The following is a 144,179-nucleotide window of genomic DNA, read 5'->3' as shown; positions in this document are numbered from 1 at the left end:
GTGTTGTTTAGTCGCCCCCATAGGATTTCCTGGTTTTTAAGTGAGCCTCAGTAATCTTGATTTTGGGAATTGCTGCATTAGAGTGTTACCAACGCATCCCGAACCTGGAACTTGAATACTTTGGCTTATTATAACCTGCTAAAGGCACAAACATGCACACTTCAGCACCTCCAAGTTCAAGACTCTTCCCAAGCCTCTGGGTAAAACAGTAATGAGTCAAAATATTTGTAAATTTTTCATATGCAAAAATAGGCAACAGAAACTGTTGGCTTCACAAGAAACTTTACGTTTGTAGCTTTTGTCAGGAAAAAAAAATACAATAGGTTCATCTTCAGTCCAACAGGCTGCTAGCAGAACAAACAGATTATGATACCAACATTTCATCTGCGCATGGACTCAGATGATGATCTCATCCAACTTGTATGACACTAATGAAAGCCTCAAGGCCACAGACTGGATCAAATCAGATTGTCCTCCTAAGGCTCTAACACCTTTCACAGACAAAATTCTGTTTTACATTTTCTCCTCTTCTGTGGCATTTCTAATACTCATGCCAACTTTTCTTCACTTGATCCAGTCAAAACATATATGGTCAATGTCGCTCCTGTCCTCTCTCAGCATGTCTGATCAAAGCCTGTTGTTGAGCGTTTTGCCAGATCCCTTGCAAACCATCACCAGATAATTCCAAAATCCTGTGCAAATCCAGGCCATGGAATTGTTCCGAGCATCTTCCGGAAATATCAATCAAACCATAGAGGCAAAACATTTCCAAAGCTCTGAGCGGGCTGCACACCTGTGACCACTTGCGGAGGGGGAAAAAAGAAAGAAAGAAAAAAAAAGCATGATACGCTGGGACAACGTTTTGGAACGGAGAAATGCTAAATATTTATTCTAGCTCTCGGGAGAGACGATGGAACATTTTTGTTTTGTGTGGTTGAAGAGAAGATTTGAAAAGAGTGAAAAACCGAGAAATCGAGGCAGGGGATCACAAGAGCTTGTCCTTGAATGACAAATAAAAGGAAAATGGATTTCATGTTTGCAGTCATTGCACAACTGAAGTGTGCGACCAAATTTGCTGTTTGTTTTCTTACTTTCATTTTTCCCTCCTCTGCTTTGGCTTAAACAAATTTTCTCATCCTTACCAAAATACACAGCTGTCACTTCTCCAAATTTTCAATGTCTCTAGGAAAAGAAATGTTGATTATTTGCCCAAGAGTTCTCCAACGGCAGCAACCCCACAACTGTTTCATCCGTCATTTCCTATTTACACAATCCACAGCCATGGGTCTAACTAGGCTTGCTTAACACACTGGAAAAGGGTCTATTGTGCAATTATTTTTAGTCAGGAATTATCGAAAAAGCCAAAGCCATTGCAGAAATGTTTAAAGAGTCTGGGGAGAAGTAATCCATATCCATGTTTCTATCCAACTGTGCAGGCGATCTTACTTAAACACAACAGAGAAATGAGCTTCGACTGGCAGAGTACATGGTATTGATCTTTTTTTTAAAAGCATCAGGAAACACTTTGCTATAAGTTGTGTGTTTGTACTTATTCAACGTAAAAACGTGTTCCTTTGTTTTGGGTTTTTTTTTTTTTCTTCAAGGATAAATGAATCAATTTATTTTACAACCACAAGGACTTATTTAGCTTTTGGTTGTGCAAAGACCCTGAATAATGATGGAAAATGAAATAAAAGAGAGTTTAACAACTACAATCAAATTCTGCGTAGTTTTTGGATAAAAACTGCTGTTAAGGCCATTACACACCGAGCAAAAAAACCCACAAAATTCCAGCTTTTTCAAGATGCGGTGTTGTCGTGTATGCAGTGGTCTCATTGTTCAGATTCATTGATTCACATCTGAAAAATCTGAAAAAAATCGAGGTCGGTTTGAAACAATAAATACCGCAAATTTATCCAGCAAAATTACACGGCCTATGCGAACAGCAGCATTAAGAAATGATGAGTCTGAAAATTATTTGTAATGTGCAAAATATTTTAATGGCTTTTACATTTTACATCCAGTGTGTAAAGGCCTTTAAACACAAACAACATAAGAGAAAAGAAAAAGATATTCCCAAAGGCATTTCTAGTGTCACCTAATCTAGACCCAGGGTTCGATATCCATCACAGTCCAACACAGGCTAACAAAGAGAAACAGACAAGCATTCACACCTACAATTGATTTAGAATCAAATAACATAACATGCATGCCTTTGGACTGTTAGAGGATGCCAGAATACCAAGAGAGAACCCATGCAACCACTTAAAGAACATTCAGACTTCACACAGAAAGGCTGGTTGGTGGAATTGTACCAAGGACCTAACTACTACAAGTAGGGATGGGTATCGTTTAGGTTTTATTCGATACCGGTGCCAAATCGGTACTTTTGAATCGGTGCCGGTGCTTAAACGGTGCTCGAACCGGTGCTTAAAGAATGGAGAACACAAACTTTGTCCAAAAACCTCTTATGTTTTTATTTTTAGCAGTCTCTTTTTTTCTGCAAAATGATAAGAACCGTACCAACATATAAACATCATCTGTGCAAAGATTTATGTTTTTAAAGTGAAACAGTGAAAAATTACAGCGCTGTCAATACATGAATATCCAGACGTTGTACAAAAATGTCCAATTTTGCCACACAATTGGACACCATGCCAGTTGAATTTTTTAGGTATTTAAGAGCAGAAATTAATTAATTTTATTAACATGCCTAAAAATGCTTCTTTTAAAAATACATTTTTGAAGAATTAACCACACATTTACATGGTAATGGGCCTTTTCTGCGCATGGAGCGCTTAATTGGCCTCTGGCCCTTTAAACTCTGAGGGGCTGTAACTTTGGTTTCTTTTGGTCAATTTGCATGATTGACACCTCTTTCTAATTGTTTGAGCCAATAGAGTCACAGTAATGATGCCACGTTCACGTTACTTCAACCAATCAGACGTTCCAAGGCCAAAACCCACGTGGGCCCAAATTTACCGCATGTGACGTCTGTCCAGTCACGTGTCTATAGGTGGGTCTAAAATGGAGGTTGTTGACGGAAAACGGCTCTGATGCGGCTAGGTAGGCGTGGTAACTGCTGATAATCACGTGGCTACCGGCTACCGGCGAAAATAACGGAGGAAATCTGGACGGTAAGCCAATTTCTGTCTTAGCGCATTTGCGCCGCTGTGTGTTTTTGTGGTCTTCTTTTGCGGCTCATTCAGTGAATTTTGGTCAGAGTGTGGTGAAACTTGGTGTTTGGAATTGGTGATAGCTCTGGAAGATAACCAGCTTTTCTTTAGACGGTTACATGAAGTCTGGAGAATTTCTGGTTCACCTTGTTTGTTTAGCGGACTTGTGCGCATTCACATAACTGCTCGTTTAATCATGGCTTGTTTTCGTTGAGTTTGGTGGTTGTAGAAATAGTTTATATGACATTTTAGCTGAGATTCAGAGGATTCTGTGGATACCACACATGTCTGGACTTATATTTCTCACCCCGTGTTATAACCGATTAAACGTGATCTCCTCCTTTTTGCTCGCGGTACCGGGGGCGTGGGGCTTAAAACACTTGTTGCAGGCTGCTGAGTTTGCATCTTTTGCTGTGAAGTACAGCCAGACTTTTGACCGCTTCGCCTTGGGCATTTTTAATCTGTAGCTCTGCTCTAAAAGAACGTACGTACCTGGGCCCGCCTACTATCCTTGTAAAGGTAAAATGATCGGCTAGAATCCAAAGTGTATGACATCTCATGAAAAAAAAAAAGCACCGAAATAAAGCACCGAAATGTGCGCTGCTTTTCGGTCTGGTTACTACCGTTTATGTCAGAACCGGTGCCATTACCGGTACCCATCCCTAACTATAAGGCATAAGTGCTAACTACTGCATCACCGTGTTGTACAAATAATGTGTATCCCTCCATTTAAATGATATGTAAAGCTAACTTGTTTATAATTATATAAAATTCCATTGTTGCATATTTTTCTATAACCACCAAGTGATGAATGTGAAATGGACAGAAGGGATAAAAAAGGAACAAAAATCACCCACTGCTCTATAGTATTAGAAGCTCTACAGGGTAACATGAAGAGGAAGTCTGCATATTTAGTTTTATTAAAAATGATGGCCTTCTTGTTGTTAAGAGACTATCCTAACCCCTATACTGTCCCTTTGAATGTATTTCACAAAATGAAATGAAAAGAAACAAAGTGAAGCAACCCTGTGAAATAATAGGCACAGCAATAATGCAGCAATTTTGGTTTAAAGGGAAGACTAAAGCCATTTCAGCACCTTGTAAAAGTTAAAACTGAATGACTTTTTACAGCATAGCATGCTGCCATTTATTATGTGGCCAAGTAATAAATGAATTGCTTTGTTTTTTTAACATAGCCTCATGTCAAGCCTGTACTTACTGAGAGTTAGCTTCTTCCCTGTCTGCTGTGATCTCCACTTTCAAAGTAAGGGTTGCATGGCAATAGTGTGTACAACAAAGTAGAGTAGTGCTTGTCACCCAGTCGCAACTTGCTCCAAGTCCAAAGACAAGCAGCTACAGATTGCCAAAATACAAATACATTTTTAGAAAAGATATTTAAACAATCACTCACTATCACCGTGGTTATGTTAGATTAGGAGCCCCCCCCCCCCCAATTCAGGACAGAGGAAACAGAACTGCAGGCCTCAGTTTGTTTTGTTGTAGCAGGAGTGATGTAAAATCCCCCTGGGGTACAGAAGATTGTTGTCTGAGGAAGTGATTCTTTAAGGCCTGGATTTCATTGCCATGTGCAATCTGAGTACTGTACAGTTAGGTCCATAAATAATAAAGGACTAATAAAGGTTATCTTATCTTATCTTATCTTATCTTAAATTGTTGGTAAAAGAGACAGTTTTTGTGTACAACACCTAAATATATTTGAAATCAAACATCATCATATGTTGATGGAAGTGCAGCTCGTAATCCAAAACATACTACATTATCTGTCAATGTTTCTCTTAGACCAGGGGTAGGCAACCTTTCTGATGGCGAGTGCCATTTAAAATTTCCTCAGAAGTCAGAGTGCCATATGATTGCATTAGCAATAAATTTAATAACGCTCTATATGAACAGTTACACATTATATAGGACCACTTTATAGAAGTATATTTGTTTGCAAATGTTGGCAGCTATCAGCGAATAGTTATCAGCTATTTTGAAACAAAAAAAAGACACTTTTTATTCATAACAAGAACTCCATAACAGCAAATGAACATAACTTCTTACCTGAAGTTTAGTTCACCTGACGCTCCGACCGGAGGCTGCCTCGGGTCTCTCCTCCTCCTCCTGCCTCCCCTTCCCTCATCCACCTGCTGGCCTCCACCACTTGTTAATTTTACTGAATCTGTGGAAGCTCCGCCATGGCCAACACCAAACAACTGAGTTATTTTTACAGACCGACCAGCGTCTGGCCAATCCACCACCCAAAAAAAAAAAAGAAAAGAAAGAATCATCGGCCACCGAGCAAATGCCCGGTATGCTCGATGTCCAGTCCAGCTATGGTCGTGCGTGCCATCAGTTAACGGTGGCACGCGTGCCTAGGGTTGCCGACCCCTGTCTTAGACGTAGTTATGTATGTATGTCATGTATGGCTGCCAGTGGAACCAGATCGCTAGCGGTTACTGATGATCTGACCGCTGATAGAAGAAGCAGGCTGAACTGTAAAGTGTACAGGGCTATATGTTTTGCTCAGATTCAGCCAAACACTGTAAAACTGTTCAACTGCTTATTAATGCAAATATCTAATCAACCAGTCACATGATATCAACTCAATGGGTTAGGTGTATAGACATGGTCAAGGCAATGTCCTGAAGTTCAAAGCGAGCATCAGAATGGGGAAGAAAGGTGATTTAAGTGACTTTTGAATGTTGCATGGTTATTGGTGCCACACACATTGGTCTGTGTTCCTGAAATTGCTGGTAATTTGCCATAAATGAAAGAATGGATCCATCCTGTTTTGAGTGGTGGTATTTCAGTGGTTAAGGCTGCTGCTGATGTAATATTGGGGGATATTTTCTTGGCACACTTTGGGCCAGCTGAGCATAGTTTAAATGCCACAGCCAACCTGAGTATTGTTGCTGACCATGTTGATTCCTTTACGACCACAGTATACCCATCTTTTCAACCATCTTTGTGTTATCTTGTTTTTTATCAGGATAACACACCATATCACAAAGCTCAAATCATTTCAAACTGGTTCCTTAAACATGATGATGAGTTCATTGTACTAATATTGTCTCCACAGTCAGCAGATATCAAACCTTTGGGAAAGGGAGAGTCACATTGCTGATGTGCAGCCGACAAATCTGCAGAAACTGTGATTCAATCAGGTCAGTATAGACCACAATGTCTGAGGCATGTTTCCAGCACCTTGCTGAATCTATATCAAAAAGAATCAATGCAGTCCACGCATACTTGTGCTCACTTTGAGTACGATTTAATACTTAGACCATGTTGCTGCTCTCATGCTTCCCTGTGCAGTATTGGAAAAGTTGAGTGACTTTATTGCTCTGCAGGGTTTAGAGACACAGTGAAATCTCCTGCTGTGTAACTAGACAGTGATTGATGACATGGCTTATAGAATCGTGGCTGAAGCCTGAGACCTCCAGCTGCTCTACAGTCTGGAGGTCCACTTATCTACAATCTGCTCCCATGTATGTGGCAGCCCCAAATCTCTCATATTGTACCTTTATATTACAAAGTCACGCGCAGAAAAACATGGACACAAGCGCACAAACATCAAAAACATGAAGTTACTGCAAGAGCTGGAAAACACATGCAGACACATACACGTGCCAAGAGAAACCTCAGCTGGTAATCCAGCAGCATTTAATTCTGAAGAACTAAATGTACAAAGGTCCTCCATGTTGCTTGGCTCCAGGCTGTTGTAATAAATGCAGAATGTTGTTTGGCATTATTTTGCTGAAATAAGCAAGACCTTCCTTGGCAAGGACAGGCTGGGTGGTCCAAAACCGGTATGCAATGCTCTTTTAATATCAAATCATGTTTTTAACCTGTTGTCCGTTAATCTGGTAAGAAGTGTTGGGGTTTTTTGACATTGAGCAACTTTTTTCATCTTTTGTTGCCGTATCGCAGCTTTTGTGAAAATTGTGCAAAGTCCAGAAGAATACAGTAATAATGAGAATATAATTGGGGAAAAAAGCTTTCGAATTCAACATTAAATGTTACTTTTGTACAGTTTTTTCCATCCCATTCAATCATTGCAATCTGTTTTTATTTACAATTGGGATAGTTTCCCAGCGCCTCTTCTGTAGTGAAGAATTATTATCAACAGAGAAAAGTAAACTGGACATTTTAAATAATGTGAGCAATGCTTTTCACACAGCTAAGGAGCAGAGGCTGCTGTTGGAGCTGTTCGAGCGAATAGGCTTGGCACAGCAATTCTTGTGTCCTCCATCTGTCTTTTTTCCCCCTTCTTCATTCTTTTTTATGCAAACATTAAGGGTGAGGATCCTACATACTCTGTGGAATTGTTGCATAGCCTCAGCACTTTTGTGTAAAGTGTAAGAACTTTTCTCCAAAGATCTTAGTTTTATTTTGAAGTTTTAAATGTGAATGTTTTTGGGACATCAGGAGTTTTGGGGGGGTTTTTTGCTTTGTTTTGTTTGAAAACTCAGACTCTTCACGTCTTCCTCACAGACTCGGTCCGTGGGTAGTAGGGAGAAGCAGTGGGCCAGCTAATCATTTGCGGAATGTGGCGTGGATATAAGATAGGGCCAGATTGGGAATGCGCGGAGCCAGAGGAATGGTAATTACTGTGGAAATCAAACACCATCAATTGTGAGGTTTTTCAACATTTCACAGTGTCCCTCTCTCCCTTTCCCCTTCCAAAGCCCCTTCATCACTCGCTCCAACTCAAACGGCCCTCGCTGCCACTCCCTCAGGCCTTCAACCCCTCCCTCCCTCCTGCCCTCCCTCCTGCCCTCCTTATTTTTTTCCCACTATTTTCCACCCTGCTCCACTCTTCTACTTATACTTGCCTCTTTACCCTCCCATTTATTTTCCTTTAATTTTCTCCACCTCACTCCACCCTCTGCTTTATCTATCCTCACTTTGTTTTCCCCGTCTTTCGCAACGCGCCCACTTATACCTAATCCCACGGCCAAAATGCGCTTCCCTTCCCATCCTATGCGCTCCGCCCAGGGCTCATTTGCACACAAACATGCATGCATCCAGGCACTCACACAAATGACCACATAAGACAAATGACCCTCATCACTGTATGTCTGGAATGTAAAAAACACTGAAAAACTGGGCCCGAAACATTTGTTACACATTCCATATGGTTTTGGAGACTTTGCACTATGCTGTCTAGCTAATACTAATTCACTCCATGGATTACATTTGATAAATGACTTCAAATGTTTTTGTCTTCTCCAGTGTCTGTCTGCCCTGTTCGTCAGACAGAAAAACACACACCGTGATTACTCCGGGCCTCACGTCTTCTCACATATACACTGGGGTGGCTGACACACACATGCAGACTCAGTGCAATCAAAAGCACTTTTTGACAGATACATGTGCTCCTGCACATTCCAACCACTTTCTAGCTGTGTGTGTGGGTGGAAATATCAAAGTGGTGTTGTTACATAGCACACATTTTGTCCTGTCCTTCATCTCATCATTTACTTGCCTTTATGACAGAGCAAATGTGAAATGAACAAGCAGGGCCTCTGCCAGGGGTGACTTCCAGCGATAAGGAGGAGAGAGCCCCTGAGAGGGAGCCAGGGCCCACACTTCATCCATCATTCGAGCCCTGAAACCCCCAGCTGCAATCTCCAGAGCCACTCCAGTCAGCAGCTGTAATATTCCTGAATGCAGTTCTTAATTGGCTGTTGAGCACAGGCATATGCCCACACTGCTGATTTGGCATGAAGGATATGCTTGGCCAAGCCAACGATGTGGACATTTGTCTTATTTTTGACACTTTCTTGAGTGCACACGTAGGCTTTATTAATAGCAGGGATGGTATTTGGTGATGTAAAGGTCTACAGGGGTGTTGAAAGTGTCAGAGCAGGACAAGTTGAAATCTTATCTGAGTCCACTTTGCGAAGACAGCCATCCGTCTGCGAGAGGACCAACAGACAGAAGAAGCAGTGCATTAAGGAGGGAGGAAAACATGCACAGATTCAGACGCACGCACGCGCGTCTGCACATTCGAAGGCGGTCCAGACAGCAACAGCATTCCCTGCCAAGTGTCACTGGGCAGTGTTTGTCAGAACATAACACTCACACCGCGCCATGGCAACAGGCACTTCCTGCTTCCTGTTCTCACTGTGTGATGAGACAATCTGAGGAAATCAATTTAGCTGCAACGCTGCAAAGCAGAGCAGAAACAAAAACATGCATAAAATGCATGGATGTTTTTTAAAGCACTATGGAAAATATTGGCACAAATGTAATCCATATTAAAACAATCGTTATTGAACCAGTTACTGCTTTGGAGAAAACACTAGCAGAATGAACTCCAAATATTTTCATATGATGAAACTGAAAAGAAAAACTATTAATTTACACGCAACAAAACAATGAACTTTTTCATGTTTTTCACGAACTAAGAAAAACCCAAAGCCTGGTTGATAAACAAACTTCATAAAAGACCTTTCACCGCAATAAATGGATCCAGCCTCCATGTTTCATCACCCAGAGGAGAAAGTAAGTGTATCAAAATAAATGAATTTGCATACAATACTGTTGAAGGAAACTTTGCTGAGGTCTAAACAAACCGTAATCAAAATAAACTGCACTGTCGCTTGGGTTAAAATGCTTCCTGTTTGCGAAAGTGTGCTTATCATAATATCCTGTCTGGGCTTAGGCGCAAACAGCAGATTGGGCATTTAATTTCCCAAACATCTGACAGTCCAGGCTGCCCACGTGGGAAAAGTGAGCTTTTTGGTTAGGTAAACTTAACCAGGTGGACCTCTAGAAATACAGCTTTTCAATGTGAGTTTTCTAACTGAAAAACAGAAAGAGTGAGGAGATCAAAGTGCTGATGATCTTGGAAAAAAGCCACAGATCTAATTTTTACAATGGCATAACTGTGATATTAGAGCTTTAACTTTTCAGTTCACTGAAACTGAGTTTATCACATTGGCCTCAATGCCTCAGTCTTTCCGTTATCAGAGTAATAGAGGAGATTACTACAGTAGCTGAAGTCGGTAAACAATAATTATCGTTTGACCTAAAATTACTCTGTGGCCTTGGCAGATTTCTTATATTAGCCTGATGAGAAATCTTGTTTTCGTTGTCCTCCCAGCTAGCAGTAAACTGAGGCCACAGCCAATGATAGAGGAACATACATATTCAACTGACATAACTGCAAGATTTAATGATAAAGACAGACCATCAGCACTGGCTATAAAAATATTTGGAGACGGAGGGTCTCATTTCCACAGCTACTTAAATCTTTCGGTATGTTTTTTTTACAGCGTTTTTTACTTGTGAGCTCAAAATTGTTTTACAGAACCTTAAATTGCTCTCAAAACAAATTGCTCAAAAAATTGCACAAATTGTTGGTCCATCATGACTATGTTGTCTCTCATGGAAAAAAAAATTCACAGCAATGTTATCAGCTAAGTCAAAAATAGGCATGCATTTGACAAGAACTTTCTCGGTCAACCCATTTCACCCTGAGGATATATCAAAGTAAGAGCCTTAACCTCAGGAGGTAGATGGGTGCAGGTGCATGAACTTGCATTCAAAGATGCTTTTGCACCATCACCAACATTAGACGTGCATCAATGAGAGAAACCCATAACAGGAATGCTTTTACAGGTGGAGGCCACGATTTTTCCTTCCTGATCTTTTGTTTTTTCACTAGTTTTGCATTTGGCTAGGGTCAGTGTTACTACTGGTTTCATAACTGGACCCTACAGAGGTTGCACAGGTAGTCCAGCTCCTCCAGGATGCCACATCAATATATGCCATTACCTGAAGGTTTGCTGTGTCTCCCAGTACAGTGCAGAGCTTGGAGGAGATTCCAGGAGACAGGCAGTTAGTCTGGGATAGCTGAACAGAGCCATAGAAGGTCCTTAACCCAATCAAAGGGCTAGTATCTGTTCCTTTGTACAACAACGAACAGGATGAGCACTTCCAGAGCTACAAAATGACCTCCAGCAGGTCACTGGTGACCTCATGACAAAAAGACCTCATGAGAGTTCCCTGAGGACCTGACATCCTGTGCTCACTGCTGGGCACCATGGAGCCCAAATGGCATTTGCCATAGAATACCAGAATTGGCAGATGAGAGCAGGTTCACCCTGAGCACATGTGGCAGACATGAAAGGGTCTGGAGAAGCCATGGAGAACATTATACTGTATGTAACACTCAGCATGACTGGTTTGGTAGTGGGTCACCATGACTGACAATAGCTATCAGCTATCACCCTGAGCACATGACAGATGCTGATGCTAGGTTGATGACAAAGGTATCAAGCTTGTTATTCCAACTCTTCTGCAGCTCAATATGTTAACAGAAAATGGAACAATTTTAGGTGTGTGTGTGCTTCATTTTCCTCTTAAAACTGAGCTGTCAGTGTCAACTGAATAACTGGCATCATACTTTTCTGTTTAGGGTGGAATTTCTGGTTACCACAGATTTCGCTGTATTTTGTGTAATTTTTGCATAGTATAGTATCATACTTCCTTAAAATCCCTAAAAAGAGCAATCTAAAGCACTAACCAAAGTATGCAATAAATGCTGTGAGCTACAGCAGGTCTACTGTACGCTCTTTTATCCACACTATGGGTGATTAAAGGCAGAAAGCCTGTGTAAGAAGCCCGTGGTGTGCCTTAAAAAAAAGGTAACAACACTCTAACATGTCACTCAACTTTTATGGATAAAATTCCACTTTTAAATTAATCATCACGGATGCAAGCACCCATGAAGTGAATCGAACCTGACACACACATGCACACAGACACAGAGGCAAACATAAGGGAGCTAATAAAGGAAATCAAAGTAGAGAGCTGCACTTGGTGATGACAGAGTGCCCCAGAGTCTTCGTCGTGCAGCCCCCGGATGGTCTGTCTGCTCCCATGGCAACGCCCGTTCTCTGATCTCATCTCTCTTATAAACAGCATTCGATACTCCTGTAAATACAAACAGTGCAGCCTGCATCCATCATCCAGTGGCCAGAGCACACTATTGATTTACAGTTTACTGCTTTGGTGGCTAGTTTTCCCAGTTGTTCCCAGAATTCCTCCTTTTTTATTTGCTTTTGCGTTCCCATGTTATGACCACTTGCTGCGTTGAAAGTTTAATGAATGTATGTGTGTGTTTGTGTGTGTGTGTGAGACTGTGTGAATGTCAGTCATTGTGACGAATACCTAACACCAGGGGCTACTGGGACAGGCTGATACGACAAAAGTAAACTCACCGTCTCGTAAACATTTCGTCCGTTTTATTCTGGAGTCTCGTGATGGATTTCTTGACCCCAGAAGCATGTTACCAACACAAACACAGACAAGGAAAAAGAAAAGCATTAGCCTGTATGTGTGTGTGAGTGTGTGTCTGCCAAACTCCCTCATGGAAACTAATAATTTAATTTAACAATCTATGACTTTCCACAATTTTTAAGTGATTAAAATATATAATTTTAAACCGCACAATTTAAGAAATTCTTTGCATGTCATGTCATGGTTTTGAGTTTCTGTTTCTGTCGCTTGAAATTTTATTTTGAAATCTCGTCCTACATTTACTTCCTGTGTTTGTTTCTTGCTTATCTTCTGCCCTACATGTCCAATGGGCATAGATACAGAATGCAGTTTTTCAATTTATTCATTAAGGGGAAGAAAACTATCCAAACCTACCTGGTTTTGTGTGGGGGGAAAAAAAGTCATTCTCCGTTTATTAAATCATTAATTAACTGTGATCAACTACATTTTTGGAAAGCTGAGTTCGATTTCACTTGCCACACCCGGGTCTAATTACTGCCAGACCAGAAATCGCTTAAACTGAACCTGTCTGAAAAAGTGAAGTAGCCTAAAAGATCTCACAAAGAAAAACATCATACCATGACCGAGAGAGTCAGCCATATCCACCCACCTGGCCTGATTTAAAAAAATAATTCCCCCCCAAACATAATAAGCTGGAATCAAGCATCTGTGATGAATGGTAATAAGTCTTCACATCACTGTGGAGGTATTTTGGCCCACTTTTCTTTGGGTGAGCATTGCATAATTCAGCATCATTGGAGAGTTTTTGAGGTCATGGCAAAACATCTCAATCTGATGTAAGTCCAGACGTTGACAAAAACGTTTATTTTTTATTTTTTTTAATTTATTTTGGAGCCATTCAAAGGTGGACTTGCTGGTGTGTTTTGAATCTTTGTCTTGCTGCATAGTTCAAGTGCTCTTGTGCTTCAGGGCACAAACTGATGGCCAGACATTCTCCTTCCGGATGTGCTTGTAGAGACCAGAATGGGTCCATCTATTACAAATTTTCTTACAGGTCCTAAAGCAGCAAAGTACCCTCAGACCATCAAACTACCACCACCATGTTTGGTTGTTGCTATAGTGTTCTATTTATGAAATGTTGTGTTAGTTTTATGCCCGATATAACATGATGTAAACCTTCCAAGAAGTTAAATTCTCAGTTCAGTCCACAGAATATTTTCCCAAAGGTCTTGGAGATCTTCATGATGTGTTTTTGCCAAATGTGAGACAAGCTTTTGTGATCTTTTTGCCCAGCTGTGGTTTTCTCCTTGGAACTCTCCAATAGATGCCGTTTTTGTCCACTCGCTTTCCTATTGTTGAATCGTGAAATCTGACCTGAACTGAGGCAAACGAGGCCTGCAGTTCTTTAGATGTTGTTCTGGGTTCCTTTGTGACCTCCTGGCTGAATCGTCGATGCGCTCTTGAAGTAATTTTGTAGGCCGGCCGTTCCTGGGAAGGTTCACCACTGTTCCAAGTCTTGCTCCATTTGTGGATAATGGCTTTCACCTTGATATACTGGAGCCCCAAAGCCTTAGAAATAGCTTTGTAACCCTTTCCAGACTGACGGATGTCAAGGACTTTGTTTCTCAGCTGTTTTTTTTTTCATTTGTCACATGTTGCTTTTTGATGTATTTTGGCCTACTTCACTTTGTCAGACAGATTCTATTGAGGTGATTTGCGGTCTGGCAGTAATCAAGCCTGGCAGTGGATAGTGAAATTGCACTCAGCTTTCAAAAACAATGTAGTTATTTGCAGTTAATTCATGATTTAACAAAAGGAGAATGGCTTTTTCAAACAGGACCAGGTAGGTTTGGATAGCCTACTTCCCGTAATAAATGAAATCATCGTTTAAAAACTGCATTCTGTGTTTTCTCAAGTCATCTTTGTCTAATAATATAATCTTTTTTAATGATCGGAAACATATAAGTGTGACTTGCCTTTTGCTTTCATGAGTGTGATTTGCCTGATCTTTATTTTTTTAACTTTGTACTTCCAAGACAACATATGGAGAATTGGGAAAGCCATTAACTAACAGATAATTAACCAGGACACCAGGAGAGTTCACTTAGTTGTGTGAAGATGTGTTAAGGAAAAGGTTGGCCTTTTTGGATAAAGCAGAGCCTTTTCATAAGTTAAAATCACATGTTCCTCATCTAAGCCATGATTGGCTGCCTGAAAATGAGCCACAGTGACGTCAACTGAAACTTACTGAAAAGCTCAATTTTACATTCTGTAATTCATAAGACCGCATGAGGCGGCCCAAGTGGTTGTTTTAACCCCCTTTGTTGTTTTCCCTGTGAGGCTGGGCTGGTTTAAGTTGGGCCTGAGAATACATTTAAAAAAAAATTAAACCAACATGGAGGGAATTTTAATTATTCTAGTGTCAAAAGTGACAACTTAGAGAATTACATATATTTAAAATGTTATACATAAATGTAAATATAAAACAGTACTGCATTGCACTGATGAATTGTGTACTGAGGCCAAAATACATAATTAGTTACATATCTTAAGGTACTGTACTTGGCTTAATTTCTTACAGAATCTTGGCAAGCAATTCAACCATGCTATGAAGTAGTGCAGCGGACCTTTTTGCCAAAGTCAAAGTCCTCTCCATTAATAACAGTTTGAATGTAAAGACATACCAATCCCATTCAACTCAGTTATACCGATTCACTTTGCTCTCCATCCTTTAATCTCTGAATCATATGCAGAAAGAAAAAGCGGGTTATTTCAGGAAAGTCAGAATGCATTTTCCTTCTAAACTCCTTCCTTTGTTCCTTTTTCTTTGTTTCATCCAGCACTCCAAGCTTTTTTTTTCTTGCAACAGGAGCAAGAAATGTTAGCTTAAGGAATAACACTCAGTGTGATGTCTTAGAAATCATGACAGCACTGAAGATGGAAAACATGCAACCAGTGTGCACTTGGTTAAAAAAAATAAGAAAAGAAAAGAAAGAAAAAAAATGTCCTGCCATCTACAAAACCGCCTCTCCATAAAGGAGTTTTAAACTTTATACTAACTCAGTTTGACATTTCGCTGCATGGGACAGTCTGCTGTTGTTAATGGTCTTTAACAGAAAATTGAATTTTCAAACATTTTTTAAAGGAAATCTAAGGATACTAAAGCTATTGTTCTTGAGGAAAAAACAGTTTTATCTGTGGAGACAGCCTCCAAGCTCCAAGCCTTTGAGTTTGACTAGATTAGAAAATGTTTTTTAGAAAATGGGTTTTGGTTTGGGGTTTTTTTTAAGTACAAACAGTTTGACTTAACTTAAGTATATCTTTTCATGATTTACCACTTTTGTGGACCCACTATTTTATTAAATCCCTTAGATGCTAGCTAATTTTGTCTCTATTCTGAAACTGGAAACTAGGTAGCACATTTTTTGTGGGGAAAAAAGAGTCAGAAAACCGGCAAAACACCCTTTTTATGTGAGCACAGAGCTTGAAATAGAAAGCCAGAAAGTGGTTTCCAGTATTTCATTTTTTTAATGATTGGTGGTGGCAAATGAGTGTCAGGCTTGTCACTTGTTGGCTTTGTTAATCTATTAAGCATATCTCAAACATGTCTCTATCCTTTTGGCACAACACCTAACACATAATTGATAATCACTATCATGACACCTGTTGTCTCTATCTGGGGGTTTTAGGTTTTGTTGACCTTTTGTCTACGGCAAAAAAGCCTGGCTGTGTTAAACTTCATATATACTATACCCTTCTGTTCATTACAGATGTCTGAGTGTGACCTGTGTTTGACTCCTTTAGGTGAAACTTTTATTTATATAGCACCAAATCACAATAACAGTTGCTTCAAGATTCTTTACATTGTAAGGTAAAGAACCTGCAATGACACAAAAAACTGAGAATACGCCAGCAATCACATGACTCCCGATGAGCAAGTGATTTGGTGACAGTGGGAAGGAAAGACTCCTTTTTAACAGGATGAAACCTCCAGCAGAACCAGGCTCAGGGAGGGGCGGCCATCTGCCATGACCAGTTGGAGTAAAGTAGTCCCTGATCCAAAGAAACGCTTCTTAGGTTAACAGGTGATTGTATCGCTAAGTTGGATAAATGGTTAAGAAAAGTGGACTTTAAAAAAAAAAATCCCTTTTACTGTTTTCTCATATAACAACATATATTGTCAAATTTTCCCAGACTTTGACCTGCAGCATTGACATAAGGCCAGGTTATGAAATACTTTAAGGAAGTACAGAAGTGTGAACAATGAGACCAATAGAAAAAACAAATGTGCATATCTGGAGCAAAACAGTTCTGCAGAAAGTCCCATCGTTCCACAAATTCACTTGTGTGTATTTATATGAGCCAGACAATTTTTCAAAACTAAATCCCAAGCCGGCCCTAAAGTTATTATATTTTTCACAATTTCCTATGGAACAAACAGAAATCAAAGCACCGTGTTCTGTATGGCTACTATCAATTTAAAGTTATGTTAACAAATCTGAATTATTGAGCAAAATCCATAACACGTGAATAAAGAAAATCATCTGTGTCTGAGGTAGTGAACACAAACAACGTCTTTTGTTCCGTTTCTTCATATGATAAATATTTATACCTGCATACAAAGAAAATACACAGGCAAAAAGGCAATCACCTGGCTCAGCTCACATGGGCCTTAAAGCCTGCCAAAGACTCAAAGCTCGCATGAGAGTTGTAAGGCTGCGGCGTGTAGGAGTTGTTCTCTAAAAGCCTTCACTGTCTGGGATCTGATCCTTGAGCTAAAAATAAAAAGAGCCTGCAATGTAAAGTTCTCACATTGGATTATATAACGGGATATCGGCTCTGAAGGAAACTGTATGGAAGCCGTATAGGATCAGGGGTGACTGGGTTCATAAAGGAGTGACATACACCTGTTTTTTACATGCTCCATGTGCATGCACATGCACGTAGCTATGATTATATAACGTTGAAAAAAAAGCCTAAATAGACAATAAAAAAGGAAATCAATCTATCTTTTTCTAAATAGTTTATACTGTTCATGGTCATCCTATCTTATACGGAATACACAAACACACACAGATCCCGGCACATGCGTGCACACACTCATGCAAAATGTTGAAAACCAAACAGTGCAGACATAGCCTGGAGCAGAGTTCAGCTGTGGTGCAGATGTGCGGCGTAGAGTGGATAGATGGAGTACAACATACACACGTGCACATATTCACACACACACACTTTCGCGCAATTACTTGTCAGTGGAGATAAAGAGGGAGTCTTAAGACGAGGCGAAGGGTGAATGAGAGACAAGAGTCACATAACCTCTTCAAACAGGTAAGATATTAAGATGGGGATTGAAAGAAACAAAGGAAATATTCCTCAAAAACAGCTGCAGGGTCAGGAAGACAAAGTGAGAGGAAGTTGGAATGAAAGAGCAGAGGAATGAGGATGGCAGCGAGTGGAACTAAGACTCTGACATGCAATTCAGATTATGATTCGCTGCCATGGGCATCCTAAAAGGAGAAACCCGTGTGTTGATCCAAAAAAAAAAAAAACTGGCAATGTGGGGCTGGAGGCTCCTGAGAGGGCATGAGCGTTCTGCACCACTGGCAGTGTGGTAAAACAGTGCGCGAACAGGTTCATTTATTAAACACAGTATCTCCCTGAAAGCAGGGACATTTGTGTCCCGTAGGGAAATAACTCACACAACATTTAACACGCTCAAACAAAACCTTACTCACTTGTTGGCCATTCCTGTTCCCACACTGTGTCAGACAAAGTCAGTGTGCATCTCATTTTAAATAAACTGTTTGGAAAAAGCCAGCTGTCATTTGCACACACAAAGCAACATGAAATGATTCATATTTTTTCAATTTCTAATCGCTTGTAATCATGTTTTGTCAGTTAGGCAATGGAAAGCTTGCTCTCATGGTTTTTCTAACTTAAAAAAGGCACAACTTTTCCCGAACAAATGATTTATGTTTTTGTTTCTGAGGTCTTAATGCACCACTGATAAACAGGTAACACAAATTAGGCACAAACTCTCATATTGAAGTAATCAAAGTGAAGTAGTTTCTAAATTTGTTCCTAATAGGGGCCAGGGTGAACTGTTACAGGGTCTGTTTCTGATCTGCAAGAAAACAAAACAAAAAATTCCACTGAACGCCAAGCAAAAAGGAGGCTCCAGCGTCCAGAGAAGGACCACCAGCATCATGTGGACAGACAGGAAGTTATTAGTAGTGTGCGTCATAGTAACAGACAGCCACAATACTTAGTCATATTATTGTTATATCATCTCTTGTTCTCATGTTCTGATAAAATGTCCCCTAAAGTAATGATGTTTGTTGGAGTGCCGCTTTGTGGTATTCCATCTGTTCCCCTAGCATAGTAAGGTATAAATAGTATCTTTTCTGTAAAGAATGGGTCTTATTGGCATAGCAGTTTACCAAATCCTTCCACACCAGGCTGTTTTCACTGATTTGTCATAAGAGTCCTCGGGTCCTCAAACTCATCTGCGCCCCCGAATGGCATTACGAAACCAGACAAAGACAAAGACGCCACACACATTTTGGATGGACCCTACTATCCCACAGATATAATCACTCCTGGAAGAGTATCCAATAGTCTGTTTCCCATTTCAAACCTCAACGAATCCCATCCTTATCCTTTAAAAGCACACAGACGCGCGTGCACACCATGGCCTGAAGACACGGTTACACTATGTCTACTCAGTGGAAAATTTCAGAACCACAAAAACAAAGGCATTTTTGGTAGAATAGAACTTTCACACCGGTCAGCCACAACACTAAAACCACCTGCCTACTATTGTGTGGGTCCACCTGATTCTCACATTACAGGTCACTGCTGTTGGTGTCTTTTTTTGTCCTGACGGTAGCGGTGGGATCTCTGTGAATCAGGCTTTCTCCTTGAGTTGTTGGATTAGACACTAGGGAGTGTAAACCAATGCTTTATTGTGCTCCTTAATCCTTTCCATGAGCAATTTTTGAAGCGTTATACAGGGGAGGCTGGTCCAAGCGAGCTGGACTTGGATTAAGAGAACTAAACAGAGGGTTAGAAGGTCCTTAACCCATCAGCAAGACCAGTATGTGCTCCTTTACGCAAGGAGGAACAAGATGAGCACTGCCCGAGCTACAAAATGACCTCTGTAGAATACAGGGAGTGCAGAATTATTAGGCAAATGAGTATTTTGTCCACATCATCCTCTTCATGCATGTTGTCTTACTCCAAGCTGTATAGGCTCGAAAGCCTACTACCAATTAAGCATATTAGGTGATGTGCATCTCTGTAATGAGAAGGGGTGTGGTCTAATGACATCAACACCCTATATCAGGTGTGCATAATTATTAGGCAACTTCCTTTCCTTTGGCAAAATGGGTCAAAAGAAGGACTTGACAGGCTCAGAAAAGTCAAAAATAGTGAGATATCTTGCAGAGGGATGCAGCAGTCTTAAAATTGCAAAGCTTCTGAAGCGTGATCATCGAACAATCAAGCGTTTCATTCAAAATAGTCAACAGGGTCGCAAGAAGCGTGTGGAAAAACCAAGGCGCAAAATAACTGCCCATGAACTGAGAAAAGTCAAGCGTGCAGCTGCCAAGATGCCACTTGCCACCAGTTTGGCCATATTTCAGAGCTGCAACATCACTGGAGTGCCCAAAAGCACAAGGTGTGCAATACTCAGAGACATGGCCAAGGTAAGAAAGGCTGAAAGACGACCACCACTGAACGAGACACACAAGCTGAAACGTCAAGACTGGGCCAAGAAATATCTCAAGACTGATTTTTCTAAGGTTTTATGGACTGATGAAATGAGAGTGAGTCTTGATGGGCCAGATGGATGGGCCCGTGGCTGGATTGGTAAAGGGCAGAGAGCTCCAGTCCGACTCAGACGCCAGCAAGGTGGAGGTGGAGTACTGGTTTGGGCTGGTATCATCAAAGATGAGCTTGTGGGGCCTTTTCGGGTTGAGGATGGAGTCAAGCTCAACTCCCAGTCCTACTGCCAGTTTCTGGAAGACACCTTCTTCAAGCAGTGGTACAGGAAGAAGTCTGCATCCTTCAAGAAAAACATGATTTTCATGCAGGACAATGCTCCATCACACGCGTCCAAGTACTCCACAGCGTGGCTGGCAAGAAAGGGTATAAAAGAAGAAAAACTAATGACATGGCCTCCTTGTTCACCTGATCTGAACCCCATTGAGAACCTGTGGTGCATCATCAAATGTGAGATTTACAAGGAGGGAAAACAGTACACCTCTCTGAACAGTGTCTGGGAGGCTGTGGTTGCTGCTGCACGCAATGTTGATGGTGAACAGATCAAAACACTGACAGAATCCATGGATGGCAGGCTTTTGAGTGTCCTTGCAAAGAAAGGTGGCTATATTGGTCGCTGATTTGTTTTTGTTTTGTTTTTGAATGTCAGAAATGTATATTTGTGAATGTGGAGATGTTATATTGGTTTCACTGGTAAAAATAAATAATTGAAATGGGTATATATTTGTTTTTTGTTAAGTTGCCTAATAATTATGCACAGTAATAGTCACCTGCACACACAGATATCCCCCTAAAATAGCTAAAACTAAAAACAAACTAAAAACTACTTCCACAAACATTCAGCTTTGATATTAATGAGTTTTTTGGGTTCATTGAGAACATGGTTGTTGTTCAATAATAAAATTATTCCTCAAAAATACAACTTGCCTAATAATTCTGCACTCCCTGTAGGTAACAGCAGCCTGACTGCCATCAGGTATCAGGATGAAAGCGTTGGACCCAGTATCAGACCCTACGCTGGTGCAGTAGGTCCTGGGTTCTTCGTGGTGAACGACAATCCCCGGCCTTATGTGGCGAGAGTGTGCAGGCAGTTCCTTGACGATGAAGGAATGGATGCCAATGAATTGCCCCCACGCTTCCTGACCCAAATCCAATAGAACTCCTCTCACATATTATGTATCAGTACATCTAACCCAGCCAGGTTGTAGATCAGACTGCCCAGGAGGATGCCCTAACATTGTTAGGCATGAATGAGTACCGTTTTGAGCTGCTGCAATGGAGTTTACCGTATCATTTTTTCACTTTGATTTTCAGGGTGTCTTTGAATTCAGCCCTCTGTAGGTTGACATTTATTATTTCCCTTAAACAATGTGGCATCCTTTCTTTTCTAACACATTACCCATTCCATATCAGTATGGCTATAGTCATGTTTTCTTCATTGATCTTTTAATTTGACATATCCCATTGATGTATGAAATGCCTTTTTCATTTAGTTAGGTTCTGTGCTGCCTACTTATTCATCCAGCTTGTCAATATCCTCATCATGTGTGTGATAGGGAAATCAATAATTATTTAACCTTTAAAGAGAACTGGCTTTTTTTTTTTTAATTCCAAATTTGAGAAATAGTCTACTTAGAGGTTTGTGTCAGATTAAAGGTGAATGGCCCTCATTCATGTTTTTGTTTTCTTCCTTTTTTAAGAACAGCAAAGCCTAACCTTCCAATGAGTTGATCTATTTAAAGACAGTAGTAAGTCCTAAAGCATTCTGCTCTTTCCTTTTCCGTGCTGTATGTCGCAAAAAAAGGAAAGCATGTTTTTAAGCTGTAACATTCGGTCGTGTGCCCTAGTTACAAAAACGGTCTTGGCTGGAGCTGTCTGTTTCCAGTGTGGGTTCTGAGGATCAAAATGGAAACATATTGAAACATCGGTACAGATCCAGCTCTCTTTGAGTTGTGTACATTCTTCAACAGCAGTGAGCACTGCTGAATCAGAAAGACTTACATAACAAAGTTGCGAAACAAAGAGTCGCAGGGCAACCAAAAGCTCCGGGTTGTCCTGTTTGTGGTGGTTTTACCTCAAGTCCTTATAAAAATGTAAACAAATTCAGTGCCTTTCACCTGTAAGAAAACCTGAGCATATTTTTGCCATTTCATTACTGTGATCATTCCTGATAATCTTCTTTTAAAAAGTTTGCAGGATATGATTGTAGCCTGATAAAAGCCTGCACTGCCAGTTTGGCTCTGCAGATTCAGCCAGAATTGGACAACAGCAGCTTATTTTGTGCCTTTCCATGGTAGTGGTGGGAGTGATCAAATCATTAATGTCATCTGTATTTACAATTCAATTCACAAGGGAAGAAAGCCAGACTGACCACAGACTGTGCAACCTCAAAGTGGGCCTGAACACAACCATATCCTGCTTGCATCTGATTAAAATCCAACGATACAGCAGAAATGATTTTACCATAAACAGGGATTACAGTGACACAAAACATGTCTCATTTTTATACAGGGTAATAACAGGATATTAGGGACAGGGTACAACCAAAACACACTCGATAGTGCTGAGAAAGAGAGAGTTGGGGTAATTATTGTGATTCTAGACATGCAGTGGAGCAGTGGTGGTGTTTTCGTCTCACTTGCCACTCTGGGCCAAACTTAAAACTATAGGACGGATTGTCTCTCATGTTTCTCTGTTTGTAGTGCACAGAGAATATTGTGTGTAATAGTGTGTTCATTGATGTTTTGTTTTAATTAGCACCAAAAGCACCAACAGTGAATCAAAGTTGTTACTTGTTAACTTTTTGTATTAACAGTGACTAGACCAGGAATTTAGGTGCAGACCTTCCGTATGGGAATGACTTCAGTGACTTCAGTGACTTCATTTTAAATCATTTGTCATCTAGAGCTAGCACCCCTTCAGCTTAATTAGTACTTTGATTTCTGATCAATACTTGAATAAGTAATTACATGCAATACATTTCTAATAAATGCAGTTGTATTTTCTGTTTTGTACTAACCTAAAATGAATCCACTGCACTTGTGCCAAAAGCTTAATGGAATTATTTCAAAATAATATTGCTCATCCAGGAGATTTTTGCCTCAGTTCTGGTGTGTGAAACGCTAGAATTTTTTATTTTTTTTGGTTTTCTTTCATCGGCTTCTTAGCACTTAATGACTAGTGGTAGTTTCCAAAATGCTAACATTGGGGTTTCACACTACAGAGTCAAAAAGTCAATGAGTGGCTTCACTGTGGCTACAGTCTATGGTGCTAATTAGCTCATTTGTACTGACCTAAAATGGCAAGCATGCTAAGTACTCCATCCATCAATTTTCTCCTGCTCATCAGCTTAAGCACAGATGCCCAGACCTCCCTCTCCCTGGCCACCTCCTTAAACTAGTTCCTTAAACTCAGCCAAGCCAGTCAAGAAAGGTATTCTTTGCAACATGTCCTAGGTGTGGCTCCTCCTGATAGGCCATGCATTTATCACCACGCTTAAGAGAGCCAAACTTCCTCTGGCTCCACAATGAAAGGAAGAATAATATCACACAATGACAATAAAGATATTCAGTTCAATAAAAACAGACATGTCTGCTCACCTTTATGAACCTGGATCCAGAGGGGAGGGGGTGTTTCTGACCATTTTTGAAATAATTTAACATTCGAGTCTGATTCACAAACGTGTGTTTTTATCATGCATTCATTCTACAGAATGTCTAATAATCAGGTCAGGGTACTGCTGTAATTTTTCATAATTCCTTCCTCACTTAAACAGCAAGAGGCAGGGAGCCATTAAAAATACTCTGCCTGTTTTAGGCGAGGAATTTGCTTGGATTAGATTTTGAAGGAGACAGGACAACCTCTCATGACCTGCAATTCACCTGCACTATTCTAACATTATCCCACAACAGAAGCTGGCAAGATAAAGACTGTTTAGTGTCCAGTCACCATTCTCACATGTACCTACACCAGGTAATGCTTGGGAAAGTTCAGCGTTGCAGGATGTATCTGGAAAAAGTTGATGAGAGACCACTTTTCACTTCTGGTGGAGCAAATCAAAACAATTTCCTCTGATTTTAAACACACCGGTCGTGATAAACCTTCTGTCTGGACCTCATACAGCTGCTTATACAGCTGTAGAGTCTTGTTGTTGTTGACAAAGTAGGTCAAATTGTGCTGTACTGCCCATTGTGCAGTAACTATGAATGGCTTAATAGCAAGCACAAACTGATAAGAATCTGGGCTCCGATAAATTGTAAAATCATTCACAGATTTTCCTTTACGACCTCATTTTAGTGACCGTGTTGAGTCTGGACTGGCTTTAGGGTTTTGCTCTGGTCTTTCTTATCGTTCTATTCATTTATTTATTTTATGCACATTGTCTATCCAAGCAAAATTATTTTGAAAGTGTAGACATGATGTCACAAAGACTGAAATGGTAATTATGGTGCAAATTTTGTCTGGCTAAATGTTTTCATCCTTGAACCTCAAGGCGTGCGTAAGGACTACCACTGAAACCGCCTGTTAATACTCCCGTGTACAATAAAAGCAACGCCCACCCTTTGTCATGCCCAGTGGTGAGGAAACAAATAGAAAATAAAAGCTCAAAGTGTTCCGCAGACCAAAACAAACACGTGGGATCAGATTTGTGTATGAGCGACTTTTCGGGTTTTGATTGGGAACATTCCACATTGGTGTTTACATTTGAAAGGCAGAATGTACAAAATATATCAGCTATTAGAGGGGGAAAAGATGGAAATAAGGTAAAAGTGGAGTCTCTCCAATTAGAAAATAGAAAACACATGTATTGGAGGAAAGTTGCCAATATGTTGTAAGTCTACAGACTTCAAGAATGAAAGCTCACGTGACTGCTGTGCTACACATGTGCTACCCATATCACAAGGCTGAAAATTCATGTGTGTTTTCGTACTCATACACACACAAACCCACACACATTGATTTGCACCACTTTTGGATCCCATGCCACGATTAGCACCGAGCTCAGTTTCCCTGGGGAGTTCAGCAGGTAGGGCAAAATTCTCTTTTAGGGCCCGCCACTAAAAATCTCCAAGGCTTTGCAGCGCATCGATGGCCCAGTGCTTCAAAACACAGTCCAAATCCTGGAGATCACCCTGAGAGGGAACATCTGTGGACTGGGACAGGCTGCAGATAAGACTCCAGAGTGTGTGTGTAGGCATGCATGTGTTTGTACATCATTGGCAGATTGTGACTGTGTGTAGTTAAAGGAATAGATAGGCCATGATTTATGTGAAACAGTATTTAAATTCATGTACACTGTATAAGCCCTAATTACTGGGGTTACTGTACTGTGTGCGTGTGCATGCACACTATCAAGTGATCCAGCTCTGACTCCCTGAAATCCCAAAGCCATCAGTCACAGGGGGGAAGTAAGGGTGTTTCTGGGTATATAATTCTGTAATTGGTATCATATGTGTAAAGAGACAAAAAGAAGGTATGTGTGAGGTATGTGTACATTATGTGTACACTATGCTTACATTTAACTGACAAGTGACCTCTTGAGTGCATTTAAATAATGATTACAACTGTATAAAAAAAGAAGAATCACAGTAGTCTTTTCACCATCGAGTCCAACTTTAAACACCCTTAATCTTGACCCTGATGCAGTTTTAGTGGTTCAAATGTAAGCATGCCTTAAATAGGAGGCAGGTTAGAGAATGCACACATTCTCAGAAGGATTACACTACTAACAAACTACCTCCTTGTAAGTTCGGTATAAAGACTTGGAAATAGTGCTAAGGCTGTGCTAAGGCTGCAAAGCCCACACCTCTCCCAGCTACAACGGCAACAACAGACATGCTGTAAAAGTTCACACACAGTGCAAAGACTTGATTACTGTGCAACCAAATAACCTGAACGTTATATGGACAACGTCCTTGAGTCCACATTCACATCCCTCACACATGCTGCACTTTGAGCCAACAGCAACTCTGACAGCTTAAGCAGGTTGAGTCTGTTTGTTCCCATCAGGTGCGTTGACTGGCGAGCAGAGGGTTTAAATCCAAAACTCCACTCTAAACAGAAAGTGGGCGTATATTTAAACAGGTCACCGCCAACTAGCCAAGGAAAGCAGGGCTAAGTAGCCACCTCAGCAAACAGCTCGATCAAAAGGATCTACCACCGAATTCTGGGTTAAAGTTACAGTGGAAACATTTGGAGAGAGGGTTGCTATCAACATGAATTAACACTGACATGTTAGCACGTTTCAAAACGAAGGGAAAGGAGGCATGGTAAACAACATAGCAAGGAGTGGAGGAATACAGAAAACCAAAGAAAAGAATAGGGAAGATGAAAGTGTGGTGCTGATTTTATGAGAGGGGCCAACGACTTCCCCGATATGCATTTCTCTGCGGGGAGCATGTTGAAGGCTGAGTACGCCCTAGTATGTGGTTTTTCCAAGGCCGAGCTGATCCAGGCTGGCCCATCTCTTTTTCATAGATACACTGAGTTATACAGCACTTCTCAGAGGGAGGGAGAGGCCGGGTTTTCCTGTTCATGTGGAAAAAAGGGAGGGAAGAATGAGTGGAGGTAACCCTAGCCGCCGAGGTGGCCCTCTGGTAGGACCCAAATTCTGCTATTCTCCTTCCTGAATGTCTCAGCCGCTCTCACTTTTACAGACACATACGAGCGAACTGAACACATGGGGCGAGGCACCATGTATGGATGTCGGTTGGTAGGGTGGGCTCTGTACGCTGCTAAAGCCTCTCCCTGTTTTTGACCACAGTTATGGTACTTGCCAGTGGGTGTCTGGTTAAGAAAATAAAGCAGCGCGTTGGCCACGTCCAGGCTCATATATAAAGCATATGTCTCAAAACACAGGAATCCAAATTCCAAAGGCAGGAATTTTAGCAGAGTTCTTAAGTTCTACTTCACTGCAGCATTGAGTGCTTTGGATCCAAAGTGTGATTATCCTCCTAACAAATTGTTTTAGAAATGCATGGGTTTGCAGCATTGTGGAGAACTGGATTTAACTGTAACTGTCAAACTCAGGGTTATTTGTCTTTGTCCGTATCTGGTGTCTACTTTCTTTCTGCTCTCTCCATCATCATGTCTTGCTCTTTCCTTCTCACTCCATCTTCCCCTTTGTCCCTTTCTTTCCCTCTGTGAGACACTGTGCAGGCAGCCCTCTGTATTACTGCTCAGGTCCCAGCGAGGGCTTGCTGAAGAGGGATGTGGATTCCATAAAGCGCTCAGCTCTATAAACGTCTCCCAATCCACACTCAGCACCTGGGTAAATATTATCCCAGCAATGCTGTGGTGACATCCTCAGAACACACGACTGTATTCACTGTATGTGACTACAAATTATTCTTTTTGATCAATGCAGTGCTGCTTACTGAGTTTTTTTAAACAGTACATACAATACTGATAATGGGAGCAGATTTACCAGCTGAATTTCAAAATAACATTTTTTGCCAGCGGCCATTAATTTAATTTCATCAGCAAACTAATTAAGTTAAAAAAAATTGTTGTACAAACTTTGTATAAAAACCAGTGACTTCTTAATATTTACTTATAACTCATATTTTTTAAAAATATCAGGTCATAAATATTCAGTATTGGGCAAAAGTCTTGAGACAGCCCTCATGTCAAGGAGCCACACTCTCTTGTAATTTTTTTTAAAGTGGTCTTGAGCAACAGTTCTCCAGGTTTTCTGAAGGATGTAGGAACGAGCCAAACCATGAAGGCCGTGTAGCCAAACAGGAGGATCTTGAAATTGATTCTGAACCTCACTGGCAACTATTGGAGCGAAACAGGTGTGATATGATCTCTTTTTTGGGTGCCTGCGAGGAGCCTAGCAGCAGCATTCTGGACAAGCTGGAAATAAGAAAGAGAGGACTGAGTGAGTCCAGTATAAAGTGAATTGCAGTTTTCCAAGCGGGAGGAAATGAGAGCTGAATGACAATTTTGCCATCTCTCACAGAAAGGAAATGCTTCATTTTTGATGTGACACAGAGATGGAAATAACCTCATCACAAATAGTAACACTGGAAGGATGTCACGGCGGCTTATGGAGGGAAGAATCCAATTTTAACATTTTTAGTTCAAGTCATCATTACATGTGAAGGAGAGAGGTACAGGAGTGAGTGTCTCCAACCATCTGTAAAACACAGCGGAGGCTCTGTCATGGTTTGGAGCTGCATTTTAGCCATTATGAATAATGAAGAATAACATCCGCTTTTGATCCACTATGCTTCTGATTGGCAATGGCTTCATTTTTGAACATGGTAATGACCCCCAAACACTGCAGTAAAAGCATACCTGGATAAAAGAACATACAATGGGTGGTTGAAGCTCAAGAGGAAAAGCAGTTCATCTGTTAATGGGAAGGTTGGTGGTTGAATCCTAAGCACTATAATGAACTGTCCTATGAAATAGGAACAATGCATTTTAAAACATCATACAGGAATTTACTGGAATCGTCTAATTATGTCTGGCTATCATAAGTTAAGAAGGTTATCAACTAAGTTTAGCAAACTCTCAGTTTAGGTATAACTTGAGCTAATTTTTATCTTCATATTCTTATTCTTGGACTAGCATTGCAAGAGTCACAGTTCTAAACAACCCTTGTTTATCTTATACCAGCCCTTGGTGCAGCCCCTCAGTTTACCCACAGTCTAAAAAGAGACATTTTAGTTCCTTTCCTTTTAAGATCAACTTTGTTTTTTATTGGCTGTATGTGGCCAATTTGAACAGCAGGTGGGTGGGACTATTTCTGCCCTCACTGACATACACAGAGCCAGTAGTTCTAACAGTTCAGACCTGAGCCTGAGATTTAGCATACATAATTTTGCACACTATTACCTTATTATCTGCCACTTTATAACATTATAACCTTTATTAGAGTATGTCCCAAAAGGTTGATTCTGTTCATCTGGACGTAGCGTTGTCAGTCACTTATACAAGAGACTTCTTCAGTCTCAGCTGACTCCAGGTTTCCACAACCTTATAAACAGTACATTTGCACAATAACTGAAACCAGCCCAGTGACTGAACAATGGGCTGTGAGGTCAGTTCCTTGATCATTAATATGCAAATTGTCATGAACATTGATCAACAACCACTGATCAAAGGCCATTGATTAAAGGGTATGCAAAATAAATGACAAGAAAGTATAAAAGTCTCCTTTAAGCATGCATAATAATAAACACTTACATACATAATAATTATTTTTTCAGTGGGGTAATGCTACACATCTGTTGTGTGGCTCATTTTTATTGGCTTTGTTTATGTAACCTGTAACTGCAATAGGAAAGGAAGGTAGGAAGTGAATGGATTCCTCGGGAGAAAAATTTGGTTACTATATTACAACAGATGAATGCGCCATTCAGCCCACGCTTAACACATTTGCTCTTGTGTCTGAAAAGGCATATCTTCCAAACTGAAAGCTGAAAAGCTCCCTTAGATACCCAAGAACACTGCTTTGGTACACTGAGAACTGGCTTGCTGTGTTTAGTTGCAGTTGCTAGGCTAGGGCTGGACAATTGCTCCTGTGTGGAGCAATGTTTCCACTCACACGCAGCATATTGTGTGTTTGTGAAATAAGTAGTTATTTTTGACTGAATCTGAAAGCTGAAAACACACACATGTAGGGCAGACCTAATATGTGACTGAGACTGTTTATTAGAGCTCCGGCACCAACCTCCTTAACCGCACGCAAATAACTAAAACTACAAAATCAGAGAAGTTCGTGAGGATGAAAAAGACTCGAGGGTATGGTACTTGTAAGATGTCTGTTCTATTTATCATATATTACCTTATTTTGGGTGGTTCGAATAATGTAACAGATAAGTGGCAGCACATTAAAAATTTAAATTACCATACCGTATTTAATGAGAGAGAGTTCATGTGACCCAAACAACTGGAACAAAAGTATGTGACAACTTTGGCCCCCAGAAACTCTCCCCTCTACTTGGAATGAATTCTGTTCAATCTCTGTGTAAAAGAATGCGTTGTATTTTGAAGTACAACCACAGTCACGTTTTTAGGATTTTATGACGAGAATGTCTTAACTCAGAGGCATACTGCACCGTTAATAACTGCAGGCTTGCTGAGGAAACAGGCCAGGGGTAGTTACGGACGAATGAAGGGGAAGGAGGAGGGAAGGAGCGACGTCTCGTCTCATTTTAAATGAGACTGAGATTTAAAGAATCTGTGAATTAAGGTGTTTGATAACCGAATAACACGTCACTGGCTTGCAAATCAGATGCATTAGCAGGTCTTGTTGCAGCTGGCTTAAAGTTAATCCAAGCCTCATTTTAAATCTCACGTGAGGTCAACAGATCTTTGTCTAGAGTCAATCTGATTAATAAAAATGGTCCTTTTAGTTTAATCTCAAAGCTAGGCCCAGAAGTCCAACATGCTCATTTTTAAAGGGCTTTGGTGGTTCAAAATAAAAAGCGCTCGAGTTACCGCAGCTGCACTCTGCACGGATCAATTTGGGAAACCAATTTGGAAGGATGGATCCAAGATAGAGATGAGTTCCAGTGGACTCGATGCGACCTGGACTACCTCAGCCAGTGCACACTGACAGTGATGGAGAAGAAAAACAAAGGGCCGCAGGGAGGGAGGGCGAGGAGTCGCAGAGGAAATGAATATCTTACAGTAACACATGGTGTGAAAGAAAGAAATGTCTCTCCGCTGACCTCCTTGCGCTTTTCATTCCTCCTCTCTACCCCCCCTCCCTCTCAGCCTCCCTCCTCCACCCTTCACTTGTGCTCCATGCAGATTGAAATATGCAAGCATAATAGTCTGGGAAATAGGATCAAGAGGTTTATGTAGAAAAGTGTGTTTGGGCTGGGGCCGCTATGCAGTGGTAAATGACTGTCTTCGATCGACAAAAAAGATTTATGCTCTTAAGGTAAATTGAAGTTATCACACTGCAACCACAAAACCTCAAAGAGAAAATGATGCAGAGAAGTGTAAAAGATGAGGATAAAGGAGAGTACTGAAGAAGGCAAATTAATCAATGGTTTAGGCTTGAATGACTTACTGGACAAAGAGGAATTTTATATATTTTATTCATCATAGGCCTCACAGCCTGATGCACCTTTCCAAACTTTAATTGCTAGCTCGCCTGGCAGAAGATATTTACGATGATAAAATACACGAAAATACTCAAATAGAGATGCTTTTCAGACTAAAGAGGGCAGTGTGGTCACAAATGAAACAAAAGCCCCAGCTAATTGCACTGTTGCCAGTTTTGATGGCCCTGGAAATAGTCCACAAAACAGTGCAGGCATCAAACACGAGAAGATAACTACGAACATGGGGGGGAAATAATAAAAGGACACAAGAAAAAAAACAAGGACAAGCATTTTAATCTCAGAGCTGATGCTGGAAAACTACCCAATTTGTTACTTCTAAGCAAGGCATCAGTAAGGTTACTATGGGTTCAAACAAGGATGGTCAAAAAACCTGAAAGGGATTTTAGGATCCTAGCTATCCCAAAATCCTTCACAGCATTATATGTTCTGCCCAGTTTCACCTCAAAGTCACTTTGAGGTAATAAAGGCAGAAGGATGATGAAGCATCTATCTCCCCTCTTCTGCATTACAGCTTTGTCTGCCTTCACTCACCCAGGAGGATAATAGATACCAATTATCTTGCACCACTGATTTCATAATTGCTTTAAAGGGATCACTACAACACACACATTCCCATCTTTGGCTGGCAAGAGAAGCTAATCAGATCCCTAAATTAGACTGAAGTGATAGACTTATTAGGGACTAATTTCTGTATTGCTAAACTAACAAAATCACCTTTCCAAAACCAACAAAAAATGATGGTCTTGATCATGTCTAGGTTGTTCTGATTATATCTTCTGATCACAGTGTCATGTTATCCCCAGAGCACATCACTCCCAGACTGCAGGCTTACTTGTAGGTCCCAGAATTTCAGTGATTAAGATGTAACACAAAGGCTTTTCCAGCTGGATCAGGCGATGCTGAAATATCCCTCAGTTATGCTGCTATAGGCTCAAACTGTTGGGGAACATCCTGTGATTCACTGAGCATTCTTCTCCGCGCCCCCTCTTTTCACTCCTTATATGTTTATATACCACAACTGCATGTCATTAGCTTTTTGACCTCTCTCCCATAGTTTATTAGTCCTTGTCTCTTTATGCACTTCTTTTTTCTCTTTTTTCCTCCTCACCCCACAACTAGTCAGCGGGGATGGCTGGTTCTTCTAAAGTCCCTTTGTTGTTAGCAAGGGGTTCTTCCTCCCTACAGTCGCCAAATTGACTTGCCAAAAGGGATTGTTTGATTGTTGGGGTTTTCTCTCTAATATTGTGGGCTCTCTCACATGCAATATAAAATGCCTTAAGGGGATTGTAGTTATAAAGTGATATACAGACATGAATTTCAGCCTTCAGTTTAGCTGGAAGGGAAAACAACAAAAAGGCTAAAACTTCAGAAGTTTCTTTACTTTAGATTCAATCTAATCTCAGTGCATGATGCCATATCAAAATTCAACAAGCTGCACTGATCAGGTGCTATTGTGAGGTAAATCAGACAGAGACGACCTAAGCTGGCCCCAGATGACGACTTACATTTCCTATCCACGGTAGACAGGTCACACAACTGCATCCTACTTCCTTTTCCTACAGGCATGGACATTCGTCACACCTCAGTCTCCTGGTGGCCTAAAACGGAAACATCAGATGGGAAACACTGTTAACACCCTATAATATTCCCAACATGGGGTTGTGACTGTTTGCGTATAGAAATTTTACGATGGCTAAGACATACATCAAATGATTTAAATAAATCATCACTATTATGATCGTAGTGTGTCTGCATGTTTGTTCTGAAACTTTTCCTAGCTAACTGATAATATAATATATTTATATAGCGCCTTTCAAGAAACCCAAGGTGGCATTATACAGAAAACTCAAAGCCCACAGGCCTCAAAGATGTGAGGAAAACTGAAGGGATTTTCACCATCTTTGGGAAATTAAAGTCATTCTCTATTGCTTGGCCTTAAGAACACCAGAAGTGAGGGTGGACTCAGAGGTGGTGTGGTGTGATGTGACTCTGCACACATCATACCACCACATCATTTTGGTTTTGAACATGTCACACACCTCCATTAGTGGCCAAAATGTGCAGATGGAAACATCAGATGGAGTTTTCCAAGCATGCTAATTCTTGCTTCTATTTTAGGATGCAGTGTACCTTTTTTAAATGAGGTACACAAGTCTATAAAGAGGTGCTAATGAATGACTCACACTTCATGGAACCCTCCACTATGCGTGTCATTCTTTCCTTGCTGGGTCCACACCTTGCACCACTGACTACTGACTAGAATAATTCTATTATTTTCATCACAGTAGCAATAAATACTAGTCACAGATCATGCTAACTGTCTTCTATCATTGCTTTTCACAACCCCTTCATCAATCCATCTGTTACTGTTTCCATCACCAGACCCACCAGTCTTCCCTGTTTAAGTCTTTCTGGAAGGTCTGTACAGCAATTATAAATATTTTCTATGATTTAGGCAAATTCTACTACACAGTTTCTGTTAACTCTACACAAACCATCTGAATAAAGTTGCTTGTAATTCATCACAAACTGAGCAATATACTTTGTGACAAATGCTTAAAAAGGAAAAAAAACATTAATCATGGGCTAGTAAATTCAACCCCCAGGTTAAGTTTGCCATGGTGGAGCTCTACTGTAAAGTCCTGAGGTGTCTGACTGAGGACACTCAGAGCAAACCAGTCTTAAGTTTGGTGTGTACCAGTATTGCACCCCATCTGTCCTGCTCACCAAAGTTGGGTCCCTGTAACATGTGTCCACTTCCACCAAAAATAAATTCTATTAAAAGGTTTGTCATTTTGAAACACTGAAGGACATCCAACACATATTAGTGACACACATTTACAGGATATTAAAAATTGCATTTGAAGAGGTCTAGAGGTGTAGAAGGAGACAACCTTGAAGTCGCCAATAAATCAGGTAACGCTTTCAAAACTTCATCTGTGTGAGTTGCAGAATTTGAGTTGCACCGAATACTAGGAGAAAGGTTTCATGAATTTGTTTTCATAGTGCTTAAACACTTGAAAATAACTTTTGCTGCCTTTTCATGTTTCTGCAGGTGCGTACAATGGACGAACCAAACACTGAGAGTCAGTCAGAGCCCCTTTACTGTTTGTTTTTGTTTTTTCTTCCTACATATATTCAGCTGGTTGTAATCTGCAGCCTCATCAGTAGATGCTACTAAATTCTAAACATTGCATATTTAAGCAGTTGTAGCTTCTGGGTATACTGGGGTCTACTCTCAATGTATAGCGCATTATGTTGAGTACAAAGATGTTGAGAGGAGCCTCTCAATAAGACCCACTGTGTCAGTATTTTCGCCAGATGTGGCTCATGGGTCACTGGGGTGTGAAGAAGATGCGGGAAATGAAACTGACGGCACCTTGTTGCTAAATAATTACAGCTATGTTCAACCCCAGATTTCTTCTGAACACATTCACGTCCTGAATTGTTATTTTATGTTTTGTTTTTTTCCCTCTCTTGTGTGCCAGTCTCAGTTATATCCTCCACTGACATGTTTTCTCAGAGTCTGTGTTATTGCTTATATGGTTAGAGCTGGAAAACCAAACAAAGCCTGACACAGCACTCCATCACCTGGCCCGATGATGTCATGATGTCTTAAGTATCCCACTTTGACTGTGGCCCCACCTTCCTCTCAGCACATGTCAGAGGTTGGTGAACCATGCACAGGTGTGTGTGTGTCTGCGTGTGCAAATCAGTGACATATTTTTGGAGACTGAGAACCCCCACAGGTTGTAAAGTTGTTCCAGACCACGTTGTACCAGAGCTGGGTGTGAATGGGGGTTATGTCTCTGAACAGTCCACTCTTTGAGCTTCATTTCCAGGTCGACCCCTTCCAGAGCATGGTTCATGGTAGAGGTGTCGTCATCTGACTGGTTAGAGCTCCTGGCCTCACATGTTTGTTAGAGTACGTTTTGCTGTTCATCAATCAAATCTAGGTTTCCATTACTACCAAGTAGACCTGAAATTTCATATTTCCGCTCAGTCTTCTTAGTACATGAGCCTTGCTCATAGAGTGTGCTGCACTCATACTCCATTGACATAAGTTCACACTTGCAGTTTCTTAAGTGCTAGCGAGAAGTTCTGCTAGTGCTTGAAGAAAACACTACTATAATTAAACATAATGAGGATTTACATTGGCCAGCAGTTGAACATGCTCCTTACAATGATAGTGCCAAGATGCTGATGTTTGTTGGTAACATTTACCAAGACGAAAATACTCCATCCACATATTAAAGAGGTACTCATGTATTGATTTGTGGTGAGAATATTTGCTTCTTTGGAAAAAATTCTGGATTTGCTGTCATGTGGACAAAGTCATGATCTAGTTACTCCTGCCAAATAACCGGACTGCTTGAAAGAACGTGTCATCACTTTCGTCTTGGACGATCCACTTCCTAATTTTTCTCACAGCGTCATCTATTTGTGCTCATTCAGATCTGCCAAGAAGTAGATAGAACCGGTCAGGGGGGAGGAAAAATTTTGAATGTTGGATATCCCTTCACAGTTAAAGTCATGCTTTTGCCTTCCAAGGCACATCTCCAAGGACATCCAGGTCTCATTCACTCAGCCCCACTGGCTTTTATGTCCACTGAAAATGTCTCAGTGGTGTGTGCCGCATACTGAGTGCAAAAGAAACCAAATGTGGTATTCTGAAAACAGACTGTTTATGTGATTTTGTTACACTGTCTTTTGTTTCTGTGGAATACAGTTTTGGTTTAAATTATTATGGTTTAATGTCTAAATCAAAGAAACACTTTGATAGGATTAAAGGAAAGGAAATAGGAAATAATTATATGGTCTCACAACATATTAGCAACATAAGAGGTTCATGGTAACAATGGAACATGAAACCACAGTGTGCTCAGATGATGGTGGCTGGAAATACTACAACAAACACAGAGAGAATCTCAGTTGATGACAATCAACTGCCCTCTTTTTACTGAAAACAATAAAACCCCTCTGCTGACACGAGGCAGGCTTCTGGTAGAGTCTGTCCGTAGAGAAAACATTCAATGGCTCCATGTGGGGTTGTTTGCTGCTTAATCTGTGGTTGTAACATCCACTCAGACATGTGTATCTATTTTTTTCCTGTTTCAAAGCATATGACATTCCTTTAACCTGATAACTGATGTGGATTCTGACAGTCGGTGGGGCCAGACGCTGACCTGGCTCATGAGAGGCCCGGAAACAATCCAACAAAATGCTACACAGCTTTGGAGAACTCCCTCCCTTCTTACTTGCTCCATGTATCCCTTTGGAGCAGGATGTTGCAGGTCAGATTTACAGTAGATCTATGCGCCACTGAGCCTAACTTGGGCAAGCTAATTGGAAAAAGGTTTGTACGTTATGTGGCCCACATAGGGTCCTTTCAGCACCTCCACATTGAATAAGCAAGGAAATCACAAAGGACGGCACACAGGTGAAGCAGATGTACATATGAATGTGTGTAAAGATATATTCTCTATAGTACACATGCATGCATGTGCACATGGAATGTTTTGATGACCATAAAAAATTAAGAAGAGTTTTTGGCACGCCGTTCACATTACTGAATGACATGAACAAGGAAATGAGGAGGTTGAACTGTAAGTTACACATGTCTGGCATGCACATTGCCATTGGAGAATACACTGACAGCATCCCAAATATATGTATGCATGTGTTATATATGAAGGGGAAAAAGATCAGGCATGTATACATGTAGAAATATGACTCATTTCCTGCACTGAAAACACTGTACTAATGGACTGCTCTGCACTCTTCTCATGCAATTTTAATTCTATTGTGTTTCTAACCTCGTTTTATCTCTGATTTCCATTATGGATCGCCAAAGAGGAACCCTCTGTCTGATAAAAATGGTCCATTACATAAATGGCTCATCACTCCGAGGCCTTTGTGTGTCTGCCCAGCAGGTGAACAAGAGGTCTTCAACTTGGCAACAATAGAAAGATTTTGAAGACTTTACAGTTGGAGAGACACATCATCACAGACTCCAGCAGTAATGGGATTGAGTAACACTACACCTGATGAAAATAATACTAATAGTGACAATGTGAACAATAGTCTGGTCTTGTCATTCATGACAAAAGGTTAATGTCCCAAAATGATTATTAAACCTCATTATATCTTACAAGTTCATTTACTACAAATGTTGAGTTAACTATTATAGAGCAAATTCTTGAAGTTGGCTGGCAGTGATGGACTTCTCTACCAACTCTAGTGACTGTTTGCCTTCAAAGTAAAAGTTGCACCTTTTTGAAACATGTTGGCTGCAACGCTGAGGCATAACTTTACTACAAGCAACTGTGGCAATCTACTAGAAACCAAAGCAATTACTGAGGGGGGAAATACAACCTGTGGTTGTATCACATCCAGTATGGCAGACAGCTGTTGAGCAATGTGCACATGACATCACATGAGAAACCTCAATAAAAGATGGACGTAGCCTCTGCAGGGCAAAAATGAAGCCAATGTGAAAGTGCCTGAAAACTGCATTCTCCCTGAAAACCACTAGATGGCAATAGCTGTGGTCTAAAAAGATTTCTGGTTAAAACTTTATGGTAAAACAGCGTTTTGACTTGACTAAAGTCCAAAATAAGGTCATTTTGTAAATCTTGGTCATACAATGTTACTAAAATGAGGATTATTTGTGGTAAAACCACATTCTGACTAAACAGACAGTTACAGTGATGCGATGTTGAAAGTTTTAATCTCAAGGCTTCAAAACAGGGCTTTAGAAACCGATCAGTGATGTCACAGTAGCCATATCCTTCTTTAATACTCTCTATGGCTAGATCAAAATGTAACCATGCCTATTAATAAGAATATTATAAATATTATATTAATAATATTTTAGCTGAAATAACTATCTAACATTTTAAAATAAGACAGTGACCACGATTGGCCCTGCGACAGAGGATGGATGGATGGATGTTAGTGAGCATTCTAGCGGAAATCGGTTCAATGTCAGTTTCCATGTTAGCATTTAGCTCAATGTGCTTAATGTCATAAAGCTACTAGGATAGCTAGGTAGTAATTTCCCAAAAAAGCAAAGTTCAGTATTGTAAATTAAGTTTAAAAATAACAATAATAATTACAAAAGTGTTCAAAAGTGAGTAAAAAAAATAAAATTTGAATCTGTAGAAAGCAGTTCTAACAGCTAATTTGCAGATAACACTAACTATACAACAATAACTATATAGCACTAACTATACACCTATGTGTAACATTTTCAGCATAAAGATGAAGAAAATGTAAACACACTACTCACCTAATATTAGCCTTTACAATGAAAATACATCAATGGTTAAATCATTTGTTAGCTTGTTTTTAACACGAAGAAGTCGTTTAATGTGCTGACTTATTTTGACTTTATAACCTGTGTTTTGTTTTACTTTGTGTTGTTTGTTTATTTGTTTTAAGTATGAAATGGGGGGAATTAAAAAATGGTGGCTACATTTTATCCAAGAAGGCAACACTGACCTATGAGACGTCTCATTAATTAACTTCAAGACACGTTACAATGTCAAACATAAACTGTCTAAGCTTTGATCGAAATACAATATTTGCTACTATATGGCATCATTTACCATTACTTTTTCTTTTCTTTTTTTTAACATTTCCATAACATTTAAATGGAATCATACTATATATTGCCACATCATGTTATTGGTCAGGTGAGCCTCAAATTCCAGTGTATTTGAACAGAGAGTCTGTTTTTCAGGTCTGAAAATGTTTAGCCTCTACAATGAGACTATCCAGAGCCCTTCTAATCACAATCATTTGTATAAAACAATTGCTTCAAATCGGGGGAAAATAAATGTTTTGCTGAAGATATAAATGCTAGAGCTGGTGTCTGGATTTATGCCTTGCATACTAGCATGGATATCGTACTATGAAATGTAGATAGATGGCCAGCTTGAATCATTTGAAGTAAGCTGCCCTAATTAGTGTACAGTCTGTTTTGTCACTCCAAGATATTAATGTGACACACACACACACACGGTCAGCTCATGCTTGGCAGCAATGAGCAGTGACATCCCGTCCAGTGCAGCTGGTCTACAGCCTCTAGGCAGTCCTACGCTCTGGGAGGGAAGCCTGGTTTGATTTTAGTCAAACCAGGGCAAACCAGGACTTTCACATTCCAGCTTTTCAATTGAAATTATTTGTTACTGCCCCAGAGACTCATAGAGAGCTTACATATATGAATTTGGAGGAATAATGTCTTAAAGTGTTAGCTAAGGTGCTGTTTGCCCTCAGGCTAACCAGTGTAAAATTATACACACCACTTTTTCTTTTCCTCTCTCTCTCTCTCATTCTCCTTGCTCTATCTTGAAGTGAGGCTGTTCCAAGCTGGAAAGTTTTGCCGCTGTTACATAAACTCCAGCTCGAGCGGCTGCGGGGTCAAGAAAAAGGGAAGAAAAGGGAGAAAAACAAGACAAGAGCTGAAGAATATTGTGGGAAAATAAGGGCCAAAGATAAAAAGGATCTGGATTGGGTAAAACCTGTGTCATCGGGAACGTCTAAAAAAAACCTCCTCTTCATAAGATCCCAGAGAAAAGAGGAAGAACAAAAGAGCAGGAGGAAATTGGAAGCAGAGTGAAGGCAGCTTAGCAGCTCCTATCCAAAAAGCCTGGAAGAAAGGGAAGAAGGAAAAACTGAAAACAAAGCATTAAATGGCTTGGAATCGTCCAAGGCCCGCCTGAAACCCTCTCTGGAAACAGCCAGGCCGCCGCTGATACACAAAAGAGCCGACTTCAACCTGACATGTCTTCCGGTTGAAAAGACAGAAACACAAATCTCCCGGAGCACTGGCGATCCAGGAATTCATTGTGTGGGTTACCTGGTGCCGATGTCTGTTTTTATTGTTGGGAATCGAGGGGTTTTGTTGCTAGCTTAGTTTCTCTTTCCCTGCCAGCACACTTAATGACCCAAACATTACTTTGGGAAGCTTAATAACTTCTCACTTTCTATTGGATGTACAACCCACGGTAGATGACTGAGCGAAGCATGAGTTATTAGATTTATAGGAAGTGCTCAACAGTTTGTCTGGAAGTGGGTAATGAATCATATTCCAAATGGCTTGCAGATGCTGTAGCAGATCTCGGTGGGTACATGCTGCGACTGAATACCAAATCAACTTATAATTACCTCTCAAAACCACATTTATTTACGGAGGTGTTTATGCGCATAAATCCCAATCGAACATCCCCTCAAACCACTAAAAATCACACAGAGCAACAGGGTGGTGTGTTTTAGCAGACAAGGGAAGTTCCTATGAATAATGCAATGACAACTCCTGTACTGGCCAGAGCATCTTTTCAGGTGTGCACGCTCATTAAATCAGCCACCTCTACTGCTTCAGTAAGTCAGGGTTTTAATTGACCATGAATCCACTTGTATGCTGACTCACTGCATTTTCTCCTTTTATGAAGTGCTGTCCATACTGCTTTCATCTCAGCTGTTCTCACTGACTAGCTGCAAAACACACACACACACATATTGTGGAAACCTCTGAAAATCCTGGGTGACTGAATCTTCGGCCAGCCTTTACTTCACCTGTGAGGCAGCACGTTTCCCAGCAGATACAGGACATTCCCAAAAACTGCAAAGTAAACAGGTTGAATAATGGAAACATTGTGAAAGTCAGAGGAAAAAAGGAAAGGGGGGGGCTAAACATTGAGAGGATGGGGTTGGAAATAGATGGAGTGGAGGTAGAAGAAAGGGATGCGGTATTCAATAAGCGCAGGTCCATTACCAGGCTGTGTGCTGGGCTTTACTGTCACAGCGTGCCTTTCACCATTTGTTTCCCATAAAGGCCACATGGAAACATTTAGCTGGCTTAAAGCAGATCAGCGCACGCTGTCTCAGGCCCGTAACATTTGCTACTTGTATTCCAGGTCTGTCCTAATAAAGTTTTCTGAAAAATATAGGCAGCTGCAATAAATAATATTAATAAATATTTTTTAAATGGCAGCACGTCTGCTTGTGGGAGACGGTGAACAAACTGCCTGCATGTTAGGAAGCATCTTAGACTGTTTGAAACTATGAGAGAGAGAGAGAAGGGGAGTAAATATGAATAGCATCTTCAAAGTAGTTCCTCATGGCTCAATGAGTCTTAAGTGCCTCAAACAACTCTTTTTTTCTCTCTCTCTTGCCCTCTCTCTTTTCTGTGACACCATCTGCAGTCCTGCAGAGGGAATTGAAATCCCAGATGCTCAGGTTATAAGCAGAGCGCTAGTTAGTCTTCATACTTTCTTGCTTAATGGGTAAAACTGTGAAAACAATCAACACAAAGCTCTCACCAAGAGCCGAGAAACAGTCGGCTGTTTGCATGATCGGTCCTTCTAGAAAGCATTAACACCTACGTGAGAGTGCTGCGGCAGTAATAAATTCATCCTCGCTTTGGGCTCCGTGACCAGCATGTGTGTATGCATTTGTCAAGGTAAATTCCTGCAAGTATATGGCAGAGGGATACCGGTTTTCACAAGTACACAAACCCAGCTGTCTATGCATCCCTCAGGTCCAGCTCCAAACCTGCCAAGTCATTTGCATTAAGCTTCTGCACACAACCACACAAACGATATATTTCCTGAACTACTCTACATCCAACATCCACATGACAGGCCTACAGGGTGCATAGATACGCGCGCGTAATGTGTTGAGCGCTCGCCTAATGGCCTGCCGAGTTTATTGTTGGCCCTTGTGGTGCCTCCGCTTTCCATTCTTTATCCTTTTAAAAGAGCACTACCCCAGACAGGAGTAGGCAGATGCTTCAGACAATGCATAATAACGAGAAATCCCTCCCTAATACATCTTATAAAGTACAGAGTTGACTGCATGTTGTCAATGTTTCTCTCATCTCGAGCCAGATCAAAGCTATTGGCACCATCTGAAAAAAATAGAGCCTTATTATTTACGTTTTCTTGCAGATCCAGCCAGTACTCCCACAAGTAAGGGAATGTACACCCCCACACCACAATATATCCATCTTTGGCAGAAAAAAAAAATAGATGTACATCGTTTAAACCACATGCCCGCAGAGGAAAGCTAATGTACACAGCAACCTCTGGTGGCTGTTTGGAGAATTGACCTCAAGTCAACAGAATTTGTCATGGGTTCATGTAATAGCACTAGTAGCTATAAAATAAGAATGTGTAGGCCTCGAGGTTTCCAGCAGCTAATGGCTGACAGATTTCTCCAAAAGGAAATCCCTATCTGACAATCTCATTCTCTAAGTGCTTTCAGCAGACTCGTGAGTTTGGTACTCTTGCTGTTCTGCTACACAATAAAACAAAAAAAGATGAGGAATTAAGACGACATTGCTAATGTTCTTCTGGTATCCAGACCAGATATTTTTTTCCCCCTCCTTTCAAATGTGGAACCAGGGATGGATTGTGTGTGTGTGCATGTGCTACATCTCATGAATGGCCGCCTGTGTTTTAAGTTATTGATGAGGTGTGCGGCAGGTCTGACTGAGAGGTTCTGTTCATTACTTGTAAGGGAGCTATTCACAGGTGTGACAGCCCCAACTGGTGACTTTTCTGCACCCATGCAAATTGCTTCTATGGGCCCTGAACAAACATAAGAGAGAAATTAAGGTCGGTTATTGTTTGCCTTTGGAGAACAGCTCCAAAGAAATAACTTCCACAGTACACTGAAACATTTAGTGTGTTTGTGTAAGAAAGAGCTTGGTTTAAAGTGTTCAAGGTCCCCAAGCAGGCATGTTAGAAGGTTTCAAATCTCATAAATGGATGAGAAAAGCGTCACATCAAATATGTCACTTTTACTGAACATCATCATAAATTAACATGCCAAATAATTGGCAGCAATAAAGTGTGATTTCATTAAAAAACAAAAAACAAAGAAGAGAATAGACCAAAAAAAACCAAACAACCAAACAAACAAACAAAAAACTTAGCATAAGACTTACTCGCCTCGTGCCGAACAAAAATAAACAAAACACTCTATTCATGAGAAAAAGATGTCAACAAGAGTCTTTAAACATGGGTTAGTAACAAATAAAGTCGATTCAGATCTTTTTAGTGAATCATCCATCAGCCTCTTATGTTCACATCGACTCATAGAGATGTTATGTTGCCAGAAAAGTAACCATCCTGTTAAAGTTGAGCACGCGGTCTGATGGTGTGAATCATGTTCGTCTTTTAAAGTGTGAAAGTGTTCTGTGTTTAAATCAGTCCTCCCTCTTTGGGATTCAGGTGATCTCTGCGTTTCCATCACTCGTCTCCCGCAGGCAGGTTTTCTTCAATCCTCTTAATGAACTTCATGCGGATTTCTGTCACACTGTCCCCTCTCAGAGTGTCCTGGGCAAATTTCACATCCACCGCCATCTGGACCTAAATCACATTCATAAAGAGTTTGTTTTAAAAACAAAAAGGAAGACAGACTTTTACCCTCAGTTGTTCATTTTCCACTATTAAAGTTGTGGTCAGAAGTTGCATACACTCATCGTGGCCATGAATGTTCATCAGGGTTTATGTCCACAGCAAGTTTTACATTGCCATGGATTGACAAGATGCTGACCAGGAAAGAAGCACCTGCTTCAAAATCAAGCAGCCTTCTGAAGGAAAGTTTAATGTGAGATAAGACAAAGTTTGAGGTTTGTGGCCACAATGACAAGAGGCGTGTTAGGAGGAGTAAAGGTGAGGCTTTCAAATCTAAGAGCACGGTGCCAACTGTCAAGTATGGTGTTGGCAGCAAAAATAGCTCTTGGGCTTTTCCCCCCAGGAAGCATGATGCACGAGTGAAGGAGGACGCCTAACTCCAAATTCTTCAACTTCACCTAGAATCAAAAGCTGGACTGTTGAAGCTTGGACACAGTTGGGTGTTCAAAAAGACAATGATCCCAAACACACAACAAAACTGGTTTTGGAATGGATAAAGTTGGCTAACATTAACAGTCTGAAATGGCCTTCCCAAAACTCCGACCTCAACCCTATTGGAAATTTGTGGACTACACCTTAAAGCCAGGTCTGTGCCAGAAAACCAACCAATTTAAATAAACTCTACCAATTTTCCCAATAAGAGTGGTCAAATATCCAGCCAGAATTATGTCAGAATCTTGGTGATGGATAAAAAAAAAAGCATCTTGCAAGTTGCTAAGAGACATTTAACCAAATATTGGTGGATGTATATGTTTGAGCCTGTGTGGATTGAAGGAAATCCAAAATAGAATTGGCAGTATACGTCATTAAAGATGTATGCCATCATTTCACGGCATAAACTAACTGTAACTGTGCACTGGAACCATATCACCATTGTTTCTTTATATTTTTCCATATATCCTATTCACGCTATAAACGTGGCACCTTATAACTTCTGAGGTTTAGCTTACCATCTCCAAGGCTCCTCTGAGGACGCCGCACAGAAGGTTGGAGTAGATGAGTGTGCTGTGGTTATCTGGCAACTCCACAAAGTCTACCAGTGGATTATTCTCGAGAATAAGGGAAAACTCATCTCCTGCAGGGCTCCAGTTGGTCACGCTTGGGGTGATTCCTAGGTACATTTTAAAAGCAACCTAACGGAGACCCCAATGTTAACAACAGAGAGGAGAAAAAAGGAAAAACATTTATCATTTATAAATATTTTCTGATAAAGTCATCAGTTTTTTTGGCTTTTGTTCTTCTTTATCGCTTTTTCATAGAGGGAACGACAGGCTTTCTCATTTTCTGACAAATAAAATTTCAATGGAGCAGACAAAATCCCAGTTGCACCGCTCCAAATAATTCCAACATTGGCCTGGGCAGATTTGCACTCATATGTAAAATGTTTGCTGTCCTTATTCCAGTTTAACATCACTAGCCACAGAATAATAATGAAAATATGATCCACAGCTGTAGAAAATCTGTTGTGGCCACATAACAGACCTCTTCTGCGTCTATTTAACTGAAGAATTGCTGAGGTGATTTCAGAGTTTAGCTAGAGGTCACGAGATATCCTGAAGCAGTCATTCACTGCACCTTCCAAACCGCTGTCCCATAGTGGTCCTCCATTTACAGACCTGACCTCTCTCTTCATGACCACGAGCCAGGTCCCTGAGCTGGAGTGTTGTTACATCTGTGGAATGACTCCCTTTGCACGCAGATGTAACACCTCGAAAGCAACTGAAGGGCTCAATGTGCAGCCCGAGAGCCGCCTTCCTGGACTGTCTGTCTGTGTCCTTTTGTCATAAGGAAGTCATATGGAAAAACTGACAGCCAGGTGACTTAGTATAAAACCAGACTCAGTTATGCAGCCCTGTTGCCAAAGCTGAACAGAGACCCATTTTGTTAACTTCCAGCTATTTTAACAACTATGCATGATTCACATTTGAAAATAACTCTTATTTTTCTTATAATGGGCCTTGGTAAAGCACCTCACTACATCTACTACATGAAAAAAAATAAAAATAAATAAACTGTTCCTTTTAAGGCCTGTAATCTAATTGGCTGCCCCTCACTACCAGAAAGTTTGAATAGCAGGTGGGCGTGGTTTCTGTGCTCACAGCCAGTATTTAGAGCCTTTGGCTCACAGGGATTACTTGTAACTTGTTACTTTGGCCATGACAAATGTGAGCATCTATGATTGCAACAGCAAATATGTTAGAGAAAATAAGGAAAAGCTTAGCAGGTTCTCTTTCAAAATAAAAGTCCAAAGATGGCAAACCAGAGATGGATCACTCAATTTGCATCACATTTCACACCGGATCATTTCCACACACTCACAGGAATGTGATGTTAGCATAAAGTTAGAAATATGCTTCATTCTGTATTTTAAGCTTTTCTTGTCCACTTAGTCATATCGGTTTTACTTACCCCTTACCCTTATCCTGACACTCTTTCGCCCATCCTGTGTTAGGGTGTTTTATTAGAAATGTTCCCTCTAATCTGTCCCTCCCTCTCCTATTTCCCTCCGTCTGTCTTGGGAGAAGTCCATGGTCATGCTCTGATTGGCCTGGAACCTTACAGTTACCTTAGCAATGACATCGGCTGTTTCTCGGAAATCCTGACACCTGCCAATGCTTGAGCGTGCCAGGAAGTCTTCGATCAGACGCACACCAATGTTATAACCCCTGTGGAAGTCAGAACATCAGAGAGAGAGAAGTGGGTAAGAGACAAAGTCATGTTTTCTTTTTATATTAAAGGAAAAGTAGTTGGGGGGAAATGACAGGCTAACCTGCAGCAAACTGTAAAGCCATGGCAGACAGCTTCAAATCCTTCAAAATATTTTTGGTTCATATACTTGCCAAATAATGACATTTCTGATTAAAGAGTCCAGACAACTTATCCTAACAGCAGAGTCTGAAGCCAATGGATGCATCCCAATCCTAACATGGTCTGTCTCTAACCAGCTGGATGGCATCTGGCAGATTGGGCAGTGCAGATTCACTGCCTTCTAAGGCCAGGTAAGACGAGCCTCGTTCTGACAGCTCAGGGTTACCGCACAGCCAGAGAAAAAAAGTACATCCAGTCCAAAGGTCTGTCAGCATGACAGGACAATTTAAATTTCTTAAGTTAGAAACCGATCATTTTGTCTTAATCTTATTCTGGGGGAGTACTGTCTCCCGCTTGGCATTCCTAAGATTCTTCTGTCTTAATATTAAATATTTGCTTCTTCAAAAGACCCCATCCAAAGAACTTACAAGAGGAGAAGCAGCAGTGTAAGAAATGAAATCCGATAAGACTGCGTCTCTGCTACATTTTGTGTCAAGTTATATTATGAACTGAAAATAGGAAAACGCTTAAAGAGTATAATGAAGCTGTCAGCTATAAAGAGTCACCCAAGAGGCTTCAAAAATCCCAAAGGATACATGATTGAGAGCATCCACTGAAAACCACAGGCTCAACATGTGTGAGACAGAAGCACTGAACTTTGTAACAGATAAATACGCATGTACAGAATACTCAGCAATACCTTGTCATCAGCATTGTACTTCCTGTGATACGTTCATGGCTGTTTCCATTCATAAAATTATGTATGATGTTATAAATTGTGTGTTTATTACATCATGGCTTTGTGATGCACACCTGCACATCATACCAGTTATGTGGTAAGTTTCAGCGGCTTGGAATTATCTACCAGAAAAGCCAGGTTTATGTTTCTTAATATATCAAATAAACAGTCTGAATAATAGCACATATGTAATGGTACATACATGAACTTATTAACTATAAATTAAACAAAGGGTGCCTTTGTTTTAACCTCAGATCATCAGTTTGAGATGATCTGAGGTTTGGGACATGATACTTCATCCTGCTGGAAACAACCATCAGAAGATGGATACACTACACTTTATTACATCACCAGCTTGATGCAGGACTGATCCATGCCTTCATGTTATATAATAGCTTATCAAGCTATGACGAGCTTAAAAGTCAGTTTTCTGTGTCACAAAAGTGGCTCTCTTTTTACCTAGCTAAATCACCGTGGTAACTTATGCTGAAGACCTGACCAGGTTATGTTCCAATTGTCAGTTTAAAATAAGCTGGATGCACCATGTTTGCACATGTTTTCTAATTTGGTGCCAAATCTCTTTTACATTGCTGGAATACAGCTACCAGAACAAAACACATTGATTTCACTTTCCTCTGCTGACAAAGTAAAATGATTTCCACATCTGCTTTGTTAGGCTACAGAACAGTAACCTTTAATGTTTAAATGGACCTAGTTCAAAGATTCAAAGCTCAAATGTGCCGCAGTCACCTTTAAAATAAATAGCAGCACAGGGAACGGTTTATTTACCGCTTTGTGAAATAAATCCCAAGATTAATGTTCTTCAGTAGCAATAATCGCTTATCTTTGTGACAATGCTGCATTTTACTGGTATATTTTTATATTTGATATAGATTTTTTTATCATTGATCATTATCTGAGAATCTGTCTCTTATTGGAGTAGGTGATTTTCATTTTGTGTGAAAGAAGAGTCACATGACCTGCAAAAACACTATTTCTATGTAATCATTCACATAGCAGAGCAGAAACCCAGCTTAACAGAAAGTTGGTAAAAAGCACTGTGGTGGCCATTTTCGGTGACTGGGGCTTTCGACTGTGTCAAGCCAGCTAACACTAGAAAAAGTGCTGCGGTTTTGAACTTCATTGGTGGTCTGGTGTGATCTTCTGCTGCTGTATCCCAGTGTTTGACACATTGTGTATTCACAGATGCTCTTGTACGTACCTTGGTGGGAACAAGTGCTTATTTGAGTTACTGTTATTTCCCTAACAGCTCGAGACAGGATAACCCAAATGAACTGAGGTGTTATGTGATTGGCTGATTAGGAATTTGTGTTGAAGGGGAGCAAATAGGTGTACCTCATAATGTGCCTAGTTACTATTTAAGTGATGGAAAAGTTTACCTCCTGTGTTTCTAATTAAGTAATGCTTTTTTTGTTTCACACAGCAAGTGCATTTAACAGTATTTTCACAATTTTCAAACAACAGCTGAGTGTGAGCCCCAAAAGAGGATTTGGCCAGACTCAAGCTTAATTCACAGTTTATTATTCAAATGGTCACAAATTTAATCACAAATGTCTGTCTGTTGTGCTTAGAGAAATGCCTTTATTGTATGAGGAGCAAACGGTTCGTTCAAAGACAGGAAAAATCCTTGAAAGAGTACTCACATCTTATCCAGCTGTTTATTGACCTCCTCATCATTCTCATAGTCTTTACAAAGCTGAGTGACCAGGGCCCCATAAGTCAGTGTGAACAACTCCGAGTTCTAAAAAACAAACAAACAAACAAAAAACACACAAACCACACAGATCACATGTTATGTTTGCCCCACACAAATCTGGACGAATGACAACTTTCTTACCAGCAAGCAAACTATATATATATATAACATTTTAATTTAAATAATAATTTGGGGATAGGATATTTTTGAGCATCTAGAAGTTAAACAGACCATCCCATGGGCAGCTCCTAGAGCTGAAATAACGTTTGATGCCATCTTAGGATTGAATAACGTTTCATTAATATGCGGCAAATTTTTTTATTACTGATCTTTCAGTTTTCACACCAAACTTTAAAAGCTATATAGATCTAATGTTATTATCATAAAATAACTGTTAAGATTAGAGCCACAGCTGACACGAATGACCTGTCACGGCACAGGAGCTACGATACCTGCTTGGAAAATAGTGTTTTAGCGTCGTTTTTTAGAAAGGTGTTTTACAGTTTTAGTCAGCTCACTGGTTAAATTGCAAATTTATATACGTTCAACTGAAAATTCATTTAAGAAATAGCTTCTAAATGTGTTTTTTGTGTTTTGTTGTCATTTGTAAAAAAAAAAAAAACAAACAAACAAAAAAACTACTTAGCTTGTAGCTCCACTTCCTGTCAAAGCCAAAGCCGGCATTATTCAACAGTGAAATACATGTAAAACAGGTACAAATGTATTTCTTGTACCTAGCCACATGTGCCAGATAAATATGCATAATTTGCCCGAGTAGCTCAGCTCAGAGACATGAGTGAGTTGTTAATTTAGCCTTACAGCCGCGGTTAGCATCCTGCTAGCTAAGATTGCTATGTTGCCATTAATCCTGTGGGAGTCGCCTACCATCTTCTTGCTGTCTGTTGCCCGGTTGGCTTGTCTGGACATTGTGGCGGGTGTTACGGGCTTACACAGGTGGTGCACTCGATATTAATCCTTTATTTATTTGATTCAGGCTAAGCAGTTATTTCCGTAATCGCCTGTTTAAGTCGCTCTCGCTGTATCAAGCGTCATGAGATAGAAACATGAACTTCCGGTCTTACTTAAAAGTAAAAGCTTTATTGCGGAAAATTCGCGAGTAATCCATTGAAATTAAAGAAAACGGTGCAATGAGAAATAAAAAGCCTTTAGAATTACACCCTGTTGTTGCCGATATCCAGACAAATGTAGCCTCGTATGTATAACACCAGATAATACACTTTATTTTGAAAGGAAAAGCATTTTTTCCTACAGTTTTTAGGGGTGTGTTTGACGCAGTTTTTGTTCAGCTGCTTATCTTACCGCCCTCTTGCGTCTTGGAGGGGAACAGAGGACCGCAATTTCTTGGTCTCAACAAATTCTTCCCATAATTGACCACACGATGGCGATACGGGCAATATATTGATATATTGTGAGTTTTAAAAGCCTGCTTTATAAAATTGTAAGATTCCTTGACAAATAATTTAAACCTATAGTCGTTAAAAAGTTTTTTTTCTCAATAAGTGTAGTGATTACTCTTGCTCATAACATAACCTTTTGCACTCTACAGATATTGTCCATGTGTTACAGAGAGAGAGAAAGTGAGGTAGAAGGAGAGAAGACAAGAGGGAGAGAGAAAGACGGAGGGAGGGGGTTCACACTCAGAGAGGGAATATAGTAGTGATAGGTAACAGATGTGCTTCAAAGTCAGCATCACATTTTGAATCTCAGACATCACATGGCATCCTCTTCGTCCTGATTGGGGATATTTTCACCTCGAATTAGCCGCATGCTGGTTGGTTGAAAGGCAATCATCCCATCGTCGTGAAGCAAACTCTGCGCTCCACAGCGAGGAGGAGGAAGAAGAGGGACGGCGGAGCAGATCGCCCGTGCTCACACTTTCCTTTTTTGTGAAGGGCTCGTTTGGCAATAGCCGGCACAGACCACAGGAACTGTTGTGTTGGTGGTGGTGGTGGAGGAGGATGATGACGGGCAAATCTGTGAAAGACGTTGACAGATACCAGGCTGTCCTCAACTCTTTACTGGCGCTGGAGGAGAACAAATACTGCGCTGACTGTGAATCGAAAGGTAGGTGATTTCCATTAGGGTCATGTTTCCCCGGGTTTTGTGCCCGAGGCGCGCGGCCGGCGCATGAATCGACCCTCTTTGATCGTTTACTACGCTGGAAAAAAAAATGCTGCACTGCATTCATCATCCCTCGACCAATTGCATTGTACTATGGTGCAAAGACGTGGAGCCACATCCTCACACGGCTGGAGCATGGCATGCAGTTACATCATGCCAAGCTACCTCTCAAGTAATAGGATCTAAAAAGGGTTTAAAGGGTGAGAACTGCGTGGCGGGATGAAGTGAGAAAATGCGCTCATTAGTGAAAATGACTCCAGCTATCGCCGCTCAGGCTGTCTGACAGCCGGTGTGGAAAGAGCAGGGAAGCAGGCACAGAGATGGAGTTGAAGACACCTGTGCTGACTTTGAGTCACCCTGAACACACTGTTCTTGCAGGCTGGGAGCAGGCAGTGAAACCCAACTCTTAACAAAGAGGCACTGCAATGTTCTTACAACACTGAGCTGCAATTCTCAGTGATTACCTATATAGCAAGGAGACTTATTGAGTTGCTTGATTGTAGTGGAGCCAGGCTGTCTTTTTATACACTGAATCACCATAATCAGACTGTCAGGTGTTCTATGTGTTCATTTGTGTGTAGCCTCAAGGAGGCCTTGAACCTTTATTTTTGCCATAGGGTGGGTAAACACTGGTGTTTTGGTCGCAAATACACCCAGTCAGAGTCTTGAGTCAACAAACAGACTATTCAAAGGTTGCTCTTTATTTGGTTTTCGGATGAGCCATCAACAAGTTGATGAGACCTTGGGGCTGTTTCCTTATGTTAGTTAAAGAGCTCTTGCGTATTTTTCAGGAAAATGAATGTTTTTGTTTACATGCAGGTTGTGTGGGCCTGGTGGGTGGATTTCTGTAGAGCATGCAGCCGGTGTTGGGCTTATCGAGATGAACATCACTCACTGTAAATGTTTGAAAGGAAGCGCTGTGTGTACGCAAATCACTGTCACGCAGGAGGACACCCTTGGTAAATACAAACTTTGAGAATGATATGTGTAGACAGACTCCAGTTTCAAATGGGAGTATTCACTATATATACGAAAGTTACTGACCACTAGGTAAACATTAAAGGCAACCATCAGAAGATGGGCACACTGGGGTCATAAAGGGATGGACATGGTCAGGAACAGCACTCTAGTAGGCTGTGGTGTTTAAACGATGCTTAGTTGCTATGAAAATATTCCCCACGCAGGATGGATCCATGCTTTCATGTTGTTTCTAGCAAACTCTGACCCTAACATCCAAATATTGCAGCAGAGATCTAGACTCATCAGACTGGGCAACGTTTTTACGTCTTCTGTTGTCCGTGTGTGGTGAGCTTGTGTGAATTGTAGCCTCAGTGTCCTGTTCTCAGCTGACAGGATTTACACCCGATGTGGTCTTCTGGGGTTTGAAGTGCATCTGCTTCAAGGTGTGTTGTGCTTTCAGAGATGCTCTTCTGTATACCTCAGTTGTAACGAGTGGTTCTTTGTGTTTCTGTCAACATTAAATCTGTCTGGCCATTCTCCTCTAACCTTCAGCATCAACAAGGTATTTTCACCCAGAGAATTTTCGGTATCAGGATGTCCTTAATATGGTCAATCTTCTGTTTACAAGGGGCAACCAATCAGAATTGGCTTGTCTCAGACATAGGAAGATCTAAGGGAAGATAAATAAGGATTATTCTGAACTCTGATTCATGCAAAGCTACTTTAGCAGAGTCTAAGACTAGAAACACAGTCTTGGTAGTGAGCATATTAGTATCCTTTTATTATAACAATACCGAATTCTATGCAAAGTTTTGCCTTAATAACAAAAATCTAACATCCATAGGCTAAACTGTATAGTCAGCTAGGTCTATACAAGTTCAAAGTGTAATTAAAGCTTTAGAAAAAATCATTTCCAGCTGTCAAGTAAGTACAGCACATCATCTCTCCTGCGAGAATGTTCATATCTAATTTGTGAAAGACATTTTTTTTTTCCTTTTAAAACACATTTGTACATTGCTTTAGTAAGATGACATGTGACCACAAGGTCTTAGCTGTATTTAAACTGAATAAGTCACCAGATCTATGAATACAACAACGCAGGGTTTTGTTAATGTTCCTATTGCCTTTGGCTCTTTTAAACAAGATATTTAGAAGTGATGCTGTTCGCCTTCAGGCAAACACACTCGTGACTGCTCAGTGGACAGTTTGAAAACAGCACAGCGTGATCGGGCTCCTGCAGCTTATTTACATACTGTTTGAAGGCTCGGATGCAGACTTCAGAAGCACAGAGAATAAATGATATCTTAGAAGATTATATTTGCATTTGTGATGCTAATTTTACGACCTTTTACGCCCAAATCAGGCACATGTGGAGAGAGAAAGGGTATTTAAGTTAGCTACACAAGTTTGATTACTACTACTTTTCTCCTTTTTCTTGCATATTAAAACCATGGTCACAAAGGCTCTCTTGGTGTGAACTCTTTAGATTTTCAATTTAAGAGCTTGACATCCCTGCCAACCACACCTACACACACAAAAAACATGTTTTCTGTCAAGATTTCACACATTACAAAATCTTTGTACAATTTGCTAAAAGGGTGTCCACACAGGAAGGCTCTTGTAGCAATGTGACAAGCAGTGACTGTGGGATGGCAGTAAAAATTTAAATTGTGGCCACAACAGGAAAAATAACCAGTGGCGAGTAAGGGAATTAACCACCAATGGGTTTAAAGAAAATGATTGACATGTGACTGTGTGATTCATGAGTACACCCTGGACAGGTTGCCAGATCTTATTATTTTTGATTTTTAAAATATATTGTTTTGTTCCAAAATAAATTTTTTTACAGTAAATATGAATAAAGTATTAAAGAACAGCAAATATTATTTTGTTATAAAAAGCTTTTATTTTGAAAGCTTACACAGTTCTCTCTCCTGCTGTTTTTTTTTTTTTTTTCGTGAAACCGTTCAAATGATTAGGCTGACTCTGTGATCTGAGCTGATGCTCAGAGAGTGTTTTTTACCTCTTTGCTGAGTAGTGCATTTCTCAAAACTACACATTCAAGTCGTGCACAGACACACAAGTGCACACCTCAAGCACATTAGTGCCCTCCCCTGCCCTCTCTCTCTTATCAGGGTTTTTTCTTTTTTGGCCATATGGCTCGTGATGAGGTTTGGTCTAATCTCGTTTGCACCTGATTGCCGTTGCACGTTCATCACCTACCTCTCTCCCTCCCTCCCTCTCTCAGGATGATCAGAGAGGAAGTGGTGTGGTATATGGAGCCAAGAACGTGTTTATTCCAGCAAATGCAAACACACAACAGCAGCACTCTCAGACGATCCCTCGTCTATTATATACTGCGCCGCTGGAGCAATATCTCTGTTTCTCCGACTGTAGCTTACTGCCTGTGCGCCGCAAACTTCCTTTCTCTGTCTGTGTCTCTGGGCTGCATGACTTTGTGTGCTATTTGTTTATTTCTACTACTTCCTCATAAAGTGACACCCCTCCAGTAAATCCTTAATACTGCCAGGAAATAATAAAGAGACAGGGGAAGAGGCAGAGGGTTAGGCAGGGTGCATAATGTAGTCAACACTTCAACCTCTGGCTTCAGTCTCAAGGGGCTGTGTGTGTGTGTGTGTGTGTGTGTGTGTGTGTGTGTGTGTGTGTGTGTGTGTGTGTGTGTGTGAATGAGCATAAAAGCATGTCTCCCTTATTGTCTTCATTGTACTTGTGTTTACTCATGCTGGGCCCTGGTTGCTGTGGCGATATCACCTGACGATGCCAGGCTGTCTACCTCCACCATGAGCTCTCAGTCTCCTCCTCCCCTCGGACCCTTTTTAATCTCATCCAATGAGAAGTCAGCAGAGATTTCCATTCAGAGAAGAAGGTTATTGGACGTGTGTGTGTGTTTGTTTGCGCGTGTGTCCTTGGCTGGCACAAAGTACAGAGCCTCAGTACCAGAGAGAGGGTGGCACCGTGCTACATTACTGTGCGCACAACTCTCACAACCCTCTAATACACAGCGATGGCCAGATTAAGCTGCAAAGGGCTTCGGCACAAATAAGCTGCTGGGTCCCTTTTTAACAACCCTGATCCTGCCTTTACACCTGCAAATCGCATCACTGCGCAGGAGGACGCACGCGTCTACCCGTTTAAGAGTCTCGTGCTAGTGACAGCGTGACAGGATGTAAACATTAACAGAGTCCTTCCTCAGCTGAGCCTTTAATGTTGTCAGCTGCATGCTTCCTTACCAAGAAAAGAACTCATACCAGAAACTGCTCACCGCAGTGTTTTGGAGTAAATGGGTCACGATTTCTGACGTTACTGAGTTAGTGAGCAGTTTTTTAACCATGTATTTCTATTATAATGAAAAGAAGGCACAGCTAACATCACCAAAACCAGTTAACTTTATTAACTATTATTTATTAACTTTAATTAAAACCCATACATTTGCTTTTGGTGTGAACTATCCCTTTAAGAATGCTGAATATGTAAGCACCAGCTTAAATATTTAAAGGGGGATTATTATTGTTGTAATACTTGTTTCCAGCTTCATTTTGTTTGTCAATTCTACTAGAGTAGCTTTGCATGATTCACAGTCCAAAACGATCCTTATTTATCTTCAGGGCTTTGCAGCCTTTCTGCTCCTGCTCAGCTCCTCTTGCGTTAATGCCACCCCGCCTTTTAAGCTACTTCCCTCTAATTCGATGGCCCCTCACAAACAGAAGGTTTAAACAACAGGCGAGTGGAGCTGCTGTATTCACAGTCCTCACTGTGTGCCAGTGTGAAATTGCAAGAACCCCCCCCCCCCCCCCCCCCCAAACTCTTTGACATCATACAGCACCAAAAGTAGAGGTGAGGTCACCCTCTCTTTAAGCTAACCTTCCTCTGATTGTTGGGTGAGGCTTTTGACCTTTATTTAGAGACAAGAGTGGAAAAAAACTGTAATGAATGGGTCATTTACATTCAATTCACTTTTGTTATATAGCACCAAATCACAACCACATTCTCCATTCGCTTTATACTATGAGATAAAGTCCCTACAATAATACAGGAAAAAAGCAATAAGATGACCCCACCGCCACCTCCATCAGCAAGCAATAGTGGGAAGGAAAACCTCTCTTTTTAGCAGGAAGAAACCTCCGGCACAACCAGGCTCAGGGAGCGGCAGCCATCTGCCATGACTGGCTGGGGGTGAGGGGATGGAGACACGGGACAAAAGATACGCTGTGGAGGAGAGCCAGAGATTAATGATTAAATGCAAAGTGGTGTATAAACACAGAAAGAGTGAAAAGAAAATCAGTCTGAGGCTGAGCTTTTGGCTCTTAGAGAGTTCTTGTACATTGAAACTTTGGCCATTTTTAACATGAGCACTGACCACTGTAACAATCTATAGGATAAAACAAACTTATTGCCCTTCCGTAAGACTATCCTAGACACGGCTTTTCTCGTGGCCCTTGAGTTGCCCGTTTGAACTGATTGGTGATTCAGCCTTATACAACCATGTAGGAAAAACACACAAAAGTATAATAAGGTCACACGTCAGTCTGCTGGGGTTTTTATCTGTGAATTGGCCGCACAGGAAGCAGACAAAATGTCAGGAGCAGCTTAAAGAGAGCAGTTATTAAAAACCTATAGCTGTAAGCTCTTTAAAGGTAAGTTATGTCACATGAATTGTGCTGTTACTGTTTCACCAGGTGATAAATTGGTTCTAAGGATGCGTTTTTGGTTCTATAGATAGTGGTTATCTTGGTGTAGGGGATTGCCCTAACAGCTAAGCAAATAACACAGATGACTACTCAGCACAATAATCTTATAACATTTCAGGGGATAAAAACAATATGTGGGCAATAAGATTAAAAAAAGACATAAAAGCAGGACTGAAAATATGGACTGCCTTACTCATCTTTTTATATGTAACACTGTTTGACTTCAATTACTCACCTGCAGGATCACAGTCATGATGTTTGCATGGTAACACAGATGGTGGGTGTGCCTTTTGTAAATTATCAATAGGTTCCATCTGCTTTGCTCAGATTGGGTCACTGGGTGGCTGCAGGGTATCTGGATTGGTTTAGATTCTAAGGGGCTAGAGAGTAAGGGACAAAGGCGTGTATGCATGAGCGTGTGTTTTGTGTGGCGGCGGAGCAGGGCGTGGGATCCGCTGATGACTGAGATGCTCCGTGGGATTAACTGGGTTCATGCAGAGAGCACCATTTATCCTTGTGGGATGTAGGCTAATGGGCCATATGTACCTGCTCATGAACAAGTCTGTATGTGTGTGAGAGTTGGTGGACCAGTGTATTTAACAATAATAATAATAATAAACTTTATTTATAAAGCACACTTAAAAACCAAGGGTATGCCAAGGTGCTTAACAAGTAACATAGAGAATAGAAGGAAGATAATAGAAATAGGACCAAAGCAAGTACTAGGTATGCAAGCAGGTAGCTGTCACTGATACATAGGAAGGCAACAGGTACAGAGCAAACAAGAAATTAAATGAGCATAAAAGTGCATAATATAAAATCATAAAAGAAATATTAACTAGAGGGAAAGGCAAGGTTGAATAAGTGGGTTTTTAGTCGTGATTTGAACAGTGCAATGGAATCAGATGCGCGGATGTCAAGAGGAAGGGTATTCCACAGTACTGGGGCAGCCAGAGCAAATGCACGGTCACCCCGGGGCTTCAGCCGAGATCTAGGTTGCGTCAGAAGTAGTTGAGTGGCAGATCTAAGTGTTCTAGCAGGAGTATGTGGTTTGAGAAGTTCACTGAGATAACTTGGCGCTAATTTATTAATAGTTTTGAATGTGAGGAGTAATATTTTAAATTGAATACGGTACCTTATGGGCAGCCAATGCAAGCTAGCTAGAACAGGAGTAATAGGGCAAAATTTCCTGGTACCAGTCAAGAGGCAGGCTGCTGCATTTTGGACTGTTTGCAGTCTAAGAAGAAGAGAAGAGGGAAGACCGTAGTACAAGGAGTTACAATAATCCAACCTGGAGGTCACAAAAGCGTGAATAAGCTTCTCCAGGTCCTCATGCGGAACATAATGCTTAGCCTTAGAGATAAGGCGCAGTTGGTGGAAGCTAGATCTCACTACAGCAGACACTTGCTTATCGAGTTTGAGCGAGCTATCCAGCTGTACACCCAGGTTACTGACATAGTCACAGGAAGAGCTAGCAAAGGAACCCAGGGCAGCACCGAGTTGGGCACGAGGGATTTTACTGTTGAACACCACAATCTCAGTCTTCTTATCATTTAAAACAAGAGAATTGCTCAGGAACCATTCTTTGACCTCCCGCATGCATTCTTGAAAGTAGTGTAGGGACACAGCAAGGTCGTCAGTAAGTTCAAAATAGATCTGTATGTCATCAGCGTAACAGTGGAAGGCGATATTGTATTTTTCAAAGATTGCACCTAGAGGGAGCAAATACAATGAGAAGAGAATAGGGCCTAAAACTGATCCTTGAGGCACACCACAACAGACCGGAGCGGAGGAAGAGGAGAAGGTGCCTAAGTTAACTGAAAAGGATCTATCAGCGAGATATGATTTAAACCAGTCGAGGGCAGTGCCTCTAATACCCACAGTGTGCTCAAGTCTTAATAATAAAATGTTATGGTCCACCATATCAAAGGCCGAAGAGAGGTCCAGTAAAACTAGGACCATAGACCGTCCAGTATCAGTGACTACAAGAATATCATTAAGGTGCAATGTGTGCACCTGTGTGTTTGTAATTGTAAGGATTCAGACAGGGTTTTTAATAGAGATGTGTTTAAGATGAGAAGTTAATGACTAAGTCGCCAGAAATGGTATGTAAAAGCATTCAAATACGTGTGTGTGTAAATGACAGCGAAGTTCATTACAGATCTCTGTGCGCACTCTCTGCTCGTCATACCCCCCGTTACACCCCAGCAGGACGTCGGACAGCTAAAGTCCACCATTTGATGACTATAAAAATCCCCTCCTGCTTGTCTCTGTTTTTGGCTCTCGCTGTGGCTCTGCCTTCTCCACCCCTAATGTGCTTCAGCCTGCGTGTTTCACAACCATGACCACAGCCATTTTTTAATTTAATTATTTATTTAGTTTTGCCAGGGTGATTCATCAGATGTCTCTGCTTTTGGATGCTTTTCCGTGTAAAAACTGAGAAAGGGACTTATTAGTCAGACCTGGAGAATTTAATTAGACCTTTAAATGGTGTTGGCATTCGCTCTTTTGATCACATCAAGAAAAGAGGACATGTATTCACCGCTGCTACTGAACGGTGGAGCAGTCTACACTCACTGTGATGCCAGCCACAAAGAAAAAGTGGTTCGTAGGGATCGTTGGATCAATCTTTTCTTCCCTTTTTAGACGTCTCCTCCACCTACTCTCTTCCTACTATATCTGTTCAAAGCACCTGGAGGTGTGCAGTGCTGCCGGACAGACGCACTGTATATGGGTTCTTACTCAAGCAAAGCATTGATTGGAACCATAGAAGGCTGCTTCTCTGTGGTGTGCAGGTGCAATTTGCCTTAAATGTAGCCTTCATCTGTGTGCTCGTTCTGCTCCCCCGGCTCACTGGATCAGCGCACTCCTGTGCACACCTGAGGACCATGACTCCAAACATTCATAATACCCAGCTGGAAGCAGATTAAACCTTCGCATGAGGGGAGAAAAATAAAAGGCAGTGTATGGAAAGAAGACTCTGAAGCCATGCTAGCAGCTCAGTTGAACTGTAACAGTGCTAAGCGCTAATGTCAAGATGCTAACAGTGACAGTGCTGATTTTTACTGGGTATGTTTATCGGTTTAGCATCTAAAGCAGGGGTGGGCAATCTCAGTCCACGAGGGACGGTGTCCCTGCAGGTTTTAGATGTGTCCTCGAACCAACACAGCTGATTTAAATGGCTAAATTAGCTCCTCAACATGCCCTGAAGTTCTCCAGAGGCCTGGTAACGAACTAATCATGTGATTCAGGTGTGTTGACCCAAGGTGAGATCTAAAACCTGCAGGGACACCGGCCCTCGTGGACTGAGATTGCCCACCCCTGATCTAAAGGCTGATTTGGACTTTTGTGGTGAATCTTTGTAGACCCTACATAAGTGGCCAGCGCCATTACTAGTATTCATGCTTGTGCATGGTGCATTATGTGTTATTAATTATCTTGCGTCCCGGTGTTTTGAATGCTGTACCAGCCATGTCCACTCCAGTAGTTTGTTATGGCGTTTGTTACATCTTAGGGTTTCAGAGGGGAGTGCGGTTTTGAGTTGTGTTACAGTGTAACACAGAAGTAAGCGAGGACAGGTGTTTCCTAATTGACAATAAATAGAAATTACAGCTGAATTTTAGCGTAATTCCGTTAATCAAGAAAGAAAAGGTGTGAGGTTGTTCACTGTTAATTACTAGTGGACATGCATGCTCCAGTCACATAGGTGGCTGGCCACCCCCCTTATGCAGGGGTTGGGAATTAATTTTCCCAAGGGGCGACATGAGAAACTGGGACTGTTGTAAAGGGCCACACCAATAAACTTCTTCCTTTGGCTGCTCCCTTTAGTGGTCACCAACTTTTAAAGAGAAATATTACTATTGAGCAGAGTTGAGTTCAGTTGAACTCAATCAACAGTGTGGCCCTCCAGAACAGTCCCAGCTTCTCATAAGGTCCCCTGGGAAAAATGTCCACCTCTGCTCTAAGATGTCCTGTAATTTATACATCTCTGCACTGCTTTCTTCTCTTGCAATGAAGCATCTCATAAAAACATTGATATTTATTTGGGGAGCAGTTTACAGCACAAATCTTTCTTATTTAAACTCCAGAAATATTACAAATAGTAATATTTGTAATATAGACAAATAGTTGTACTTGCTGTTCTCTTTGCACTATCATCACACACCGACATAGACTAACAAAATGCCAAAAATAAAACGTTCAGCCTTACAGCATGTCATCTTTGTGGAAAATTCAGGCAAGCAACTTTCACACGTTGAAGCTCGAGAGTTTTGAGGTCATCTTCTTGGTGGGGCCCTCCACAACAGTCCCAGTTTCTCATGTTGCCCCTTGGGAAAATGAAATGCCCACCTCTGCACTAATGTATATACCACCGTCATGTGAATGACATTGATGTTATCCTTTGCTCCAGCTGTTTCAGTTGCTTCCCTCAAAGTGGGTTCTGTTTACTAAGGACCCACCAACTTTGAGTTGCTTGAACAGAATATTGTCATTTTACACATTATGACTTCTTGATCAAACCTGACTAATTTATCAGTGTTTACATTGCATATGTCTTGATGAATGCTCAATCATCCAGATAAGGAACTCCCCAAAAGTTGATTCTGTTCATCTGGACGTAGCGTTTTCAGTGGGAGAAACGTTTCGTCACTCATCCAAGTGACTTCTTCAGTCTCAGCCGACTGCAGGTTGCCCCAATCTTATAAACAGTACATTTGCATAATGACTGAAACTAGCACCACCAGAACAATGGGCTGGAAGGTCAAAGCTTCATCAAGCTTCATCAAAGCTCATTGATCAAAGACCATGAGTGACCGTAGTTCAGGGGGTTGGGAAGCTCATCTTTTTGCCGGTTCGATTCCCAGCTCTGGGTACGTCCACACTAGCCCGGATAGATTTGAAAACGGCGTTTTCAGTCGTTTTCACAGAGTTGTGCGTCCACATTGAAACGGATGAAAACGCTTACGTTCCAGTCCTGTGCATGCGCAAAAGCGAGTGAGAATTAAAGAATTTGAAGAAAAGCTATCTGGAGCATGTACAAACTGATATTCATCTTTTTTAGGGCTGTCAAAATTGAGAGCAATCAAAACAACCGCTGTATAATGCACTCCGCTATCTTTGTTTATTTGGTCACATGACTGTATCACATGACTAAAATACATCATCGTTTTAGAAAGTCTGCGTTTTCGTGTGTCCACACTGCGACAGGACAGCTGCATTTTGAAATGTATGCGTTTTCGAGAGCGTTTTCAAAATGCTGCATTTTTTCCTTGAGGAAAGCGCCGTCTCAGTGTGGACGGGGGGCCAAAACGGAGAGAAAAAGATGCGTTTTCAAACGAAAACGCATTAGTGTGGACGTAGCCTCTGTCTGTCTTGGTCGTTGTGTCCTTGGGCAAGACACTTCACCTACCGCCTACTGGTGTTGGCCAGAGGGGCCAATGGCGCGATATGGCAGCCTCGCTTCTGTCAGTCTGCCCCAGGGCCGGTGTGGCTACAACTGTAGCTTGCCTCCACCAGTGTGTGAATGTGAGAGTGAATGAATAGTGGAATTGTAAAGCGCTTTGAGGGTCTCGAAAAGCGCTATATAAATGCAATCCATTGTTATTATTATTATTATGAGTACCATTCACATAGAGTTGGGGAATGGCTGCAATCACAGCATTGTAAGATGTACCCTTGGGCCCCCTCCGCGATTCAGAGATCGTCCCTTTTCACATAAATGACCTCCTTGACTCCCAAAAGAGCTCAAACCAGCGTTCCTCCCTGTCCAGGATGTGTACATCCTCATCATTGAAAGAGTCCACTGGCCTGTAGGTGTTTATAAGATTGGGGAAACCTGCATTCAGCTGAGACTGAAGAAGTCACTTGGATGAGTGACGAAACGTTTCTGAATACGTTACGTCCAGATGAACAGAATCAACTTTTGGGGATTTACATTGCATAGTTTGTCTACCAGACGGCACTCTACAGCTTCCCTGCTGGCAACATAACAACCAAACAACCATCCGAGGGGAGTCAAACAAACGAGGCCAAATGAGTAAATAAAGAGTTACACATAACAGATGTTAGGGAAATCTATGTTTCATGTGTCTAAATGGACAAAATACAAACTTATAGTGGTTGGGCTATGCCTGTTGAGGCAAAGTTAAGCTATTGTAACCCATGCCATAATTTCGAAGACATTTCAGCTAAAAGCACAAACATCAGGCTCATAGTGATGATTGAGAAGAGGTCAGGTCACCTATGATTCATCTTCTGAACATCAGGAGCACCTAAACTATGTTTCATGACAGCTGATCCAATTGTTATGACTCGCCTATATTTTGAAGAGACATCAGTCAAAACTGTGCGTTGCTAAAAAAAAAAGAGAGAAACTTTCCAGTATGCAAAGAATGGAAAAAGCATTCCCACAAATCCCAGAAAACATGAGGGCAGAAAATAAACAGAAAGGAAGAAATGGAACTGTTGTGAAAGAGATATAAGCAGACAAAGGAGAACATGAGGGAGGCAGCCATAGTGAGAAAGATAGGGAATGGCGGCCAGAGCACAGAGAGAGCATTAGAATAAGAGATGAGAAGGACAAACTAATTCCAGTGTTCAGGGACTTCAACACTATTGACAGCGTCTCTGTCTTTCTCTGTGTCTGTGCCGGCGTGTACAGTGGCTAAGCAGGCTTTGCAGAGTAATTCTACTATTATTAGCCAGCATGACAGCTAATGCTGCAGCTAGACAGTGAGGAAGAACAGTGCACATGGTGACCCTCTGTTTTTTGCATTTGTGATTCGCATTTTAAAAAGATGGAGAAAACTGAAAACTAACTCTTAATAGTCCAAACAGAATTCTAGTAGGATTCAAGAAGGAGCCTATTCATTGCAGTGTTTTTCTCAGAGGAAAAGAGGAACATGCCGCTGCATGTTTTTCCCTTCTCAAACTCGACTTCCCCTTTCATTTGCATAGAATGGCCTTTTCTTAAGCTCTGCACAATGACTTTATCTGCCGGATAAGGAAAAATCCAAATCGAAAAGCTGCTCTTCCCCCTAGTGGCGTGAAGGCCACAGTGCACGGACTTGTGGCAGCAGGGTTGCAGGGACTCACAGCAGAGATGGTTTGGAGAAGTGGAGGCAGAGAGTCGCAGGAAGGGATGGAGGCAAGGAAAGAGGAGGAGGGAGATATGGTAAAGATGTAAGAGCAGCACAAAAATTCTGTTTGAAGCTGAGTGCAGTCCCCAAAGAGGATGGTTGCATATCTTGAGCAAAAATAAATAAATAAATAGCTCATCTATGGTGTTTTTATTTATTTTATGTTCTGAATATAGAAGGAAGATTTGCAAGCATGCTTTTAAGCTAAAACATATGCAGCATAAGCAATAAACAGGTCTCCACAAAATCTGAGTGGATCCATACGTTTGGCTCAGATCACAGTGCTCCCACACACACACAGGCTCTTGACCAAATGAGTAATCATCCCTGCAGGTATCCAGGCCCTGAGTGTGTGTGATTGCTTGTGTGTGTGGTGCGTGTTTGTGGGACTTTGTACTCCTCCTCTCGCCTCTCAGTTATGTAGGCTAACTCTCGTATTGGATCCTATTATGTGTTAGGCCACCGCATGACTTACACAGGATTAGATGTGTTCCCTGCTGAGTTCAGACTCATAATTGAGGTTTCAGACTCGTCTCTTTATAATTGGTCTAAAATTAATCGTTTTTTTCCCTCATGTTTCTTTAGTCTACTCACTTAGCCCTCTTTCTTGTTTAACCTAAATCTCTTTTATACCTTTAGCTTGACTTATCACCACCTCCTTGCATCGCTCCTCTGCGAAGACTCTCTCCTCTCCTCTAAATTTCATATCCCCGCCTCTGTCGCTCTTCCAGGTCCACGATGGGCATCCTGGAATTTGGGCATCTTCATCTGTATCCGCTGTGCTGGTATCCATCGAAACCTGGGGGTTCACATCTCCAAGGTCAAGTCTGTCAACCTGGATCAGTGGACGCAGGAGCAAGTCCAGGTCGGAGGTCTTCACTATGAAAATTTGATAACCCCTAAAAAACCCCAAAAGCTTATAAATATTGGGTTAAATATTTTGAACTGTCCCTGATTATTAAACGCTATAAATGTTTGCTTTCTTATTTGTTTTTTGATTGTCTGTTTGTTTTTCAAGTTTCTCTAATTAGCTTAACTGACACTAGCCTGGCTGAAATTTCCTTATATGGTCATTTCAGACTAGAAGGTGGCTTACAAGGCATGGGTTCTGTTTGTGGAAGCCAAGTGAGGGGCATCCAATCAGAAGAAAGTTGGCTATTAAGGAGTAATACCCAGTAAAACATATGTAATCGGGGGGGGTGTTAAACTGTGGATATAATCCAAATCACAATCAACCAATTAGCTTAGCATAAGATTGAGAAAATGCAGTATGCCTACCGTCCATCAAACCACTACTGTTCATTTTTAAACCGGTTACTTAAAAATTGAAATAAATAAGATTATTGTGTTAATCAGTGAGTTTGTTTTAAATGGTCGGACATGTTTGGCTGACTCTCTGTTTTGAGTCTTTATGCTAAAGTAACACAAATGAACCATGTGTTGGTTGTATCTTTAGATTTTTATGTTAAATTTTAAAATAGGTGGTATTGTTCATTGCATAAGACTGTTAACAAGAAAATGCCTGTTTTCCCAAAATTCTAAGCTGTTGCTTCTTTTGTGAAAATCTTTCAGAAAGTAAAACCTTTAAATAAAATAGATTTCCATGCAATATAGAGATGGATAGAAAATAAACAACATAATTTTTAGTAATAGTAATAATTTATTTAATTTTACTATATGTATATATGCTTATTTTATCTGGTAGTTGGTATTTTCACATTCAGTATAACTGACAATTTTCCACCTCCGAGTAGCCTCTTTCTCTTTAGTATGCAGCTCATCTCGTCTGGTCTGATAGACTAGACAGTCAGCGTGATGCTTCTCAGTGTGAGGGGATTTCTTTGGTCAGCACTTTTTCTTTAGTTCTCCACAGCTCTAACTGTAAGAATCCTGTTTTTTCATATAACCACACTTTAACAAGGACACCTTGGATATTGCATTTGAACATTACTAGATTTCTTTGCAATGTGTCAGTTATTTCGTTCTCTGTTGGTGTCCCCAGTGTGTTCAAGAGATGGGAAATGCCAAGGCCAAACGGCTCTACGAGGCTTTTTTACCCGAGTGCTTCCAGCGTCCCGAGACAGACCAGGCTGCCGAGATCTTCATTAGGGACAAATACGAAAAGAAGAAATACATGGATAAAGTTATTGACATCCAGATGCTCAGGGTGAGTCCACACAAACGGATCCAAGTGTTTGTTCTTGTGTCTCCAGCAGAATCTGCAGAACAGGTTTGGAGAGTGAATTTCTCTTTCTTTCCTATCTGCTACCCTCGACCAACCTTAAGTGTCGTCAAACAAAACCACTTCTTTTCTCTGTGCAGAAAGAAAAGAGTTGTGACAACATCCCAAAGGAGCCAGTTGTATTTGAGAAGATGAAATTGGTAGGTGCACCATTCCATGTTCATATCATAGACCAGAGATTCCATTCTGGCCTTTGTTATCTTGGGTTTTTTTTATTATGTTGTTAAGTTTCTAAATTAATAAAAAAAATTTCAAGAGGCAACCAAAGTCTAATGCAGTAAATAGACACAACCACACTCCCTGACTTCAAGCCCGAACAACATTTAAAAAAGGGTCCAAAGCTAACCCCCAACCAGTTGCCAGAGATGGCTGCCCCTCCCTGAGCCTGGTTCTACCAGAGGTTTCTTCCTGTTAAAAGGGAGTTTTTCCTTCACACTTGGCACCGATAGGAGGTTGTCTGATTGTTGGGGTTTTCTCTGTATTTTTGTAAACTCTGTACCTTACAAAACAAAGCAACTTGAGTCAACTGTTGTGATTTGATGCTATATAAATAAAATTGAATTGAACTGATATAAACATTTTAGCATCTGGACAGATGATGCATATTGTAGAACTTAACTTTGTCTCACTAGACAATATCATAGAATTTTTCAAATGAAACATTCTTGTTTTAAAAATTCTATGATATTGTCTAATGAGATGAAGTTAAGTGAAACATTGAAAATGAAACATTCTTGTTGAACTTAATTATAAACCTTGGTCATCCTTGTATTTGAAAAGGTGTCAACAAAAGGCAGAGAAAAGCTGGTAACCTTTCTTGTGGTGACTTGAATGGAACAGTCTTTTTATATCACTAGTGAGTAGGGATGGGTATTGATAAGATTTTCACGATTCCGATTCCATTTTCGATTCTGTTTAACGATTCGATTCTTTATCGATTCTCTTATTGATTCTTATTTTTAAAAAGGAGAACACTAAGGTCGATTAGCTTAGAACTTTGTTTTATATCTTCTCTTTCAACAAGATAGAAATTTAGGAGTAACATGGCCTTATAAACCCAACAGTGAGCTCTTAAGAGATCCACAGCCTACGGCTCTTCAATGGGGTGTCACAGGGTCCCCAGGAAAAAAAATTGTAAATGTAAAATAATAAAATAAATATTCTTCTGTAGCAATAACAAAGTATAACATAAATTATTCTGTAGCAATTACACAAGAATATCCAGTAATGTCCCTGCCTACAATTAAACACATTCACTTACCGAAAATCGGGGCAAATGGGTGCAAGCCTTTGACCACAAACTTAGTCACTGCTCGGTGACATTTGTCTATCCTGGCCTGAAAGGAGACGCTAACGGTACACTGCAGCGAGAACTGCCAGCCAGACTCTGTCTGTCTCTCTCATCATGGTCACCTAAATGCAGCGCACAGTAATGGCAGGTTTTGTAATAAGGCAGATCGCGCTAACATAATATGCACTGTTAGTTGATTATTTACCTGCCGCATTAACGGGAGAGGACGTGCAAACGTTACCGCTGCTGCTGGGTTGAGATTCACGAGTCCGGAGCGGAATTAAAAACACGACATTCATTTAAGGTTATCGCGTGTTTTGTGAGCAAATGCTTTTGCATATTCGTAGTGTTTCCTCCTTTAAATGAAATATCTACTTTGCAAGTATTGCAAGTTGCCCTGTTGTCATCCGTTCTCGTAAAGTATAACCAAACTTTTGAGTGTTTGAGCCGCTTAGGCGCCGTGTTTCCTGCCAGGTAAATGATGCTCCGCAATGTGGTGACGTCATTCGGGGCGATTGGAATCGATAAGGGAATCGTTTGCAAAAATTGCAAACAATTCCAAGGAATTGAAACAGTGGGAACCGGTTCTCAACAAGAACCGGGTTTCGATACCCATCCCTACTAGTGAGTGTGAAGAGTAAAAGAATCAGCAGACAGACTCATTCGCCGGTGCAGAATTGTTGCATTAATTATACTGATTTTCTCTGTTGTGACAGAAAAAAGACGTCAGCCCAAAGACAGATTCCCAGTCTGTCACAGACCTGCTCGGACTAGGTATTCTGCCTTATGCACCTGCACGCATGTGCTTACACTAACACCAAAAAATTAGCACACCAGGAAACTGCTGTCTTAATATAGAACTGCTTTTATGTTGCAAGTCTGCACCTAAAAAGCAAATAAACACGTCAGGCATCTATTTTAGGACGGAAAGCTGAATCTTAATTAGATGAACTGTTTTGAACGTGGATACCTGAAACGGTTGTTATCATCACTACCTCTATTAGATGCCCCAGCTCCAAGCCCTGCGGTGTCTAATGGTAGAGGATGTGTTCCAGACAGTAATGAGAGCCCAGTGATGTCTAACGCAGCCCTTGCACACTCTGCCCTGGATCTCTTCAGCTCCCTCGCAGCCCCCTCCCCTGCTTCCTCTACAAAAAGCACGGTAGTAGACAACACACTGTACATGCTATAAGCTGCTGTGTTTTTATTTGCGTATATTCAGACAGACTTTTATTATTTGCCTTGTGTCTGTCCAGTCTGTTTCCAGCACCATGCCTCAGAGCAGAGTGACTGCCTCAGTGCCTGAGAATCTGAGCTTGTTCTTAGGCCCAGCACCCAAAGCAGAGGAGGGCACAGTCAAGAAACTATCCAAGGACTCCATTCTTTCCCTGTACGCCTCCACTCCCTCGGTACATGCCAGCAGTATGGCCGCACATGGTGAGAGTTCAAAAGATTTCTGTCAGATCTGGTCCAGATCTGGATATTGACAGGGTGATAGTCTGCTCATTGTTATTGGTGTCTGTGATTTGTCTCAGCAGGCTTGTACATGAACCAAATGGGATATCCAACACACCCGTACGGTCCATACCATTCTTTAGCCCAGGCAGGGGGAATGGGAGGCACTATGATGACATCACAGATGGCCATGATGGGGCAGCAGCAGAGCGGGGTGATGGCGGTGCCACAAAACAGCATGATTGGAATTCAGCAGAACTGCATGATGGGGCAGCAGAATGGCTTAATGGGTGCTCAGGGTGTCACAGCTCAGCCTAGCGGCGTTGTGCCGTCGCCCTACATGACAGGAATGATGGGACAGCAGCAAACTGGAATGATGGTACAGCAGCAGAACAGCATTATAGGACAGCAACAAAGTGGGATGATAGGACAGCAGCAGCAGGTTGGGGGTTTGCCCGCATTACCCCAGCAGCAGGCTTACGGAGTCCAGCAAGCCCAGCAGCTACAGTGGAACATCAGCCAGGTGTGTGTTTGTTTTTTGGGGTTTTGAAAGTTGTAAGAGGAGTGGATGTGTTGCTAAAGTTCATTTTGTGCCCTTCAGATGACTCAGCACATGGCCGGCGTGAATCTTTACAACACCAGCGGTATGATGGGATACAGCGGTCAACAAATGGGAGGTTCAGCAGCTCCAAGTTCGGCACACATGACAGCGCACGTGTGGAAATGAGCTTGTCTATCTGAGATTCGATGGAGTGCCAACGACCCACAAAAGGAGAAGAGAAACGCCGTGGATCAGACTCTCCATTAAACATTTTCTGATGCAAGGGAGGAGGAGGAGGAGAAGAAGAAGAAGAAGGTTTGAGAAACCACTACTACCTCTCTCTCTCCTCTCTGGCCGCGCTTCCTCTTGCCGTCTCATGCATAGCCATGTTCTGCAGATTTCCATGTTTGCCTTCAGGACCTTTTCATATGATGACTAAGACAAGGGGGTTCTGAGGCCACTGGTTAGGACTCCAGAGCTTTCTTTCTGCCTAGCCTTTATGAGAGAGCGCTCGTGTGCAGAAACATTATGAGGGTATCAAGCAGCTGCAGAATTGCACTGTTTCTTATTTAATCAGATGGCACTGGGGTTGGCATTGGGGTTAGCCTAGCTTTAAAAGCTCAAATAGACCGAGATATATAATCTGGTAACCTAAATAGGTGGCTCATACTTTAAATTCATTAGCCCTACATTACCAGTATTTACCCAACTGATGGAGCGACATTTAGTGATGATATGTACAGTGGCCCTGAGAGGTCAAACACACTGCAGCCTAATAAAACACCAGCAAAAATGAAAAATGGTGCAAAAGCACACAAAACATAATGGAAGGTCAATAAAACCCAATGGAAATAGAAAGAAAAACACTGGAGAAGCTAGCAGAAAAAAATCTCACAAAACACAACAGAAATGTTTTTGGCTAAAATGTGACGGCTAACAGCTAACAGTAAACGGCTAACAGCAACCATGTACCTACAGTGTCCATTGTGTTTTGTCAGAATTTTTTTTTCTATGTCCATTGTATTTTAATCAACTTCTGTGGTGCTTTTGCAAAATTTTTCTGTTTTGCTGGTGTTTCCTACAGTTGCAGTGCATGTGACCTCTCAGGGCCACCGTAGACATAGCTACATTTTAACAGCAGCCATATTTGCAAAGTGTAGCAACTACAACTTTATTCAGCCAATTTCAAGGTAGAGATTTAGAGCTTTTCAAAAGTATATTTTCACATAAGTGAGATGAGCTGCTGCTAATTCACTTAATAATCATTAACAAATATAAAAGCTAGGCTAGCCTAATAGTCCCTTCATGCTGCATGCAGAAGACAAATACACATAACCATTTTTAGCAACATATATCTAGAAATTTCTACTCATTTAACAATATTTAATTCAAGCAACAAAACCTACCTACACAGCCCGTAATATTGATGTCTTCATCTCAATTTCTAGAGGGCTTCTTTTAGAATCTTTAATCTTGACTTTAAAGTGTCAAAAGTCCAAAACCATATTTTGGGAGACCAAAGATCAACACTAGCTTTACTGTAAGTGGACAGTATTCCTGTATGCTTATTCCTGTTCAACCACTTAACTAGTGATTAATAGAAAAAAAAAACAGCAATTCAGCAGTCCGGCATCACTGTCTTCACTGTGCTGTTCTTTCACCAAGGGTAGGACACTTAAAAAAAAGGAAAAGAAGAAAGAAATCATTTTGCATGCAGTGTCATCAGCGCCCGCACACCTCCAGTTAAGAATCTACCTGGTGCATTAGTGGCCTCAAATAACGTTGAATGTCTGTAAATAGGAGGTGAACAGAGAAGTGGGAGTAGAGACGGAAAACTTCAAGGTGAAGGTCAGCCGGGTTTCAGATGCTTCCACTGAATTGCATGAAAAGAATGTGTATCTAGCTCTGATTGTATGTACTGTACTGTATGTTTGTTAAGATTTGCGAATGTGTCTCTCTGAATGTTTCTCCCTCTGACTCAGTCTTTGACAAAGACTGACAAAAAAACTATAAAAAAAAATAGGTAAAACATATGTTCTGAATGTGATCTCGGTTGACTCGTTTGATCGCGCGCAATTGTTCTTCGGTGTGTTTTTGTTTTTTATATATTCCTTGTCTAGAAACGTACACCTTGTGTCTCTGGAATGTCTGTGCTCGATGGCATCCTGTGGGTTTCCAGTTTTGCTGTAACGGCCTCACCTTTGCGTTGGGGGCAAACAGTGAGCTGTTTTGTTTTTTTTTTCTTTTTGAGAGGGGATGGGAGTATTTAACAATCTGGCCAAACCACATCGTGAAGCATAAAGCGATTGTAAAACCACAATCTTTCACGTCTGTTTAAGCTGATGCTTGTACGCTTCTCCCACACAAACCATCTCTGTGCCCCGATTTCTCTTAAAAGTGTTGCTAAATCTGCCTTTTCTGATAAATGCTTATGGAAATGCTGTGTTTCTCTTATTTAATTTTATTTGACACTTGTGTTAAGCTGGTAAGATGCTGCTTTTAATGTGAGTGGCAGCAATATAGGAGGTGCCTATGTGCAGCATATAAGGTCTTATTTCACAACAGTGTGACAGCAGCAGTCACCTTCTCCACTGAGAGCAACATTTATATAAGAGAGAGCACATCCAGCACAGCAACAGCAAATCTGTCAGTCAACAAAAGTTTCTGGAAAGGCAGTGCAAGTCCACCTCTGTGGACGCTCAGGCCTCACCTGAGTTTTTCCATTTGTGATCAGGCTACTTTTTTTTTGGTCCGATATTTTTTCAATGAAACAAAAACGAATAAAGGAATGTAACTTTGTACGTACTTGTCGATCAAGATACTGTATATTTTAATTCTTTATCAAAATATCGCTGTATATTATGTTTCTTAAACAACATGTTCTGTATATTAGTTTTTCTTTTCCACATGCTTTGCCCCACTTTACACAATTTCAATAAAATTTAACAATGTATATGTGACATATGATAATTGTCCCTGTGAAAACATGCAAATAAATATTGTTTTGGTTAAATTTTATGTTGTTTTGTTTGTTGTGTTCATTGCTGGGTGTCAGGAGTTTTCCTGTTATGCAACTCAGGTCAGAATAAAACGCTCAGACAGGTTTAACGTGTACACGGTTGAGACTCAGGGAGACTCGCCTCTGCAGCAAAAAGAAGCAGTCTTTTATTAAAAGCACATACAGGAAAAGATACAGGAAGAGACAAAATAGCTGCTGCGTGCAGGCTTCCTGTGGAGTACAGAGTGTAACTTCCCCATTTAGGAGTCTGCACAAAGTGTGACTTACTGAAAGAGCAAACATAAACATAAAGAGCAAAAGATAAAGTAATAAAATAAAATAATAATAAAAATCCCAAAATCCTGAAATCTTTTGACATTCCCACCTGTTGTTTGATCTTTCCTTCTATATATGTACATAGCAACCACTAACAGTGCATCAATCTATGGCCACTTGTAGACATTTTTAGCCAAGACATCATAAAATAGTGGGTTTTGTGAGTATGTTATATCCAGGTGTCTATCTCATTATCATCTCCATCATTCTGTGATAGGGTGATGTAAGCATGAATTGAGGCAGTTACCATTTTTGATACCATGTTCTTCAAACAAGGTATGACACATGAAGTGAACAGACACAACAACAGCAGAAGAACACCAACAAAAACAAGGCCTTTAATCAGCAGGGACTTCCAAGAGCCGCTTAAAAGCCACGTAAGCCAGTCTTCTGTGTTTGTGGCATAGTCTCGTTGTTGCGCATCCTGAAGTTGTCTGAGTGTTTCCAGAGCATCAGTCATGTTCGGTGAGTGCACATTATCTGGAATGTATGTGCAACATGTGTTGTTAAAAAGGATACATAGTCCGCCTTTCTCAGCGAGAATCATGTCCAATGCTACCCTGTGTTGCATTACTGCAATGCGCAGGGCGTCAATTTCCTGATCCTGTTCGTCGTCGATTTTACATGAAGCATTCAGAAAAAGTCCAAAGCGGTAGTTCAGAGTCTCTATCCTTAAAGCGTGTTTTCCTACCCCCACCCATGGGAAGAGTGCGTGAGTAACTTTCTGTCTGTCAGTCCATAGTTTGAATTCCTCTGGGACATCGGAACCCCACACAGAATCATGCTGCTTGAGGTTCGGGGTGCTTCGTCTTTTCCTTGTTGTTGATGTTGAAGTTGACGTGGCGTCCTCTATGGTTATCTTGAAGGTGTGGTCAGATATGAAAATGGGAGCGCACTGACCTGTCCAATTCCCAGGAAGGATGAAGTAGGCCTGTTGGCCACAGATCCAGGCCATCCCTTGCACCCAGAAGGTGCCATTTGAGATGTTGTTGCTCTTCACGGGCCCTCCAGGAGCGTGTGTCTGTACTGCTTTGCAGTTGGTGGTGTTTCCCATTGGTGTGGATCCGTTCTCTTGGCGGTAGCATAGGCTGTGGCTCAAATTCCCATAGTTTTCAAGAAAGACTGGGAATGATTTAGCCTTACTTCTGTGCTTCACTTTCAGGTCAACCCAGAACCATTCGTCACATGTGCCATTTCGCAGTCCTATCTGGAGAGGTTCCTCATGGTTGACCACGATTCCCTGGAATTGATACCCAAGGCTGGCATAGCTCGCGGCACACTTTGCTTGAATTATGTCCATTCCTTTCGCGTACAAGGTGGCGTATTGTGTCGTTGGGGGCATGTAGGAGCAAACATAGCAGTCTTTTCTGGGTGTGCTGTCATGTATATATCGATACCATGCGTTGTTCATCCATGGATGAATGTGGTCTTGTGTCATGTCACGGAGATGTGAGTTGTCATGTGTCCATCTTGTCTGCAGGTGGTGTTGTTCATCGTTTTTCTTTCGGGTGAGTGTTAATAAACTCACCAGGAGTGCAACAGTAGCCACTAGGAGGACGAGTGTCTTCATGATGACCAGACACACCTGTGACCGCTGATGAGTAGACTACTGGCAAGAAGAAGAAGGCGGGGTATACCCGATCAGCCCTCCCTCCACCAGTAGATCACCAGGAGTTAGGGGTGTCGGCGTCTAAACGTTTAGGTTGTCACTCACTTTTTTGCAGTGGCTTTGATGGATCCAAGATGGTCTTTCTGCTATTTTGCAGGCAGTAGGTGTGGTGAGTAGCACTTGATAAGGACCTTCCCACCTTGGTGAACTCCAATTTTTCCTTTGGAGCACTTTGATCAGGATCCAATCACCTGGTTTCAACCTGCAAGACACTGGAGAGATGTCACTTGGCAGTTGGTTGTTTAGAACAATCTCTTTATTTTCAAGTAACTTAGTCATCCATTCGGCTAGTGTAGTTTCTCTTATTGACTTATCTATAGGCTCACTTGTAATTGGTAATGGAAATGGTCTTCCGTGAATGATTTCAAAAGGTGTGAGTTTCTGAGAACCTTGTGTCAGTCTCATCCACATTTTTACTAGGCCTACACACTCAGGCCATGGTCTCCCTGTTTCTTCCATGCATTTTCTCAGTCTCTGTTTTATTGTGCCGTTAGTTCTTTCCACGAGTCCGGCACTTTGAGGGTGGTAAGCACAGTGGTGTTTGATGCTGAATCCTAGTGCTTCAGAGACCTTACTAATTACTTCATTAACAAAATGTGTCCCATTGTCTGATCTTATCAGAGTGGGGATGCCATATGTTGGAATGAAGTGATTGCATAAACATTTTGCAACTGAGATGGCGTCTGCTTTTTTTACTGGATAGATTTCTGGCCATTTTGAGAATACGTCTATGATCACTAGAGCGTATTTTGAGCCTTTTATTGAGCTAAATGGCATCCATTTAGCTCAATAAAATCCATGTGGATTGTATGAAAAGGATGAGGTGGTGTGGGAAAATGACCTCTTCTCGGTCTGAGGTTTTTTTGGCAAATCATGCATGTTCTGACAAATACTTTTGCTGAAGTTTCGAAATCTTGGGTGTAGAAATGTTTAGAGAGTATATCTACCATTCCTCCCGTCGACACGTGAGTAGACCCATGTGTCACTAATGCTGCTGTTTTGTGTAAGGATTTTGGTAGTACTGGTTTGCCATTACAAGTCATCAAATCGTTCTCCAGCCGAGCTCCACATTTTAACCACCTCTTTTGTTCTCTAGTTGGTGCAGCTTTCTGTTCATTTATAAGCACATCAAGTGGTATTTGCATTGAGGAGTCAGACATTAATGTGTCTATAGGTTGTCGTGCTGCTGCTTTTGCTGCTTGATCTGCAAAGTTATTGCCTTTAGTGACATCTGAGTTGTCTTTCTGGTGTGCAGCACATTTACATAATGCTAACTGTTTCAGCAATATTATCACTTCCAACAGTGCCTTTAAAAGATTCCCATGTTGCACTGGGTTGCCAGTAGAGGTAACCATCCCCCTATTCTGCCAGATTTTTGCAAAATGATGCACAGCAGCAAAGACATACTGGCTGTCAGTGTATATGTTTATGTCTCGGTCTTCATGCAGTTGACAGGCACGTATGACGGCCGTGAGTTATGTGGATTTGCTACTACAGGTGGGATTTGTGCTGTTACTTCATTTATTGCCCTGAGGTCATGTACCAGATGGTACTTTCCCGTATTTGCTTTTTTCATTGGGAAAATGGGCGTGTTACAGGTTACTTCAGTTGTTTTTCTCAAAATGCCTGCCTTTTCCATGTCTGCAATTACTGGTTTTATTCCTGCTTTGGCTTCTGTTGTGAGGGGATACTGTGGCTTTACTGGCCTGTAAGTTGTGGTGGTTTTTACTACGACAGGATCTGCTCCTTTAATTAGTCCTACGTCTGTTGGTCCTGTAGACCACAGCTTAACAGGTAGTTCCTCTAGTTCTGGATGAGAACTAGAGGAAAAGAGTGTGTATCACCCCTTTGTCTCTAGTCCCTTTTCTTTATTTCTTACGCTATTAAACCACACAAGTGCCTGTTCACACGATTCTTCTGCATGAATTGTTTGGATTCTGCAGAAAATTGCTGATTCTGCTTGATTGCTGTCAATAAAAAAGGAGTGGCTGCATAGATGTTTAATACTACTGTGGAAGTTTGTTAGTAATTTTTTTCTGGCCTCATGTACAGGTCACCAAGCTCAAGGTAGTTTGAGTATAGACAGATGCTCTGCATGTGCATGACTTAAACAGTAGTAAGTGGTTTCCTTGTAAGCTCTCAAAATCAACTAAAAGTGCAACTGTGTAATACTATAAAGCTTGTTTCTACTGCCCACTAGTGGCCATACATGTTGGCTGACTCATATGCTTTGTTGTGTGGCCTACTTCTTTGTCCATTTTAATCTAACTGAGATCATAATTTATAACATGAGCATCTTGCTGTATTAAAAATGTGTGAAAGTAGCAACTGAGGCCATATATTCAGGAGAAAAGTGTTTGCTGAGGTCATTAATGGTGTTTTTTTCCTCATAGACTTTTATACATTTGACTTCTTTTTCCATAGGGAGGAGAGGCCCTCTGGTGGCCATTGCAAAGAATGCAGCTCTTCTTTTACATGACTTGAACAAAGATTCATCAACGATACACAAAGAATGCACGACTTGCATTAGAAAAGTGAAGACACCGAGAATGAATGTCTGTGATTCAAATAAACTTTATTGACTTTGCGTCCAGATGTCAAAGGGCATGCAAATACAGGCTTCTGAATCCCATTGTTTTTTTTTCCTTTTCTCCTCAGTTTGGTTCTATTTTCTTACAAAACTACGTGCACCTTAAGTAATCAATTTTGCAGCGTACAAACCACAAAAATACCAGTTTTACATTATCAAATACTGCACATAGAAAACATTTACAAAGCACAGGTATAAAATTACAGCTCCCTTTGTTTTGTTTTTTCCTTCCTCTTTGCCATAAACCACATCCTTTCATCAGCCAGGCAGCTACGCTATCCTTTGTTTTGCTTCTTGGTGGAACGTTTAAGGCCAGTTCAGAAAAGACAAACCCTCATTTACCAAAACCAGCTATTCCAATTGAACTGGGATGATGAATCCGTAATTTGCAGGGAAAAAGAGGCATTGAGTCTACTACATGTGCTTTGGGAATGTGATTGTGGTCCATTTAAATATTAGTTAAACCATTAGTTTGGGTTGTGTTCTGTGCTTTCCTAGGCTTGATAAGATGAGGTTTGCCTTGATAGTGGGGAGGGGAGCTACTATGGCCTTAATACAATCTGACAGACGGCGAAAAAGGACAGGTTACAAAGCAAAACTTGTGCTGTGATCGCTGACATAGACGTGGATGAAGACAAACGAACTGATGCTGTCAGGTCAACGGCAATGTCTGTTTTTGTTCTCATGGACAGCTGTAACGCTGGCAAATCAAACACCTGGAATGCATGCGTCTGGAATGCAACGTCGAAGAGAAAATTAAACTTGTTGATCACGAGCTCTACGTCAAACAGCAGTAAATCACAATGCACTGCATGCTTTGTTAAATTTATCCCAGCGCTTAAAAATGTGGTTACACTTTTATCTTATTTATGGTAGCTCGACTGATACCAGCGTTGTGCAAAAAGCCAAAAAGTGATTTCTGATGTTTCTATGAGTTTCTTTGATGTCTAATATCTTTACTCATATTGGTAAACAGACTGTAGATGTATGAAGGGGTCATATATAAATAAAGAAATAACTGGTTTTTCATTCCCTTTTGGTCCCTTACAGTATGTTTCTAGAACTATGATGTCATATTTGACGCCCTCTTGACCAGCTCTCTCTTGAAAAAGACATTTTTAATGTCAATGAGCCTTTTTCCCCGAATAAATAAGGGAAATATAACAGTCACTTTGCCAAAAACCCTGATTCAAGCTTCTACTTTGTGATGGGGAACTTCTTTCTGGCTCAAAATGACTTGATATCATTCATGAGAAATAAATCTGATATATTTTTCACACAAATTAGGCCAATCACTTTTTGGGCGAATACCGGAAATCACTTTTTGGCGCCACATGCTCAGCTCTGGGGTCACGAGAGAGAGAGAGAGAGAGAGAGTGAAGCCGTGGGTGAAGGCGCCCACGACAGCAAATGCTACAGCCAATGTTTATTGCCAGAAGAAAAACATCAGAAAATGTAAGGCTAGGCTCATGCTACTGTAAGATAACAGTGTTTTTAATCATAAAAGTTCTTTTGCATCTCTCTGGATGCTGTTCTGGGTCTGATCGCCCCCATCGCTGTCACTTGTTGGTCTCATCGTGATCAAACCATCATTAAAGGTTAAATACAAGGTCAGAAATGCAAAGATCAGAGTAACCATGCGGCAAATATTTCCTAGATCAAAATACAAATATAATAATTCCATCAGCTTGATAGACAAAGGGTTGGGGGCGGGGGGAGGGCAATCCCTTCTGCTCGAAACCCATCGTGGCGATTGAAATAAATAAAAGAACCGCATCTCGCCAGACGGAATTCATGCTTGTTTACAAACACAGAGCTGTTCCTTTAAAACACAAATCATAAGACATACAGTATTACAGTACAGTAAAAGGAGGGCCCGCCTGATTGGGTGCAGGCGGGGTCCCCGGAAAGTCTCCAAAAGAGACGGTATAGCAAACAAGATGACGAAAAAGAGTTACACTCCTCCTCGGTGTAAGGATTTAGAAATACATTCATAAAACTATACATATACACATAGAGAACTTCAAGCAAAATACATTTGTTCAAAACTTTCAGCTGTGTGCTACAAGAGTGAAGCAACGTCTCCTACGCAAAGTAAGGCCATTGTAAACTGAACAAGCCCTCGTTTTTGCAAAAAAAGCTAAAAGGCGGGTTTTGCCCACGCTGTCCTTCTCTGAATAATACCTCTGTCCTTAGAAAAATAAAATACACTTTCGATATAGTGCACAAACTGTGACTCAGGTGTACTGAAGATGTGTTATTAAGATGTGTTGCACACAATACATTTTTTGGGTTAAAAAGATGCTTTTTTTATAGCAAGTTTTTGGGGTTTTACATTCTGAGCATTGGCAGCCTCTCCATTCAAATGTCACCTGAGCCGTGTCGACTTCATGCATCTGCACACCTTCACATTGACAAAAAGAAAACAGTCTACGCGTCCCTCAGCTCCACAAAAGCACGAAGACTGACAACCTGCTTGATCTCCGTCCCGCCATCCCTGCTGCTAATGAGGCTTCGACCCCTCTTTTTTGTCAATTCTCTTAAAACTAGCAAAGTTAATAGACTGTGTCCAAATAAATCAAATGACCTTGTGTGAGACGATGCACAATGATCAGGTGACACTACAGTTTATATATAATAATTTTTTGTTCTTTAAATCTAAGGTAAAGAGAAAGTTCAAAGTTAATGTTGGCGTTCGTATCTGAAAACTCTGATCCACTCACACCTTGCTGCCCTGTCACTCATTATGCATCACACTAACACACTAAATGCACATCTCTAAAAGACATACACCCGCACTACACTTTAAACAAAGGCAATACTTAAAACTTATCCTCTAGGTTGCAAGAATCAAAGGATTTGGGCAAATTTTGGCTAATCCTGCCTGCAATAAATACATTTCTTATAAGATATATAATACATTTCTTTGCATCTACTTTCAATCATTAATATGGGTAATGCTTTGGGGATGATTGATATATAGCGAAGGGACACACATACACACACGCAGTCTCATAAAAGCTCCAAAACGTCTGGAAAAGCATTAACAGTATTTTGATAGTTTACCAAGGAGTGGAACAATCAGCAGGGAAGTTACACAGATCTATAAATTTCATTATCTTGTTTTTTCAGGATTCTTCTTCCTTTTTTTTTCCATATTTGTATAACATGCCAGCTGTCCACAAGAAAAAAAAATCAATACATAAAATTACTTCATACGCGGGACCATACAAGTTCAGATCCAGCAAGGAATAGCTCCGAACCATAAAACAAATGACAACACCTCTTTAACAAAGAAAACATTTTGTATACATATGATAGGAGGATTAAAAATAAACATCATAAATCATCCTCCCAAAAATTCAAGAATGCCAGAGATCCCTTTAGTTTATCCAAAGTTCAGAAAGCATTGAAACGTGAATCGTGTTGTTCTGAGGTGCTGCGAGACGAAAAAAACTCGCATTTTCCCTTTTTTTTTTTTTGCAGAAAGATGAGAGAGGAATAAATGAGACTGGAAAAAAAAAACACGTGGTGGTGATAAAAGCAAATTCAGAGCTCATAAACACGCAGAAGCTTTTAAGAGAGGAACTCGAGACTGTGTCTTTGCACCGCTTCAAAATATGATCTGTTAGTGCCTTTGCCCGTGTTCATGTATCAGAAATATATACAAGGGTTGATGTTGGTCAGATAAAAAAAACAAACCCTCCCCCCCAGACATCTGCACCTTAAATAAACCAGTAAGAAAGCAGTAGCTTAATTTGGCGTGCTAGTTCCTCTGCTGCCAGTGAAGACTCCATCATCATCACACCTTTAACTGTTTTGTTGATTTTTTCTGCAAACACCCTTATAGTTAGTGCAAAGCGGACTCAGAGGAAATGTAAATGGGAAAAGGTGGCTGAACAAGGTTAAAAGCCTTCAAGAAGTCTAAATCCGGCAGCAGAAGTCACCTGGATCAGCTGTTCTAGTGCACTCGACTTACATTTCCATGCTGCAATTCAAAACAATTGCGCAGCGCAGTGTGACTAAATAAAAAAGCGAACGGAAAAACAAAAATGAAGCAGTCAACCGCTGCGAGCTCAGCGTGAATATTTTACAGTAAAGTGCTATTTAAAGAAAACGCGAACACGCCGCCTGACGGGAAATATAAAACGAGAGTGCTGAAGATGGGTCACTGCCACATTTGCACCTAAAACAAGTAAAACCACCATATGGCAGGTATGCTAGTAAGTGTAATGCTGACATAATAGTCGGCTATCGCAAAGAAATTCAATTCACGCTGACACGTTTACAAGAGGTTTAGTTAGCGTCAAAGGGAAAGTTAGGAGGGTTAAAGGTTTCACAAGCTGTGCGCATGTTCATGTTTCCGGTGTTGTCCCAAAAAGTCATTCCCGATGTTCCTGTGTATTTTTTATGTATAATCTCTTTGCTTATATTGGTAAACAGACTGCAGAGTCTATTGGATTTCTGAAGAGCTTATATACAAAATGAAGAAACTACCTGTTTTGAAAGCTTCTTATTATGATTGTGTATTATTTGCACCTACATTATAATCAATCCAGTCTCTTTTGGCCTTTCTACAACATTTATGTTATATTTGTTCCAATTTCTGTTGCCCTCTTGGCTGGATTTCTATTACAATAAGACATTTTTAATGTAAATTACACTTTTTAGCTGGATAACTAAAGGTTTATAAGAGTCACTTTGCCAAAAACTGCATGTAGCTTGTGACAGGAATGTTGTTTGTGGCTCAAAAGGACTTGATATCATTCATGAGAAACAGGTTTGACATATGTTTCACAGATTATAGGCCAGCAGGCCATTTACAACAGTTTATTTTTTGGCACAACACCGGCTACATCTGATCGGAAAAGGAGAGGTGCAGAGGCACGCCGGCCATCTCCCCACATCCCTCATCAAGTAGGACGGCAACAAAAATGGGGAAATCAACTGGAAGCTGGAACAAGTCCAGGTGCTGGTAGAAGCCCTTTCCCCAGAATACGCGAGGACAGGCTACAAAGCGGTCACATTTCTCCGAACGCCTAAGGTGAAGGCGGGGATCATAAATGCGTTTGTCCGCTAATGTGTGGCTGGCTGGCTTATTTTGTTCTCGTCTTCTGCAGATAGCGATGACAGCCAACCCCTTCGCTCCGCCATCACCACAGCCCCATCCTTCTCCCCAACTCAGTGCGGTGTGCTCCCTTCTCGGCACAAAATAAAGCAGCACTACACTGCTGTCACATTGGTCAAAGCAAGCTAAATGAAAAAGATTTAAGCACTTTAAAATGTCTCGCAAGCAAACATGCAGAATGCAGCCGACACATATATATAAACACAAGTAAGTTTTTAACTATATATCTATTTTGATATATATATCTATATATATCTATATATAAACTCTGCCCTGTGAAAATTATAGAATAGCAGTGTTGCTACCTCACATAATAGCCATTATGTGAATATCCGAGCCTGTTATCCAGGTATGTGTATGTGTTTGGCCTCCCGTCCCCAGCTTGTGTGTGTGCGTGCGTGCGTGTGTGTGTGTGTGTAAAGTGTATCGTCATTTTTTTATTTTATTTTTTTTGCATTACATCTAAGTCATTGACTCTGCTACATATCCATATTTTATATTGTATACTAGTTCACCTACTACTTATAATAGTAATAATAACAACAATAACAATTGCTTTGGTTTAAAAAATAAAGTTTTTTTTTCTTAGTTTGGCATAGAGAGTTTAGAAACTGGCATCAGGATGTGCCCTGGGATGAGCTGTGCCACGGAAAATCTTGGACTGCAGAACACGGCACCCGGTGAATCCTGGTTTTCGTGGTATGAGATGTTGGAAACAGGTGGGTGGAAAAATGCTACATGTTCAGGTAAATTACGCCTTCTCCCGTTTTGGATCTGCTAATCGTTTTGCCAGCAAACACTGAGCGGTGGGTGAGAGTGTGAACGGACAGTCGAGAGGATATTCCAGTAAAGACTATGGCAGCATGTTGAGAGTGCATGTGTGTCAATGTGGCTGGGATCAGGTATTTGTGTGTATGTCAAGTGTGTCTTCCTGCACGGATGCATCTCTTTGTGTATGTATGCCTACCTGGCTTTGCACTTACATAGTCGTCGTGTATATACAGTACGTGCGCCTGTGTCTGCGTGACTCTGCCTTGCGCGCGCGCGTGTGTGTGTGTATTCTGGGTGTCTAGGTGCATGAAGGGCTGGTGGCGCTCTCCAGGGAGGACTGAGAGAGGCGTCTGGTGAGGGGTCCGATGCTGGGGTCTGCCAGGGAGGAGGTAGGGAACAGCTTATACCAGCCGCTGACTGTGGCAGACAGGTCCAAGTCCTCCAGGAGGATTTGGGCCATTCCCATGAAGCACTTGTGGTCCATACGCCCGTAATCCCCCCACACTATTACCTGGAGGAGAAATGACAGTAAAAAATTTTTTACTGATTTCCACTGCTGTGGAGACTTCTCAGCTATTGGCAGACTCCAAATCTATTTGTCATACAACAAATTTACTATCTCAATAATTATAAGTCCTATGAAGTTTTTGATTGGTGCATAAGAACTTTCAGTGTCACCCAGTTTAAACCTGTGAGACCAGCAAAGACAGCGTAAAATCAATTATTTGGGGTGTTTGGGATCAAAAGAAAAACGCACGAGACGTTTCATTTTTGGATGATGAAGCTTAGAATGTTTGGCGGAAAATTGTAAAGGCTAGAAAAAGAGAATTACTTACCTGTAGGACTTTGCCCTGAGGACTCTCATCGAACAACAAAGCCTGCTGGTAGGTGGGGTCCAGAGTCTTCTTCACTACTTTGGTTTTCTTCTTAGCCAAGCACACGCCGTTCTCCAGAAGATACACCTTCACGTAGGTCGCTGCAGATGAAAAAAGAAAAAGTGAGCCTGATGCATGTGCTGCTAAGCCCACAGAATTGTAGCTTTCATCAAGAAGTAAGTACCTGGTATGTTCTTGGAGCCTGGTTTGGGGGTCAACCCTCTGGCCTGGTTGACCTCCACCTCTAGCTGCCCTCCTCTGTCTACCATGCCTACATGTACATCCCCTATAGATCAAAACAAACCAAAACTCAATAAAACACCATAATTTAAAAAAAAACTAAAAAAACAAACATGAAGTTTTAATGCAGCTGAGATCTCTGTGGTACTCAGCTAACAATCAAACGAGAGCCTGAACTGCAGCTGCAACAGACAATGTCCAGCAGCAGAGGGCCACATAGAGCTACAACACCATCTTCACCACCAGGTATAAAGGAGCGCGCCGCTCTGGTTAGTTATTTTTCAAAAGCAGTGACCTTTGCATGAAAGATTTATAACTCACGCAGGAATAACTTCATTCCTGCTGAGCGAATACACGATTACTGTGCAGTATTTCACGATGCTGCTGTGCATTTAAGTGGATGCATGCTGCAAAAAGTTTTAAACAGAAACCAGAGTTTCTGATTGATAATGTATTAACTGAATGATCTGACTGTGCCGGTGTGCGATATACTGTCCCGCTTACATGCCTCACATTTCAATCAAACGCTATCAAGCAGAAACAATGCATGACCTCCACTAGTTTTGTATGATAAAAACAGATGAGAATGGAGTGGACTGCACTGGACTAGATGGTGATGCTGGCCGACTTCACGCTTACCCATTGGGGGAGTAGCTAATGTTTGCCGGCCTACGATCTGAGCGGGGCCTAGTCCGTCCAGGAAGTCACTGAACTGGCTCTCAGGCCCCATGCGTGTGGTAGGGAAGACAAACCTGCGAGAGAAGAAACAGACTCACGCTGGATGAACAGGTATTGTGTATATGGACGAGTGAACGGATAAACTGTCGGACGGGACACGCACGTTCCATCGGAGCTGTTTGAGTTAGTGCTGCCGTCGGTTGAGTCCTTGCTGCCCTGCCGTGTCACTCGGTTTCTCATCTCGACGGCGATTCCGGTCTCCGTGCTCCGCCGGATGGTGCTGCGGAGCTTCTTTGTCCCGCCATCTGAAAGCAGAACACAGAGGTCATGTTCCCATCTTTAAGTACCTTTATTTCAACAGGCTAATCCACTAAGTGTAATAATCTGAGGATTATTAGAGCTGCCTGTTAAGGGCGCCAGGGGTTGACGGTGAAATTATGTGACCTTTATGAGAATTTAAAATACTTCATAAAGCCAAGCAAAGTTTACACACATATACACCCAGTTGCACAAATTGCCTAAAAATGCCTGATGTTTCTCTTTAGTTATTTGTGAGTGTGTTTCTGTGTACAATGTTTGCTTTTTCAAAGCTACCCACCACAAATAACCAAGAATTTAGGTTTGCCTTGAAAGCTCAGATCCCTGCACTCTTTATTATGAAGCGAGGCCACTCTAGCGAGAAGGCAGTATCCACTGGGGTGTCCCTGCGCTACTGAAAAACAGCTCCACATCACAGGTATAACTACAGTCCATTTTAAACGCACAAAGCCCATTTTGCAATGGCTGTTGCAACTAGGGAGCAATAAGCCTTTAGGGGGAAGTCCTGAGCCTCGGCTTGTAAGGCAGAAACACAAATTGGCAGCACGGGGAAGAGTAGTGGGTGGCGGGGCAAGGGGAGAGGTGAGAGGCTGAGCTCAGAAAGATGAGGAGATGAGAGGAGGGGAGGGTTATTAAGGCTTTGCAAGTCCTGCTGACGTTAGGAGAATGAGAGCAAGCCAGAGAGTGCTAACCCCAGAAGAAGCTTTCAGGACATCATCCCCTGTAATGACACACTGTATCTCCGTGTGACTCGGCATGCTGAAAAAGCAGCAGCAGGACACAGATGAAGTGATTTGGGTTCAGGATGTGAAGTGTAAGGTTGTGCAGCTCTTTCCTTCGCTTTTATCACTCCACACCTCGGCCTCGATGTCATATTTGTAGCATTATCCATAGAGTTTTAGGTCAGTTTTATCAAAGAGTTGGCATTTCCGCTAATTTTGCAAGCAAACACTCCAAAGATTCTCTGGTTTCTGCTTCAAAATGCAGAGTTCTTTCCTTTTATTTTTGTTTGGCCCTAATATTTGCATCTGTGCATCTGTCATTACTGTGTAATAAATTGTGCTTTTTACAAACTACAGTAAAAGAGATCGATGTCCACATCTGTAAATTCACACCTTTACACGGGAATGCAGCTTGCACACTCACACCTCTGTGCAACATGTGCACAAAGTGTCTGCATGTGAACAGCCCGGGCCACACGAAGACAGTTTAGTCACACGGGAGGATGAGAAAGCAGCTGTGAGCTGTCATGTCAGCAAAGCTCACTTTAGAAAAACCTCCATAATGGATCTGACTAATTTCTGGGTCAACCCTATGAAAGGAGATTTTCTGGCCAAAAATATTTTTCAAAAACTTTCCAGTGGGGATTAAAAGCTTTCCTCTTCTTTGAGCATGTTAATTATGAGGCAAATGGCTGCTTATCAAAGCAATAACAAAGAGAAGTAATACATCACAGAGCGCCTTTACGACTGCAGCCGTGGTTGCTGTAGAAACAGGTGCATCTGCCCTGTATAGGAGCCTGGATATATAGCACAACAGCGCGGTGAAGGCAGCACCGCAGACTTAACAAGTGGTTTCTTATCGCTGCCAGTTAAGCGAACACCCAGCCGTCCCACTTCATTAGCCCGAGCATCTCCAGTCTCATTAAGCATCCTTACCATGCCAGGCTCATTACCATGACAACCACAGACTCCCTGCATCACCACCATCACTGTGGAGCTAAACAGACAGCAAAACAGAGGCCCTTGATGATAGTTTTGGGGGTTAACATGATGATAATGACAGAGGAGAACAGATCTATGTATCTCTCTATCGATCTATTGATCCATCCATCTGCTAGACCTTGTCTTGCTTTCACCTGAACAAATCTTAAAATGCTACAGGTTACTGAATGGAGCTCTTGTTCAAATGAAATCCAGCTGAAAATAAATCGTGGTGCATCCCATGTTAACAGAAACACTGTCGATGTCTGCAACAGGAGGAGAGAGGGCGAGTGCTGAGGATAGATAGGTGAAAAGGAAGATGAGAATGATAGGGTCCCATGGGCATTGAAGATGAGGAGAGGGGTGCTGCCTTCTGCTACCTTCTATTTATAATCCTGCAGTAAAGAATATTTCCAACAGCCTGTGTGTGTGTGTGTGTGTGTGTGTGTGTGTGTGTGTGTGCGCGCACGAGAGAAAGACACAGAGAGAAAGGGAAAGGTCTGTATGTGTTGTAGCATGACACCCAGACAAACTCCATGCACTCCTGCTGCCATGACAACCCCCGCCCTCAGATCTGGACCTCAGACAATGCCACCTGAGACAACTAGCGCCATAGCGACAGGCTCATCCGCTATTGCCTTTTATTTTATTTCATTTTTTAAAATAAGAATCATAATTTGTACAGGAAATGTTTGACTGTAACTTCTGCACTAACTTCCTCTCCAAAACTTTGTCCTCGCTCACAACCAAACCGCACAAGTTCGCTGAAGAGTGTGTTTAAATTTTAACACAATCTGGCCGCAAGTGCGACGACGCCTCTGTTACGATGATGAGTAGTTTCATGCACACAAGTGGGAGAACTCCAGTGTTAAACTATCGAGAAGCTATTCATTTAACTCCATTTCCACACTTGTTACTCGTTTGTCTACCGGCCCCTCCCCTCTCGTGAAAACAGCCCCCTCCGCAGTATGAGGCAGTGATCTCTTCCTTCCTATTTAATCCCCTCCTCCTCCTCCTCGTCTGCTCTTTCCCTCCATTCGTTTCCATGGCAATGCCTTCTGCATTGCACCAAGAGCCCCGGCCGGCATGTTCGCTCATAAGCCTTTCCCCCTTACTCTGTGTCTTTCTGTGCTCATATTGTCCCCTCCACAAGTCCCACTCTTTGAATTGAGCCTCCACTTCTTTTCCACTGTCATATTCTCCTCTTATTGCTTCTCTTTCTCTCCAGCTTTCTGTCTGCTAGTTATCTTATGAACCCCTTGCTAACCAATTCCTTTTCTTCTTTTCTTATTGTATCTGCCTCATCTTATTTCCTGCTTCATAATCATTTGGGGAGTATTTTCTCCCAACCTGCTGGTGAATTCAGTCCGTTATACTGTTAACATCAAAACACAAAAAGCACACATCCTGGAAGAAGTAATTAGAGGTTGTCTGACATATATGCCATTTGAGCAGCTAAAACAACAAGCTGTTGTGCTTTATTGTGCTACAGTAGAGGCTTTTCAGTTTCTGTGTGTTACAAAAACAGTTAAAGTGTCTCCTGTTCGTTTCACTATGATGAGTAATACCCCGCCCCTGTAAACAACCTCATGAATCTCACGGAAATGCGAAGCACGGGAATAAAAAACACTCTAAACTTTTTTTCTTGGCTGCTTATGCACATGTTATGTATCATGGTAGAGGAAAACAAATATAAGGGTGGAACACAAAAGTGTTAGGGTGGAAAGAACTAATAGGTTCAACACTGAACATTATTAGGAAGGTGAGATTGCTTAAAAATGCCAACAATGCAGAAAAGAGCCACACACTGTGACTGCATGCACACGCACACATGACATATAGCTTCTTTGTGTGTGTGTGTGTGTGTGTGTGTGTGTGTGTGTGTGTGTGTGCTCAGTAGATCATTAAAACTGCTCTGACATTTGGAGAGCACACTGATGAAGCCATTCTCATTATATGCTGTAATATAGAATGCTGTTTTTAGACTCCCGGGCTACGCCGACATGCCTATTGGATGCACCGGTGACGGCAACGATCCACCATGCATAGCAACAGTAACCAAGCATGGGTGTTGGAGATGAAGGATATGTTGTGGTATATTTACTGCCAGACCCCAGCTAAATTTGGACTAAGGGAACATTCAAAGTGGAAGCTTAAGTAAGACCAAGAGGTTATAGTGTACATATGAATCAGAGATTCAGAGCCATATTTACAATTTACACAATTCATGTGTCATATGACACATTTGGAGCTATTCCTGCAGCAGGTGTTATGGAGTTTATTCAAAATGAGTCAAGCCAGCTAACAAACAGCCAATAAAAAACTTTTATTGGCTGTTTAGATTAAGTTCAAATGTTTTATTGAACATCCCCCAATGTAACCCTCTAGGTTTTAGAAATCATCAACAATCATTAGCGACGTCCTTTGCTTAGGTCCAACCACCTTAGGAAGCTAAAATCCTGAAAATGAAAACTCCTAATTATCCTGGCATTATTGCACTATTTGTGACCACAGACTGTATATAAAAGATGGACCACTCAAAAAAAATCACCCATTGGTTTTTTGACTACTGCTTTAAAATCTCGAGACTGGTGTTTTGGTCATTGCTGTCGTGGTTTAATAATGTCAGAAGTGACGAGATCTGAATAAGACTGAAAACATTATCTGGTAATGCTGATTAGCAATGTGCGTCATATGAACCCAGATACCCGCTAATTACTCACAACATAGAAAAAACACAATACTAGAATTTCAAGTAACAGAAAAAGATGGATGATTAATACAATAAGTTCACAGTAAAACATGTTATTAGTAACATCATTTTTTAAAATAACCCAAAGCAATTTAATTAGTTAAGGTGCAACTTGGTAGACAGCTAGCACCAATTATATTAGCCTCAGTGACACTATTAGCATGCTTGTGATAATGCATTAAGTCCTTACACAACACAAACTTCACAGCAGCCATTTTGATATGAAATAGTAGGTAAACACAGGTTTTTAGCATATAATTAATTTGTTCTTGTTACGAAGGCAAAGGTTTAATGATTGTGACGAAAGTATCATTGGATGTATCTATTATTTTATGTCAAATTGGCTTAAAAAAGCAATCTACCTAAACCGGTATAATTCAGCCCCTGATGAATACATGGTGAAATTGGCTTAAAAGGCCCACACTGTCAAAAAAATAAATAAAAATAGGACAAACAAGCGTGGCAATCTTTAGAGAATGATTTCTGATGCTTTTAGGAGGTTGGAGGTTCAGCAGTTTTTACACCAGTTAGGAAAAAAAAATAATCTAATAGCAGTTGGTTGACTGGCCAGTTTCACTCTGTGAAATGTAACCAAACCACATCCACACAGACGTAACATTTTTTTAGTGCAGGGCATAGTTGTCTTTTGATAAATGTCTCAAATGTGCATTTGTAGTTTTTGCCAAGAAGTCTATAGGATAAATACAACTCTCATTTCAATACTAAAGACTGGATTGATTCAGAGATGAAGAGAGATACAGATATTTGCAAAGCCAGTTATTTCTTTATTTATATAGAACCCCTTCATATATCCTCTTCACTACAGCCCATTTACCAATATCAGTAGAGATATTAGACATAAAAAAACTAAACGAAACATCAGAAATCACTTTTTGGCAATCCGTTGTGTCAGTTGAGCTACCACAAATAAGATAAAAGTGTAACCACATTTTCAAGCACTGGGAGCAACTTAAGAAATCATGCAGTGCATTGGGGTTTACTGCCAGTAGGATGACAGTAGAGCTCGTGACCAACAAATTTAATTTTCACTTCGATGTTGCATTTCTTTTAGAAAGACGCATGCATTCCACGTGTTTGTTTTGCCAGCGTTACAGCTGTCCATGAGAACAAAAACAGTCGTTTGTCTTCATCCACGTCTATGTCAGCAATCACAGCACAGGTTTTGCTTTGTAACCTTTCTGTCCTTTTTCGCCGTCTGTCAGATTGTATTAAGGCCGTAGTAGATCCTCTCCCCGCTATCAAGGCAAAGCTTATCAAGCCTAGGAAAGCACAGAACACAACCCACAACCCCAATGGTTTAACTTGGAGCCTCTAAATGAAGATAGCTGTGATAACATTTAAATAGACCACAATCACTACAGTCAAGTTAACTCAAACATATCAACAGCAGAAATTTACCGTGCAAAAAAATAGTTATCAAGTTGGCTCGGCTGGCTTTTTTGTTTTATTGATTCCAATCAGCCCTCCACAGAGACCCCGGGCATCTGTCTATAGTCACGAAAAAATAAAAGTGCACCTCTTTCAGTTCTAAGGTTTTAAATATTAGTAAGTACACCCCATGATTCAGTAGCTTGTAGAACCAAATTTAGTCATGACTTTATCAATGTTTCATATCATCATGGAGGAAATCTGGGCAGCTCATGGGGCCAAAGAATTGCTTTAGTTCATTTTGCAGGCATTTGTTTATGCACAGTTGTTATCAGTTTGATGTTTGGACTCTGAGTAGACCAGCGCAACATTTTTATTTTCTTCTTTAGAAATTCTGTTGCAGATTCTTTGCTGTGCTTGGGATCATTGTCCTGTTTTAAAACCCAGAGTTGGTAACTTTTAGCTGTAAGGTAGACGTCCACACCTATTTTGTCCTGTGGCTGCAAAATAAGGCCAAATCATCACCCTCCACCACCGAGTGCGATTTGCACCAAATGTAACACTGTGGATTATGACCTCCACTTTGGTATCCTCTGAGATCTGCACAGTCTGAGATAGACTTGTGTTCTTTTTTGTTCTTTATTTTTTATTTTTCATCATTGAATATATATTGACATTGGATTGCATTTGCTGAGATGGCCACTCCTGGAAATCTTAGTCACAAATATTTTCCACATGTGAATAACCTCTTACTGTAGAAAGCTGAACCTCAAATTGTTTGAAAATGGCCTTATAACCTTCCCCAGATTGATCAGTGTCTTCCCAAAGATCATTGCTGATCTTCCATCTTGGCATTGTGTTAACACACCTGGTTGTTTACTGACCAGGAAGGGTGTACTTAATTTTTTACACAATATTTTGCATTTTGGTTTGATTTTTGCTAAATGATCAAATGTTGTAATCGTGTGTTGTTTGAATTTACCTCATTTTAAAACCAGCCAAGGATATGATTTGTATTTATTTTATTTTTTACTGTACAGTGAAAGCAGGACTTGATCAGCCACAATCATGGTTTGTTTCCCCATCTGTATGCTAAGCTAAGCTAACTGCAAGTATTTCTCACTTTGAACCATTTGTTTAAGGGCATATCAGCTTTTTGACAAACAACAGCCATAGAATGAATATAATGTAGGGGCAACAGTTTAGAAAGTAGCATAAAAACTATTTACAGTACAAGTAATTAGGTTAATGATCCTGACTTCTCAAAATTGGTTTATTATGTTGTATTAATGTGCAATCATAAGCTTTGTTTCCTTGTTTTTTCCCCATTTGCTGTGCTGCATCTGTATTTTTGTCCTTCCAAAAGAATCCTTTTCTCTATAATTTAACCATTTATGAAACACTGCCAGCGTTCCTCTTTTCCAAGTCAGTTATTTAACTCTAACAGAGCATGTAAAAACAAATAAATGTGGTCGAGAGTTAAGTGTAGCCTAGTCTTACCCGTCTTTAATGATAATGCATGGGAATTAAACAAATCGAATTTCCCCATTGTGTGCACGTGTGTGCACTGTCGCTGTGTGTGAACTGCAATTCAACATTTCAGGCAAAGACCTAAGTTAGAGAGTGGTCAATGTGAAGTAAGTGATTAGCGCTTCTCAGCACCAGGTTACATAGGAAATTATTTCATGAAATCAAAAAAAACCCTTCATGTATGGCAGGATGTCTGTCAGCGAGTTAATATGCCACACAGGCTCTTTTCTAACGGCAATTAATTACGATGAGGAAAAGAGTAATTTAATTTAGATGTAATTTCCTCTTGATTACTTGACTCTGTGGCTGATGACCAAAGGATTAGGGATGGCAGAGCATTTTATTTTTTTAGAGAAAAAGCAGATAAGAAAAAAATAAGACAATATGGGCAAAATATGGCGAAAAAACAAACGAAATCACAAGACCTTCTGCTGCTTGTTAAACTATCACTAACACACTGAGCAAAACATGTAAAGAGCAAAACAAAACTGATCTCAAACCTGCTTTTACATAAATACTTTGTAAAATTCTACTACTGGGATGGGATATTTTAATTTCCTTCTGATTTAATTTAGCTGTTTTCCAGGTTCCAGCCAGTGTATCTTCAATAAAAGCAGGATTATGAGAGCAATAACTTTGAATGAAGAAAATTTCATTTAGGTCAAGAAAATTCCCCAAACAACCTGATCAGAAGGGGAGCTCTATATCTAGCTTACAGATACTTTGTGCTCCGGTTTAACAGGAGATAACATTTCAGGGTAGAAATTAAATCGCTTGTTGAGCGCTTCCTGCAGTGCAGCAGCAGCAGCCTCTCTGTGCCATGAAACAGAATTAGAAATCAATCTGCCTGTATGTTCCCATTGCCTGAGAAGGAAGCAGAACTGTGTGCAGCTCCTATGCACCAAAAGCTCTTCTCCCCATCCAGCTTCTCTCACAAAACACCACACGGCAGGCAGCAGTAGGCTTGCGTATGCTCTGTGTAAGCACAGTGTTTACTTTGCTTTTTAATTTTACCTTAGACATAGATATGTTACATATGAACACGTTGACTCATGCCTCGGTTAGTGACATCAGCAGTTTGGGGACATTTATTGAGAAAAGACCACTCTGGCTGTGTCATGCTGTCAAGTTAAAGTACGTGACTTTGATCAAGTATAGAAGTCTAACATTTTGCAAAATGTGTTTATTAAATGCACAGAACAGCAGACAAACAAGATAAAATACTGCACCACTGCCCCCCACGATCATCTCTATTCAGCTATTCATCTTACCACACATGCTGGACACAGCGTGTGTGAAACAGCTAGGATCGCTACAGCTCCCTTATTAATATGTTAGATAACCATTGACATCTTAGATAGGTACACTGACTAACAGCTGACAGAAAGGCAAAAGTAGGTCAAGTATCAATGTACCAAGGTATGCAGAAGAGCATCTCTGAGTGAACAACACGTTGAACCTTAAAGCAGATAGGCTACAAACGCAGAAGACCACACCAGGAGCTCCTCCTGTCAGCTAAGAAGAGGAAAGTTAGGCTGCAGTTCATACAGGCTCACTAGAACTGGACAAGAAAAGTGTCACACTTTTCCCAGTTTCATTACCACTCACTGGCTAGTTGTCAGTGTTCGAACAAATGTACAAACCAATTTCATCTAGCGACAATCACCCATCTCTGGCAATCACCTGCAAACTGGTCAGGGAATAAACATTCTTCCCTTGCGACCTGTGGCTAGCGGGCGCTTGCTGACTTGTCTTTAAGCCTGTGTGAGTGAGGCATTTGGGGTTGTCAAAAGATTTATAGCCACTTGGACAGTGGCCAAGGCTTTTTGCAAAGTCTAAGTCTATTACGGTAACATAGGACACCAAAATATTGGCAAGTATGCTGCTGTAAACAGTTGCATCTTAAAGACGGTATATCAAATGTCAACGTTGAATCAGATTGCAGGCAGTGTGCTTTGAATCCACATGTGGTTTAGATGCAGTGTTTTACATGCAGAAGCTACACTTCCACAATTGCAAAGCCACAAAGAAAGAAAGAGTGAAATAGTTCACCAATCTGTCTCGCTAAGAACAGAGCATTGATGGGTTGGTGGGCGAGACTGAGAAAACGTGATAGATGCTGCGTGAAAGTGAGAGCCAAAGAGATTGAGATTAATCGCGGAGAGATAAAGGGGAGGGGAAATTACGATGTCGGCGAGCTGGGGGAAACAAAAGGAGGACAACGAGGGAGTGGAGACATGAGAGGCAGAAAGAGGACAGAAAGTGATCGTCGGTCAGTTTAGCTGTGGGTTTGGCGGCCTCCAGAAGGACCAGTAGGGAGGAGAAAGCTTTTAGAGACAGGAGTAAGGTTTCAGTTTCTACAGTATGTGTCGCTTTCAAACCAAAAAGTGGTGGTGAGAGCCAGTGCTCGAAATTACAACAAAAAGAGCAGTTTCACCTGAAATAGCAGCTTGAAAGATGCAAGGACTTTTTCTTTGATTAGTCATAATGGATAAGAATAGCAATCAAGTGAGTCATCCACAGAAATAGCTTTCATTATCAAAAGGGCAGCGTGTGTGTTACTACAGTTCGGATGCTGCAGAGACTCAGCAACTTTCATTGTTATTATTCTAACAATTCATAGTCTTTGCTCTTGCTCTTTTTGTCCAGCTTTTCTGAGCTAAAGTGACATTTAAGAATCTCCCTTTGGAGGTGAGTTTTCCCTCGAAGGATCTAAATCACTGTAAGCTTTCCAAGATGCGCCTGCCAAAATTCCTAATGTGTGTTTCCTAGCTTTGACTCAGAAACTGAGCTGGAAGTAGGGCATGAGTGAGTCACCACAAAAATACCCTCAGAACTGAAACGCAAGGTCTCTTTAATCTACTGTAGTATAGTGTAGAGGACATGCTTTAACTTGTGGTCTTTAAGTGTGTTGTTGCTGGGCTTATTTCTCCTGTCAAAGCACCCAAAACAAAACATTTACAAGATTGTGAAGAGAGAGAGATCATTTCCTTTCAAAACATTTTCAGTTAAGAGTGAAGAGAGAACGAAAAAAATGAGAGAAAAAGACTGTTAACTAGATGGAAACGGCTCGTCCGAAAAATGTATCCTTTGCTATCTTCCCTCTGCATCACATCATCCTGTCTAGCCTGAGCTTTTTCAGACTGGTGGAGCACAACCTTCATATTATCAGTATTTAGCAAACTAGGAGAACAGCTACTGGCCGCCTGACATTGTCCTGCAGATATACCGCTATCAGCTTATATAACGTCTTACCTTCTTTTTTTCTTTCTGAGAACCTGATGCTTGTAGCAATTTTAGAAAAGTTGTCACCAAATCTCTGGCTCCACTGTTTAAAATGCTCTGTCGGCCACACATGTAGCATCACAGCTTAGCAGATGTTGGTGCAGAGTCAAGCAGTCTTTTAGCAATAAATTGCTAAATATGGGTCAAACACTGGCTGAGTTTTCATCCACAGCTGGTTGCATCTTATTGTAGCTAACAGAGTATACAGTCATATCTAAGAACGTTTGCATTGGACTCTGTGCAGTCATGTAAAAAACTAAGCACACCCTGATTCAGTGGCTTTAGAAGCAATAACTTGAAGTAATCTGTTTCTGCATCACTTTATCAGCCTCTCGCATCTTTCCCTCATGCCTTTACAGCGTTGCTTCAGTTCATTGAGGTTTATGGGCATTCGATCATCCACAGCTCTCTTAAGTTCCCACAACAGCATTTCAATCAGGTTGAGATCTGAGCTTTTACTGACTGGGACCACTGCAACACTTCGATTCCTTTCGTTTTCAGATTTGATGCTGTGATTGAGATCATTGCCCTGCTGCATCACAAAATTTCAGCCGAGCTGTCAAACAGATGGCCTCACATTTGTATATTTCAGTATAGCGAGGAGTTCGTGGTCAAGCGCCCAAGTCCTGTGAAGGGTTGTCGAAAAAATTGGTACTCAGATACTAATCAATAATACAAAATTGCTACTAAATTAAATATTCATTTACAACAGTATCAATACCAACAGTGCCATCCTCGCCTCCTGCTGCTGACACACAACCTCACACAGCCCCTCTCCTCACTAGCAGCTGAAGTAGTTGACGTTTTTCTCACACCTTTTGAGAAATTTCAAGAGGTATAGCTCACATTTCAACAGCGTTGAACAGTTATCATAAATGTTAACCTGTCCAGTGCACCTCAGCCATTGAACTATTAGCAGTTACCCGAAAGCGACATTAGCTATCATCAAGTTAGCGGCTAGCAGCTATAGCTAAATAATGTGATAACATTAATGTGGAAGGTAGGCAGTTATCAGTCCCACCCAAATATAACAAGAATACAACTGTAAACATTTTCCTGGTATTGGTACTGAGTTTAAAATACTAGTCTTGTGACAACTAAAGCTTTGTCGCTTAAGTACAATTTGCCCTGCACTGAGAAACAAAAGGCTAATTTAACATAATTTAAGTATTTGCTCTATTTTTTTTCTCCTTTGGTATACAACAACAAAGTAAAATTCACAGCCTGGAGGAAGCACCTGTGTTATTTTCCTGAAAAACAAATATAAAAATGAGTCAGAAGCACTTAACATTACTGGCAATGGTGCAAGTCCCTCTGCATATTTTTCACAGCTTGGAGCTAGAGTTACAGACGGCCGACTCAAAAATATTTGTCTGACGACAGCATACTCAGAAATGTGGTTGCTATTGGTCACAGAGCGTAGCTGGAATCATTTTAATAAGCAAAGGAACAAGTATTCTCGTCACGTGTCAAACATATTTCCTTTTCTGTCTCTGTTTCTTTTCCGTGTCTCTGGCGTCCTTCCAGCAGGAGCTACAGCGCCATAGAAATAAACACACAGGAGTCAGATTTTAAAAAGGAGGTCAAGGAAACAAAAGCATGGATGCTGAGCTAAATAGAGCAGGAAAGAGTAAGGTGTTTTAGACATATATGAGCTGGGGTGTGTGTCGGCGGGGGCTTTCAGTGGGACACACAAACATGCATATCTATGCCTGGTTTCCTTTAATCTAACTCTCCTGGTGCACTGCATCACATCATTGGTGCTTGTTTCTCTGAAAACCACGTCCCTCTGTGCAGACAGACAGTGCACTGGGAGCGCTCTGCTGGCTCTGTTTTCGTAGTCATGGATAAACCTGCTCAGAAGATAAGACCATGTTCAGCGGAAACCGTTTCTGTGTGCGTGTGTGTGTGTGCCTTCTCCTCACCGGTACTAATAATAGCAGGTAATAAATAGAACACAGACAGAACCAAAATGCCATCCCCAACACTGTTACAAAACCCAGAATAATGAGACAGTGGGAGTCGGGGCTTTGAATGGAATAACATGAGGAACACTGAGCTGCATTACGGAAGAAAAAAATACACCAAGTCGGTAGGAACGCACGAAAATAGCCAAGATAGGGAGCTATACATGGCCGCAAATGTTACACAACAACAGTACACAAAGTGTACTGTACTTTATACAACATGCAGGCACTCACAGTGTATGTAACCTTATTTTCTATACTACTAGATAAACTGTTAATGTACATAAAGTGTCTTTACTCTGACCTGATGCTTTTATTCATGCAGTTCTCTTTAAAGAGACAGTTGCTGAAACATTCCCACTGAATGACAATTATCCATTTTGCTGCAAAATAGAGACCTGACCCCTAAAGTCTTTTTTTTCTTGGAAACACCTAAGGGCACAATTAAATTTCACACATTAAGACGACGAACTGGCAGAGGTCTCAGCTGTTGTCTGACAGTGCTGACAAGTCCTAGAAAACGTCCTTGCCCTACTTCAAATATGTAAAATCAGTTTATGTATGAATAATATACTTGGGTAGGTGGGTCAATTCCCAAAAGCAGAATACTAATTGAATAAATTAATAATCTTTTTGCATTCTTCACTCTGCACAGTTTGTTCTCATTTTCCACCTTGTTACGATGGAGATTTGAGCGTGTGTCAGAGATCCTGAGTGCTTTGCCACTGGGAAATTTACCCCGAAGCAGGTTTAACCAAACGGACTGATCTCAAATGATTGGCCTGATAAAAGACACAACGCTAGCTCTCCAACTTAAGGGGTTGTGTGTGGCAACACTGATACTTAATCAGCAGTTCTGCCTGGAAATTTACAAATAGCTGATTAGGAAAGCAATTTTATCTCTGTTACACATATTGCATTGTTACAACCTTAATGACAACTCCTACAGAAACTTGATTCAATGTAATTAAGCCTACCTTGACAAAAGGTCAAGAACCCCACTAAGAGCCTCAGATGATGCTGAGGTTGTTATTTGGAAATCAGATAAAATAAATGTGCTTGAGCGCATCTGTAGGGGGAAAAAAACGCTTGCATTAGACCTTACCTTAAGTGATTCTGCAGATCGCCGTAAATTGACTGGATCCAATTCTCAAAATAAGAACGTACCTGGTAGGAACTGTGACACAATAATACCATAAGTGCATTACCTCCTAAAAGGGTTTTATCGGTAAGATGCTGACATATTCCTTCAATGTCTTTACATTTTGGTGTCTCTACCAGTTACCTTGCTGCTAAGTCACATTCTTCATCATCGTCCTTCACCGTGTTCGCGTTTTGCACGCAAACTGTATCGCTTGCAGCAGCAGAACCATCCCTTTTTTTCTACTAGATAACAAGAAGGCTGCTTGTGATCTAATATTAAAAGTTATGAAAAAATAGAGCACAACACATTCAGAACACTGAAGTTACTGTATATGCATTTAATAGATTTTGTGGAGTGCTGTGAGAGTCTGTGTTTCTCCTCAAGGTTCCCTTCCTCCACAACATCCAATCAAATCAATCAATAAGTCATTTAATGAAATAATCTATGTTGAGTTTTGGTTCTGTTTTCCTTTCCCATTCATTCATCCAGTCAAAGACCAAATCTGCATCAATATTGTGTGTTACTGGTTATTAGCTGGTCATCTTATCCCCACATACCTACCCCCCTCTAGCCAATCAATGCCGGTGTCATTCTAAACATGGAGCACCGAGATCTGACCGGACTGGGTCATTAATGACTGCCACAAAGAAAAGAAAGGACCCTAATCGAACGCGACCAAGCGAGAAGGAATGTAGTGTGTGGGTCACATGTCTAATTATCTGCATCTGATATGTCCTTCTAGCTGGTGTAAACTATGAGTTGATGGCATGTTAGTTTGGAGTAAACAACCTTGTTTTTTTTTTTCTTCTAGCAACAGGTTTTCAGTCTTTACCTGGTTAAGCTTTGAGAAACAGGCAAATTCCTAGTAGAGCAGTGACATAATCTTGTTGGGTGACTGTTACGTAAAAAGACCTGGACAGTGATTCAATTTACACCTAAATCAATTGGAATGTTGACTGTCTGAGTCTGAGCCTACCTCCATTTAATCAGTTTGGAGATGCAATGGCCCAACTGATTCTGATGCTGGGGATATCTATCAGTACTGAGTCACAAAGCACCATCAGTTCTCTCTTTTTCCCCCCAAAATTGAAATCGATATAACACTGATGCCGCTGTCACCGCGCTCTGTATCTACAAAGCTGCAGTTGAGTCTATGAGATTCTGTAAGATGGGCTGCACACAATTTACCTGTGTGTGTGTGTGACCCATCTCTCCTGCTTAAGTGACACTTTATAGCTCAGTTTATCAGATTGGCTGCTAGTAGCTTATTTTTAATAAGATATTATGTCCACGGTCATGATCTAAACCTCTCTACTTTAGAAGATCTTGTTATAGGACTGAGGACAGATTTGTTTATTCATATCTCGTACTGAATCTCAGCTCATCAGAGGTGTGCTTTAAAAAATCATTTCATAACCTGTTGCCAGCGCACAGGGAGAAAACTAGCGAACCTCTAATGCGGTGAGATGTGGTATCGATAGAAGAAGAAGAAGACGAAGAAGAAGAAAGAGCCCTCTATGATACTGTGATTTTGTTCCAGGCACAATGTGCTGCTCCGGCAGCTGAGAACATCTAAATTTAGATGCACCCCTCGTCTCCCCTTCCTCTTCTCTACCTCGTCAGCCCCTCCTAGCCTCCCCATCCGCACTTTCCTTTTGTTGTGCTCTCTTCATCACCACAAACACGACACGAAAGCCCCCGTGGTGAAAATATCGACAGTTCTCCCTGCGTCAGACAAGTGTCAGCTGTGATGAGTGAAGCAAGCTCTTTGTTTGTGTCACTGTGTATGTGTGTGTGTGTGTGTCCACAGAGCCCTGGTTACAACAGCCATTTTAAGCTGATTTCAAAGGCAGGTAATGATAGGGGATAACAATGCAGAACTATGGTGAGTGGATGTGTATGCATTTATCTAATGGTTGCTTTCTTCTTACTTATCCTTCAGGATAAGCTGTCGCTGGAGACAGAAAGAAAAGCTAAACTGCCTGGCTTTGTTACATTTACGGTACAAATAAAAGCCAATTAATAAGTGAATCAAATGACAGGAATGACCTTGTTTGACAAACATGCAGTCCTACACATATCAATGCGCTATAGCCAGAAAATTTATATTTCGGCTGCTATACAGTGTTTAAACACTGACCCAAATGTTTTACTTAAATAAATATAATGTCAAATTATAACTTACGGGACATGCCAAACGAGTTCAATAAAGAATCTGTACATAAAAGATGGATGTAGCTGCTGTGTCTGAAGAGTTGATACAGATGTGCCTCAAACCGGCATACTTTCTTTAAATGTTACAATTTCCCCCCTAAACTGGAGTCAGTTACAGAATTTGCTTCTCTCATTTAAACAGCTCCAAAATAAAGTGCTCTGCTACTGGGAAGCAGTACAAATAATTACACACACAAACCTGACATTTTTCACTTTACCAAACAAAACCAGGCCCGACAGATTTATATAACAAAACAAATTTCAAGTACTTACATCATTTCCCGGTATGTTTATAAATTCACCAGACACTTGCACTTCGTAATTATCCCCATAACCGCTTTGATCCTCTTGTGCTTACTGGGGCAGCTGGCCTCTGGCTGGCTCTGAGCTCTGGACAGCCACTTTGCTTTTGTAAGCCTCTTTAAAGTGTCCATGTTCAGGCTGAAGGTGATTTAAGTGTCTGATTAGTTCTGTTTTTCTGAACATTTTCATGGTGGTCCCCCCACAGTTTACTTTGTCAAACTTTGTGTTTTCACTCAGGGTGAAGAGCTACCACGCTAACTGCATGCTAGCGTATGAATGTGAGCATGCATACAGCTATGTGCCTGCGCCGCTGCGCATGTGTTGCCCATGCATGGAGCAGACCAGTTCATAATCAGACTTTCATTAGGCTAAAGAGCTGGTCTCTGGTTAGGGCACAAAACTGTCATACGCCAGCCGTTGGCCAATTACTCGCTGGAGTTCTAATAATAAATCACAATTCTATGAAAAATAATATGCTTTAAGGTCCAAACTTAGCATCCCACTGAATATCACAGTGTCAATTAATAGCCCTTTTCTGCTACCCACTAGCTCACCTTGGCAGTCTACAATCAAGTATCACCTAATGTGCATGGGGTCGTTGTAGCAAAGCAGCCAAAAATCCTGTGACATCATTTATATGCGACACCAACACCACAACAATGGAGGATGCTGAGGCGATGGTATACCTGCTGCTCGTTGTATGGTTTTTTGTCAGACTCGGGAACCACTGTGCTGCTTTTTGTGTAGACATTTCCCATATTACTGGAATGTATTTTCGTGAAGGGAATGCTCATGACTCATTAACTGAAGGCATTGACTAGCCAATCAGTGGCATGCAGTCTGTTGATGTCACATTTTCACCTCAGATCGCTTGGAACCCTGGCCGAGTAGGTACTAAAAAAGTACCTGGTACCAAGTACTACCACCTAATTTTCCATTAGGTGGTAGCACCTGGTACCAGGTACTTTTTTAGTACCTAAAAACAGCGTTGACCCACGCTGGTACTAGTGGAAAAAGGCTATAAGATATCTAGGGCTAGAGTTAGGCCCCACTTGCATAGCCAAACATGTGCCATATGGCAATAACTAATTGCGAGAGAAAAATGTGCATTCCCCAACCGATTGCTGGAGCAGTCACTGTGAAATCGAATGCTCCACTCACAAAAGCCTTTAGACCGGTCGATAATGCCCACTTGTAAGCACCGTTACCCAGGGACAAGTGTGTATTCTGCAACCAGTTGGCAAGTGATTGCTGGAGGCTGCTGGGAGTCACTAGTGTTAAATTTGACGCAAAGAGCATAGCACAACTACATCTACTCTGAAGGGGAATGTTCTCTGGTTTGTGCTGCACCTTTTTTAGGTTTCAAAACAGCTTAAAAAATAAATGGCAAGTGTTTGCAGATGAGTCAACGTCGTCTATTTTGAAATCTTTCAGTTGCACTGTTTTGTCTGCCTGACAAATATACAAAACTGAGCAGGTACAATAAATACATATTTGACATTTTTGTTTAAAATAAAGCACTTGTATAATTTAAAGTACCGGTAAAAACACGCTGCTGCACAAAGCAGCAGAGAGCCAGATCTTGTGATATATTTCAACACTTACACAGAATTAGACACAGACTGTGTACAGCCACCAAGTGAACAGGCAAGAAGAAAGAAAGAAACATGCAGACACGAACACACTGTTCTGTAAAAGTTACAGTTCGATGTGCTGAGACGAGAAACAGAATGTGTAAGAGGACGCGAGGAGATGAACAACTTCTTTCATACTGACAGATAGAGGAATGAAAAAGGAAAAATTTGGCTGCACTCAAATAAGATGCATCCCCTGCTCCCCTTGCCCCTCCTGCCCATGCCTCTCAGCCTTTACAAAGTCTCAGTGTGTGACATGTTTTTCTTATTTTCCACCAGGAAAGAGTAGGTTTGTGTTTCCCACTGAGGCGCAAAGTGAGAAACGCTTTTCTTGAGGCTGCACAGGGTCTGTAATTATACGCCGCAGGAGACGTATTAGAACATAATGCCGCTACCAAACAGTCACCATGCGTACTTGCTGCTGCCGCTGCAAACCCGCTGCAGAGTTCAACACACGGCGACGCTCACAAATGTGCTGCAGCCTTTCAAAAAGGACTCGCTACAATACTAACACCTTAAACGATAAAGCTTGTTCAATCAAATATTGTAGCTGTCAAAATAACCCCAGATACACTCTAGAGTGCATTATGCTAATGTTAACTGTAATAATTATTATTTTGTTATAACAGTTTTAGTGTCATTTTAACAATTGCAGCAAGGTATTTAAATCAATTTAAAGGAACAAGGAAAATTTTCCCATGTTAAAGAAAATTCAGGAGGATAAAAACGATCCAACTTCCTCTTCGAAATAAAAAACCCATATTTTAAAAAGAATCTAAAATCTTCAAACTTTTTAAATCACAATAAAACAGATGGGGAGAGACCAAGGTTAGAACTAAGGAAAGGATACAGAAAGAAAAAACAGAAACTATGAGGATGACGGCTGGGAAATGGGGAAAAACAGATGAATTTACCTTGGTGAAAGTGTCAGAAAGGTAGAAACAGAAAGTGAATATCCATAGAGAGAACGACTGACAGATTAAGTAGTTTAGACTGTAAACTGACCTTGCTGGTTGAGCTGCTGTGTGCTCTTGCTCCACTGTGACAACCCCACAATGGCCACCATCTTGGCACCCAAACTGGAGCGCCGCTTCTTAGTCCCAGTCAGCGATGTAGAGTCTGGGCCCCCGCTGCCAGGACTTTTCTCCAGGCTGTACATGGCCCCCGAGATGCTGGAGGAGCGCACCACGTTCCGGGCAGCCGTGCTCAGCCCACTCAAGCCACTCATCCCTCCCGGGCGGGGCACCTCCACGGAGCTGCTGAGCATCATGGTCCTGCTGGACTGGAGGGCCGATAGGCTGGGGGGGAGAAGGGGCCGGAAAGTCGGAGCGGGGCTTGACAAAAGAGACGAGAGAGGACAGAGAGTCAGGTGATCGTGAAAGTACAAATAGGGGAGAAGAGCTCAAATAAAAGGACGTCTTGATGTGCAGTGTGTCTCATAAAACACAGTGGAAAAGCTTGTCTTACAGCCGCAGCAGCAGCTCCCCGGGGCTGAAGGACACCAAGTTTCAATCTCAACCACAGTTTGGTTTTACACACTTATTGCATAGGCAGCAAAAATGAGTTCTTACACTATAAAAGACACAATGAAAAAGTGAAATGCTCTAAAAAGTCTTTTTCATCTCCAATAGTTTTGAAAACAGAGAAAACAAAGAAGACAAAGGTCAGCAGGCGAGGACAGTGCAGATGGCAGCACACTGTCCAAGTGATGTAAACTATATCTCCGGCATCACACACACACACACAAATGTCAGGACTGGCCTGCTGTTGAGGGGTGACCCTGTCAGCTGGTATTTGTCTCCGGTATTTTTTTTAATCTTATTTTTTTTTGTCTGACCTTAAACAGCGACAGATGATAAACTCCAGAGCCAAGTCATCACTGGCTGGCTGAATCATGGCAGTGCGCGCGTGTACTCGCTCGCCAAACTCTGATCACCTTTGTATTCTCAAACTGATGGGTACGGCACCTTTTGTACTGGCAGAGGTACAATTCTACTAATAAAACTTTTTTCACTAGCTATTAAATGGGATTGAGCCATTGCTTACACCTGCGGTTGTGTTAAGCCAAACAAAACAAAAACATCTGTGACTTGGGACCTTCTTTAACTCTGCTCCTTTTCTCTCCCATCACAAGAGCGATCATACGGAGGCTAAACCGACAGCCTGGAGGCACATTAAATATGTAGTTGCGCTGTGGCCGACATTGTGCTTTTATACTCGTCCTAAATATTTCTTGTTCATCAGTGCGCATTTTCTATAACACTTATCTCATTGCTTCATAAACTTTGCATCACGTATCACACTCAGGTAGTTTAGATGCCTAAACTTAAAGTAATGCAGATGATTGTGGAATTAGGTTAAGACAGTCAGAATTTCATCACTTCGACACATCTACTGAACCTTAAAAGATAGCTCTCTTTCAAATGACAATGGCACAAATAAATGTAAAACAAAAAGAAAAGAGAGGTTTGGCCACCCTTTCTTTTCCAAGTTGAAGACCTCACAGTATGATAATATACTGCATTAATTTAGAGCCTTACAGCTTTCAGCCAAGTGCCCCCTTGTCTTTGGGTCTATCTCTCCCAGACCTAACTCACAATACTGATCCTCTCCCGATCTTTAAAGCCAGTCATAAAACATATTTTATTTAAAAGTGGCCTATTCTGTTTGAATTAGCTTTTTGTTCTATGGTGTTTCTTAACTACTTTATGTATACTGTGACTTTGGTAAGTAATTACTTGTCAGGTGTTCTTATTTAAAGGTGAAAGTCACCTGTAAATGAAATGTATTATTATTAGTAGTAGTAGTATTATCCTATCACAGCACTTTGGTCTCAGACTGTAGGCTTACTTGTTTTTCCTAGAGTTTTGAAAAGTAAGAGCCTTCAGCTGTCAGGAGACAGACGCCATCTCTACTTTCAAGATCAGGCTCCGAAGTTTTTCATATTTGATAAAGCAAATAGTTAGAGTTGGATCAGCTGCCACAGGCTTAGGCATGCCAGAAGATTTCCCATAATGCAATGAGCACCTCTTCTCCACTCTCCTCTTTTCAGTCCCTGCATGTTTAAATGCCATGATTGCATGCCACTGACTTTTGTCTTCTCTCTCCAATGGCTTCTGTTCGGTCCTTTCTTTCAGATATCTGCCCCTCACTGAGCCTGGTTGTGCCGAAGGTCTCTTCTTCTTCTTCTTCTTCCTTCCCCCTGTCACCTAGTCCTCATAGGGCATCTATTATTCTAACATCTTTACAGTCTAAAGCACTTGGAGGCGATTGTTATTGTGAATTGCTGCTATATAAACAAAACTGAATTGAACTGAATTTGCCTCCCTGTGACTTTATTTACTTCCCAATGGTGAAACGCAGTGAGGTCCAGCACACATCAGAGGAATACACACAAATGGGGTTTTAGGGGTTTTTTGTTTGTTTGTTTTTTTTACAGAGTGATCCAAAAACTGCAACCACACTTATAACATTTCAGAGGAGCATGAGAAGATCATCTTAAGAGAAAGATCAGTCCAAGTGTATGTATATAGGTAAGGTTTGGGATTTTTATAGAGTGATGTCTGGGATTTTTGGTCTTCTCACATATGATGCTAAATGAAACAATTAACTCAGGACAACAATCCTTCATCTCAATTCAGCCAGACCTATTGGAGCAGCAGAATACAGTTAATCATTCCCTACAATTATACTACAACCACTGTGATGTCACAGTGATGCATAGTAATGTGTTTGACGCACTGCAGCTGAAGTTGCCCTGTTTTAATTGCTGGGAGCCAGAATTCTAACTGATGACAAAACTCAATTAACCGCCCTGCCCTGCCATGTTTACCATCCATGTTTAGCATGCTACAATGTGCTAATCAGCCTAATCTGATGGTATAGGAGAGCTATGGAGTTCCTCAATGTCAGTAGAATTCATCATTTTAGGATTTTAAATGTCAGTGGAAAAACTTCATGGCAATCCTTCTATTCATTATTGCCAAAAAAAGCAATGGAAATTTCCATCTCTAGAGCCGTCCCACATGTGTGGCTAAAAGACTCAGTCGGTGATCGCTGGGAATGGCACGAAATGAGTTTGCTATTAAAACATCCCCACTGCTGGAAATCATAAATAATATATACATACATGTAGTAAAATATGCCCTTTATGCATCTTTGGAAGAGAATACATGTAAAAGCACTGCGTTTCATTTGTCTGCATGAATCATCCTCCCAACCACTTTCTGCCACATCACCGTCACCATAATCCTTACAGCGCAAAGTAGCTGGCTGATTTTTAGAAGAAAACAAAACGAAAAAATTACCAGAATAGGCAAAGTGGATTATTTTGAGGAACAATGAACTGATGTAGCAAAGGGCAGATTTTGGTATTTTGTAATGAAAGTCATAATAATAAGCTGAAGAGGAGGAGGAGGAGGGTGAGGCAGCGGGTCTGCATGCTTTGACATTTGTTACTGAGAGGAAACAGAGGCAGCGGGAGGGGGAGGAGCAGGGGCTTGAAAACAGAAATCCAGGTGAACATGTACTCCCTGTATTTTCTTCTCATGTCTTTCTCCTTTTCCCCTCTCTTCTCTTCTCTCCCTCTTTTCTATTCCAGCCCACTCTTTTCTGGCTCTCTTTGAACATGCAGTGATAGAGCGGGAGAAAATGAGGATAGGCTAGAGATGGAGAGAAGGGTGAGAGAGATAAATAGAATAACTGTGGTTTTAGAGAGGACACACGAGAAAAGTGAAGGAAACGGAAGGATGGGGACTGAAACGTGGGAGGAGGAGAGATGCTTCATAATGAATGGACAGTGAAAAAAAACGGGGGGAAACTGCACAAAGCTGCAGTCTGATCTGTGTGAAATAATGGAGAGAAGGAAAGAGGAGAGGGAGAAGAATATGACACTGACAGTGACAGTAACTGAGACATCTATCCCAGCCTCCTTATTCTTTCTAATGAGATCTTCCACAGTATCAGTGAGTGTGGATCACAGGCTTAAATGTGACACAAGCTAAACTGTGTGTGCTTCATATATGTTAATTTACTACATCAATGTATTGCATTAGAAGCTAACAAAGGTAAGTATGTTTGTTTCTTTTTCACAAAGAAAGAGTTAGAAACAGGCTGTACATACAATCAGTTACAATTCATTATTAGTTATTTTCATTCATCAGTTATTAATAATCTTCCACCACGTGTCTTTTGTCCTGTCTTCCTCCCCTCACCCCCAACCAGTCACAACAGATGACTGTGCCTCCATGAGTCTGGTTCTGCTGGAGGTTTCTTCCTGATAAAGGGGTATTTTTCCTTCCCACTGTCACCAAAGTGCTTACTCATAGGGGGTCTTCTGGTTGTTGGGGTTTTCGCTTTTTTTCCTCTGTATTTTTGCAGGGTCTTTACAATATAAAGCATCTTGAGGCAACTGTAGTTGTTATTTGGTGCTAACTAAAAATTTGAAAACACACTTGATATAGAAACCAGTTCTGCAAAGTGGAGCCAATTCAGAAGGGACTTTAATCTGTGTTCATTGTAGCAACCAGCAAGGGGAAAACTAATCTGCTTGTCGAAACGACCTCAGTTGAATTGGCAATCATGCTCCCAAGGAGAGTAAAATAGAAGATGAAACGGAGTATTATTTTGGGCTTGCTTACATCGTGATTAACAAGTCATGTGAGATTGACATTCATGTCATTCAGATTCACCCTTCTGGTTTAAAATAAAACAACAACAAAAACCCACAAGACAAAATACTGTCTCGTTTTAAGGCTTCAGAAATGGACTTCCAGTGGGTGGCGTCACTGTGGCTAAATCCATCTCTTATATACAGCTGTGGTTCAAAATCAATGTCTTCTGCACTTTTTCCACTTCCTTACACTGTACCTTAAATATAGAACCGTGAGACGTTATCTTAGCCCAGCGTTGCAAAAAGACTGCAGAAACAGCATACCTGTCTCAGTCCATATATAGTAAATCTGCCTACCAGCAGTTCTGGTTGTCTCCAGTGGTTTCCTGGCAACCAAGTCAAATGGTTTGGGATACCACGTAACTGCTACCCCCACAGTTTGTTTCAACTGTCAAATCTTTGTCGCATACCGCACATCCCTCATTCTTTGCTCATTTCCTACCTATCCAAAAAAAACCTTTAACCTCCTATACTGCCACACATTTTGGGTTTTTACATTTTGTTTTGTTAAACAAAGGAGACATAATGATGAGCTTTAAAGTCACTAACAGTCAAATCCAGGTTTTGGTCTAGAAAAGAGTGTTGAAGAGTGGTGCAATTTCTTAATCTTAAAAGGGTGTTTTGGGTTTTCCCTGCCTGTGCCTCCTTCTTTGTAACATAAATGCCTTGTCTGTTACAGTAACCTGTCTTGTGCTGTGTAAATAAAGCTTATAAATAAATATATATAAACTCTATGCATGAATTATGGTTCTGCAGGAAATCTACATCTAGACTTATGCTGTAACCAGACACTCATGGCGTACGCCTATGGCATAATCTTCTATAGTACGCAATCTGATGTGCACATCCCGAGCCTACAATGACTTGCATGGCGTAGAAGGTTGCAGTTTACTTAAAAAAGGAGTGTCCGATTTAGCAAGTCAGTATTTTGACTTCCTGTAGAAGTCTAAATTAATCTTCACTCAGTTTATAAACAACAAAAAAATGACAAATTTAATTCCAGTTTAACTAAACTTGAACCAAAGTCAAGTTAGACGGAAAGCATTATATGAGGACCCACAGCCTGTCTCAGGAGTGACTATAGATTTTATTAACCAGGAAATAAAAACTTTTTTTGTGAGAGTGTCCAGGGCCTATAGACAGTAACGTTATCTCATTTTTCATGGTAAAAGAATCCAGATCTTACTGAGGTAATGTGTTCAAAAGAAAAACTTCCCAAAAATCATCTAGTCAGTGAGATCAGACAGTGACAGACACATAGTCCATCCAATCAGTCAAGGACAACTTCAAGTTGGTTCAAGGAAAAAGCAATCCAGGGGCTCTCTTTCCCTTTACGAGTTTACACAAATGCAATTGAAATACAGTTTAGGTGCCAAAGTGCCAAGTTTGGCTCCAATCTGCCAGTAAAAAAGAAAAAAAAGAAAGAAAAAAAAATGTAACCAGCCAACCAAGTTGCTAATAAATTTAGCCTAGGCATACTAGTTACTAGCCTCAGAAACTATAATCAAACCAGTGGCCAGTCCAGTGGGTTACAAGGTTAGATGTATGACTCAGGTTATAAACGAGTTATGGATCTAACACTATGAGACGTCTGCTTCTCATTTTCTACTCACAGGCTCTCAGATACTAGCAGTGGGTTATATTATCAGCATGATTTTTTTCCCTTACAGTGTGCCATGATCTATCAAGCCAAACAAAATATAATACATTTAAAGTGGGTCAGATAATTTCAGTAATGAGTAATTCTTTGGTTCGTTTGTATACTGCAGTCACATGGCTACACCACCTAACATTCTCTCAGTCTTTCTACTTCTAAAATCTATAATGTCACCGCTCAACATGCCACTATGCACCTGTCCCCATACAGCGTTTTCCTCAACCTACAGGCAGACTCAGAGCCCATCCATCCTCATCTCTGTGCCAGACAGCTCCCTCGCCATATGTCTCTGTGCTCTCTAACTTCTCATCTCAAAGCTCATTTATTTCCCCTCCTGTCAGCAAACCGCCCTCTCCGCCCATTCTGGTGGCTCTGAGCTCACCCTCCACACCTCCACATAACCCGTCTCCAGCCGCAGAACCCCTAGCTTTCGCTTATTAAAGTCCATCAGGTCGAGTCAAGTAAAAGTTTATATTTATAGTACATTTTAACAACCTCAGTTGATCAAAGTGCTGTACATGTTATACAAAACATACACCTGACATAACAGTTACTAAATTAACAATAAATATACCGTAAAACTCATCCGTTAAAATAAGTGAATAAGACTTAGGGCTGTGCGATATGACCAAAATCTCATATCCCGATATTAAGACATCTATCGTCCGATAACGATATAAATCACAAAAATGTAACATTTTCTGTAAATTCTGTGAATCTCGGGCAGCTCGACTTGCGTGAAGTGTTTCCAGCTGGGCGTCGCGTACCAGTCGAGTGTTTTAACTGATGCATGAAACTATACATTTTTAGACATAGGTTGTAACGGCCGCTGTTTTCTTTGTGAGTATTTATTACACAGCGTGCTGCGGGGAAAAGCCTGTTCTAACGTTTGAGTCTAAGGTTTATTTTTTAGCACCTGACGGCTCTTTTTTGCTTCTCATCCGTAAATACTCTGCATCTTTCACGTGATTCAGTTTATTTTGAAAAGTCTCAACAGGATCTTGAGCTTTATTGTGAAAGGTTTGTGTGGAAAATAAACAAGCGGACACGAGGTGGTTTTACCGTCGTTGTTGCTAACGACAACGCATACAAACAAGCGCTTGTCCGTCTGTAGTGTGGTTATATTAAATATAAGAGAAAGAGAGAACTTTAGGAAATTAATATAGCCACTACAGTGACCATCAAAATAATGAAAAAATATTGCCGTAAACAGTTTATTTTGCGACACCAAGAAACAAACGATAGCGTAAAATGAAACGATAGACGTTTTTATATCGTCATCCGATATATATCGTTATATCGAACAGCCCTAATAAGACTGTTTGCATAGTCAAAGCCAGAGTACCCTTCTCAACTGGAACTGAAAGCAAACAAGAACAAGTAGGTTTTCAACTGTATTGTTTTGAAAAAAGAAAAGAAAAAACTCTTCCACTCTCCTTAGGTTAAAAAAAGACTTAAAGTTAGCATGTCAAAACCAATTCACTGTTTTGTTCTTTACCTTTTTTAAGGCTTATGTGCAAAGCCTCGTCTTTTTCTGCCCTGTGCCTTCACCTGTTTTTAACACAGATTAGAGAAGCATCCATTAAAATATGAATTTGATGGTCCTCTCATTTAGCTTTCAGTAACAACACAAAGCATGTTTACCAATGTTCACGTGTTTCACAGTTAACAGCTTATTTTGGTAGTTAAATGGTCAGAAAGGCCCATAAAAAAACAAGCAGAGCATTTAGACATTCAACTGAGTTCAATTCAATTCAGTTTTACTTATATAGATCACAACAACAGTCGCTTCAGGGCGCTTTATATTGTAAGTAAGAGACCCTATAATAATACAAAGGAAATCCCAACAATCAAATGACCCCCAGTGAGCAAGTATTTGGTGACAGTGGGAAGGAAAAAACTCCTTTTTAACAGGAAGAAACCTCGGGCCGAACCAGGCACACGGAGGTGTAACCAGCTGGGGCTGAGAGGAGGAAAACAGGATCAAAGACACAACAGGAAAAATGACAGATACACTTCATGTTTTGAGTCTTCCAGGCTTAAACTAATACCAGCTTCCAGAAAACCATGAAAGAACCAAAAACAAAACTGGACTGTTTAGAGTCAGCATATTTCAACTGCTGAAAGAAAGCCCAGAGAAACAAAGGAGCGGGGAAAAAACTTCTCTTTTCTCTTCCTCTCGTAAAATGCCACAACCTTGTAATTAGATATGGCTGAGCAATCCATTAATGGTCTCTTAAAAGTTGCTCTCTAGTATGCAGACTACAATGGCCGTGCACTTAATTAATTGGCAATTTAGCAGCAGTGTAGATATTAAAGATTTACTGTACAGTAGGTGTGAGTGTGTCATCAGGTGACTCACCCCTCAACGTAAACTGACCCCGATAAACAATCTTATCTATTTTAACTTGTCTTTTCTCATCTGCTAATGCTGTTACTATTTACTCCCTCTGCTGATTGTTATTACTGTTTTTAGTTAGCTTATATTATTTTCTAAGAGACATATCTATTTTCATGCATCTTTGCCAAAAGCTTTTGGCTATAACAAGCTGAATTTTCCCACATGGGACAGTGAAGGCTAAAGTGAGCTAGATCACAACTAAATTAATATTTAGTGTTATTCATTTGATATCAGTCAGATGACATCAGGCATTTAGAGGCACACAATATACATCTTACACTATGACAACCAGATGTTAACCATAAAGAGCTTGCGTATTACTGAAGTTGATAACAGCTGTCCTGGCTCACAACACTTTTTGGTTCATTTCATTATAAATTAAGGAACTGTGCAGATAAAATTCCACCCAGCACAGTAATTGATATCTGAATTCTGACTAAAGGAACAACATGCCAACTGATTAAAAAAAAACTGAATCTGAGTTTGTCATTGTTCCCTGTGTCTCCTCGGGCTCTTGCTCTTCTCTGCCAGGGTGGAACTCATTGTGGGTTCCCGCCTCTGGCCCAAGCACCAGCAAATAATCACGCACCTGCTGCTTGTTGTCCTGACACTCCAGCTACTACTTAAGGCGATGGCTCAGTGTTTCTGATCGCTGGATCGTTACGACACTTGTCAGTGTAGCCCCAGCTCTTTCTTGTGTATTCTCATTCCCAATGTTTTTCCTGGCTTCCAATCGTGTTTTCTAGTCTATAGATCTTCCTGGACCCGTCCCCGTTTCCACCCCTGGAGTTGTGATTGTGAGCATGAATGTCTTTGTACAAGGACCATGTTAGGCAAGTTCTCCAGTGGCTACTTGAGAATAAATTGTTCATTAAGGGGGAGAAGTGCAAATTCCATGTTGAGACTGTTCCTTTCCTGGGGTATATCAGTGAGCAGGGGAACCGGACTCCGTCAATGTTCAAGCTGTGGTGAATTGGCCCGAGCCCACAGATAACAGGCAGCTCCAACGTTTTCTCGGTTTCTTTAACTTTTATCGCAGATTCTATTTGTGACTTTAATAAAATTGCTTTTCCTCTAACCCACGTAACATCTCCAAAGATTTCTTTCCAGTGAGATCAGGATGCCCAAGCTGCCTTCACACTTCTCAAGGAGCACTTCACCTCAGCTCCCAACTGGATCTGGGTCTCCAATTCAAGGTGGAAGTAGACACTTTCAACTTGGGGGTGGGGGCCATGCTCTCCCAACAAAAGGACGGTAAGCTCCCTCCATGTGCCTTTTTCTTTCTCACCATTTGTCCCCTGCAGAACACAACTACGACGTGGGAGATCAGGAGTTGCTGGCAATAAAATTTGCCCTGGAGGAAGGACGACCCGGCTCGAGGGCAGGGCCCAACCCTTTATCGCATGGACGGATCACAAAAACCTAGTGTACCTACAGTCCGCCAAACTTTTAAACCCCCGGCAAGCCAGGTGGACCCTGTTTTTCACCGGTTTCCATTTTTCTATTATCTATAGGCCAGGTTCTCATTACGTGAAACCGGACACTCTATCCCAGCTCATCTGGTTGGGTCCTTCTCTGAGGACCCAACTGACACTGCACCCATCCTGCAACCTACTTCCACCATTGGAACCATTGCATGGGAAATCGAGTCATCGTTCCAAGAAGCACAGGAACCAGGCCACTGGCATGCCTCTGTCTTCTCTATAAAATGGACTATGGATTCCAGGCGCCGGGGGAAAAGATTTCAGTATCTGGCGGGCTGGGAGGGCTACAGCCCTGAAGAACACTCCTGGATTTTGCAGTCGGTGGTTCTGGACAAAACCATGCTTCGATAGTTCCACCGCCCGCAACCTGATAAGCCTGATGGGTCACCGGCAGGCTCCCATTTAAGTTCGGGGGGTACTGTCAGTTTTAAACACATGCAAACTAAAGTAGGTAGAAACCTATTCTTCTCATTTCCACCATCACATTTGTATTCTTAGACTCTAATAAGAGTGGCTTAGCATTAATCCCGGTTCAAAATAATCCTTATTTATCATAGATTGGGCGTTGGTGCAGCAATGCCATTCTTGCAATATCTGAAATAATCCATTTTAGATCCTCTCCCTTTAAGCCAGTTTTCTTCTGACTGGCTGCCCCAGGCAAACAGAAGGTCTGAACAGCAGGTTGATCATCCATCTGCGCTTGCAGCTAGAGCTGTGTGGCTGAGATGAGCATATTAAGGATGTTCCTCACCCTCCTTAACATCATGCAGAGCCAAGAGTAACAGGAAAAACTGTCTGAATTTGAGTCTTCACAGTAGTTGGAAGAATGAGCTTTTTACTCACAGGGATTAGTTACACATCCCTCATTTTCTCTTAACTGAACACCCACATAAAGAAGAGTATGTAGGCCTATATATGGTAGAAAATAATCAGAATAGAATAACATGGTCGCTTTCAACGACTTAGTATATTAGTTTCTTCACCAGCTGAAACAGCATATCCTGATCATACACTTTCTTTTGTACATCCTGGTAAGTAATGAAGAATGAAAAGAAATATGAAAGAAATTTAGTACACAAGGGCAAGGCAGCACCATTAAAGCACTTCGTCTTGGGGCCACTATGGAAACTTCCCAGGTTATGATACTGTACGTGTGAACCCCAGCGCCTGCTGCCATTGTATTATACTAGACCTTATGCCGTGTGTGTGTGTGGGTTAGGGGAGTACTGTATCTCTGTGATCATAAGGGGTCTGTGAAGGCGAGGAAACAGAAGGCCGGTTATACAGCTACACACAGAGGAGAGGGTAAGACTGCCAAGCTGTGGGAAGACTGGGAGCCAAATGGATCACACACGTAATCACACACAGAGAAACGCAGCATAGTGCAAACACACATATGCTGTGCTGAATGTATGTGCCAGAGTGGGGCAAAAGACAGAGCCAAAGTATTGAATGACAGAGGGTGTTGACACTGATGTCTTGGCTGCTGGACTTGAACTAATATCCAAATCTTCTGTAAACCACTCGGCTCACACACTCAGATCCGATTTCTTCAGTCTCACTTCGACTTGAAAAAGTACAGAGTATCAGAAGGCGCGCTGACCAAATAAGTGAGAGCACCACTCAATATTCACAAATTTCCATTTCACACTTTGCAGAGCAATATTATGCCTGATGCACACAGACACAAATCTGAATCAAACGCTAACAGCCATGAAATGAACAGAAAAAGGGATTCATAAGGAGCTTTTCGCTTTCCCTCTCCCGTTGGCCCAATCAAATTTTTATCCAATAAAATCTTTAATGAGGTGAGTCACCGAGTCACTCCCTCTACATCACCTTGTGACAGCGGACATAAATTCGATTCGTCACACCACGTTTTCGCACAAACTGCTGAAATTGTGTTGAATCGGCTGTGGCAGGGAAGCAAAGGTTTGCATTTTCCCCTATCACAGCTACAATTACAGCTCAAATTAGCCTGTCGGAGGTTGTTAACAATGAAATGTGGCATTAAAATGTGCACATCTGTAACTTATGATGGTGCGGTAAGCAAACAGACGGATGACACTGTCTTACTACCATCAGGCAAATGTCAGCTAATGACCAACATCTCTTTAAATTTTGTTTTTAATTTTAAAAAGAAATATTTGTGATTAAAAACAAATTGATGATAATACCGAAAAAGCACAAAAAACAGCTAATGTTAGGTATTAAACAAAATGGAAATTTATCTTTTTCTCTACCTCAAATAACCAAATTGCTTAATACAGATGGCAAATCTATATACAATGGCCAGCAGGGGGCGACTCAACTGGTTGACAAGAGAGGTTCAATTGCATGGAAGGTTGTGAGAAAATTATGCTACTTTATGAATCCAGGACTTCAGCAAACATTCTCCTGATGAGCTCTTAGATTAAAATCTTCTTTAATAAAGTCTATTGTTTGCTTTGTAGCAAAGTGACCCATTTTGAGCAAAAAACAGGCTCGATGGTATCCAATCGATAAGTTGCTTCCTCATGGACATCCAGTTCAGCAGTTAGTTTTGCTCGCAGATACGAAGGATCTACAAGCAAAACTAACTACGAAGGACTTGCCAATCAGTTTTGCTGTGAAGCGCGTTTTGGGTTTTTTTTTGTTTGTTTGTTTTTTTACAGTGCGTAATGGATAGATCTCACTAATCAAACGAACAAGCAGCAGCTGCAGCTTATCAGCTCCACCCACCTTCAAAATGTTCAAAATATCAAAAAAAACGGCACAGGTTGGTGTTAAAATATATTAAATATTCACTCACTCATCCCCACTTTTCCCCAGTTTTCCAAACCTATTTCTCTATAGTTGAGCTAGAAATATTAGATTTTCACTGAATTAAACATCTTGTACTGGATTTGAGCCCAGAGCTTTGTGGATGACTCTCATATCATCATCGCATGCCACCCCACAGAAGCCTCACTAGCTCACAGGGTTTCTCTCTACGCACCACCATGGGAAATCTGGTGTGAAAACGAGACACACTTTATCACTACGCTGTCTTCTTTATCTGCCTGTAGTGACACAAGCGAAATAAACTCCTTTTAATCATTATGTTTATCGTAAAAGCTGTTTGGTAGAAGGCAGTCCATTTCCTGGCTGTTTCCCTTGTTGCACTACAAAGGTTGACCCTAAATCACTTCCCGCTTTCATCTCTCACTGCAACCTGCAATCTGTCCAGCACTGGGCTATTCTCTTTGCACTCTCTTTCTCTTTTCATCACCATCAAAAGAAGGATGCAGAGTTACTCAGTCAGCAGCAGGGGGATGGAGAGCCAGCAGAAAATAGAAAAATAAAAGTCGGAACGGCTGGGCTGAAAGGAAAGTGGGTTAAGAGGGACGTGATGGATGAGACGAGGAGCTTTCCTGACTCATGGCCTGCTTTTGCCGGTGACTAATGTGGCCAGTGACATCTTTCTCACTATCCCTCAGCCCCCACGCCCCTCTGTCTCATCCCACCTGGGACACTGGTAGTCTGCCTGGGGCGGAGTATCACATAGGATCTCACCCAGCTCAACATGTCAAATCACCAAGTTCCAGCTTAGAATGCAAGGGCTTGTGTTGTGAGGTTTTCGGGGGATGCAGTAGGTCTGTAGAGAGATAGCTAGGTTTAACCAAAGCACAGCTTTCTGTCTTATTTACAGCTAAACATTTTAAAGGGATGGATAAGAGTTACATGTTTATCTTTCACCTGGCATATACTTACACATATATATACATATATATATATATGTTTTGCTTGTTTTGCTGATATAGATGATTTCTTAATAATAATAATAATATTGACTATTATTATATTTCAGGGATTTATTTTTATCTGCAGCTGAATCCATACTGTGTTTTTACAACATAACATGCAATTATTATGTTTTATTATTATTAAATTACAATCCTAGGTTTCTTCTAATGTTTATCACACTTTGGGTTCTTCTTCTTTTTCTTCTAAATGTGTGTCAAGCAGCAGTGCTGAAACTAGCTCGTGACATAGAACATCACCTCTTTGGTGGGGAAAGAACCTAAGTCAGTGTGAGGTTGAGAGATACTGGCTAGATACAGTCAAGCTCACCTCAATTCATGGCTTGGGCTCTGGAACTAGTCTCCTAAAGAGAGGCCGAACTCTAATAAGTGCACACGGCACCAGGGCACCCTAGGATGCAGGTTGATGGTCGATTTTGTGAGGGTGAGAAGAGGACCTGAGCCATCAACTGATCACCACCTCATCAGGAAGAAGGATGCTGGACAGTTCTGCACACTCATAAGTATAAGGACCCAGTCTGTGAGACCTTCAATTCCCACATTCAGCTTTGACAGCATTCCGAGGGAGGCTGGGGACACTGAATCTGAATGGACCACATTCAATGGCTCAGGAAGCTACACAGAGCTGGCCATCAGAGGTGACGGCATCCATTAAACTGAATAAAGGGTCCTATCGAGGTTGGTTACCCTACAGGACTCCAAAGACAACTGACAGATGCCAGCAGGCCAAGCAAAGTGCAGCTCTGGTAGTCGCTAAAGGAAAAAGTCAAGTATGGGAGAAGTTTGGCCATAGAGCCAGACTGTCAGTTGGCCTTGAAGCGATTCTGTCAAATCATCACACAACTCAGGAGGCAGAAGCAATGCTCTGCCCACACAGTGTTAATAGTGCAAGTGGGGTATTGCTGCTCACAGTAGAGCAGATACTTCTACACACTGAAAGAAGCTAATTGAGGTGGTTTGGGCACCTGACTAGGATGCTCCTAAGCACTTCCAGAGTGAGGTGTTTTAAGTATATACCACCAAAAGAAGGCCCTGGGTTAAACTTAGGAGAGTATGTGGAGAGATTGCTGGAGAGATTATATCTCTCAGCTGCTCCATTGGCTAACCTGAAGGAGTGTGACTGAGGAGAGACAGATCTGGGCTTCACTGGGCTGCAGTTGCACAACCCAGTGATTGATAAATAGCAGATAGCAGGTAGTTGGATGCATGGATTGATGGATGGTTGGATGGATGGATGCATGGGTGGCTGGATGGATGGATGCATGGATGGATAATTGGGCCAAAAAATTAATACACAGATACTCATGGATAGTAAAAGTTACTGTTGGATTAGATACTCATTTGCAGCAGTATTGCTACCAACACTGCCATCTTCGCTCCTCTAGCTGACACACAACTGCACATAACATCACTGCACATAGGCCAGAACACCCACACCCCACCCCCAACGTCACAAAAGCATGATCAGTAGTTTATTACACTGAACAACATTTTATTAGGATTCATTGTGAAGTCAGCAAAGGTTATCATCATAGTTAACCCTGTCGTTGCACATGTTAATGATAGTCATTTAGAAATTAGGCAATTATCAGTCAGCCACATTAGCTGTCTCTTAAGGTAGTGGCTAGTGGCTATGGCCAATTAATGAAACAACATTACAAATAACCTTAATGTGGGAGCTAGACACCAAACATTATCTGGCTCATAATTGACAGTGTTAATTTAACAGGATAATAAAATTATTTGTGTCTAAAAAGCATTATGGTTCTCTTAAAATCCCCGATTGAAGACGAGGAAAATCTATCGACAACTAATTAGAAACAACGGCAGCCTACCTTAGCTTCTTTCAGTTGCTTCCTTTTTATAAACATTAGCCACGCTAGATGGATCCCCATCTTTGATTTGGCAAGGGTTTTCAGAGGGGCACCATAAACACTATTTTGTTTTGTTTTTTCATTTTTTTTATTACTGGTCTTTCCACCTGGACAATTCCCCCACTGTGTCATGAAAAATGTAAACTTCAAAAATATAGGTCAAAAACCCCTATCACATCCATATGGGCTGACCTCTTCTGGACAAGGTTCAGTCCAAGTATGCAAAATAATCTTATATAACACCTTAGTGTCTCAGTGGTAAGTCCAGTTTGGAGTGGGAGGTGAGGTGCGAATCAAGCCAAACAATAATCGTCAGCCAATCACAACCACCGCCATTGATGACACATACCAGTTGGCTAGTGAATTGTGCCCCACAGATGGCTGTCCACGAGTGCACGCAGCGACATACGGTGCAACAATAACACACATATAAATGAGCACCCAGACACGCACACCGGAGCCTGTTCATTACTATGATAAGTGTCTAGCTCTGCCTCTTGGTTGTTTTCATTTGATTTTCATTTCAAAGAGCACCAGAACCAGCAGCGGGCAGCTACAGATCTGAAGTGTGATCAGATGTGTCAGTGCATTTATGAGTGTGTGTGTTGCACTGCACTTTGCCTTTGCCCTTTCCAGCTATTGGTTTTTAGTATTGTGTGTGTGTGTGTGTGTGTGTGCAAGTGAGCAGAAGCTTTTTGATGGAAGATGATATAGAGCACAAAAGTCAGGCTGGCCTTTGGAGCAGCTCATCTGACAATATGTGATGCTACTCTCCCCACCACTCAGACTCAAGAGTATGCACAATCATACAACTGTGGTTACAACTTTACATATACTCATAAGTATTAATATGATGGTAATTGTATTCATTTTTATTCATTTCTTTCAACTTTTCTTTGTCCACAGTGAAATGATTGTACAGCAGACATGTTTACTGACTTACTGGCTTATTTTGGATTTTCTCAAATCCATACAGTATACAAACAGAAGTATTCAAACAGAAGTTTGCATACAGGCTCAAACATATACATAAACTTACTCTAAATCTTTCATTAAATTGTCCTGGATGTTCTACAAGAATTACTCCAAGATCATCAGTTTGAATAATGGTGTGTAAAAGTTATTCGGATGTGTCTCCACTTTGCCCAGGTCTGGAAAAAGACTCAAACTGTCACCCTCAGATGAGAGGAAATTGATTGGGATGTTAAGGAATAACCCAGAAACCACCAAGACTAGAGCCTGCCATGAACTGAAAACTGTTGGAACGCCAGCATCACTGTCCACAGTGAAGCAAGTTTAACAACGCTGACTGAGAGGGTACTCATCATTTTATGGTCAGAAAAGAGAAATATTGATGTTTTCGGCCACAATGACAAGAGATATGTTAGGAGGAATAAAGATGAGGCTGTACTAACTGTCAAGCATGGTAGCGGTAGCATCACGCTCTGATGGATTGGGTTAAACTTCTGGGATGGTCTTCCTAAAGTCTTAACCTCAATCCTACAGACTATGCTTGAAATCCAGGTCCATGCCAGAAAACTTGTGTTAAAAAGAGTGGTCAAATATCCAGAGAGAATTATGCCACATGCTTTGATAGCTACCGTGAGTCTGTTCGATTTTTAACTTAAAAAATATTAAAAAATAAAAAATATTTTACAAAGTATTAAGTGGGGCTGTATGTATAAATTTCAGCCTGTATTTATAAATCTGACCGTGCGTGGATTAGAGAAAACTGAAAATAAAATCAAACTTGTGCATCCAATTCTTGTGTTTTTTTAAAGCCATTAAAGATGCATGCTGTACCATCATTCAACCCTGGAAAAAGAACAGTTCAAGGAAATCGCTGTGTATGTAAACTTCTGAGCACAGCTATATATTTCATCCAAGTAAATATTTTACAATAAGAGGCTTTTGTTCCATCCCAGACTTGCAGCCCAAAAGCTGCTCGGAAAGCCACACCCAACCAAATCTGGAGTAAAACAGTGACACGAGGACATGAATACTTCATAAGCAGACATGTGAGCTAAATGGCAGCTTTTTGAGGATATAAAATGGGTTGAGTGATCCTTGGTTTCTCTTAAATGGGTACAGAATAGCAAATTTATGAAAACTGACTTCTGTGAATGTGTGAGTTCAAGTTAAATGGAAGTGCAGGACCACAGCTTTCCACAGCACAAGTTTCAGTCTTTTTAAGATTTTATTTACTCAGTTGCGTTTCATTGGATTATTCAAAGGATCAAGTCTGAGTCATGGTAGCATTTTAAGAGTTAAGCATGTGGATAATTATTCTCTTTCTCCTTGAAACAGGCCGAGAAGATACAGTCCTTTAGTGCCAGTTAATGCACTTACTCGCTCTCGCTTACTCATGCTTAATACTAACAATTACAAGTGTCACAAATATCAAACTGCCTTCATACTATTCCCTTCACACGACTGAGAGAAAGTCAAAGTACAGCTACTTTGAAACCAAAGACTCTTTATTTTAAAAGGCCTTAGAAGTGTTAGACAGAAAACCTTTTTCCATCCATCACCGTCTCATGCTTCAGAAATATAATATCTTCAGTTTTAAAAATTTTTAAATATTTACTTTTGCTTGTTCTATTTATAAGATCCTACATGGACTTGCTCCACCCTCATTGGGTGAGTTCATCATGTTTAAATCCAATATCAGTGGAAGAGTAACCAGATCCTCTACTAGAAGGGATTGTACAGCACCTTTGGTATCTCACTACCTCTGGCAAAGGTATTGAGATGTGGAATGGTATTCCAGCTGTATTAAGAGAATGGACTTCCTTCAACACATTGCAAACTAATCTCTAACGATGGCTTAACAGGAATCAGATTTGCAATCTCTAGTTTTATATTAATATGTGTTATTTTTAATGTTGCATATTTTGCATTTCATTGTAATATAAGATTTTGTGCTGTAATTTCATGTATCTGTTGTCTGGACTAGATTGTTGTACACTGTCTGAGGGTGTGCTAAATTCCGTATTTATTGTTTCTGTCTGACCTGCCAGGTGCTACAGATGTAAATTTAGCCTGTTGGCTAACTCTGGCATATTTACATTGATATATGTTCATTAATATGCACTGTCCCTTTTTATTCAAAAGAAGATCCCGAGTCACATGTTTCAGTTTCCTTCCACAGGTGGGGAGCACAGTCTGCGCTGCCATTCTGGTGTTTGCATCTCCCTTCATTTGTGTGCATACACGTGCATACAGCCATCTGATACAACCTCACACCTCAGCGTGCACTTGGCACAGGCAAGGGGCAGGCATCTTAAAATATGCTCAGTTTCACTCACGCTCCCTCCTTCCTCTCCATTCACTGTCATGTGCAGCATAAACAAACACCATAAGAAAGGGGTAGCAGTGCATGAACTGAATTATAGCGAGGCACCTTTATGCCTTTGACCTCATGCAGCCATCCACAGATCATCAGAAGAAGTGCACAGCTGACCTATGACATGCCTGAACTTTCTCCCTACATGTCTAAATCAGCAGAGACCACTGGTTCCACATCTCGTAAGCAAACATCAGTGTAGACTAAGAATCATCAGAATCAGAATACTTTATTAGTAAAAATGAAAGCAGGAAAATTGTGTTTACAAGTATTTAGGCCACAATGCTATCTCCACCACAGCATCACTGTGCATCATATATAGTCTCTTATGACCGTATTAATCCCTTTAAACACTTAACGAGATTAAAGTAAGAGAAGACATGAACCTGTAAGCTGTATCTTCGCAATTGCTTACTAACAAAGATGAGAGCATAACAGAGGAAACCAAGTATTCCCAGCTGATGTGCTGCAAATAATCTAATCCAGTCCATTACCTCCAAAATGCCTATAGCCTGTACACTGCGAGATTAAACACAGTTTAAGATATTTGCGTCATGCTCCTCTCATCTGCTCAGATATCAGTTGCATTATTACGATCATCAGTCCATTGGTGCTATCATTGTCCTGCACGGACACTGAGCACCGCGAGCCGTGCAATTAAGAAGGAATCAGTGCACTTACCACTTACAGCAAGGAGCGGCGAAGGCAAGGTGCGGGGAGTCGGAAGTTGTCAAATTAATGTTTGATTCTGTCGTTTTTGTAAGTATGTCATCGTTTGGGTTTTATTTTCGCTGTGCTGGTGTGAGGACGGCGGTTCGCAAGACGGCTTGTCGGCTCTGTGATGCTGGTCACACGGCATGCAAGGCGCGGCGAGAGACGCGCTGCTGTGGCGAAAGGGATAGGAGGGTGGGAAGGAGGGAGAGGAGAGATGGATTACAAGCAGGCCCGGCCGCTTGGAGAAGACAGGCAAACAGCGACTACGCGTGGACATGTGTGGGGAAAGCGTGAAGGAAACTGTAAATGTTGTTTACCTGTACAAAAGCGTCCACCTGTCCTCACATTTATCATTGTTGTTCACCTTTGCCATTCTTCTCTTCGGCCACAGGAGGAAACTGTTTTCAGGCTGGAAAAAGTTACATTTTACGTTTTATTAACTGCTTTGCACAAACTTTTAGCCCAATGGTTTTCAAAAAAAACATTTTCTGGCATGACCCAGTTGTGAAATAAATTTAAAAAAATTATAATTTTAGTGAAATAATAAAGTAAACACAGCAACTTTTTATTAAATAATACTAATAATAATAATACAGCTGCATTTAAAAAACATGTTACAGGAATTGCCTTTTTAATAACCTTTATTAGGCACTCTAAAGTTTATAAACAGCTAGCAGTAGTTGATATGCAGTTAGCATATAAGCTAGTTTACCAAGCTAGATAGCAAAGAAAACACCAAGAATAGAATCGCCAATTTATAACGTTAATCACATACAGTAACAGCTGTATGTGTAAATAAGCAAACAGCTTTTTTGTTTATGAGCTAAAAAGGTTATGTTGATGTTCTTGTCATAGTACTTTTTTTATTCCCCCAAAGTGAAATATTAATCATAGCTGGTGTTTTAAATTCATAAATTAGGAGTTTTCATGTAGCAAATTCACAGTGGGGATGAGACTCACTCCAACAAGTCACAGTCTATGGCTGTGAAATAGTTAACACACATTATAATGTGTTAATTGGTGAATTTTAGATGTGTTGTTATTCTTGCAGAGAGCGGCAATAACTTTGCCACTCTTTCTGTTTTGTTAAGCTAATGGTCTCCTGGCTGCACATCCTCATATTTAATGGACAAAAAAGAGAGTAAAAGAAATCTTCTAATGTTAATTTCAACAAAACAACTACATGGTGTATGTGGCAAAATGTCAAACTCGTTTACTCTGAAGCGTTGTAATGAGTTGTATATTTACATGTGTCCTATCTCCTAAAGTTATTTCATCCAACAAGTGTGAAGAAAACAGTTGCTTTTCTTTTGCAGCCACGCTTGATGAACTTTAAGAATTGTTGAACTCTTTGGCGGTCGCTGCCCTTTGCAAGACTGAAATTATTTTCTGATCTAACTCAAACAGCTGCAAGTAATCGCAGGCTGGAGTACGTACAGTAGGCCTATGCAAGTTCAGACTCTTGGCTTGGACACAGCATTTAAAATTTTTCCATTTCTGTAATGTATAAAACTCAACAAGTATACTGGACGTTTGCTAGAGATGACTCATAACACATCACATTGTTACTGTCTGAGTTACCCAGTCTGCACAGCACCAGTACACTAGATTAATGTGAAATGAAATTAAAAAAAAAAAAAAAAAAAGCAGACATGATCTTTACTGGAAAGTATTTTGAATTTATATGAGATCTAATGAAATTGAAATGGCTATGCTTCCGTTTCCACTTAGTGAGTATGCAGCAGTGTCTGCACAGTTAAAATTGATGCTTTGAATGTATTTTCTATCCAGCCTTTTTGGATCTCCAATTCAATATTTGTGACTAGCCCAGCCTTAAATGCAGCATGTGCATGTGCAGTATATTCTCTAAGCCAACATTTGTTACTCTCAGTGTGTTAAGCGGAAGACACTAATCCTACTATGAAACCATAAACATCCTCAGCATGGAAACACAGGGCCAGACATGGACCTATAAAAATATATTTGCAGGTGAAATATGTGCCACCAAGGCCTCTTGCAATAAGCCAGTCAGATAGGCATAAATCAGAGGCCTTGGATCAATGCCTTGTTTCCCATAGGCAAACTGCTGTGGCACAACACAATCAATTCTACCTCTGGATTCATAGCTCCAATTACTAAGCCTTGTTCTCTGCTACAACTATAAAAGGGGTGGTGTGTGTGTGTGTGTGTGTGTGTGTGTGTGTGTGTGTGTGTGTGTGTGTTGGAGGGGGTGGGGGGTCACCTGGAATCATACCCTATTTATAGTAGTTTTGGATTCAACTCAGTTCCTCTGAAATGTGCAGAGGGGCAACCGAAGCGTTTCTTTCTTTCCGAGCGTCCAGTGCTGACATCAGCTGATGCAGACACCACAGTGGCAATGGAAACAGGGTGCATTTAGTCACCCTATAATAAAGACAAAAATTGCTGATCTGGAAAAGTTAGCAGCAGGCAGAAGTCATAATTCAAAGGATCCACTTGGAGCTGCTACGCAGCCGGAGCATGCAGTCTGAAGAGGGCATTAACCAGACAGACAGCTCCTGTTTCCCTCTTATCGATAGGTGTGTTAAATATATTAAAGCACCATATACTGTGTACATCTGGTCCGTGTTGCTGAAGTCAGGGCACAGTCAATTGGATTACAGTGCATGCTGTGTTGTTTAAGCAGTGATTTCACAGGAGGGTTGGGGAGGGAGGACTGAAGGAACATATGGACTCGAGTCTTGATGCTGTATTTGATTTAGGCTCCATCATTTTAAATGTAGGGTCCCTCTTGGGGAATATTTAATGATCCATGGGAGGAAAGGAGGGTGCGGGTGTGTGTTAAGATTACGCACAACTGTCTCAGACGAGCAATCCAACATCATCACTGAGGTGATGTATTTGAGAGTGAGTAAATGCTACCAATGAAACCCCGTGCGTTTCTGTGTGTGTATTCAGGTATCCACAGACTCATCCCCTCACTCATGCATACCTTACATAAACACAAGCAATGCTATTGATTTGATGCCGTAGCAAATCTGCTTATTTGGTGTGGGGCGGGGTAACAAACACTCACAAACGCCCTTATTTATCAGTTAGATTGCTTTAAAAGTCACAGGACAGCAATATAAACACGTTCCAGTGGCACGAGGGAGCAAGTGCCTTTTCATAAGAGCGTGTCTTTTTCAATCGTTCATTAATCAGCTGAATTATTTATCATCTTCTAGCAGGGGGTGGGTGGGAGGTTACTGCTGAGGGACAGAGGAGCAGGAGAGAAAATGACTGTGTTGCACACTGTTGCTCGCAGTTAATGTTCCGTTACTATTTATAAGAACACAAAATTTTTATTAATTATATCTACAAGGCCTTTTTGACCTGGCTATAAAGCACGGACACACAAACGCAGGCAAACACGAAACCCAGCTTCACCTCCGACTGAAGCTACGCACTCCCCGTCAGCTGAAAATATGCTCGAGTCAGCAGAGGTAGAGCACCCTCAGCAGAATGGTTTATTGCTGTCACATGGATCACTCTTACTGTCCCACCATTTGCTCACCACCTAATAAATACATTCTGAACAGCTTATTAATTCTCTGTCATTTGGAAGCTGCCTCACTTTGCTCTCTTTTAGCAGAAATCTAGTGTGAATAAATATTTTTTTTGGTTTCCAGGCTTTGGTTTTATCACATTACATTGCAAGGGAAAAAGTAGCCTGAAGTTAAAAGGTACTTCTAGGTTAAAACACAAGTGCAGTTAATTGCAGAAATAATTTAAAAAAACCTCATGGACATTTGAGCTTGTGTTGTGACACCACCTTCTGACTGACACATGTAATTACAGCAAGAATTCCTATTCCATGAAACCTTAAATGAAATACATTTATTTACCTTTAGCCAAACACACAGATAATCTCTTTAACAATAGAAACCTGGTTGAGGAATCAGCCATTCCATAAAATAACATAATATCTGTACATATGCTGGAACTGTTTCCCAAACTCTGTTGGCAAATTTACTCTTTATAAAGTTCAAGAAGCTGATTTGTTGAATTTTGCATGTTTGATCATTAAAAATTAAAATAAACCTTTAAAAGATTTCTTTTGTCCATCAACTTTTCTTGCTGTACCCTTAGGTACTTAATAAAAAGGGAAAAGATGAACAAATTAAAATCCATGCAACCCAAAATTGTTCAAAAAAAGAACTTTTTATGACAAAAGACAGCTCGAAAGTACACAGCACACTTCCAAACTGAGTTTTCTCCACCTAAACCGAGGAGAAGTGTGTGGATGTCAGCCACATCTTCAAAATTACTTGCACGGAAAAGGTTTAAAGCAGAAAATCTTCACACAAAATTATATTTTTTAGTTTAATAATCTACCCATATTCTCCACAGTATCACACCACTAGCAGGTTAGAAGGGGGGGGCTTCAGTGGAATCTGTCCCAGAGTGAATTTCTTAGCCTTGAACTGACTCAGTTCCTCTTCGGTCAGTTTACTCTCAGGGGAAAACAGACTGTCCGACGTTCCTTCGGCAGACCCAGTTCCTGAAGTGGGCTGAGTGGCTGCTGCCCCAAATCCTCCACTCGTCTGCCCAAAAGGACCGCTGCTTCCTGTTGTCGCAGGTGCTCCAACCCCGAAACCACTGCCTGCTGTAGAGGAGAAACTAAATCCAGAGGCAGATCCAAATCCTGAAGCAGGTGCTGATTTGTCCGTGGTGCTAGAGGCGAAGGAGAAACTTGAAGCTGAAGGTGCAGAGGAGGACGCAGCGCTGAACCCAGAGGGAGGCTGTGTGGGGGCTGCTAAGATGTTACCAAAACCTGTTGAAGATGACTGTGTGGCTGCAGAGCCAAATCCACTATTTGAAGCAGAAAAGCTGAAACCGCTGGCCTGGGCTGGTGCTGGCGCACCAAAACCTGCAGGAACAGAAGGATTTAGAGTTATCATGGAGTGATGGATAATTTCACAAAATACATTTTATTATCAAATTCTGAAAACCTACACTTTGATTAATTTAGTGCTAAACTACTAAAGTAGTACTAAACTACATGCAGTCTCTGTAAAATCTGCTCAAGCATCATAACTCATTAGAAATGGGAAAGACAGTTTATGATTTAACTAAAGGTTATTCCGCTGGCTATTTTATGTCAGAAACACTTTTGTGTTTTGGGTTAATATAGCACGATGAACTATTAACTGCTACAATAAAGAAATCGTTGAGCTTTACCTTTGCTTCCAAAGCTGGAGATGGAGGCTCCAAATCCAGTTGCTGTTGTCGAACCAAACCCACCTGAAGATCCCTGAGGTGCAGCACCATTTAATTCTGCAAGCTGCAATGAAAACAAATGAAGTAAAAAAAATAAAACACTGAATTAAAAGCCCCAAAACAGACAGGAGCAATGCTAGTGTGAAATCAGAACCTCAGCATTAAATGTAAACCAGGTGTTCGATACGTTCAAAGAGTAGAAGGAAACTTTTAGAATACATTTTCGTTTAATACATTTCCACTGCTGCACACTGCTGACATGCAAACCTAATGCTAAAAATCTAAACACATCTTCTCAGTGCTGTTTGGTTTTCACGTCTCATTAGGGACCAGTTATGGACTCTGGAATTGTAACAAATGATCTAAAGTTGGGAAGCGGTGTTTGTGAGCATCTGTGTGTCTTACCAGTGCCGCACGAGTGGCTGGATTCATAATCTTCAATTCCTGGACTCTGTTTTTCCACTGACTGAGCAGCTGATTGATGGCATTCATCTAAGCACAGACAAGAGGAATTTCTTATACTCTTAGAAATACTTAAACACATTTAACGTTTTGCCTTCCGATATTAAATTAGAGCTTGATTATAATAACAAAAAGACTTGGCGCCATGCTTCTATCCACGAAGAAGATGACTACTGACCCAAAGCCAAACAGACATGACATTACTAAGGAACACTGCACTTACGTAGCCCTGCAGATCTCCTGAAGCTCTTGTGGAGTAGTATTCCAGCCGGAGCTCTTCAGGGGAGAGGTCAGTGAAACCTGTAGGCAGAACACAGGAAACATGTTCAGGTCCAGTGTTTCAGTTTTTAAAAATATACATTTAAAATGAAAAATTTCATACACACCAGATACAAGTGTCTGGAAGCTATAATAACAAGAGAATCCCCACTGGCCAGACTTCTCCCAAACATCCATGTCCATCTGAATGACTTCCCTAGATAACAAATATGACAATGATTTTCTTATGACTGATTAAAAATAAATAAATAAATAAATAAATAAAAAATAAAAATTAAAAAAAAAGAACGTTTTGTTTTTTCATAAAGACTCACAGTTTTTTGTCGTCGTCTTCATCACCAACTGTTCCTCCCGCTGCCCTTCCTCCTCCTCCTCCCCCCCTGCCTCCCCTGTCAAAGGTGCTGGGAGTATTAAGAGCTGAAAATCTGTTTTGACTTGAGAAACTAAAGTCGGAGCTCTTCACATTTTCTCTTCGCCCTCCACCACCACCACCTCCTCCTCCATGACCCCAGTCGTCACTTCCGTGAGAAGAGAAGGATGAAGGCTGGATGTAGTTTCCTTTTTGCTGGGAAGGATTCACCCAGACTCTGTTTCCAAACCCTGGAATCAAAATACAAACCAGTGTCACAAAGCATTAAAAATTGTGTAAAATACACTCCATAGTGCATCATTATTATTAACCCATTTTAATCCTTGTTTAAATCACTTTATTAGCTCTCTGGTTAGCTTTATCCTCGACTTTCTTCTTTACTGCAAGCTGGTTGTCTGCTTTACACTCATTCATTTGATAACCACCACGAGGTCTCATGAAGTGATAACATGAAATTAAATTGCTGTTGTTTAGCACACACCTGACCTTTGTAAAATATGTATTTGTTTCCAGCGTATTGTATAACTGCATTGGAAAAGAAACTACGACACAGTAACATTACCCATCCCTCCTATACTAAATGTGCATTCATGTGGCGTCTGAATAACAGGAAAACCTCTTTTGTGATGCCCATTCAAGTTTGAAAAAAAAAACACCATTTGCCAAGTTGTTGACATACTTAAAACTTAACAGAGTTGATATGTTTGACTGGGCCCCGTGCTATGAAGTGAGTTCAACATACTCAGGCTACCCTTCCATTTCTACATAAGTTAGCATGACGGTGACACACCCCAGTAAGAAATGAACCACAGTTGAAAATCCAGGGTTAACACCATGGTTAAGTTACGTAGATAAGCACAAATCCTGCTTCGGCCTCGGGATGTGTTTGTATCTCAGCCCACTGTTCAAATACCTTACCCACGAAACAAACTTAATTTGCCTACAATTCAGTGGGACAGAAAAGGAAGGCTAACAACAGCTAGCTAAGAGAGCGAAAACATCACAAGAAGAATGCTAAAGAAACTGAAAGTAGGTTTAGATGAATATTAATTTATCGAAGACGTTACCTCCACCTCCACTTCTGGGCTGTTGCTGACCAGAGGAGCGGTTGCTGTAGTTGTTGTTGTATCCTCCACCACCTCCTCCTCCTCTGTTCCCTCCTCTTGGGTGCTCATTCCAACATTTTTCGCCGTAACGACAGCGGCCCTGAAGAAAGAAGTTGCACACTGGCATTTCCAAAAGGTGCTAAAGGCGTCTTTTAGAGCCCAAAAAACCCCACTTCCACTCGACAATATTTTGTGGCCGCGTCTGAACTGCGGTCGCACGAGATTTACGTCACCGCTTGTCCCACGTGGTCTTTTTTTTCGGGTGGGATTCTTTTTTTTAAATTTCTTTACTAGATAATTTCTCTATCAGATATTTTTTTTAATTTTAACAAGTTATATAATAATAATAATAATAAGAAGAAGAAGAAGAAGAAGAAGAAGAAATTAAATAATTAATAATAAATTAAAAATACATTTTATTTCAATTTTTTTAAATTTAACCTTTACCAAAGAAAAAAAAAATATCAGTATTTTTATTTTATTTTATTTGACAAAATGTAAGGAGTAGAAACTACAGATATCTGTTCAAAAATGTAGAAAAAGAACTACTCAAGTGAAGTACAGATACCTGAAAATTGTAGTAGTATAAGTATTTGTACTTGGTAAAGTATGGTAAAGTCCTTGGTAAATGTTGTTAAATGATGTCACAACTACTAATAACTCACTCAGCTACTAACTCATAAGATCTTATCAAACATGACTCAGCTAAAATGATCACTTTTTAAAAAATTGTAAATTACAGCTACAACATGATGTGTAATAATGTTAAAGTTAAAAGTGATTTAATGTTTGTAAGACCTTAGAATATTTAATAATTATTAAACATTTGCACAAACTCTGACTAAAATCCAAAATACACAGCAAATATCACACCTTTGTGGTTTGGAATCTCAGAGTTGGAGAAACTTTTTAAACCTATGAAAAAAAGCACACTGAAGATGTCAAACACTTTCTTACCTACAGTTTGTAGCTGTCAGTAAATAGTAACCTTAAAAGCTATGGTGGAACTATAAGAAAGTTACGGTGCTTACTGTAATGTAAAAAAATAAATAAATAAGTAAACACTAATTTAAGATAATTAGAAATGGTGTGAATAATCTGTATCCATACCCCATTGATACACAGCTACTACACCACACTCGTTCTTAATTTCCAAAAATGTAAATGTAAAAGATGATCGTTTATTGTTTTCAACACAGGAATCCCACAATGCACTACTTTCTCTAAACATGTACAATAAAATGTAGTTTGCATCACATTTATTTTTCTATGGAGGACACAATTCACGGAAAATATAAAAGTTTTATTTTTGCTTTCTGTGTTATCAAAATGACATACTTTGATACAGACAACTACATGCAAAACACTTTCTTTGAAAGCCTAGTAATATAGTCTTTCTTAACAATAAATTAGAAAGTAAGTACCAGTAAGGTCATGGGAAAAGGAATGTCATAAAAATGTATAGGTCATATATGAAAACACATGATCTTCTTAATAAAAGCACTACTTTTAAAAATGTCACTACTGTATTTTATAGTGTAGCTTGTTTTAACAAAGTCTGGTCTTCAAGAGAGTATTAAAAATAAAGCTTTCTTTAAGTAAAAAAAAAAGAAGTATAAATCTATTTTGATTATTAAGATGAGCAGTAATACAATGCCGTACCATTTAAAATTAAAAATCCTAGCATGAATTGGCATGTAGCATGTTTTTCACAACATAGATTTGGAAAGGCTAGTTATTTTACATACCATAGGCATGGAACAAACTTCAATTTTTTATGTTAACTGAAAAGCTTAAAATTACAGAAGTGTAGAACTGTCACCCAGGCAAAAGAAAAATAGAGCTATATTACATTATAACATGAAAAGTTTATTGTTTTAACAATATACTTTTCTTGTTTGTTACATATACTTTCATGTTAGTACAATATAATTTTTAAGTTTGAACAACATAATATCAGGTTATTACAATATACATAATTATCACGTTCGTACAAACTTTTTTTGTTATAACGTGATAATTATGTTTATTGTAATAACGTGATATTATGTTGTTCAAATGTGAAAGGTATATTGTACAAACATGTAAAGTATATTGTTAGATCAATAAACTTGTCACGTTATAATGTGATATAGCTCTATTTTTCTTTTCCCTGGGTGGCAGCTCTACGCTTCCGTATAAAATCATCAACATGTAAACATTTCTTGAGCTGAGAAATCTGAACTGCCTTTAGCTTAATCGCCTTTCAAGTGATCCCTGGTTAGTAAATTTTCTAAAAGATGAGATTTACTAAAAAATAAAAAAAATTGTGTACCAAAAACTAGCAGATAAGAACGTCTGGATTGAACTTGTAGGACAGATTACTGTAAGGCATGGGTCTCGAACTCCAGTCCTCGAGGGCCGTTGTCCTGAAATGTTTCCATGTGTCCCTGTTGCAACACACCTGAATACAATTAGTAGGTCATTAGCAAGAGCATTTGATTCATGTTACAGCAGCTCATGAGTGAATGAATCTGGTGCAATAAAAGTACTTTTAGAAGTACATTTTTCCAAACACTTGAGTAGGGTTATGGGTTGCCACGTCAGCATGCAATCAAGTTCTATACTCTTGCTAATGACCTACTAATTTTATTCAGGTGTGTTGCAACAGGGACACATGGAAAAGTTTCAGGACACCAGCCCTCGAGGACTGGAGTTCAAGAACCCTGCTAAGGTGTCTAATCAAACTCTGTGAAAAGTAAGAAAATGAAACAATATATCATATCAGAGCTGCCCCACAATATATCAAATCCTTCAATTAATCACTATCTATCAATATATATTTCTTTTTTTCAAAATACATGTTATACAATGTTTGTTGTAAATAATAAAAACATATTTAGGAAAAAAAAATTCCCCTGCTCTGTAACAAATCTAAAGCAATATTTTAAAAGCAATAATGATGATAATATGAAAAAGTCTTGTAACAAACTATAGCAAGCTTACATGTAATAAGATTTTACAATAAAAAAAGAAATGGTGCAAATACAATCAATAAAAAAGAAGAGGGAGTGCACACTCAGGCACTACAACTATTAAAGTGCATTGCAGAGCAAACACAATCCATGGATGCTGAGGAAGAGGACCACTGGGAGGACTCCTGCATTATCTCTGGTTTCCATCCACAGGCGGTCAGCGTCTCTCCTTAGCATCACACTGGTGGAGGAAAGTAGCTGCTCTGCCAGCTGAAAGGCCTGGTTATCCTGCAGCAGGGCAGGAAGAGACTGAATGTTGAGAACATCGCTGGTCTTTAGCTTGCACACCTGGGGAGATAGGTAGGTGGATCAGTGGACAAGCTCTTTGTTGCAAAATGCTGGTTTACAGATTCTAATTCTACTTTCCTCAAAGAACTAACATAAAGAAAGATGAAATGGCTTAATAAATACTATGAATTCATGTCATAACATTAGATATAGAGCTAAAACCCCATAATTGGTTATAGTTAGCTTAGCATAGCTAGCCTGGTTAAAGAAGCCTCCAGAAAGCCACAAGGAATTTTGGGGGGTAAAAAATATATACAGTAGAAATAACATTATTAAGTGAACTTTAGAAGGTCAGATAGGTGTGTATTTTGACACCTCTGGAACAGAGATAGGCTAGCTAGTTCCCCGTTTATACTAAGCTAAACAGGTGCGTGTCATGTTTAGAGATGTAAAATTTATTTTTAATACATAGTTTTCTTTTGTGTGTGAGTGTGTTCTGCGTACATATTGAATTATTGAATTAACTCAACCACCAATGTACTAATCATGGTACCAATCATTACCAACAATGTGTACTAAACTGAAACAAGTTAGCTAACCAGCATGTTGAAGGCCTGCAGAAAATCAGGAGCGCTCTTGCTCAGAAGTTCCAGAGTTTCATCGGGCAACTCTATAAAAACATTAAACAGAGCACATGATGAGGTTAAACCCACTAAAAAGCAAAAGATTCTGCACCACTGCTTTGTATGCTGATCTTTTTTTGTCTGTAACTTCTTACCTTCCATGGCACTGACCAACAGGTATGCTGCATTTAGGGTGCTTTCAGTGGGACTCTCTGCACTGGGTTGCTCTTCTTTTGGGGTCCCATTGTGTATTTCATTGCTACACAAATCTTCAAGCTGACACAGAAAAAGGGCTTAATATTAGAAGGAAAAATAAAAATTTTGGGATGCTGTGGTTACACATTTATTCACACAACCGCGAGACAGATTATTTTAGCCGACTGGCTAGTGGTCACCACGAACATCTGGTCTACAGGGCAATACCAGTTTCACTCACCACAAGCTGCAGATATGACAGAGCAGCTCTGTCACTCAGAGTTTCTTGGAGCTTCTTGAATAAAGCCCATCGGGTCGGCTGGGGGAGCTTTGCCAGAGGAGAAAGGACTTTTTCCTGCGATTCTGCAACAAACCAGAAGATACTATTTGTTTATTATCGATTATTATAAACATGTGACTGCTGTTCTTTCATATTGTCATAATCATTTTTTTAGGTATTACAGCTAGTTTTAGTGCCAGTGTTTGCTACTGAGGAAAGTCAGCTCAGCTATAATGTTTGAGATTAAACCACAAAATGCAACGACATAGGCAACATTTCATTGAGACAGACAAAATAACAGTTGTATTTGGGACAAAAAGGAACCTTCCTCAGTTTGTCATAAGTCTACTGTGTTTCATTTGTTATATTTTTTCCATCAACAAGTAATAGACTGTGTGCACGTTAGCATATGCTACTTCCGGTGCGGAAACTCCTGTGGGGAGCTTTGTTTCCGGTGTCCTATTCGCGCCTTGTTTACGGTCCAAACAAAATAAGCAAATGAATGAATCAAGCGGCGATTTACATTTCTATAGATGTTTTGGGCATTTACCCAATATATCTGTAAATGATGTTCATCGAGTTGTCGATATTTTTTCCCCCGCGCCTCAGATCAAAGAGAAAAGGGATTCAAATTTTATATTTCTCAGTATCTGTAAACAGCTGTCCCTCGTTTATCGCGGGTGTTATGTTCTAAAAATAACCAGCGATAGGTGAAATCAAGTAGCCAATTTTATTTTTTGACGGTGCAAAACGTTTCGTCGACATCGCCAACATACAGTACTGCACTTCAGAGTCACACTGCTAGCGATCGATGCAGCGATTCTGTACTGTACAGGAGAGACGCCACGAAGGAGATCATCTGCAGCGATCAGGACGCAGGACACAATGTGATGTAAAAAAAAAAAGCATGCAAACTTGCACTAAAAAAATCTGCGAAACAGCGAGGTGAAAGGTGAACCGCGTTATAGCGAGGGACCACTGTAATTTTGAAGGTAAGTCACAACGTACCCTTCGTAAATACTAATGTATAGAAACCCTTACCAGCAATCATTCATTTTTTGTGTGGCTTTTTTTCACGGTTTGTTAACATGCTGTGTAGGTGTGTACTTGACTAGCTGATATCGACATAACGGGGGAAACATCTGGTTTGACTATTCTTCACCTGTAGTTTGAATGCTGAACATTTGCCTGTTTAATCATAAGAACAGTCACTATACAGAGATGTGCTTCTGAATGTGGACGATGTGTCTTCTGATTCTGTAATGCAGTTCTGCTTGTGTTGAGTGATGTACACAACTGATCGATCTAAACTCTTTAAACGTCAAAATTGATCATTAGATTTTTTATGACACAACAGTGGTGAGTGTTCCCACCTTCTGCTCTTTGTAACTTAACGCGATCTTTCCGTTTTCGAGTTTTGGACATGATTTTGGAGTATATCTTCGCAGTAGCGATTGACCGCAAAGTAAAGCTACCGGAAATGTACAACCCCACATCCAGTCTCAAACCAGGAAGTTAGCATTTTCTCGTGCACAGGGTCTATTGTGTGAATGTATGAATGAAGGGACAAACCATTATGAAGTGCAATAAGGGGTGCTTTCTGTGGAACCTTCTGCTCGTTGCACTTTCCATCCACTGTGTCGAAGGAATCATCAGAAGGCCAGGACCTCGAGATTGAGTCTGACTCAAAGCCTCCTATTGCACCAGGCTGTAGACATATGTCTGAAAAATACAGAAAACATCATAAACACATGGGCAAACACATATCACACACGAATGTTATCTGATTATTGAGTGTGTAAACAGACGAACTTACTGTTGCTATTGTATCCTCTAACCATGTTTGCCTGTCTATCACTAACACTTCTCTATTCCTAACATTTTATTTTCCCTTTCAAAGCATCTAAGTTGAGAAGAGTCGAGAATAATTGCTCTTTATAGTGCGGCTGCCATGTATGGGTGTAATATAGTGTGTCCTGTCTGATACACACACACACACACACACACACACATAGCAGCAGCAAAATGGCTGGACATGAGATGGTAAACTGAGATAAAATAAAAGATTACCCTCTTCATGAGTAGGTGGCAGCTACATGTGTTACTATAATTATAACAACACCTGACGAGCATGTACACCCTCATTAACCTCTCCTGTCTCTAGCAGAAGTACAGTACCTGTAGGTGGGCATTTCATCCGTGGCAGGGGAAATGGCCAGAGGACAAAAAGACTGATAAGACTGTTGATTGAATACAACCTGCATCATTGTATCATTGTTGTAAATACTACCGCTGCTATCTTGGAGGCTGCTGTAGGATAGTTGTAGGATAGTTGTCGGAAGCTCACCTGGGCATTCCAGGCAATATAAGCTAGCCCCAAGAGGAAACTAAAAAAATGAAGCCAACATGGAGTTGCAGTTTCTGAAGTTGCACTTGGGGCTAGTTCCAAACATGAGTCAATCCCTATAGACTGCCATGTTTAAAATGCTTAATTTTACACTATTAAAAAGCATGGTATGAAGATCTTTTTTTTTCTCTCCGGATAGTTTTCCCCCTTAATAACAAGTGTACCCATATCTTTCTTTCTTTAATCATTCATCCACTGGGATACTGGTAAACCTTTAAAGTTAGGGGTTTGGCTGCTTTGACTGACAAGTGGATACTGAAGTGGAGGCTTCATCTCTGCCAGTTCCATTAATCGAACTAGACGCCTTGACAACAACCAGACAAATAATATGTCTTGTTGTGTGGTATAGTTTGTCAGAGCAGTTTCTGTTACGGTTCTGCTGAGGGAGATTCCAGTTTTTTTAGTGTACTGCAGGGATGTCAAACTTATTTTACATCACAAGCCACATCCAGCCCATTTTGATCTTATGTGGCCTGGATCAAGGAAACTGCCCTTTTCACCAGTGCACAGGAGTTTAACTACACATTTAATCCCTGAGATAGCTTATATACACATGAGGTGCTAGGTTAACACCAAGAAATCAATCACACAACTCTTTAGGCTGAAATGTGAGAAGTAAATATATAAAATTACAGAAATCTATAACTTCATTAATTTGGTGTAGCATGGATAACCATGGAGGAGGACTTTACCAGTAGGAAAAGCTGTAAAACCTATGAAAATGCAATTAAATACAATTCTGCCCCCCAGGCCTTATGTTTTAAACCCCTGAAGTACAACTTAGCATTGATTAGCAAGTTATCAAGTTGTCCATGTCAGTGCAATGCACCTGCACAGTCTGTTAATGCTTACTAACCAAGCTTGCTAGCATTAGTGCTTCACTCTATCTTCCAAATATAGTCACTTCTGGCTCCAAAAAAACCTCCCAAAACAAAACCTAAGCAAACAAGTAAAAAAAAAATTGAAAAAAAAATTAAATGGACAAAAATAGGAACTTTGTAGCTCCAAAGTACAGAATCCAAAATTCAACTCTTTTATATACAGTCTATGGCTTTCCCATATGTTCTCCTCATATTTTAGGTTTTGCACCTTCAACAAATCCAATGCATACAGGAGACATATCCACTCTCTGAAGGAACTGCTGATAATACTAAGTTTGTAATGCAAAACAAGCATTATTTCATTCATTACCATCTACAATATCACCAAAACTGGACTATTAAGTACTAAAAATAGTTGCTTCACTCTGACTGCTCACATTCACTTTAAGCCTAGTTCTACTGTGATGCACAGTATAATCACACAAATATCAGCAGGATTACTTCAGGCCATTGAAGCAAACACCTCTGTGTGTTTAATCAAAGCAGAGACCGTAGAAAAGCTATGATATCAGTTTAAAACCTTTGCCACACACAGCAGCACTTTTTCAGTGATTTGGTTGTATGTGTGGTCAGTGAGGTCACACCAGAATGTTAAAGTGATATTGTCATTCTCACGTTCATAACTACACATGTGGTTTACCACAAACACTCTCACTCACACACACTCACAGTATTGTCCGTCTTTTTTAACCTCCAGTTCCAGGATGCTGTACGCGATGACTGTACCAGAAGGGATCTCCACGGAAACATCGCTGTCTATCTCAATGCTGTTGCTGTCCTTCACACACACCTGGGAGCACACATATACACACACATATAGGATTGGATTAGAGGAAGGCTGACAGATTTCTTTTTTTTTATATATTTTTGAGGGGCATAACCAGAATTTCACAAATTTATGGTGATCAAACTACAAAATAAGATATATGCTGATAATAATATACCTGATAAAACTTTTGAAAACTCTCATGGCATCATGATTATAAAAAACCGTCTAAGAGACCTACCTTAACTGAGCTCCCCAGCATGCCAACCAGCCCGAGCACCCCTTGAAAGGTGCACTCTTCCACTTTTGTCTGGGTGATGGAGCAGGGGCTGGTGGTGAGGATCCTCTCCTTCACTAGCCCCACCACCTCAGCCCGCTTCTCTATCTGCCTCACCAGCACGTGCTGCATGTCCACCAACCTGATGTGAAGAGAAGCTGGTGTTAATGGTTTTAGACAGACTGATCATTGTCAAGTGGAAAACAACACCACGCTGCTGTGGTCTGAGGTGTTTAGCATGTGATGCCTGAAGTCCACATTTATAAGGAGTTCATTATATCACCAGTGAAGACCTCATCTCCTTAATCTTCTATGACAAAGCAGTTTTTAAAAATAAAATAAAGTGTTTTTAAAATATTACATCATACCTGTTGTCAGAGTCAAGTAGTAGCTTCTTCACATTCACCTCCTCTTTCTTCAGCTGGCCAAAACATGACTGGAGCTTGGTAGTGCCACGCCCCTCCAGTCTGATACTGGCAGAGGCGGCTTCAGGACCCAGCTCACTAGCAAGTTTAGCTCCATATGTCCCCTTGTAGGTCAAGAATTCTGACTCTGACACTCCTGAAAAAACACAAGGTGTTACCCCGATATCTGCTTTGTTGAAATGTGTCTGGGAACTCACATGCACTACATTTTTCCTGTAACAACTTAAGTTTGAATCTGCACACCTACCCGGCATGAGCTCCTTGTCACCCAGCAACAAGTCGCCGAGACTGAAATCTGTTGGTTGGTACCTGGATCTCTGCCAAAACCAGCGCTTGCGTTTGACCACGAGCGCCATGGGAACCAGTTTGTGTGAGTCATTTACTCGAGAGACGTGGATGAGAAGTCCTTCGGGGTCAATCTCACGGACGAAGTTGGCAGTGGCCTTGGAAAACATGACTCCAGAAGACGAGCACCGCAGACAGCTGGAAGAGAAAGAAATTAAAGGTTTCAGCTTGAGCTTAATTTCTCTCTGACAGCAACCCTAATGTGTTTTATTTAAAAATCTAAACAACTGTAGGTGATTTCCAGTTGATATTCTCCCCACCTCTCTACTCTTGATTGTTTATGAGTGACTGAGAGGCCTGTGTCGGGGCGGGGGTTAACCCCCAAATAGCAAGAAATCAGTGACTCATCCGACATAGAGGAAGTCCCCTGGATGTTAGGATACAACTTTAACAACAAAAACATGAGTACACACAGACACCAAGGTCCACTAATACTGCAGTCTCAGCTTTCATTGTTTAAATATTCACAATATTTGGATGTACAATAAAGAGGGGTGGGGAGTTTGGAGGAGAAGGCTGCGCAGCATTAGATGGTAGAGCAATGTTAAATAAAAGAAGATGGTGGAGCTCAGGCTTTTGAAAACTATCCTCATGAATAAAATGTAAGAATGTTCAACTTCGCCGTTGAACATTAAGGCAAACTAACCATGACTTGACATAGATTCACTGTGTTGAGTCACTTGGGTTAAATTATTAAGCAGTCACCTGGGACTGTCCTTTAACCCCAAACTCGCACTACAAAAGCTCACATTCTGAATATTTCATGTTTCTTTTGTTTAGTGTGGTCTGAACCAAGGAAACAAGGGGCATAAAAGGAATAACTGTCAAAGTGTCACATGCAATAACAATGTAGCAATAGATAGATAGATAGATAGATAGATAGATAGATAGATAGATAGATTTTCTATAGTAATGTAATGTGTCGATGAGCATAATCAGACGCTTCAGGTTGCTAAACTGCAGTTGGACTCTGACAGTCCTGTTTTCAGCTCAGGCTCCACGACCACCCCCATACACACGTGTGCCAGGCCATTTCCCGGCAAGCTACAGTAGCTGGGGCGTAGTGAGGTCAATTGCGCACGAGCCTCAGACGCATGACTTGGATGAATTTAAAGGGAGCCGGAGACTCAAAAATACTTTGACCGCAAAATAACAACACAGGTTGGGACAGTGGAGCCATTCTTAGTCTCCCCATCGCACAGAAACACAGACTGACACGCAGTAACCAATAAATAAAGTTTTTACCTTTCTCAGAGTTGATAGTCAGTAATGGAATGTGAGCGATGATGACGTAAAGAATAAAATCCAAAAGTAGTCCTTTGGCTTTCTAAGTGAAAGTTCACACACAGCTATTTGAGCAGCACGCAAAATGACGAAACTGTGAAGCAAATCCCCGAAAGACAGCACTGTCCGGCAGAAGCTACAGGCGAGTGCTGAGAGGACTGTACAGCTCTATTTCAGAGAAGACGATGAAGACCGCCTCCTCCTCCCACTGGAGTTAATTCTGATCATATGAGCAGACTGGGATGTGTATCTGTCCCGTTTCGAGAAATGAGCAGACTTGCCTGTTTGAAGTTTCAGTTTTTTTTTTCGTGAATTTTGGAGTGGAAAAAACTCTTACTATTCATTCTTATGTAATGAGTAATCATCTAAACGGATGTCGTTTACAGCAGAAGTTCATTCTGCACCCAAACCAGTACCACATCTTGCCTCACAACATCACCTCTGCAGTTGAGGTGGGCAAGCAATTTTAAGTCTTTTTTTTTTTTTTTCTTATTTAAAATGAGCCAGAACATTAGGCTCAAAAAGAGTTATATGTCAAAAAGATCATTAAAAAAATAACAAATGAACTATTGTGTTTAAAGGAAGTTTCCACTTAAGTATGCACGCCCACACATCCACATTTACACTATGGTTATCAGGTTCAGGATCTGTGCGCCAGCATTTTGACTTTATTTTGTATTTTTGATTTTCTTATATTATATTAGAAATATGTTAAGTTCTTGTGCTGTAGGTACTATTAGTTAGGATTTAGTTGAGTTTAATTCTAGTTTTTGTTTCATCAATTTCTCCTGATTTCTGAGTCTTTTTCTTGTCCTCGGTATTTTACTTTTAGTTATGCCCGTGATCTCATCTCCCTTATCTGTTCTCATGTGTCTCTCCTTGTGTTCCATGTCTCCCCATGTGTTTTAGGTCTGTGTGTTCCATATTGTCAAGCTTTTGTTGTCATGTCTACATTTCTCAATGTTTCCTGTTTTATTTAAGAGCTGGGAGTCCAGTCAGCTGTTTCCCCCTGTGTTTCCACTTCCCCTGATCACCTGCTGTGTGTATTTAGTCTCTGTGTTTTCATTCAGTCTTTCTCAGGTCGTCTGTTTTCCTCCCTCTAAGTAACTTCAGGTTTAAAGTCTTTAATGATTCTGTTCAGGGCATGTTCATGTTTCGTGTTTCCTCTTCATAGTTCCTCACATGCACCTGTTCAGAATCATGTCCACGTCACTTTTGTCATAGTCGTCACAGTTTAGGTTTTCCCAGTTTAGGTTTTAGTTTTAGTTCTCACCCCCTGTTCACCTTGCTTTGTTTTTGTATTCATGTTTTTCAGCCTAATAAACAGCTCGCCTTTTGTTTAAACTCAGTTCTGTCTCCTTTCGGGTCTGCATTTGGGCCCTCCATCTCACTCCCACACAGTCTACTTCCACGGACCGTGACATATGGTACTATAACAGGCTCTGTGATTAGGAGGTTTAAAGTTCATAAAAGTAATTTTCATGTTTATTAGTAAAAATGTAGATGCATTTTGTGTCTAAAACAATGTCTCCAAGTCATTATGAATAAAGTGCATTTAAAAAGTATATTTAAAATATTGTAGGTGGTAACAATTTAATTTCACCCAGGAATAGCTAATTCTGAAAACCTACTGTGGGATCATGCAATAATCATGTGTTTGGAAGATGGGCGAAATGAACAAAGTATATTGATAAGGTTTCACACATAAAGGTTAAAACTGTGCTAAACTGAAAAAGGCAAAGTTGGCACCAGCATAATACGGTCACACGGTTTCTCTGAAAATGATAAGAAACTTTGTTTTTCATTTATATTTAATATATCTATGAGTTACTTTTAGTTTTAAAACTTAAGTTATCTTACTTATGTTTTCTTATTCTCATTATCTGAATTATCTGACTATTTCAAATTTTCCACTTTGATCATTCTTCAGTGTTTTATGATCCATATTTTCAGTGTAGAAAACAGGTCACCTAACATAACATGTTGTTACTATGTTATTACTGCTTTTTAATGTGTAATTTCCTGATGTATAAAATGACTTTAAATGTACAATTAAAACTACAGCCATGAAATAA

At 40.8% G+C, this 144,179-nt stretch overlaps 5 protein-coding genes and 1 long non-coding RNA gene across 11 annotated transcripts; 2 read left to right on the top strand and 4 right to left on the bottom strand.

Annotated features, from left to right (window-relative positions):
- Nucleotides 1-43,086: 43,086 nt before the first annotated feature.
- On the bottom strand, nt 43,087-50,071 carry trappc3 (trafficking protein particle complex subunit 3). Its single transcript, XM_003448874.5, has 5 exons — nt 49,875-50,071; nt 48,937-49,034; nt 46,292-46,391; nt 44,676-44,858; nt 43,087-43,677 (listed from the first exon to the last, which is right to left on the bottom strand). The coding sequence occupies exons 1-5, from the start codon at nt 49,914-49,916 to the stop codon at nt 43,558-43,560; spliced, it is 543 nt and encodes a 180-aa protein (XP_003448922.1). The 5' UTR covers nt 49,917-50,071; the 3' UTR covers nt 43,087-43,557.
- Nucleotides 50,072-50,611: 540 nt separating this feature from the next.
- Nucleotides 50,612-72,481, top strand: smap2 (small ArfGAP2). 4 transcript variants are annotated; one of them, XM_003448914.5, is made up of 9 exons: nt 50,612-51,074; nt 64,671-64,804; nt 65,942-66,106; nt 66,262-66,321; nt 68,189-68,246; nt 68,477-68,634; nt 68,729-68,909; nt 69,008-69,450; nt 69,529-72,481. In XM_003448914.5, the coding sequence occupies exons 1-9, from the start codon at nt 50,969-50,971 to the stop codon at nt 69,652-69,654; spliced, it is 1,431 nt and encodes a 476-aa protein (XP_003448962.2). In that variant the 5' UTR covers nt 50,612-50,968; the 3' UTR covers nt 69,655-72,481. The 4 variants fall into 4 exon arrangements, with proteins under 4 accessions (XP_003448962.2, XP_005453906.1, XP_025758061.1 ...); XM_005453849.4 differs by having other exon boundaries at nt 50,615-51,074; nt 69,011-69,450; XM_025902276.1 differs by lacking the exons at nt 50,612-51,074; nt 64,671-64,804 and adding an exon at nt 64,849-65,783.
- A 5,051-nt stretch (nt 72,482-77,532) lies between these two features.
- On the bottom strand, nt 77,533-124,114 carry rims3 (regulating synaptic membrane exocytosis 3). Of its 2 annotated transcripts, none has more exons than XM_005453846.4 (7): nt 123,896-124,114; nt 103,998-104,326; nt 84,917-85,058; nt 84,715-84,827; nt 84,020-84,121; nt 83,797-83,936; nt 77,533-83,471 (listed from the first exon to the last, which is right to left on the bottom strand). In XM_005453846.4, the coding sequence occupies exons 2-7, from the start codon at nt 104,260-104,262 to the stop codon at nt 83,259-83,261; spliced, it is 975 nt and encodes a 324-aa protein (XP_005453903.1). In that variant the 5' UTR covers nt 104,263-104,326; nt 123,896-124,114; the 3' UTR covers nt 77,533-83,258. The 2 variants fall into 2 exon arrangements, with proteins under 2 accessions (XP_005453903.1, XP_005453902.1); XM_005453845.4 differs by having other exon boundaries at nt 123,889-124,113.
- Nucleotides 111,635-116,103, top strand: LOC106098492 (uncharacterized). Its single transcript, XR_001224736.2, has 3 exons — nt 111,635-111,700; nt 113,820-113,975; nt 114,236-116,103. It is a non-coding gene; the product is annotated as an uncharacterized LOC106098492 (long non-coding RNA).
- A 3,567-nt stretch (nt 124,115-127,681) lies between the features above and the next one.
- nup42 (nucleoporin 42) lies at nt 127,682-131,619 on the bottom strand. 2 transcript variants are annotated; one of them, XM_003448873.5, is made up of 7 exons: nt 131,341-131,619; nt 130,218-130,503; nt 130,011-130,099; nt 129,848-129,924; nt 129,568-129,654; nt 129,124-129,226; nt 127,682-128,812 (listed from the first exon to the last, which is right to left on the bottom strand). In XM_003448873.5, exons 1-7 carry the CDS (start codon nt 131,504-131,506, stop codon nt 128,295-128,297), a joined length of 1,326 nt encoding a protein of 441 aa, XP_003448921.1. In that variant the 5' UTR covers nt 131,507-131,619; the 3' UTR covers nt 127,682-128,294. The 2 variants fall into 2 exon arrangements, with proteins under 2 accessions (XP_003448921.1, XP_005453901.1); XM_005453844.4 differs by having other exon boundaries at nt 131,347-131,619.
- Nucleotides 131,620-133,508: 1,889 nt separating this feature from the next.
- LOC102077988 (gasdermin-E) lies at nt 133,509-142,336 on the bottom strand. The gene is made up of 10 exons (XM_005453843.4): nt 142,066-142,336; nt 140,723-140,958; nt 140,419-140,611; nt 140,015-140,192; nt 139,677-139,797; nt 137,292-137,441; nt 135,681-135,802; nt 135,400-135,520; nt 135,221-135,291; nt 133,509-134,681 (listed from the first exon to the last, which is right to left on the bottom strand). The coding sequence occupies exons 2-10, from the start codon at nt 140,928-140,930 to the stop codon at nt 134,454-134,456; spliced, it is 1,392 nt and encodes a 463-aa protein (XP_005453900.1). The 5' UTR covers nt 140,931-140,958; nt 142,066-142,336; the 3' UTR covers nt 133,509-134,453.
- Between the last annotated feature and the right edge of the window lie 1,843 nt (nt 142,337-144,179).

Source organism: Oreochromis niloticus, linkage group LG22, assembly GCF_001858045.2.
Source record: "Oreochromis niloticus isolate F11D_XX linkage group LG22, O_niloticus_UMD_NMBU, whole genome shotgun sequence".
NCBI classification, from domain to species: domain Eukaryota; kingdom Metazoa; phylum Chordata; class Actinopteri; order Cichliformes; family Cichlidae; genus Oreochromis; species Oreochromis niloticus.
This window is presented reverse-complemented; position numbering and strand designations above follow the sequence as displayed.

Bases quoted from the DNA above. Each gene is read 5' to 3' on its own strand.
- nup42 (XM_003448873.5), bottom strand. From the start codon at position 131,506: ATGCCAGTGTGCAACTTCTTTCTTCAGGGCCGCTGTCGTTACGGCGAA. The intron at 129,925-130,010 runs GTGTGTATGAAA...TTCTGCCTACAG, and splicing joins CTTCCAGACACTTGTATCTG to GTTTCACTGACCTCTCCCCT. The intron at 129,655-129,847 runs GTAAGTGCAGTG...GTCTGTGCTTAG, and splicing joins CAGGAGATCTGCAGGGCTAC to ATGAATGCCATCAATCAGCT.
- smap2 (XM_003448914.5), top strand. From the start codon at position 50,969: ATGATGACGGGCAAATCTGTGAAAGACGTTGACAGATACCAGGCTGTC. The intron at 66,322-68,188 runs GTAGGTGCACCA...CTGTTGTGACAG, and splicing joins TATTTGAGAAGATGAAATTG to AAAAAAGACGTCAGCCCAAA. The intron at 69,451-69,528 runs GTGTGTGTTTGT...TGTGCCCTTCAG, and splicing joins TACAGTGGAACATCAGCCAG to ATGACTCAGCACATGGCCGG.
- trappc3 (XM_003448874.5), bottom strand. From the start codon at position 49,916: ATGTCCAGACAAGCCAACCGGGCAACAGACAGCAAGAAGATG. The intron at 46,392-48,936 runs GTGAGTACTCTT...TGACTTCCACAG, and splicing joins AATAAACAGCTGGATAAGAT to GGGTTATAACATTGGTGTGC. The intron at 43,678-44,675 runs GTAAGCTAAACC...AATGTGATTTAG, and splicing joins TCAGAGGAGCCTTGGAGATG to GTCCAGATGGCGGTGGATGT.
- LOC102077988 (XM_005453843.4), bottom strand. From the start codon at position 140,930: ATGTTTTCCAAGGCCACTGCCAACTTCGTCCGTGAGATTGACCCCGAA. The intron at 140,193-140,418 runs GTATGATGTAAT...TCTTCACATCAG, and splicing joins CTACTTGACTCTGACAACAG to GTTGGTGGACATGCAGCACG. The intron at 137,442-139,676 runs GTGAGTGTGTGT...TGTATTTTTCAG, and splicing joins TAAAAAAGACGGACAATACT to ACATATGTCTACAGCCTGGT.
- rims3 (XM_005453846.4), bottom strand. From the start codon at position 104,262: ATGATGCTCAGCAGCTCCGTGGAGGTGCCCCGCCCGGGAGGGATGAGT. The intron at 85,059-103,997 runs GTCAGTTTACAG...TTCTGCTTTCAG, and splicing joins ACAGCAGCTCAACCAGCAAG to ATGGCGGGACAAAGAAGCTC. The intron at 84,122-84,714 runs GTAAGCGTGAAG...TTTGATCTATAG, and splicing joins ATTAGCTACTCCCCCAATGG to GGGATGTACATGTAGGCATG.